Here is a 144,179-nt window from a genome sequence, read left to right as displayed (position 1 = left end):
TTCAAAACTACTTTGCCAAATCAGAGCATTCATCTCTTCCTTCCCACACTCCGTTTTCCCCATTTATTCGGTTTGCAAATTAATCTTTCTCCTGTGACATCACTTTCCTGCTGTCTGGCTTTAATGAAAACAAATGAATTCGCAGATCCATTTTGGTGCGCAGCCTCGTGTGGGTTTGAGGCAGCGGTAATCGTATCGCCCCTTAATGCGAGCGCTCCTTCCAAACAAACAACTCAGGATTTGCTCCTGGGAAGGAAGCAATATGCAAAATATCAGGGATAAAAAGGATTAGAAATAAGAGGGGAGATGGGTTTGAAAAAGCAGCCCTCTTTGGTTTGGACTGCACTGGAGGTTTGATAACGACAGCGGTGATAATTGCCGTTTTAATTTCTCAGAGTATCTGGGAGGAGGAATGAGAATATTCTGGGAGGAGCAATGGGGAAGACCGACAAACTGGAGGTCCCGACGCTCTTAAAAACCCCAGATTGCCTTGCTAGAAGTTGTAACCTAGCAAAACATGTTAAACTTTGTATTCTGATCGAAGCTTCCCGAGAGCAGGAAGCAGACTCCTTGTCCCGACAAAACCCCCTTTGATTCATGGACTGTGAATTCTTCTCATTCACCTCCAGCAACGTCTTTCAAGGGAGGATTTACAGTCACAGACCTTCTCTGGCTTGGAGAGCAGACAGGCCGATATTGCTGGAAGGGACCTTGGAGGTCTTCTAGTCCAACCCCCCCCTCAAGCAGGAGACCCTATACCAGTGATGACACCGAGTGCCGAAAGTGTGTGCGCACATCCCCCCCCCCATAATACAATGTGGCTAAGCTAGGGCGATGGTTCACGGGCCCGGAAAGAGGGCGCTGCTTGCCACGTGTGGCAGGTGAGGCATAGTTCGCCATCATAGCCCTATACCATTTCAGACAGATAGCTGTCCAGTCTGTTTTTTTAAAACGCCCAGTGTTGAAACACCCGCAATTTCCGGTGGCCAGCCGTTCCACTGGTTAATTGTCCTCCCTGTTAGAAAGTTTCTTCTTAATTCTAGGTTGCTTCTCTCCTGGATTAGTGCCCATCCATTGTTTCTTGTCCTACCCTCTGGTGCCTTGGAGAATATGTTGACTTCTTTGTGGTAGCCCCTCAAATACCAGAATGCTGCAATCATGTTACCTCCTAGTTCTTCTTTTCTCTTGACTGGCCATACCCAATTCCTGCAACCGTTCTTCATGTGTTTTGTTTTGCTTTTTATTTATTTTATTTATTTATTTGATTTGATTTGATTTCTAGACCGCCCCCTCTCCCCGAAGGGACTCGGGGCGGTGTACAGGTACCGAGCTAAAAAACCATACAAATAATCATAAATATAGTTAAAAACGAATTAAACTTTAAACCCCTGTACAAATTTATAAAAATTAAAAGCTAAGCCTAAAACCAAAATTTAAAAATACAGGCTGGGGTGGGAGAGCTGGAATTAGGCCAAGCCGGCTAGATTAAATAGGTGGGTTTTGAGCTTCTTACGGAAGGAGCGGAGGTCCGTGGTTGTTCTAATATCAGGGGGAAGGTCATTCCAGAGGGTCGGGCCCATCACAGAGAAGGCCCTTCCCCTGGGCGTCGCCCGCTGGCACAGCCTAGTGGACGGCACCCGGAGGAGTCCCTCTCTGTGTGAGCGAATCGGCCAAAGGGATGTATGGGGCAGGATACGGTCCCGCAAATTGTCCCCAGGCCCTTAATCCTCTTAGTTGCTCTTCTTTGCACTTTTCCCAAAGCCTCAGCATCTTTCTTGCAATGTTGTTGTTTTTCTTAAGAAAAAGCCACATTCAATATTTTTGTCCCTAAAGACGTACGTATAGATATGCAATCTATTAGGAGAGTTTAAAGCTACTCCCCCCCCCTGTTATTTACCTCCCATTTCAGTGGTGGGATTCAAATAATTTAACAACCAGTTCTCTGCCCTGATGACCAGCTGGGTAGGCGTGGCTCGATGGTCATGTGACCATGTGGGTGTGGCCAACTCAACGTCACTCAGGTCAATGGGCGCTTCGCCTTAGCGGTGACAATGTCATAAGGGTTAACCGGAGAGGCAGTTTCTGTAAGCAGGGCGATAAAGATGAGGCTAGAAACAACACCAGAATGTTTCCTTCCTTCCTGCCTTCCTTACAGGATTAGCCCTGTAAAATAGGGAAAAACCCAAAAGGAGATTTCTTCCAACAACCGGTTCTCCCGAATAGGTGCGAACGGGCTAAATCCCACCCCTGGCTCTACTTGCAAAACAATTCATGATCAAAGCAAAGGCTAAGAATAATTTAAAACCACGCTCCGAATGCTTCTCTGGAGTGGACCAAATAGCTAATAGGGAAGATAAAAGGTGGATTTGGTGTGTGTTTGTGTGTGTGTGTGTGTATTTGCAGTGGCTTTTTCCTCTCCGAATAATTTTAGCCAGCTTCATTGTATTAGAAAGTGGATTGCACTGACGGTCTTTGCGTGAACATGGGGGTAGCTGTATGCTAATGACAGTGATACATAGCCAAAAGTGGAGCTCAAGATAATGCCAGCTTCTGAGCCCTTCCTGGTATTAAATTATGTTTTCAAATGACACCGGCTCCCTTCGCAAAGCCGAGAGAGAGAGAAGGATGAATGAAGTCCCTTGCCAATTGCTTCATCTTGGAATGCAGTTTTGATAATGACATGATGACCTTGTAGGGAGAGGCAGAACTGGGAGTAATTTATATGTGCGAAAGGAAACACGCAATATACAAATCCATAAAGAGATCTCCAGATGAGCAGTGACTGTCCTCTTTTGTGGGGGTGTAGGAGTGTGTGTGTGTGTGTGTGTGTGTGTGTGTGTGGCTGCCAGGAACATTATCACAAGGCAGTCTGGCTACTGCATCATGTGCTGATGCTTGCATTCAAATCGCGTGCGGGCTTAAACCACTCCAGCGGCTGGGTGGAAGGGAAATGAATTTTCGAGCGAGGAGCAATCGTGGTTTAAATTTCATAGGAAATAGAAAAGAAAAGATTCTTGGCAGCTGTGAAATCTGCCCGGCAAGCTAAAGCAACATCCCCACAACATGCTATGCTAAGGTCGGAATTTGGGGAGGCCATCCATCCAGCTGCCTAATTTTGGGAGCGTGTGTCAGGAAGCAGGATTCTGGTGGACTTTTTAAAATGAGATTAGGACGATTTAATTTAACACAGATATATTTCCAAGCTAGATGATAGCTTAGAGAACAAGGGTGTCAAACTCAATTTCATTGAGGGCCGCATCAAAGAGCCGAGGTGGCGCAGTGGTTAGAGTGCAGTACTGCAGGCTACTTCTGCTGCCTGCCGGCTGCCTGCAATTTGGCAGTTCAAATCTCGCTAGGCTCAAGATTGGCTCAGCCTCCCATCCTTCCGAGGTGGGTCAAATGAGGACCCAGATTGTTGGGCGCAAGAGGCTGACTCTGTAAACCGCTTAGAGAGGGCTGTCAAGCTCTATAAAGCACTATCTAAGTCTAAGTGCTATTGCTATTGCTATCAGGGTTGTGTTTGACCTCTGAGGGTGGGGGGGAGACGGCGTGGCCAGGCGGAGTGGTCCCAGGCTCCGATTTTGCTGGCAGAGGGCAATAGGAGGCCATCATGTCCCAAAACGGAGCCGAGGTGGGCTGTGCGTGGCCTCCCCAAGCTCCATTTTCATGGGCAGAGGGTTGCAGGAGGCCATTACGGCTGAAAACGGAGTCCGGGAGGGCCGCACACAGCCCTTTTGAGCTCCTTTTTTGCTGGCAGAGGCACTGTCGCAGTGGTGGGTTACCACCGGTATGCCCTGCCTTCCCCTGCCACACCCACAAAGCCACGGCCACAGAATCCCACCACTGTTGTACAACCGATGCTCAATATAATATTAATATGAGTTTTTAGTGCCAGGAAGCAGGGATCACATACAAAATCTTGAGAAGCAAGTTAGGAGCCCCACAGTCTACGTGTCAGGCCTGCAGTCATATTCCTTTTTTAGGATCTTTGGCCTGCCACACTTTCTATTATTTCATTATGCTGTTTCATGAGTGTAGTAATTGGGAGGGGGGAATAGGAAGGAGTAGAGTTGTGGAATGTGTTGTTGTCGTTCCTTTCTAGAAGCCCAAGGTCATCTTTTGTCTCCTCACCTCTGCACCTGACCGGAACCAGCTGGGTGGAGATGCCAGCATGGGCGAAGAAGATTGGACCACGTGATGGATTGATGGGTGGGGGGGATAAGATCATGAACTTTCAACTGGGTGGAATCCCAGGAAGCTTTTAGATTTAGGATTTCCACAGATGTGCCAACATGTCTGACTTATTAAATCGGAACTTTAAGGATAGCTCTGCCTTGGACCCTGATTTAATTCTGCATGATTTTTGGAACGCTGACACTAAGTTTATTAGATATAGCAACAGTCATAGGTACATGCCAGTTGACAATCGCCTGGATTTTGATCGCATGATTATGGAGAGGCTGCCATGGTTGTGTGAAAACTCTTCAGAAGCCTATTTTTGCCCCCCAGTGCTGTTGTAACTTTGAACAATCATTAAATACTCCAGTAGGGATCTCTCACGCTTCCTCTGCTAAAGTTTTCTCAGCAGTTGCTATTTTCGATTTGATTTGATTTAGATAATATAGACGGCACTCCCTCCCTCACTCACTTTCATGGACTCTAGAATGGCTTTAAAAAAAAAGATTTCGTGAATGTTACCTTGGATTCTGGAAGGATCCACCCGTATCTTAATTACTGCATTCGATTGATAGATATTTGGGATATTTCCTTGTTTCAATCATCCCCTGTCTAAATCTTTCTGGGTTTCTCAGTATGACAAATGTTGCATGATGCACTTTCTTTTTAATCCCAAAGGATTGAACTACCCCGCCCTCCTTCCAGTGCTGAGCTCATTTCCATATTCCTCAATACTCCGGAGTGTTTACTTTTGAAGGCTGTCTAATTGGTAATCTTTGCATTGTCTTGTTTATCTTTGAAATGCAGAATTAGCAGGGAGACGCTAATCCCTATCTTGCCTTTATCAGTTATTTGCAAAATGGCTAATTTAGCAGCCCCGATACTCGATTCGCGTTTTATCAAGCAAGCACAAGCTACAGCAACTAGGAGCAAACAATGCACTGAATTGCCACCGCTGTGATTTCCCAGTTCTCGTCCTCCTGTTTGCAAATATTTTGTACACAGACTCATTCAAGTTATGAGAGCCGGGCGGGCGGGGAGGGGGGAGGGAATGATAAGGGAGGAAAAGCAACATTTGGTTCTCAAGTGGGTCATTAGCATATCTCAGCTGAAATGTGCTGCTCTGGCCCTGCGCACATGGCGCTGGGCTGCACTTATAACGATGCGCCTGAATTACTTGGTAATGAAAACAAAATGCGCCAAGATTAATCCCTTCTGTTTTGAGGATGCTAGAGTACCAGGGAGCTGAGTTTGTGGTGCGGTTTGCAATTGGCATCCTCTCTTGGTTTGCAATTGGCACCCTCTTCTATGTTTGTATTTGACACTTTCCTCTGTGTTTGTAATTGACATCCTCTTCTGTGTTTGTAATTGACATCCTCTTCTGTGTTTGTAATTGACACCCTCTTCTGTAACTGAAATTGATGCTATTTTCTGTGTTTGCAATTGGCACCCTCTTCTGTGTTTGTAATTGACACCTTCTCCTGTGTTTGTAATTGACATCCTCTTCTGTGTTTGTAATTGATACCTCTTCTGTAGCTGCAATTGATGCTATCTTCTGTGTTTGCAATTGGCATAATTTTCTGTTTGCAATTGATGCAAGGTGAATCTTGGAGGATCCGTGTGCTGTTAATTAAATTAACAGATTAACAGAGTTGGAAGGGACCTTGTAGATCATCTAGTCCACCCACCCACCCACCCCCGCCCAAGCAGGAGACCCTACATCATTTCTGACAGATGGCAATCCAGTCCCTGAGATGCCAATACCTCTTAGAACACCAGAGGGACGTCAATGCATCTTAGCACACCCGAGGAAGGGATTCGGTGCAGATTATACTGAGCGCTCCAGGAGCTGCAGAATATTGAGTTGAGGTGCAGATAAAAATCATAATCAAAGCCCGACTCTGATTTTTCAAAGGCGGCAACCAGCATTGTCGGCATTAGAGGGAAGTGGGAAGCAAGGAAATTGCTGAGAGAACCGTAGACACCACCACAGAGCTAAAAAAAAAAAAAAAACCCCCAACATTATCGCAAGTTATCTGATGAAGAGGCATAGATGGGGAACTGTGTACTTAACAGTTGGCACAATTTTTATTCTGCCTTCCACTGGGCAAGATCACGACTGGTTAAAACCCCTCTTCCGTTCCTGGCTGGGGTATTAGAGGAAGCCAACAGCTCGATGCTTGTTTTGATTTCCGTTTGAGATCCTGGTGATATCCTGCTTCGGAGATGAGGCAGGCAATTAAAAAAGCAGCTAAATCTAGCCATTTATGACTTGGTGCCCAAATGTTGGATCCTATCAGAGAATCACATCCTATCGTAAGCACCTGATATAGGCGCTAAATTCTGTTTATTTGATTAAGGATCAGAGGTTAGGCTTTGGGAAAAGGATGCACCATATTTTTTGGAGTATAAGATGCACCTATTTCCCCCAGAAAAGGGGGTGAAAATTTGGGTGTGCCTTATACACTGAATACAGCATTTTTGGCCTACCGAAACCCTGCCCCCTTTGCAAAAATGGATGTGCAGAGGGTTTGGGAGGCTTGCAAAGTGTTCCTGGGGGCTGGGGAGGGCAAAAAAGAGCAAAAACAAAACAAAACAAACCCAGGGTGTTTTTGTCGCCCCCCCCCCCCCCCAGCACCCAGGAGCACTCTACAAGCCTCCCAAAGGCTATGCATGTCCCTTTTATTTTTGCAAAAAATGGCCCATTTTTTGCTTATTTTTGCCCTCCGCAGCCCCCCGGAGCACTCTACAAGCCTCCCAAAGGCTATGCTATGCATCCCCCCTTTTTTGCAAAAAAAATGGCCCATTTTTGCTCTTTTTTGTCCCCCAGCCCCCAGGAGCACTCTACAAGCCTCCCAAAGCTCTGCATGCCCCCAAACCCCCTTTTTTGCAAAAAGTGAGGCCTGCAGAGTACAAACCCTTTTTAAAAAAAATACCTCTTCAAAATCATGGTGTGTCTTATACTCCGGTGCTTCATACAGTCTGAAAAATAGGGTATGTATGTGTTGAAAGAAATATCCAGTTCCAAGAAATGTTCACTTCCAATCTGGGAGAAAGAGACTGGAAACATGGAGGCTGATTGGAAAGGTGGTTTAATGACGGTCACAAAATCTATTTTTATACGGTCCTCTGTTCATACTTTCCACCAAGCCCCCCCTCCCTTTTTTTTCTTTCCCTTCCAACTTTCTCTCCGCTTTGGCTCCAACTTTGAAAGCGGGAGTGGGAGGGAGAAAGAAGGAGTTGCTTTCCCACCATCCATCAATGCTCCTGAAAGCAACATCTACTATCCATCAGAAGGTATCGATCAAGCATCAATAAGCCATTGGCGAGCCATCAAATTAGGGAGGAAAGAGATTTGACACCACGCTAAATCTATTTACGATATGATCAAGACGTGCCAGGAGGGGCGGGAATGATTGTTAATAGGCGCGGAAAATGTCAAAGCACATTTTTGACTTAAGCAAAACAGGCTCCCCGAGTAAAGAAATGTTGATTAGTTATGAAGAGCCATTGCATTTGTGTGAGGTGGTCCTTGGTGGGCAGCGTTTTAGATTTTAGAAGTGAGTCTTTGTAAGTTAGGGTTGAACTGTGGGATCCTTGGTTCTCGCTGAGCTTGGTGGGTTTTCTTGCAGATATTTCATGACCCAACTTGGTTAACTCATTGGTGCAAGAAGGGAGTGGGCTGTGTGGAAAGGAGGAGAAGGAGAAGTAGTAGTAGTGGTAGTAGTAGTAGTAGTAGTAGTAGTAGCAGCAGCAGCAGCAGCAGCAGCAGCAGTAGTAGTCCTTGGTGCTCTCTGAGCTTGGTGGTTTTGTTGCAGATATTTCATGACCCAACTAGATAACCTCATTGGTGCAAGAAGGGAGTGGGCTGTGTGGAAAGGAGGAGAAGTAGTAGTAGTAGTAGTAGTAGTCCTTGGTGCTCTCTGAGCTTGGTGGTTTTCTTGAAGATGTTTCATGACCCAACTAGGTAATACCATTAGTCCAAAGAGGGAATAGGCTGTGTGGAAATGAGGAAGAGGAGAAGTAGTAGTAGTAGTAGTAGTAGTAGTAGTAGGAGGAGGAGGAGGAGTCCTTGGTGCTGTCTAAGCTTGGTTGTTTTCTTGCAGATGTTTTATTGTCCAACTAGGTAACATCCTCAGTGTAAGAAGGGATGGGCTGTGTTGAGAGGAGGAGGAGGAGGAGGAGGAGGAGGAGGAGGAGGAGGAGGAGGAGGAGGAGGAGGAGGAGGAGGAGGAGGAGGAGGAAAAATGTAGAGTCTTTGGTGCTGTCTGAGCTTGGTGGTTTTATTTATTTATTTATTTATTTTATTTTATTTCTAGACCGTCCCCTCTCCCCGAAGGGACTTGGGGCGGTGTACAGGTACCAAATTAAAAACCATACAAATAATCATAAATATAGTTAAAATCGGATTAAACTTTAAACCCCTGTACAAGTTTATAAAAATTAAAAATTAAAAACTTAGCCTAAGACCAACCTGTGAAATTTAAAAATACAGACTGAGGTGGGAGAGCAGGAATTAGGCCAAGCCGGCTAGATTAAACAGGTGGGTTTTGAGCTTCTTACGGAAGGAGCGGAGATCCGTGGTTGTTCTAATATCATTTTCTTGCAGATGTTCCATGACCCAAATAAGTAACATCATCAGTCTTGGAAGAGAGTGGGGTTTGGGGGGTGTGTGTGTGTGTGTGTGTGTGTAGGAAGATTCTGGGGTCCTTGGTGGTCTAGGAGTTTGGTGGTGGGGTTTTTGCAGACATTTCATTACCGATGGATAAAGAGCTGGATCCAATAACATTTTTCTTTGTTCTCAAGAAAGCTCTGTAAGCTTGTCAGTGGGTGGTAAAGCCCCATGCCTTGAATTCAGATGGTTTTGAGTTCAACCCGAAGTTATCTCCAGGTGAAATGGAAAGTTCCTCTCCCAGAATCCGTGGAAAAATCACCACTGAGAAATGTTGTAAAGGTAAAGATAAAGAGTCATGTCCAACTCTACTGGGTGTTACTCATCTCTGTTTCTTAGTTGAGAGAGCCAACGTTGTTCAAAGATGATCATGTGGCCAGCATGGCTATACAGCCATGAAACACTGTTACCTTCCCACTGAAGTGGTACCTATTCATCCACTTGCATTTCCATGCTTTTGAAGTGCTAGGTGGGCAGGAGCCGGAGCAAGGAATGGGAGCTCACACCATCATGCGGTGTTTGGGTCTCGAACGCTGGAAAGCTGACAAGCTCAGCGTCTTTAACCACTGAGCCCCCAAGAAACACAGAGTTGTACTTCTGACCAATATGGACTCCCCTTTTTCTGGAATCACCACGGAGTGGTTAACCCAAGAAAAGTTTTAGCTGTGCCCGAAAATAGAACCCCCGAACGTAGAAAGAGAGAGGTGGAAAAAGAAGCCGCTTAAGACCACTAAGTATAGCAGATGTTCCCATGAGGTGGGCGTCTTGGCATTCCACCAGGCAGGTTCTACGTAGATTTGCTTCCGCGATGGATTTTAATAACTCCGCAAGCAAATTTTGATAGATGGCCAGCCACGCATTGTCAAAACAGAAGAATGCTTCTTTCTTCTTCTTCTTTAATTTTTTTTTAAAAAGGGTTTTATTTATAGTGAGTTAATAAGGGAGCAGAGTGGGCTACGCATGAAATGCCAGCCCCGAAATAAATTGTTCTCGCAAGAACCACTTCGCCACGCAGCTCCCTGGCTTGGGCTCACGTCGAACGGCTTGCCCGCTCCCATCCGTATCTTCTGCAAAGGGGCCGTTTTAAAATTTAAGCCGCACAGCGCAGCCCACATTTCCATACTTCAAAGGCTTCCATGATGGTACAGGTAGTCCTTAAAAACAGTTCATTTAGTGAACGTTTAGTTGCAACGGAAAAAGGGACTTAGGATTACTTTTCATAGTTATGGCCAGGGAAGGGCTGCTGGGGATTCGCAGGAGTCGGGGAGAACATATAGCTAAGATTCTGTGCAGTTTGGAGAACCCCCAAATCCGCTGCTGGCTGGCCCCGCCCCATCCACCCCTCGCCTCCCAGGAGTCCCCATGCGCCCCGTTTTGGGTGCAGATAAATGCAGGGCACATGCAGAGGCTTGGGGAAGGCAAAATACGAGCCTACCAGAAGTTTAGGAAGACCAGAAATGGTCCCATTTCCAGCCTCCAAAGGGCCTCCAGAGCCTGCGAAGATTGTTTTCGCCCTCCCGGAGGCTCAAAGAAAGCCTCCGGAGCCTGGGGAAGGCAAAAAACAGCCTCCTGCGCTGTGGTGCAGGAGGCTGACTAGGCCACGCCCATCATGTCCACATCTACCCACCAACTGGGCAGAGAATCTCTTACTAAGGGTTTTTGAAGCCCACACCACCTGGTTAGGATCTTTTGCAGCGCCTCGTGGTCAAAATTCAGTCGCTTAGCCACTGGTTCATATTTATGACCATTGCTGTGTCTCACGCTCATGTTTTTGCCACCTTTTGACAAGCGAAGTCAAGCAAGATCCCCTTTCACAACTGTGGCAAGAGAGGTCACACAACGGGGCAAAACTGAACAACAGAAACGTTGCAAGCCGTCACCCCGACGCATCTTCACCGCGCTTACACGCGCCTCCCGGCAGCCAGCTGATTTTCAGGTCTCTGCTGCACCTGCGCCGGGAACAGGGCGCATGCTGGAGATGCGTGTGAATGCACGCGGGGGTAGCGCGGTGTCTCCCCATGGCCCATTTTTGGTCTCAGGAGGCTTCAGGCCCAGAATGGTCCAGTTGCACAGGGGGGGGCAGGGCACAGTGCATTATGGGTGTGGAAACATATGTGCATGCTGTTGCGCGCATGCACTTTCAGAGTCCATGGACAGAAAGGTTAGTCATAGGTATGGGGTTTCCTGCCTGAGCAAGGGGTTGGACTAGATGACCTTCGAGTTCCTTCCCAACTCTGTTATTCTGCAATGGCGTTTTTTTTAAAATGAATTCCTACCAAAGAAAGCTGTGGACCGTGACTCACAGCCCACACCCGGGCAGACAAGCACGTTCTAGTAGACAGCAGCACAAAAAGTCTGGTGTGTTGTTACCGCCTTCCTCCTTAACCGTGTATTTCTCACTCTCCCAGTTCATTCTTTCTTCTTTTTACGATGTTGATTATTATTTACAGCTTTCCCAATTACAAAGACAAGATGATTTTGTTACCACGAAAGGCCACGACGAATTGACATTAACCTGTCTGTAATTCATGAGTGATACGGAGATAAGTTTATGTTAAAAGACGAGGCCCTTAGGCCCTCTGTCTTCAGCAACCTTTCAGGGATAAAAAGGGGACAAAAATATGGCAACCCTCCGTCCGCTTTACGAAGGCAGTATCACAAAGCAGAGGCACCTCCATCCTCCTTTAGTCGTCCATTACCGTAAAATTAATGTCTGGATTAGAAAAGGAAAGAATAGAGTAGAGCAGAATAGAATAGAATATTAATAGAGTAGAGTGGAATGGAACGGATTGGAATGGAATAGAATAGGGAATAGGGGATAGGGCATGGCAGGGCAGGGTAGAGTAGAATAGAATAGAACAAGGACTAGGACTGAGTAGAGTAGAGTAGAGTAGAATAGAATATTAATAGAGTGGAGTGGAGTGGAATGGAATGGATTGGAATGGAATGGATTGGAATAGAATAGAATAGGGAGTAGGGAGTACGGTAGGGTAGAGTAGAATAGAATAAGGACTAGGACTAGGACTAGCACTAGGACTAGGGTAGAGTAGAGTAGAGTGGAGTAGAGTACAATATTAATAGAGTGGAGTGGAATGGAATGGAATAGAATAGGGAGTAGGGTAGGGTAGGGTGGGGTAGAATAGAATAGAATAAGGACTAGGACTAGGGCTGAGTAGAGTAGAGTAGAGTAGAATAGAATAGAATATTAATAGAGTGGAATGGAATGGAATGGAATAGAATAGGGAGTAGGGTAGGGTAGGGTGGGGTAGAATAAAGACTAGGACTTGGACTAGGACGAGTAGAGTGGAGTGGAGTGGAGTAGAACAGAACAGAACAGAACAGGTCTTCTAGTCCAACCCCCTGCTTAGGCAGGAAATCTTACACCACTTCAGACAAATGGTTATCCAACATCTTCTTAAAAACTTCCAGTGTTTCAGCATTCACAACCTCTGTAGTCAAGTTGTTCCACTGATTCATTGTTCTAACTTTCAGAAGTAGATCTGTTCTGTTCTGTTCTGTTCTGTTCTACTCTACTCTACTCTACTCTACTCTACTCTACTCTACTCTACTCTACTCTACTCTACTCCTATTCGATTCTGTTTATTCCATTCCATTCCACTCCACTCCACTCCAGCTTGTGACTACGTAGAGGCTCTAAACCGATTCCTTGCCTGACTCCTCCCCCACCTGGCTCAGACAGTCCCTCTTCTACACCCCTGGGTCAAACACTGACTCCTTTTGGGATCTAGGAAATGTTCCTTCTTGGTTGCAGCACCTGCCCTTTGGAATGAGGTTCCCCCTGACATCCTATGTTGGTTGAGGCCCATAAAAAAGACTTTGTTGCGTGTGTGTGTGTGTGTGTGTGTGTGTGTGTGTGTATGACCCCTCGCATGGCTCAGCTCCGAATACCAGGATAACCAATCGGTGAATGGACAAATTTATTATTGACTGCAGCAGTCCAGGGATTCTCCTAGCTTAATGGAGCAAAGGAAAGAAATCCTATTTGTTGCTGCTCTTGTAAAACCTTTGGGGATCAAAAGCCGTTCTTGATCTCTGCTACAGACATCTTTCCCCCCACTCCCCCCAAAAATGATGCTAAGCTTATTTTACAGTCTTGGCCAGAGCTCTTGCTGCTCCCTTCTTCACCACGGCAGAAAACTTTCCCGGCTCGTGTTTATTTATCAAATGTATAAATGTGACTCTGTGCCAAGTACAATAAAATCAGAGTGATTAAAAATGGGGAAGAACCAGTTAACCATAAAGTCATAAATAACAGAGGGTCCTCGGCTTACAATTGAGCCCACAAGTTTCCGTTTCTAAGAGAGAGGCAGGCGTTTAGGGAGCTTCGCCCCATGTTACGACCTCTCTTGCCTCAGTTGTTGAATGAATCCTTGGCTGTAGAGTACTGCAGCTTCCCCATTGATTTTGCTCGGCAGAAGGTTGCAATAGATAGTCACATGTCAGGACAAAGGGTGAGTGATGGAGGAGTAACATCTCCTTAAAAAACCTTAGTCCAGCTGGCCCGGCTTGGAGCACCTGGTAAGGGCTCCTTTCCAGGGCTACAGGAGAAGACGGTCAACGGTTTTGAAGGCGGAAGAGGGCTCTACGCCCCAACGGTAGATCAAGCGGCAGGACCATCTTCTAGGAGAAGGGAAACTCCGATTACAAACCTCCACCACCTTGTGGCTCTATCCACTCCTGGAAAAGGCTTCGGGAATCAACCTCCAGGCAAAACCGGAGCCGGAGTCCCCGAAGCAGTTCGTGGCTATGTACAACAACATTCTGGTAACTCCTGCGAACCAGTCGTATTGGCTCTGCCGTTCCATTGGACTATTTCAGCAACGTGGAGAGGGGAGATCTGCTGCTTGGGTAACAGTCTATCCTCCATATTAATCTACCCAAGCCTCGTGCTCTGGAGAGGTCACTCCTGCTTTGACCTCTTCCCAGAGCGTGATACCATCATTTTTTGAGACTGAAGGATGCCAATGATTGAAGATTTTCTGCAATCCAGATCTCCAAGGTTCCTTCTAACTCTGTTATTCTGCTTGCGTAAAACATAGAAATCTACATTCTATCCCAATGCCATGCCACCGAGACTAGATTTCATACTACGTCTGCTTTCTGCAAATGAAATAAATAAAAATAATAATCATTCTCTCGGGGCCTGTCCCCAAGATGCAAAATTCCAGTCTTGGATCATTTTTCCTGGAGGCTGAAGGATGAATTATGGAACGGAGAGCTTTCCGTGTGTCGGAGATGTGGGCATTGAGTAACACCTGGGACATTCTCTGCATTTGTAAATAATCTTCTTCCGATTTGGCTGCGTCTCCTCCTGTGGAGCCAAAAAGAAGAAGAAGAATGGAGCTGTTTTTCTCACCAAGAAATGGAAATTTTAAATGCAATGTCCGATTTTCAGCAAATTCCAGCATCTCGGCCAGATTTCCTCATCGTTTGAGAATAGGAAGCCTTCTTGTTTTCTCAAACAGGCATTTGGGGCGTACGGCTTTCACAAACGAAAATTGTAATAAGATAATAGTACAGTTAATCCCCCACTTACAACCAGAACTGAGCCCAACATTTACGTTGCTAAGCGAGGCATTCGTGGACGTGGTCATGGTGGATGTGGCCTAGTCGGCCTCCTACACCACGGCGGGGAGGGGGGACGTTTTCACCCTCCCCCTGCTCTGGAGGCTTTCCTTGAGCCTCTGGGAGGGTGAAAACTGCTTCTCTTGGGCTCCGGAGGCCATCGGGAGGCCGGAAACGCCCCCAATTCTGGCCTTCCAGAACTTCCGGGAGGCCCGTTTCCCCCCCCCTCCCGAGCCTCTGCACAGCACCTGCACTTACCTCACATCCAAAACAGGTGCCCGGGTGGGGACTCTTGGTAGGGGAGGGGCAGGGTGTGAGGGGAGAGGTGGTGTGGGCGGGGCCAGCCAGGGTGGGATTTGGAGGTTCTCCGAACGGACCATAATGTTAGCTATGGGTTCTCCCGAACCCGGGAGAACTGTAGTATAGTGGTGAAATTCAATTTTTTTTTACTATCGGTTCTGTGGGCCTTCTGTGGCCTGGTGGGCATGGTGTGGCTTGGTGGGCGTGTCTTGGTGGCCATGGCAGGGGAAGGATACTGCAAAATCTCCATTCCCAACCCACTCTGGGGCCAACCAGAGATGGCATTTGCCAGTTCTCTGAACTACTCAAAATTTCCGTATCCGGTTCTTCAAACTACTCAAAATTTCCGCTACCAGTTCTCTGAACTACACAAAATTTCTGCTACCGGTTCTCTGAACTACTCAAAACTTCCGCTACCGGTTCTCTGAACTACTCAAAATTTCCGCTACCAGTTCTCTGAACTACTCAAAATTTCCGCTACCGGTTCTCTGAACTACTCAAAACTTCCGCTACCGGTTCTCTGAACTACTCAAAATTTCCGCTACCAGTTCTCTGAACTACTCAAAATTTCCGCTACCGGTTCTCTGAACTACTCAAAACTTCCGCTACCGGTTCTCCGAACTACTCAAAACTTCCGCTACCGGTTCTCCAAACTACTCAAAATTTCCGCTACCGGTTCTCCAAACTACTCAAAATTTCCACTACCGGTTCTCTGAACTACTCAAAACTTCCGCTACCGGTTCTCTGAACTACTCAAAACTTCCGCTACCGGTTCTCTGAACTACTCAAAACTTCCACTACCGGTTCTCTGAACTACTCAAAACCTCCGCTACCGGTTCTCTGAACTACTCAAAACTTCCGCTACCGGTTCTCTGAACTACTCAAAACCTCCGCTACCGGTTCTCTGAACTACTCAAAACTTCCGCTACCGGTTCTCTGAACTACTCAAAACTTCCACTACCAGTTCTCTGAACTACTCAAAACTTCCGCTACCGGTTCTCTGAACTACTCAAAACTTCCACTACCGGTTCTCTGAACTACTCAAAACTTCCGCTACCGGTTCTCTGAACTACTCAAAACTTCCGCTACCGGTTCTCTGAACTACTCAAAACTTCCGCTACCGGTTCTCTGAACTACTCAAAACTTCCGCTACCGGTTCTCTGAACTACTCAAAACTTCCACTACCAGTTCTCTGAACTACTCAAAATTTCCGTATCCGGTTCTCCCAAACTACTCAATATTTCTGCTACCGGTTTTCCAAACTACTCAAAATTCCCACTACCGGTTCTCCCAGAACCTGTCAGAACCTGCTGGATTTCACCCTGCCGTAGCATCCTACCCCTGGTGTTCACCAGGATGCTGCAGCAGCCAAAAATGTGAAAAAACAGTCATAAGTTCCTTTTTTCATTGCCATTGTAACTTCGTTGTAAGTCCAGGACGACTCGCATTTGTTTTCCCTGTCTTTCCTCCTGAATTTTTCCAAACCAAGATTCCCAGATGTCGGTACTAATTGACTCATTCAATTATGTCGGAATTAAGCTGCCATTTTACACATGGCCAATTTACAACGGAATTACAAATTAAATCACGGTGGTTTGACGGTGCCAGTGGGCTCGCCAGAGGATTACAGAAAGGACGTAAAAAAGTCGAGGGCAGCGGATGAAGCTCCGCGCAGGAGGAAAGATCATTAAATCTATCGGTCTTCTTCCTGCCTTTTCCATTCCGATCGGAAAAATGGATCCGGTCATTGATTCGATGCCTGGGACCGATTTTAACGATCCGCTTTGGATGGTGGTCCTCAAACGGAGCAACTCCAAAAGGTCAAAAAGGCAATCAGCTGTTATAAATTGATCTTTATGAGTCTATCAGTTCTGTTTGCTAATGGGGTATTCTGGTTCCTGTCCAGCTTTTCAAATCGCTGATGAGTTGTTTTGGTAATAATAATAATAAAACAAAAGTCATTCAAAGTTTTTGCTCCAATAGAAAATGCAGTCTCTAATTAGAATATGGAACCTAGGATAATAGTGTTGGGAGGGACCTTGGAGGTCTTCTAGTCCAACCCCCTTCTCAAACAGGCTCTATACCGTTTCAGGCAAGCGGTTCTCTACAGGAGAACAAAGGACATGGTGGCTCAGTGGCTAAGACATCGAGCTTGTCGATCAGAAAGGTCGGTCAGTTCGGCAGTTCGAATCCCTAGTGCCACGTAACGGAGTGAGCTCCCGTTCCTTGTCCCAGCTTCTGCCAACCTAGCAGTTCGAAGATTACTCTTTCACCAAACCCCAGAAAGTTAAACAAGTTGGGTAGATGTGGCCAGCTTGACGCTGGCATCAGGGGTGGGTTCCGGCAGGCACAACTGCTGGTTCGCTCGTGGGCATGTAGCACGCAGCGCAATAAAAATTGTCCTGCGCATGTGCAGAAGCGAAAAAAAGGATGGTGGCACCTGTGACGACACCCGGAGAACTGGTTCAGGGGAGTGACAGACCTGGGTCGCTGCCGATTCCAGCAACCCAGGCTGCCAAACCACTACCGGTTCGGCCAAACCAGTCCAAACCAGTAGGAACCCACCACTGGCTGGCATGCTTCCTCTTTGCACTGGGTAGACTGGACCGAAGCTACGCTGGCCCGATCTTTCCTCTTCGCATTGCGTAGACCAGGACGGCCTCGCGGGCTAGATCCGACCACATCGTGGGCCAGTTCTGGCCCGCGGGCCTTCAGTTTGACACCCCTGCTATATAGAACTTCCATTATAAGGAGACTTGGTTTATGTTCCCTTATCGGGTAAAGATCAAAACAGCGATAACTGTTTAGAATCAGGGTCCTGCGGTTCCCTCATTAATAACCCCTGAGGGTAATCAAGAAATAAATATTATTATTTGCAAAAGGGAGAGATTACGACCTCGTGTGAAATGTCCTAGCTGTAAACGTGCCACTCGCTATCGATTTTGATTGGATGTATGCCGAGATAAAATATAATTAGGGTGCTAATTTTAGTTAAGCCTGACATTTTGGATTCTATCCGGTCTTCATTTAGTTACAGGGATCGAGCCGGACTCTCTGGGCGATACTAAAAATGTGAGTTGTTTGGCAGAGCGTTAATAAATGATTCATCTGGAGTCTAAAATAAACATATATAGGCGACTCTAGCAGTCAGCTTGGAGAAGTGGGTTGGTGATAGACATCACACTGAAAACCGAAATAATTGCTAAACCTGAATTGGATGGCTTGCTAAAAGTGCAGGGAATACATGAAGTCCTCTTACTTTCTTTTCCTTCCTTCCTTCCTTCCTTCCTTCCTTCCTTCCTTCCTTCCTTCCTTCCTTCCTTCCTTCCTTCCTTCCTTCCTTCCTTCCTTTTGCAGTTGAGGGCCTTCCTTGGTGAGCTTCTCCCATTTCTTGCTTGCACAGGGTGCCACTCCATTCCAGATTGTATCTTGGCAAAGTGATTTAAAAAAAAACAATTTTAGGGAACAGAGCAATGAATTATTAACCCTGTGGTGTATATTTTTGTTTGTTTGTTTGTTTGTTATTGCCTGTGGAAACGGGTAGATGCATCCAGCCAACTCTACTGGCAATTCAACAAAACATCACACTGGGGAAATATTAAAAAGCTTTAAGTTGGCTAGTGGAGAAGGGAGACCGTCCAATTTTGAAAGCAGAGCGCTTTGTCTTCTAAATGGAAGCACTTCAACTGAGATAAATTCCTCCAGCTAAATTTCTTGCTGTCCCCCAAATCTTTGGCTATTAATCCTGGCTTGGTTTTTGACACTACTGGGGATTTGGCTGAATCGGATCAATTTATGCCATGGTTGTGTTGCAAAGAAATAAAAAATAAAATAAAAACCCCTCCGTTCAATGTGCGTACTGGCTTATGATCTCAGCTGTCTGCTGGAGGAGGAAAAACATTACATTGATTTATGATCTCGGCTGGTCATCGGGATGGTGACACAACTCTGCTCTCAGGGAGGGGATCAGTTTTGAGAGATTCGTAATTTAAGGTGTATGTGTTAAATACGGAGTTAAATTTTGGTGCTGAATCTTGGAAGGAGAAGAAATGAGGGATTGGTTACATGCTATTCAGAGGTGGGTTGCTCCCAGTTTGGTCCAGATTCGGCGAACCGGTAGTAATGGTGGCAGGAGGCTCCTCCCACCCACCCCAAACGCTTCTGCGCATGCTCAGAAGTGTCGCGCAGTGCGCACGTGCGTGCAGGAGCATGCCCAAACCGGTAGTAAAAAAATTGGCAACCCACCACCGATGCTATTGTTAGCTACTGTAGTCTTGGGAGGTAAGGAGAACTGTAAGTACCGTATTTTTCGGAGTATAAGATGCACCAAGATTTTGAAGAGGCAAATTTTTTTAAAAAGTTTTTGCACTCTGCAGTACTCCCCAAAATGGCCCATTTTTCACTCATTTCTTCCCTCCCCAGCCCCCAGGAGCACTCTCCAAGCCTCCTAAAGGCTCTGCATGGCCATTTTGGTGAAGGGGGCGTGGTTTCAGGAGGCAAAAAATGCTGTATTCAGTGTATAAGATGCACCCAGATTTTCACCCTCTTTTTTGAGGGAAAAAGGTGAGTCTTATACTCCGAAAAATATGTTAACTGTAACTCAGGATCAGCAGAAGATGATAATTAACAAAAAAAAAAACTACTTACTGATTTCTCATGATATATTAGAGCAGGGGTGTCAAACTCAAGGCCCGAGGGCCGGATCTGGCCCACGGGATGCTTAGATCCGGCCCACAGAGCCACCTCGGAAACCGTAAAGGCCCGACCCACGATGCCTCTGCCAGCAAAAACAGCAGAGGGTTGCAGGAGGCTGTCTCAGCCGAAAATGGAGCTGGGGAGCCCATTTTCTCTGGCAGAGCACTTGGGCCACCACACAGGCGCCCCCCGACTGGAGTCACGTCGAGCTGGCCATGCCCACTCCGGCCCCCTAAGGTCAAACACAACTCTGTTGCAGCCGTCAATGAAATCGAGTTTGACATCCCCGTGTTAGAGCATTTCAGCAACCCAGCGGTAATGGTTAGCTGATCGTTTACAGTTCAATGGGTGTGGTTATTAAGAGTTCTTAAGAACCGGCTGAATTCTATCTTTGATCTTGAGTGGCTCTTCTCGATCTCTGGATTGTTCCTGGAAGGTCCTTTGGAATCTCGCTTTGGTGGTCGCCTCACCTGTTGCATTCAAACTTGCATTTGACTTCCAGCCTTGCTTACTCTAGTGCAGGGGTGTCCAAACTTGGGAACTTTAGGACTTGTGGACTTCAACTCCCAGAATTCCCCAGCCAGCCATGCTGGCTGGGGAATTCTGGGAGTTGAAGTCCACAAGTCTTAAAGTTCCCAAGTTTGGACACCCCTGCTCTAGTGTGTTGGGCTCCAGTGATGGGCACCACTCCCCAAACTGCAAAGTTTCCTCTTTACATTGGGTAACTGGGGCGAAGCAATGCAGGCTGGCCCCTTACATTTTCCAGGATGGACCCATGGGCCAGATCCGATCACATCGTGGGCTGCATGGGGCCCATGGGCCTTGTGTTTGACACCCCTGCTCTAGAGGGTGAGCGTTGGGCTGCTCTCCAACTTGTTGATTGAGTTTGTTCGTGGACTTTGTCCATGTTGTTTGGAAATTGAATTCAAGTTAAGCAACAACCATTAGGGCTGTTAAGTCCCCCCTGGCTCGGTTCATTAACAGATCATGCTGTTGATGTATTATGTATAGAAAGATAGCTTAAGGAACTCGTAGTGGTTCATAAGGGAACAGGAGAGGTCATTACGTTAACCCCAAAGTAACAGTTCTGCAAAGTAGACTGGCTGGTTAAATTAGAATGGCTGATTTTGAGCTTGGAAGGTGGAGCCTGAATGTGACTCATTGCAGCTTTGGTCCAACAAATGTACCCATACATCATATTGGCTCTCCCATTTATTCAGCCATGATGTACTTGTGGGGGTGGATCCAGGAACTGGTTGAGTTCATGTGGCACATTAAATCATGACTTCATTGTTGTTGTTATTTGCAATGTCATGTCCGACCCATCGCGACCCCATGGACAACGTTCCTCCAGGCCTTCCTGTCCTCTACCATTCTCGGGAGTCCATTTAAGCTCACGCCGACTGCTTCGGTGACTCCATCCAGCCATCTCATTCTCTGCCGTCCCCTTCTTCTTCTTTTGCCCTCAATTGTTCCCAGCATGAGGCTGTTCTCCAGTGAATCCTTCCTTCTCATTAGGTGGCCAAAGTCTTTGAGTTTCCTCTTCAGGATCTGGCCTTCTGAAGAGCAGTCAAGATTGATCTCCTCTAGGACTGACCTAGAGAATTGAATTTCCTCTAGAATTGTATTTCAAAGGAGAAGGGAATTTGGGGGTGGGAATTATCTTGGGTGGTTATGGAGGATTCTTCAACTTGGTGTTGAAATTAAGGGAACAATTTTCCCCACTTAGGTCCTGTTACTCTAGAGGTGGATTCCTGCCTTTGAGAAATGGTATGAGAATGCATGCTTTCGGCTAAGAAATTGGGTGGATCATTTCCCATTTTTCCTTCTACACAAATTGGGTAGAGTCTTTCTCAACATCAGGCTCTTCTCCGGGGACTCCTTCCTTCTCATTAAGTGGCCAAAAGATTTGAGTTTCCCCTAGTCTATCATGTCTCCTCTGGTCCTTCTTTTCATTAAACTAGACATACCTAATTCCTACAACCTTTCTTCCTATGTTTTAGCCTCCAGTCCCCTAATCATCTTTGTTGCTCTTCTCTGCACTCTTTCTAGAGTCTCCACATCTTTTCTACATCGTGGCGACTAAAACTGGATGCAGGATTCCAAGTGTGGCCTTATCAAGGCATGATAAAGTGGTTTCAACACTTCACCTGATCCTGATTCTATCCCTCTGTTTGAGTGTCTGAGGATCCCCGAGTAAATACAGATAGACAAGAAGACCTCCAAGGTCTGTTCTAACGCTTTCATGATTGTGAGTAGCACAGGCTTTTTCTTCAAGCTGAGAGATTGCCAGCCCAACATTTTTCAGTGGCTTATCCATGACACAGAATTACAACAGATCCCCCCCGCCCCCCCCTCCTATAAGACCTTCTAGATATTTTGGCCTGCAGTTCAAATCAAAGCTGATGAGCAAAGGCCTATGGGAGCTGTAGTCTAAACACCTGGAAGGCATCCAGCCTCTCATTTTTGCTCTAAGCAGACACGGCTGTCAAAGAGAAAGAACTGAATAAGAAACACTTGCCTTATGGGTGAGATTATCTGGTAATTAAAAAGTCAACCAATTTGAGTTAAGGGTGTGGATTAATTAGCTCGATCACCAGCAAAACCAATTTGCCTCGTAATTGCTTCTAATCCGGGCTGTGCAGATTTCTTTGTTTCCCTAAAGCTTGTCTGAATGAAATCCCCCTTAATTATCCTCCAGCAGAACAGGCTCTGATTTCCCTGCTTTCCTTCTTATGATTTATCTTATTTGTAAACAAATTAATGTCTCTCTCTCTCTTTGTTGTTGTTGCAGTTCAAGAAGCTGTGGGTTTGAAATATTTGGAAGTCTGAAAGAAACAAACCAAAAAAAGAGAGAGAGAGACCCATATAGACAAATACACCCTATTTCTGAGATTGCTTTTATTTTTGACTTCTTAAAATAATGGTTGGCGGATTTGGATCGATGCAAAGATTTGTTGCGGCCCTCCAGATTCGGAAGATGAGGACATTGGGAAAGAACTTGGGCCAGTTCTGGAGCTTGGGGACGGCTCTGATAGATGGCTCAGTGTCAGACACAGAGGTAGAGCCCAGGTCTGTCTGGCATTTCCCAGCTGCCTTTAGAAACAAAGATGAGTGAGGAGGAAGAACAGCTGGGGACCTGATCCAGGTGCCCGTATGCAAAGAGCAGTTAGGAGAGGTGAACAACGGAGGACAAGGAGTCGACTCAGGAAGCAAAGCAAATGTGGACGCTGAATGGCCCCTCCCTGGCTGGGGAATAAATAGAAGGAAAGGGGAGTGGTGGTCGTAGGAGACAACAGTTCGTAGTTCTGGAGATTTTGCTCATAGGGTTTTGTGCTTCAAAGACTGCTTGCCAGAACTTAATTTGCAGCCTTTCGGCTGGGAGCTCATGGCCTTGCAATTATTGTATTGAACTGATGTCTGCTGCTTTAGTTAAGCCCTTGCAGGACTCTTGCCTGGACTTTCGGTGGGTGAATGCAATTCATTCACAAGAGGTAAATAAAGAGATGCAGTGGGGACGCGGTGGCTCAGTGGCTAAGACGCTGAGCTTGCCAATCAGAAAGTTCAGCAGTTTGAATCCCTAGCACCACGTTATGGAGTGAGCTCCCGTTACTTGCCCCAGCTTCTGCCAATCTACTATGGAGACATCCTTGGACAGCGCTGGCTCTTCGGCTTAGAAACAGAGATGAGCACTGCCCCCTAGAGTCTGGAACGACTAGCACATATGTGGAAGGGGAACCTTTTACCTTTAAATAAAGAGGGGTTTTCGTAACAAGGAGTCTGTTTCTTGCTTCTGCTAAGGCTGAACAAGATTTAACATTGTAGATTTATTTTTTGGCAGCTCCCACTCTAGGAGCTGAAATTAATGTCAACACCAATTCATGGATATGAAATGAAGGAAGCATGGACACATGAAATCATTTTATCCACCTTGAGCTTCATCCCCTGTTCTCATCTTTTACCTGCTTTCTCCGCGCTTCTGAAAAATAGGAATTGCCATCCCACCACTGTGGTTTAATTTGCATTCAGTTGTTGTAAATTGGCCGGGCTTAAAATGGCATTTTAATTCTGACATCATTTAGGGAATCAATTAGTATTGACATTTGGGGGGGAGGGTCCTAGGAAATTGTGAGGGGGAGGGAGAAATGATGGCAGTGTTGCAATATCTATGGGGCTGCCAGCCACAAGGACGAGGGCGGGTGTCAATCTATTCTCCAAAGCACCAGAAGGCAGGACAAGAAGCAATGGATGGAAATTAATCAAGGAGAGATCTAACCTAGAACCTAGAATCTAACCTTATATACCGCTTCACGGTGCTTCGCAGCCCTCTCTAAGCGGTTTACAGAGTCAGCCTGTTGCCCCCAATAATATGGGTCCTCGTTTTTACCCACCTTGGAAAGATGGAAGGCTGAGTCAACCTTGAACTGGTCAGGATCGAACTGCCGAGCTGCGGGCACTCAGCAGAAGTAGCCTGCAATACTGCATTCTAACCACTGCGCCACCACAGCTCCTTCCCATGCTGATGAAATTGTTCCTCTGGAACATTCTAGTTCAGGGGTTCACAAACTTCAGCCCGCGGGCCGGATGTGGTCCGCTGAAGCCATTAACTTGGCCCGCATGGGACCACGAGGCTGCCCCACCCACATCACACCTTCTTCTTCTTCTTCTTCTTCTTCTTCTTCTTCTTCTTCTTCTTCTTCTTCTTCTTCTTCTTCTTCTTCTTCTTCTTCTTCTTCTTCTTCTTCTTCTTCTTCTTCTTCCCCTTCCCCTTCCCCTTCCCCTTCCCCTTCCCCTTCCCCTTCCCCTTCCCCTTCCCCTTCCCCTTCCCCTTCCCCTTCCCCTTCCCCTTCCCCTTCCCCTTCCCCTTCCCCTTCCCCTTCCCCTTCCCCTTCCCCTTCCCCTTCCCCTTCCCCTTCCCCTTCCCCTTCCCTCCTCCTCCTCCTCCTCCTCCTCCTCCTCCTCCTCCTCCTCCTCCTCCTCCTCCTCCTCCTCCTCCTCCTCCTCCTCCTCCTCTTCTTCTTCTTCTTCTTCTTCTTCTTCTTCTTCTTCTTCTTCTTCATCTTCTCCTCCTCCTCCTCCTCCTCCTCCTCCTCCTCCTCCTCCTCCTCCTCCTCCTCCTCCTCCTCTTCTTCTTCTTCTTCTTCTTCTTCTTCTTCATCCATCTTGATCATCCTCTTTTCTCTGTTCCTTTTATTTCTTCTCAGAGTGCTTTGGATGCATTATGAACTGAATTATCTATCACCCCTTATGGTTTCCCTGGGCAAAAAAATCTCTTCCGGATTCCTTCTTTGGATAAAGGAATACATTTTCAAACTGCTCTCTGCCGAAAGGAGGCTTTTTTTAAAAAAAAACAAGGTTGGCTTTATGACTGACTTTGAATTCCATGGCCAACGATCCGGAACGACGTTTGAGCTTCCATCCAAAACCGCTTCTTCTTCTTTGTTTGTTTGTTTGTTTGGATGGAAGCTTAAAATTCAGATGCAATGCTATTTGTTCATGCTAAAATATAGATGAGATGCAAACCGACACATGCTGGATTGGTGTGTTGAATCGTGAAACGCTTCAAGAAAATGGACAGGGTATGAATATTAATAAAGAGAGACACGAGGGCTATAAATATGGAACCGTGGCGGTGGGTCAGAGAGATACTGTACATGGCAAGGGTGAACATAAACAAATCCTTCTCCACAACTGCCTTTTAATACTCCTGGCGTCGCTTGAAATGAAGTGCTTGAGCTACTTAAAAATATAATCATGAAGTGCCACTTATTGCAAAGGGTCCATTATAATAGTACTTCCTGGTTTTCTTTTTGCAATTGAGAGGTTGGTGAGTTTCTCCACCCAGCCAACTTTTATGTTTGATATTTGCTTAATATGAAATGCGGTACTACTTGTTAAAAGATAAAGGCTCCCCTCGTACATATGTGCTAGTCGTTCCTGACTCTAGGGGGCGGTGTTCATCTCCGTTTCAAAGCCGAAGAGCCAGCGCTGTCCGAAGGCGCCTCCGTGGTCATGTGGCCGGCACGACTCAATGCTGAAGGCGCACAGAACGCTGTTACCTTCCCACCAAAGGTGGTCCCTGTTTTTCTACTTGCATTTTTTACGTGCTTTCGAACTGCTCAGTTGGCAGAAGCTGGGACGAGTCACGGGAGCTCACCCCATTACGCGGCGCTAGGGATTCGAACCGTCGAACAGCCGACCTTTCTGATCGACAAGCTCAGCGTCTTAGCCCACTGAGGTACCGTGTCCCTGTTAGTGCTACTTTATAATCCCTTGGTAAAACCACATTTGGAATATTGCATCCAGTTTTGTCGCCACGATACAAAAAAGCATCAAGAACCCCACATTTCCCCTCCTCTTTCTCCTCCTCTTCACCCCCCATACCCCATTCTCTTTGAGGACTGATGTAGTTACCTAGTTGGGGGCAATGAAATGCCTGCAAAACAACAACAACAACCAAGTTCCGAGAGCACCAAAGACCTCACATTATTCCTCCTCCTCCTAAACCTCACACTCTTCTAGCACTGATGTGGTTCCCTAGATGGGTCATGAAATGTCTGCAAGGAAACAACCAAACTCAGAGAGCATCAAGGACCCCACAGTCGTCGTCCTCCTCCTCCTCCCCTTCCTCCTCCTCTTCCTCCTCCTCCTCCTCCTCCTCCTCCTCCTCCTCCTCCTCCTCCTCCTCCTCCTCCTCCTCCCATACTCCATTCCCTTCTAGCACTGATGAAGTTACCTCGTTGAGGGTAATGAAATGCCTGCAAGAAAATAACAAAGTTCAGGGAGCACGAAGTACCCCACATTTGTTCTCCTCCTCCTCCTCCTCCTCCTCCTCCTCCTCCTCCTCCTCCTCCTCCTCCTCCTCCTCCTCCTCCTCCCTCCATACACCACTCCCTTGTAGCACTGATGACGTTACCTAGTTTGGGGTAGAGAGACACCTGCAAGAAAACAACCAAGCTCTAAGAAAACCATGTCAGAGAATACGAGTAGACAAATCTTGAATCGGCTACACAACGGAGAATCCAGGGTTGTGTGCAGATCAGATGGCAAATGGGGGATGTGGTGGGAGGTCATGAGACTTCAGGGAGGAGCAGCTGATTTACGAGAAGGTTGACAATAAAACCCACCAGGATCCCATCTGATGTCATTTATTCAATTTCATATGCTCCTTATCCCATTTTGCCATATGCCACGGGATACAAACTTCCTGTCTAACATCCCGCGTGTTTTCCTCAGTGGACAATGTGCTGATCTCACGTACACGCTATAAAATAAATTAAAAATCAAAGTCCTAGCATTGATGGGGATATTTATAACGGAGCCAGTCAACCCTTGAAGCTCTTTCTTTGTTTTAGTGGTTCCAGTATTTCTTCTCAATTCGCCTGGCTCGGAAAAAAAATCAGTTGTGCAGCTTCCCGGCGTGTTTGAGTCAGGAGATGTGCTTGCCCTCAAATATGCTGAACGGTGTAAAAGGGACATAAATACCAAACTTCAAACTCCCACCAAAATCCCAGGAAGCGAACAAGCAGAAAATCGCATCCCCGCCCAAGAGTGATACACACTTTGCCTCTTTGCCACACTCATCACAGCTCCTGTCTAACAAACGGTTGTGCGTCTCTGATCTTCTACGTTTGAAGCCAAGCATTGCTGAGACGAGAGGATTTTGCTTTCTGGGAAGAAAGGAATCCCATACCTGGTACACCAGAGTGAAAATAACACGAAGGCGAATATACGGGTCTCCCCTTAATATCATCCAAAGTCCAAAGGCGCCTCTCAGCTTGAAAGAAACGGTGCAAATGATCTCTTAAGACCTTCCCAAAGAGACACGGATGTTGCTCGATTCCAAACGTAGAGGGCAAGATTAGAACTTTGGCATCAAGACCAAAATACAAAAGTGTATTTTGTATCCAACCCTTGCTCAAGCAGGAAATCCTTGTTCTGACCTAGGCTTCCCGAGAGCACGAAACAAACTCCTGGTCCCGACAAAAAACCCTTTTATTCATTGGCTGTGAATTCTGCTCATTCACATCCAGCAAAGTCTTTCAAAGGAGGATTTACAGTCACAGACCTTATCTGGCTTGGAGAGCTGCCAGGCGGATATCTGCAAAACTTGGCAAGGAGCCTCGGAGAGTCACGAACCAATGAAGCGAACTAATTGTCTCCTGCAAAATCCACTCCCCTTTCGCTCCCCATTTATTTCCTCTGGGAGGGGCCATTCATCCTCCTCCTGTGGCCTTACTCCCAAGTCAACCCCGTTCTTTAGCTATTCCCTTCACCTGGCAATCTGCGTATTTTCTGCACAGATTTTTTGTAATGCTTTAAAACTTTTAAGCTTCTTCTATGAATCCGCATTTCACATTAAGTTGCAAAGTTTTTTTTTTAATTGAAGAGTTGATGGATCCTTTGATTGTTTCAACCTGCTGTTTTCCTGTTGGCTGTTTTTCATCACTATATCCTCTTTACTGATGATATATTATTATTATTTTTTGACAAGAATGGCTGTGAGATTTAGATGGGCTTTTAAATGTTAACAGTTTTATTAGTAGCAGTTTTTTTTAAGTGCCTTGTTTATATCTTTCCTTTTACAAGGTGTTTGCTAAAACATTGTTAGTCACCTTGTACATTCAACTGGGGACGTGATGGCTCAGTGGCTAAGACGCTGAGCTTGTCGATCAGAAAGATCGGCAGTTTGAATCCCTAGCGCTGCGTAACGGAGTGAGCTCCCATTACTTGTCCCAGCTTCTGCCAACCTAGCAGTTCGAAAGCAGGTAAAAATGCAAGTAGAAAAATAGGGACCACCTTTGGTGGGGAGGTAACAGCGTTCCGTGCGCCTTTGGCATTTAGTCATGCCAGCCACATGACCACAGAGACGACTTTGGACAGCGCTGCCTCTTTGGCTTTGAAATGGAGATGAGTACTGCCCCCTAGAGTCGGGAACGGCTAGCACATCTGTGCGAGAAGAATCTTTACTTTACCTTTACGTTCAACTGAGCGATTGGCCTCAAGAGACTCCCCCTTCTAACATTATTTTAACAGGCCCATCATACCACCTAAGAATTCATTTGAGAGTCTGATTAATGAATATGAATCTAATTAATTTGATATTTCTCCTTTGTGCCTCGAATGTTGGAGGAAGGCAGGAGAAAATTATAGTCTCCGAAATGAGCGGGAGCTAAAAATGCAAGCATCTTTCATCCAAGCCCTGAATCATTTGTAGAAAAAGCAAAGAGTGAAATGATGAGCTCAGGAAAGAAGAGGGAGAGAAAAAAAAACCCTAAGAAATTAAGGAACAAAATGTGAAATAGGAAAGGACAAAGCTTCACAGTTAAATTAAATATCCAATTAAGCTATCTGCTTGGCTGCAAAATATCTTCTTGACAGATGATGAGTTCTAGGCAAGTCAAAACAGTTCAGTGATACATCCGCAGAAGGCAATTAAAGGAAGTCATTTATATTCTCTGCATGGAAAGTTGGGTATATGCTGGAAAGTTTTCATGGTTGGTTTGTTCGTTCAGATGGAGCTGGTGATCTGATTATCCCAGGAACCGGTTGGACGAAGTCAGTTGACTTTTCTTGATGGTCTAAAATTAACTTGTGAAACATTTTTTCCCCAAAATCTCAGCCTTCAAATTAAAATCTGTAGGAGAAGGACAAAGTCGGGGGAGGGTGGAGTCAAGAGAGGAATCAGCCTGGCATCATTACGTTCCCACAAACAGGGTCAAGTCCAACCTCTCTTGAATTACGTTTTATCTTAATTAGAGCCAATTTAGTGCTCACCTTCAGTTGACTAGATTCTTGTGTAGAAGCCTGAGCAATAAATCGGCTTAACTGAGCTTGATGTGAGGTCTTGCGCCTGATCAAAGCATGGCAAGCACGAAATCAAAATTTAATTTTATTCAAACTTAAATTTCATTGACCTGAAACCATCATGGGTTCAGCATGGTGATTCTAAATATGTTGAAGCAGTGGTGGGATTCAATTTCTTTTTACTACCGGTTCTGTGGGCGTGGCTTTGTGGGCGTGGCTTTGTGCGTGTGGCAGGGGAAGGACACTGCAAAATCCCCATTCCCTCCCCACCACACTAACCTGCTTTCCAGCTCCATTCTCCTGCTCAGGGCAACCAAAGAAGATCAATTGGGAGGCTGGGAGGCAGCAGGGGCGGGGCCAGCCTCTTTGCCGGTTCTCCGAACTACTCAAAATATCCGCTACCGGTTCTCCAGAACCTGTCAGAACTGGCTGGATACCACCTCTGTGTTGAAGGATGTTTGCCATCCTCCATGCTAAACATTAAAATTTGACCACATGGCTGGGGCGACCGGTTATGGAAAGAAAACATCCTTTATGGCTGCTTGAGGAGGTGGGAGGCACAGGTACTCCGAAATCTCTTGTATATCTTTGGCCTAAATCTATCATCCCCAGCCTGATGTTGTCCAGATGCATCACCTCTGCAGAGATACAATTGGCCAGTATCTTGATACTTCCCAAAAGTCCTGAAGACATGATTTCGCCAGTGGGCTTGGGGAGCCCGGGTTGACACAGAGTCCATCAAATGGTTTGTTTTATTGTTATCGCCAAGGGGCTGGGAATTATTGGGTTTTGTGTTGGTGGCTTCTCTTTTGTAAGTCGTCAGCAGTCAGTGTGAGTGAATGCAGACATCCTTGTATTCTCTTCCTCTCCCTCACCCCTCCCTCCCTTTCTCTCTCTCCCCTCCCCTTCCCCCTCCCTTTCTCTCCCCTCCCTCCCTTCCCTTTCTCTCCCTCCCTCTCCCTCCCTTTCTCTCCCCCTCCCCCTCCCTCCCTTTCTTTCTCTCTTTCCCCACTTCCTCTCCCTTTCTCCCCCTCCCTCCCTCCGTTCCTCTCCTCCCTCCCTCTCACCCTCCCTCCCTTTCTCTCCCCCTCCTCTCCCCCCTTTCTCTCTCTACCCCTCCCCTGCCCTTCCCCTCCCTCCCTTTCTATCCCCTCCCCCTCCCTCCCTCTCCATCTCTCCCCTCTCTTTCTTTCTCTCTCTCCCTCTCTTTCTCCCTCCCCTCCCTCCCCCTCTCCCCTCCCTCCCCCTCTCCCCTCTCTCCCTCTCTCCCTCTCTCCCCTCCCTTTCTCCCTCTCTCCCTCCCTCTCTCTCCCCCTTTCTCCCTCCCCCTCTCCCCTCCCTCCCTTTCTCTCTCTCTCCCTCCTCCTCTCCACTCCCTCCGTTTCTGTCCTCCCTCCCCCTCCCTCTCCCTCTCCCCCTCTCTCCGTAGTCAGCCCCACACGCTGCCTGCAAAAGCTGCTGGTTAAGGTTTATGCACATGTTGATTGAAAACAGCTCTGATTGCGAAAGGCCTGCCCTACCCTACCAAAAAGGAATATATTATTCATGAGCAAGTATTGACTTGTAGACGACTGCTGATGTGTTTTGCCTTCAATTTTGAGAGCTTTCATTTATCTTCCTCACACCTTGACATTTTAAAAGTCTCCCTGGGCTCTGCAGCTCACACTTTGCTTCTCTCCTCATTGGAATTTCAGGTGTGTTTGACCTTGCCAGTAAAACTGCCTGCTTTTATCAGTTGGAATCAGCCAGAAAGTGGCAATCTCTAAATGTTATTCTTTGCTGACTAATGTCCCCGCCGGTGGGAGCACGTCAGGGACTTGGTTGAGGCTTAGAAGCTAAGCGGGGCCAGGTTTCGTTAGTACTTGGATGGGAGACTTGTCCGGGAACCCCAGGGCCAGGGATCAGATTGGGAAATCCAAAAAGCATTGTGGAAGAACAATAGGGTCCACATTTATTTCATTTTATTTATTGGGTTTGTCAAACATGTACAAGATAACAGGTATAAGTATAAAAATGGACATGAACAAAGGAAATTAGTACAAATAAATGGGGACAGTAGGATAAGGGACGGTAGGCATGCTGGTACGCTTATGCACACCCCCTTCCAATATCTCAGGAGTTGCCCCAAAGAAGAGGGAGTCAAACTATTCTCCAAGGCACCTGAGGGTAGAACAAGAAGCAATGGGTGGAAACTAATCAAGGAGAGAATCAACTTAGAACTGAGGAGAAATTTCCTGACAGTTAGAACAATTAATCAATTTTGAACGAACCAATTTTATTGTATTTAAGTACAATGACAATAAATATTATACTTATACTTAATCAGTGGAAGAGAAGTTGTCTCCAGAAGTTGTGAATGCCCCAACACTGGAAGTCTTATGAAGATGTTGCATAGCCATTTGTCTGAAATGGTATAGGGTTTCCTGCCTAGGCAGTGGGTTGGACTAGAAGACCTCCAAGGTCCCTTCCAACTCTGCTATTCTATTCTATTCTATTCTATTCTACTCTTAATTCTATTCTACTCTATTCTTAATTCTATTCTATATTCTTATTTCTATTCTTATTTCTATTCTATTCTATTCTACTCTTAATTCTACTCTACTCTATTCTATTCTTATTTCTATTCTATTCATATTTCTGTTCTATTCTATTCTTAATTCTATTCAATTCTTATTTCTATTCTATTCTATTAATATTTCTATTCTATTCTATTGTTATTTCTATTCTATTCTATTCCATTCCATTCCATGATGCGAACCAAGAATGTCTCATCTTCAGGTCTTGTAAGAAACCGATTCATCTTCTATATTCACGAAGAGCCCAAAGGAGTCTTGACAGGGTCTAGAAGAGCCAATCTCCCCTTTGACCATTGAATGGGCCAGCCACTTTGCTTTCCTAGCTCTTGACCCACCTTCCTTGCCCCACAGCTCATCCTTCCCAAAGCCCCCCCCCCCCAAAAAAAAACCAGGTGTCAGGATGATCTATGGAGGCTGCTTTATGCAAACCCATTTCCCATTTGTATTTGGCTGCCGCCTGGCTGGTACATTTCCCGGAGGGTTATCAAGACAATTTAAAAACTGTGCAAACTGCTGTTGGTTTTGATGAGAAACTGAAAGGGAGGCGAATTAAAATTGGGGTGGGGTGAGGAGGTGGGGAGAAAGAACGCCTGAATAATTCAGAACTCGGCGTTGGAAGCAGCTCCCAACGGATGTCATTTTTCATTCTGGAGTTTTGAGGGAACTGTGCTTTCGGGTTTAACATCTACCTCTTATTCATTTATTTCATTTTATGTATTTTGGTTTGTCAAGCACGTATCAACAAGTATGAATACAGCATATAGACATATAAGCAGGTATATGTAGACACATAAGAAATGGAGCACTTCAGGGACTTGGTTGAGGCTTAGAAGCTAAGCAGGGTCAGGTTTGGTTAGTTCTTGGATGGGAGCCCCAGGGCCGGAGGTCAAGTTGGGAAATCCAAAAAGCATTGTGGGAGAACAATAGGGTCCACATTTATTTTATTTTGTTTATTTATTTAGTTGGTCAAACATGTAGAAGATGAGTATGAACATGGACCTGAACAAAGGAAACGAGTACAAATAAATGGGGACGGTAGGACAGGGACGGTAGGCAAGCTGGTGCACTTATGCACGCCCCCTTTACGGACCTCTTAGAAATGGGGTGAGGTCCACAGTAGACAGTTTAAGGTTGAAGCTGTGGGGGATTTGAGGATGTAACAATGGAGTCAGGTAGAGCATTCCAGGCGTTGACCGCTCTGTTGCTGAAGTCGTATTTCCTGCAATCGAGTTTGGAGCGGTTTACCTTGAGTTTGTGTCGATTGTTTGCCCGTGTATTATTGTGGTTGAAGCTGACGTAGTCATTGACAGGTAGGACGTTGTAGCAGACAATTTAGAAGCTGATCTTTCTGCCGTGATGGACAGCTCTTTCCTGGAGTGTGTGCCAATCTCCTTCTGAAGCCAGTTGTGTTGCCCTGGGGCAAAAGTCACCCTGCAGGGAGAATAGTTCCCGAATTAATTGGCCCGGATCAAGTTTATTAATAAGTTTATTATTATGACTGTGGAGGAGGAGAAGGAGGAGGCATGGAGGAGAACTGACGTGGAACCAGGACTAAATCTGAAAGCTTAAAATCTCTTTCCAGATTTATAATATAAGATAATATAATAATTAATTAATATAATACAGGTAATACTTGATTGGACGCGGTGGCTCAGTGGCTAAGATGCTGAGCTTGTTGATCAGAAAGGTCGGCAGTTTGGCAGTTTGAATCCCTAGCACCACATAACAGAGTGAGCTCCTGTTACTTATCCAGCTTTTGTTTCTAATACGTTTATCTTCTTTCATTGTTGATTTTCTAATCTCAGCACCTATTATCTAGCCATTTATACAATGTCCCATATTGAGAAATATTCTGTTTCTCTTTTATCTTTAAGTTCCGTTCTGTTACCTGTTAACATTTTGGCACACTCTAATATTTTGTTTATTAGCATTTCATCTGTAGGCGTACTTCCATTTTTCCAATTTTGTGCATACCTAATTCTAGCTGCCATTATTACGTGTAGCATTAAATATATACTGCTTCTATTGTATTTTCCTGGTAGTATACTTGATAAGAATAATTCTGGTTTTGGGTCTATTTGTTGTGCTATCATAAACAGTTTGGTTTATTGTTCAATGTGATAGCAAGATCTCCAGAGATTTGGGTAAGATTAACTAACAAGCATTCCATTTCTTATCCTTCAGGGTCAACTGATGAAGTCCAGCTGTGTTTGGGTGGGGCCAGAAGCCTCTGAGTTTTGGAGAACAAACATGGCTTGGTGTGGTTGCTGGAATCAGCCTGTTCGCTGAAGATTTTGTGGTTTAACATGAAGCTACTAGGCTTCTTGCAACTTCTGGTGAGTCCTCCTGTCTGCATTTATGATATTTGGTTGGGTTTTACAACTTAATCCTGGGTGTATTTGCTTGCTCCTTGAAGCTAGGTAAATCCAGCTGTGGGTAAAGCCCTTACAAAAATCTCACTTGGGGGGAATGTGGGTTGTTTAATGATGGTTTTATTGAAGGAAACACCATTTGTGTGGGTTCTCAAACAAGGCTTTGCCTTGTCAGGGTGACATTACAGCGAAGGGTTCTCTGTAGGGTTGCTTTTGAAGATGCCTTCAGCTTCAAAATGGAGAAATTTGTTTGCTTCCTGGTAGCTAGAAATCAAATCAAATCAAATAAATAAATAAATAGCTGCAGATTTAGCCGTTTCTGGATCCAATTCAGAGAGTCGGTTTTTTATCTCCTTGGCTCAGCTTCCAGGTATCTACAGGTGCATCAGTCCCACCCAGGGGTGGGCTTCAAAAGTTTTAGCAATGGGTTCTCTGCCTGGTTGCTGGGTGGGTGTGGTCTTTCTTTGAGCCTCTGGGAGGGCAAAAATGGCCTCCCCCGGGCTCCCGAGGCTACCTGGAGGTTCTGGAGCTTCTGGGAAGCCCATTTTGCCCCTCCCCGAGCATTCGTGGAAGCCCTGCACTTACCTGGCATCCAAAACAGGCTGCGTGGAGACTCCTGGGAGAGGCAGGGAGATGAGTACCGCCTCCTAGAGTCAGGAACGACTAGCACATATGTGTGAGGGGAACTTTTACCTTTTACCTTTAAATTCCAGAGGGGAAAATATCACTTGTTTTAACACACCCTACTCTTCTTGCGGGATGCAGTGGCTCAGTGGCTAAGACAGCTTGCAGCTTGTCGATCAGCAAGGTCAGCAGTTCGGCGGTTCAAATCCCTAGCGCTGTGTAATGGAGTGAGCTCCCATAACCTGTCCCAGCTTCTGCTAACCTAGCAGTTTGAAAGCACGTAAGAAATGCAAGTAGGAAAACAGGAACCACCTTTGGTGGGAAAGTAACAGCGTTCCGTGCCTCTCTGGCGTTTAGTCATGCCGGCCACATGACCACGGAGATGTCTTTGGACAGCACTGGCTCTTTGGCTTTGAAATCGAGATGAGCACCGCCCCCTAGAGTCGGGAACGACTAGCACATATGTGCGAGGGAAACCTTTACCTTTAGTACATAATTCCCATTCCCCCCCCCCCGCCTCTTTCTACCTTTTGGATAAAGAAGACCACAAGGGATGGTTTTTATAAGTTCTACTGGAGTTTTTTTAAGCACAACAACAATCAACATTTGTCCCTGCAGTGGCATTGTGTTGGAAAAGAAAAAAAAAACCATTCTTTGCTTTGCAGCTCAGTTAAATATGATTCTGTTTGTTTGGCTTTTCCGTAATCACCCATCCTTGAAATGAATACGAGTTTTGACAGGCTAACCAGCATATTACCTTTGCAATGAGTAAAATGCTTCTCTAGCTGATGGTGCAGGAGGATCCAGGAGTTTGTTGTTCAATCCTTATTTTCCCAAGAGACTGAGTCAGAATTTAAGCCCGGCCACAACCAGGATTTATAACACCACGTCGTCCACTTTTTGTACTTGGTGCCGTAAGGTACTTGCGGACCCCAAACGTCCCTCGCTCCCGAATATCCTGGACTTCCTTCAGGATGGGCTCGATAGGGGGTTGGCCCATAACACACTTCGGAGACAAGTCTCGGCCCTGTCAACTGTCCTGGTCTTCCATGGCCGGGAGAGCCTGGGCCGTCGTCCGGTGGTGTAGAGGTTTCTATGGAGGGTGGCAAATCTTTGGGACCTGGTAGTTCACAGGCTCCCCTCTTGGGATTTGTCCACAGTCCTCTTGGTCCTAGTGGATCCCCCTTTTGAACTGCTGTGTAAACTAGTTTAGTATTATTGACTGGAGTGTCCATGAAGTTACAATGAGTGGTGTTTAATTGCATGAAGACTTGACTTTAGGTAAAGGTTCCCCTTGCACATAAGTGCTAGTCATTCCCGGCTCTAGGGGGCAGTGCTCATCTCCGTTTCAAAGCCGAAGAGCCATCGCTGTCCGAAGACGTCTCTGTGGTCATGTGGCCGGCATGACTCAACGCCGAAGGAGCACGGAACGCTGTTCCCTTCCCACCAAAGGTGGTCCCTATTTTTCTACTTGCATTTTTTACATGCTTTTGAACTGCTAGGTTGGCAGAAGCTGGGACAAGTCACGGGAGCTCACTCTGTTATATGGCGCATGGGATTCGATCTGCTGAACTGCCGACCTTTCTGATTGACAAGCTCAGCGTCTTGACTGAGAATCATGATCTTGATTCTGTTGAGATTACTTTTAAGAGAATCTACTAGCATAAATCGGACCTGTTTAAGACTTACATCTACTTGTTCGTATTGATGGGTGTTATGTTTTGGGTACTTTCATAATAGATGAAGGTATTCTTAATTTTATCCCTGGCTTTCCTGATTATATGAGCCCTCAAGATGATTTAGTACCATAGCAAATGCAAAATACGAATATGCAGAAAAGAAAAAGGATGGCATTTAAAATAGAACTTGAAGCCCAGCTAGATTTTGCTTGGATTATGACTGATGGCTCTTCTATAAATTAGCATAGCTTTACATTCCCGTCATGTTTCTACTCCTAATCCTTCATAGTTATCTATCATAATTCTCTGTAGCATTCAACCTATAGATCGAATTCAATAAAATTGACAATCGTTGCGCCGCTAGCTTAATTCCCGAGCTTTGTCATTTTTTTCCTTAAATAATTTTCATTCTGCCCTGTTTGATTCGGTCAATATAATTTCTTAATTTTTTTTTTATTTTGACTTCTATTTCAGAGTGACGTGATTCGTTTTATGCTGGTCCGTGAACGAAATCAGCTAAACACTATAAGGCAGGATTGTGCATCTTTCTTGAAACGAAGTCAGTTTTGATTTTTTGGAGTCCGGCTCAGGAATTCATTTTGATTTAACTGGAATTGAGTACCAGTTCAGCCAATTACATACAGTTCAGCTGCTCATCCCCCGTGCGTTTAGCCATTATTCTCTTCTGCCACATGAAAAATTATAGTTTAGAGGGGCAGCGTGCTCCAAAATGCAAAAGCAAGGAAGAAAGTTTTTTTTAAAAAAAATAAGCTTGTGGTTGTAACTACCTTTCATTTTACTCAAGTATTAATCAGGATACAGGTAGTCCTCAACCTACAATTGTCCATTTAGTGACCATTCAAAGTTACAAGACAGAAGGCACGCTGGTACGCTTATGCATGCCCCCTTTATTGTGGGATTAGAACTCCCAGTTTCTAGGCTGGTACCTTTAACCACTCTCAGGTGAGACTAGAACTCCCATTCTCAGTTGGGACTAGAATTCCCAGGCTCTAAGCTGGTGCCTTTAACCACTCTCAGGCGGGACTACAATTCCCAGTCTCTAGGCTGGTGCCTTGCATCACTCTCAGTGGGACTAGAACTCCCACTCTCAGGTGGGTCTAGAACTACCACTTTCAGGTGGGGCTAGAACTCCCAGTCTCTAAGATGGTGCCTATAACCACTCTCAGGTGGGACCGGAACTACCACTCTCAGGTGGGACTAGAACTCCCAGTCTCTAAGCTGGTGCCTTTAACCACTCTCAGGTGGGACTGCTTAGAGAGGGCTGTAAAACCCTGTGAAGCGGCACATAAGAGTAAGTGCGGTTGCTATCTTCCTTCCTTCCTTCCTTCCTTCCTTCCTTCCTTCCTTCCTTCCTTCCTTCCTTCCTTCCTTCCTTCCTTCCTTCCTTCCCTCCCTCCTTCCCGCCTTCCTGCCTTCCTGCCTTCCTCCCTCCCTTCCCAATAATTAGAATGCAGAATTGCAGGCTGACTCTGCCGACTGCCAGGAGTTTGATTCTCACTGGCTCAAGGTTGAATCAGCCTTCCATCTTTCTGAGGTGGGTAAAATGAGGACCCAGATTGTTGGGGGCCTTGGGTGACTCTGTAAACTGCTTAGAGAAGGCTATAAAGTGGTATATGTCCAATTGCTATTGCTCTTTTCCTTCCTTCCTTCCTTCCTTCCTTCCTTCCTTCCTTCCTTCCTTCCTTCATTCCTTCCTTCCGGTTAGAATGCAGAATTGCAGGCTAACTCTGCCAACTGCCAGGAGTTCGATTCTCACTGGCTCAAGGTTGACTCAGCCTTTCATCCTTCCAAGGTCGGTAAATTGAGCTAACCCAGATTGTTGAGGGGCAAGAGGCTGACTCTGTAAACCGCTTAGAGTAAAAGCACTGTGAAGCGGTATATATGCCTAAGGGCTATTGCTAAGGGCTTCCGATGGAATGTTGCCGCAGATATGGAAATCAAATACCTTTATTTAAAGAAAAGCAAATAAGCTTAGAAATCCATCTTGTAAGGTAGGAGAATCACCCCTCTTCCTTTCCATGTTTAAAGAGCCTTTTTAAGGTTAAGGAGCAGAGGATACTCCGCGCATTACACGCCCCAAGGGAAAGCAAAGCAGTTGAGATCCAGCCCTCGCTAAATGAAAATTCAGCTCTACCCAACGCTTTCAGACCCAGCGTGTGCTTTGCAAAATCCCCGTCTGCATTTCGCGGGGCGATTGTGCAGCCGGAGAAGGCTTTCCCCCCCAGTAATGGGATGTCAGGAAGACAGAGTTTAACTCCGCCATCGAAAAATAGCAGGAGCAGAAAACAGACACTGACAGATTCGCCTCGTGATCAAAACCAACATCATTTCTGCTCAAGCGGACAATTTTGATTTAGAGGCCTATCTGCTGGCGCTTTGCTTTCCCCACCCCCTCCGCTAGCTGTCAATCCAAGGAAGCCGAGGGCTCTGGAGAACTTGCTTCAGTACATTAGATCTCACCTTTTCAACTGACAGCTCTGTCTGTTCCGGTTGCTTTGGTCTCTCTGGAAACCCCTGCGGGGGAAAGCTTTAAGGAAACGTGGCAGTCTTCCTCAAGGAGAATAAGCCGCCTTGCCTGGCAACGAGACTCGGCTTGCAGGATGTCGGGCATCTCAATCTGGAAAGGCTAGGAGGGAAGAGATGGTTGGCCCAAATCCTTCTGCATCAAAACCCAAGATCTTCAGGATACAAATGGACGTCTGGGACTATAATCTGCATCTTACATTAGTTCCTTCTCATTCTGGATGACCATCAGTTTCAAGGGCAAACTCAAGACCACAGCAAGAATTTTAAAAATTGTTGTTGGTAGCGAAGTCGTGTCCTACCCATCGCGATCCCATGGACAATATTCCTCCAGGCCTTCCTGTCCTCTACCATCCTCTGGAGTCCATTGAAGCTCACGCCGACTGCTTCTAAAAATAAAAATAAATGTAATTACTAGGAATAATACTGTTATGCTTATTGGTATTGAACTGTACGACACCCAGGAATCAAACCATTCACACAATGAAATGTATAAAAATAAAAAAAACTGTATTCAAAAAAACCAAACTCATTTCTCATGATATATTAGAGCAGGGGTGTCAAACTCAAGGCCCGGGGGCTGGATCATGTCCAACCCATCGCAACCTCATGGACAATGTTCCTTCAGGCCTTCCTGTCCGCTACCATCCTCTGGAGTCCACTTAAGCTCACGCCGACTGCTTCGGTGACTCCATCTAGCCACCTCCTTCTCTTGTCGTCTCCTTCTTCTTCTTTTGCCCTCAATCTTTCCTAGCATGAGGCTCTTTTGCAGGGAGTCCTTCCTTCTCATCAGGTGGCCAAAGTCTTTGAGTTTCCTCTTCAGGATCTGGCCTTCTCAAGAGCATCCAGGGTTGATCTCCTCTAGGACTGACCGGTTGGATCGCCGTGCAGTCCAAGGGACTCAATGCAGGAGTCTTCTCCAGCACCAGAGTTCAAAGGCCTCCATTCTTTGGCGCTCAGCCTTCCTTATGGTCCAAACTTCACAGCCATCCATTACAACTGGGAAAACCATAGCCTTGACTAGACTCACTTTTGTTTTCAGGGTAATGTCTCTGCTTTTTAGGATGCTGTCTAGATTTGCCACAGGTTTCCTCCCCAGGAGCAAGCGTCTTTTAATTTCTTGGCTGCAGTCCCCATCTGCAATGATCTTGGAGCCCAGGAAAATAAAATCTGTCACTACCTCCCTTTCTTCCCCATCTGTTTGCCAGGAATTGAGAGGGCCAGCTACCATGATCTTAATTTTCTTAACGTTGAGTTCAAGCCAACTTTTGCACTCTCCTCCTTCACCCGCATCGAGAGGCTCTTTGGTTCCTCTAATTTGTGCAATTGGATCTTCTCAAAGAGCGCTTTCAACTTTGAGATTTCAATCTTGGTTTCCTGGACTGGATGTACAAAAAGAGACTTGTGGAAGCAATAGTGAATGTGGGCTATAAAACCCGTTTCACGCATGAGTCCTACCAAGCTTTGAGGCTGGTCCGCTGATGAATTCCGCCTAATTCAGAAGCTTGCTATGCGTCAAGACAACACAAATTGTTCTAAGAAAAGCAATGGCTTCTCTGTCGATTCCGAAGTGTAATTTTAGTCCTGCCAAAAGAATGCATTTATTTTCGTCCCGTCTCTTCCGACTCTGCTGGCAGATTCGTGTCTAATATCGGGAGCGTGAAAATCAACATGGATGTTTGGAATTAAAAAAGCCAACAGGCGGGGGGGGAGGCTTATGTTTTGTTTTAGCAATTTTCGCCCAGCGAATTGCGGCAATCTTTTCTTCCCTTTTGCATTACGCGCCTTCTTCAAGGTTGAATCGTCTGTTTGTTAAATGAGTTGCAGGGTTCACTCGTCTTCGGCTCCGTTTTCCTCTCCCTTTTCTAAATTACTGTCAGGGTAAAATAAACTACAATGCAAAAAAAAAAAAAATCACAGCGGTCTCATTTTCTGGGCCACTGGAAGCCTGCAGAGTTAGTGTCTCTCTCTTTTCCTGTTCTGACCAGGTTCCCAAACACGACAAATGTGAACTTAAAATATACCTTTATTAGGAATGCCAGCAGCCCCAGCAAAAAGTTTCTCTCGCAGGCTAACAAGTCCGTTCAGCAGGGAGATTAATGGTTGTCTGCCATATATATTCATCTCCGCCCCCTGCTTTTTATCCCCAAAGCTAGGGTGGGGCTTCGCTAGCAGTGGTGGCTCTTCCGTCCCAAGGATCAGCCCATAGATTTCCACTGCTCTCCTCTCCTCTGCCTTCTGCACATCCTCATGTCAGGCAGTTGTTCCTCCTCGTCCTCATCAGCCACCTCCAGACTCTCCATCTGAGGGCTGATGGATGGCCCAGGCTCTGCCTCTTGTCTCTCTTAACTCCATTTCCTCGTCCTCCTCGGAGTTCCCAGGTTGTCCTGATGCTGACCTGGACTCCCACTCTTTCTCCTCCTCTGATTCAGCTGCTGGAAGGGCTGGGGGCCGACAGGTCACAACATTTCCTTCTGTGGGCTGGGAAAGTCTTGATTGCAATTTTCCAGGTATTTCCCTGGTATATAAGTCTAACTGCTATTGCTGTTGTTCTTCCTTTCCTCCTTCCTTCCTTCCTTCCTTCCTTCCTTCCTTCCTTCCTTCCTTCCTTCCTTCTGCCCTCCCTCCCTCCCTCCTTCCATGGTGCTCAGTGGTTAGAATGCAGCATTACAGACCAAGTCTGCCCACTGCCAGGAGTTCGATCCTGACCAGCTCAAGGTTGACGCAGCCTTCCATCCTTCCAAGGTCGGTAAAATGAAGACCCACATTGTTGGGGGCCTTGAGTGACTCTGTAAACTGCTTAGAGAAGGCTGTAAAGTGGTATATAAGTCCAAGTGCTATTGCTCTTTTCCTTCCTTCCTTCCTTCCTCCTTCCCTCCCTCCCTCCCTCCCTCCCTCCCACCTTCCATGGTGCTCAGTGGTTAGAATGCAACAGTACAGACTAAGTCTGCCCACTGCCAGGAGTTCAATCCTGACCAGCTCAAGGTTGACGCAGCCTTCCTTCCTTCTGAGGTCAGTAAAATGAGGACCCAGATTGTCGGGGGCAATAATGCTGACTCTATAAACCACTTAGAGCGGGCTGTAAAGCACTATGAAGTGGTATATACTGTTAGTCTAAGCGCTGTTGCTATTTCACACTTTCCTGTCACTTCTTTGCTGGCATAAAACTGTGATTGCAACCCTTCCATCAAGACCGCCTGTATTTTGTTCCATTACAAGATGTGCTTCATCACACTGGACACTATCGCCCGGCAAATAACATTTTACCTGCGGAGAGCTTGCTGTCTAAGATTAGGCGAAGCAAATTATAGGATATTTATCAAGAGAGCTAAGTGGGACAAGCTGAACGATGAGAGACAGTCTTGAGTTTGCTTGTTCTGTTTTTTAAAAAAATATAATTTTATTAAAGATGTTTCAAAAAGATATAAACTAATATAAAGTGAGCAAAAGAAAAGAAAAAATAAATTGAAGAGAAATCTGTAAGTGCACAAAGGAAGAAAGTGAAAGAAAAATAAGAAAGAAAGAAAAAAGATACAAAGATGTATCCCCTGATCCTTCCTTCCTTCCTTCCTTCCTTCCTTCCTTCCTTCCTTCCTTGAATACATGTAACTAAATTGCTTCCTTCTTTTTAACCGTCCATCTGTCCTTCCTTGAATATGTAATTAAATTCCTTCCTTCCTTCCATCCATCCTTCCTTCCTTCCTTCCTTCCTTCCTTCCTGCCTGCCTGCCTGCCTGCCTGCCTGCCTGCCTGCCTGCCTGCTAAAATTCCTTCCATCCTTGAATACATATAAATAAATTCCTTCCTTCCTTCCTCCAGTCACATGACTACATAGCCATGCCCACCCAGTCACATGACCCTTACCAAGCCACGCCTGCCACACCACACCCACAGAACCGGTAGTAAAAAAAAATAGATTTCAAACCCGATCAAAACTCCGCCAGAATCAGTTGCTCCAAAATCAAGTGTTTGTAAGAGGGGAAGACTGGAAGCTGTCGCAATTTCAGTTTTTTAAAATTTTATGAGCTGGATGAAGTTGTGGGTTTTTTTTCCCTTTCCTTCCTTCAAGGTGTTTTTTTGGTGAAAAAAAAAAAGGAAAGTCTCACCGCCACTTGTAATGTGATAGAGTTCCAGACGGTTTTGCTATATTACATTCTATTGCTCCCTCGAGTGCGTCAGAAACTACAGCCGGCCCAAAGCCTCCGGAGAATGCTGTGCTGATTCAAGCTCTCGCATGGGTTTAATTTAAAAGGAAAAGAGATGAGAGAAAAAAAGAGAGAAGGGAGGAAACGCTCTCCCTCCAAAACTACTAGCTGCCTCCTAAAGTTAAGCCAGGAGTTGCCTTCTTTCCTAGCTCACCGTTTCACAAGTATAGTTGCCCCCCCCAACCCACCTCCAAATTCTACTAGCTAGAGAAATCAGATCCTGTGTGCATGAATTGATGAGATAGCACTAGCGGTAGCACTTAGACTTATACACCACTTTGTAGGGCTTTTACAGCCCTCTCTAAGCGGTTTACAGAGTGAGCCTCTTGCCCCCAACAATCTGGTTCCTCATGTGACCCACCTCAGAAGGAGGGAAGGCCGAGTCAATCTTGAGCTGGTCAGGATCGAACTCCTGGCAGTGGGCAGACTTAGTCTGCAATGCTGCATTCTAACCATTGCGCACCATGGAAGCGGGGAGGGGGGAGGAAGGAAGGAAGGAAGGAAGGAAGGAAGGAAGGAAGGAAGGAAGGAAGGAAGGAGAAAAGGAAGTGCAATAGACTTATATACCACTTGCTTTTACAGCCCTTTCTAAGCGGTTTACAGAGTCAGCCTTTTGCCCCCAACAACCTGGGTCCTCATTTTCTGACTTCGGAAGGATGGAAGGCTGAGTCGATGGCGAGAGCAGTAGTACTTAAACTTATATACCACTTTGCAGTGCTTTTACAGCCCTCTTTAAGCAGTTTACAGAGTCAGCCTATTGCCTTCAACAATCTGGGTCCTCATTTGACTGACCTCGGAAGGATGGAAGGCTGAGCCAATGGCAATAGCAGTAGTACTTAGACTTATATACCACTTCGTAGTGCTTTTACAGCCCTCTTTAAGCCGTTTACAGAGTCAGCCTCTTGCCCCCAACAACCTGGGTCCTCATTTGACCGACCTTGGAAGGATGGAAGGCTGAGTCAACCTGGAGCCAGTCAGGATCGAACTCCTGGCAGTGGGCAGCGACTTAGACTGCAATCTGTATTCTAACCACTCCACCATCACCTCAGTCTGTTATGGGACAGGTAGTCCTCATTTACCAACCACACTTTTGACCAACAGCTTGGTTGTTTAGTGAAGTGGTCGCTAATAAGCACTAGCACTTAAGACTATATTATTCTTGGGCAACCATTTTTGTACATTAAACAATCATCCTATCCTAGAAACTCAAAAGAGTCGTGTCCTGTGAGAGTTTCCCCCTTTATGTTGGAATATTAAAGAAAGAGAAACTGAACTTATTTTCATTAATTTGCCTACATATAGGTTCCTCATTTGAAAAATCAGTTCCTTGATGGGAACGTTGTGTTACTTCTTTAAGTGTTTTCTTAATCGTTCTTATTAAGCAACAGGAGAGAATTGCTGTTAGGATTAACCACTTCCAGTCCTGGTCTCAAGGGACGGCGTGGCTCAGTGGCTAAGACGCTGAGCTTGTCGGTCAGAAAGGTCGGCAGTTCGGCGGTTCGAATCCCTAGCGCCGCGTAACGGAGTGAGCTCCCGTGACTTGTCCCAGCTTCTGCCAACCTAGCAGTTCGAAAGCACGTAAAAATGCAAGCAGAAAAATAGGAACCACCTTTGGTGGGAAGGGAACAGCGTTCTGTGTGCCTTCGGCGTTGAGTCATGCCGGCTCAAGGAGACGTCTTCGGACAGCGCTAGCTCTTCGGCTTTGAAACGGAGATGAGCACCGCCCTCTAGAGTCGGGAACGACTAGCACATATACGCGAGGGGAACCTTTACCTGTATCTTAATCCTGGTCTCAGAACAGATCTTTGGCGACAATTTAATTAAGAAAAGCCACATTTACACATCACCACATTTTTAGTTTGACACAACCTCTCTTTTTTTTTGCTTCATAAAATAGCTTTGGCCGTAAAACTATTCAACAGTCCAGAAAACTGCCTGAGGCTCGCAGCCACAATCACTAACCAGATTGACTCTAATGAAGCTTAGCAGGGTTGTGAAACTCAACTAAAGAGTAAGCCGAGAACGTTAAGCTCCAAAATACACACACACACCAAAAAAATTGGGTTTGACTTATCCGTGAATATATACGGCAGTATCTTTTGAGTTGCGGATAAGCTGAATCGAATCAGTGTGAAGAATGCACCACCCATGGATAGCCAACTGTGAAAACCTAAAATGGAATCTATTCTGGAAAACAACATTTATCGATACAAAATAGAAAAACAAATGGAGGCCCTTCGAAATATATTGGGGGAAAAATTGCGGGTTGGCTTATGTGCATATGGACATCTCAAAATATACACAGTCCACCTAAGCCACCCTATGAATCTCAGAAACTCTCTGCTCAACCATAACAACAACCAAACATTCCTGTTGAGGAGTTCCTTTTGTTCTGACCTAGGCATCACCAAATCACGAAGCAGACTCCTTGTCCCGACGAAACCCCTTTTTATTAAGCTAATGTGAATTCCTCTCATTCACATCCAGCAAAGTCCCGGCAAACAGTCTTTCAAGGGTGAATTTACAACCACAGACCTTATCAGGCTTGGAGAGCTGCCAGGCCGATATCTTCCAAGCGTAACACTGTACAAGAAAACACTTGGCAAGGAGTCTCGGAGAGTCACGAACAAATCTTCACACTAACTAAGTGAATGAATTGTCTCCTGCAAGCTCCACTCCCCTTTCACCCCTCTTTATTCCTTATGAGAGGGGCCATTCACTGTCCGCCTGTGTCTTTACTCCTGAGTTGGCCCTTGTCCCTTAGCTGTTTCCTTCTCCTGGCAGCTCTGCGTATGCACACATCGGGAACAGGCTCCAGCTGTTCTTCTGCCCCACTGATGTCCAACTTCAAACATAGCTGATAACCGGCATACGGCTCTGGCCCCTTCTCTGCCTCCGACACAGAGACCTCCTCAGAGCCTTTCCAAGACTCCAGGACTGTTCCTCCCATGTCCCTCCCCAACCTCACTTCAGAACAATTCAACTCTTCAATGTAATCATTTAAAATAATTGTAAAGCTATTTTTTTTTGTCATTCGCATTTCATTTTGTCCCTCCTTTGGCATCCTTTCTTTAATGATTCTATTCCACTATTTTTTTTCCGATATTAGGGTAATTCTTCTCCCGTGGGCGAGTTGTCCCACGGAAAATTGACCATGGCGAGTTGGCTGTGGCAAATTGGCCACAGCAAGTTGGCTGCTGTGAGTTGGCTGTGAAGAGTTGTTGTAGAATTTGTGGAACACTTGATGAGATAGTCGCTCAGATTCTTTCCCAGCTGGAATGCAGGTTTATGTGAGATGCCCGGGAAAAGGTCTAAGCTGGTTATCTGGAAACAGTTCGATCCTGTTGTCACGCCTGCAACTTTCTTTTCTTTTGGGTCTTTGGCCTGCTGTACTTTCTATTATTCTGCTATGCATTTTCTATTGTGGGAAAATGGGGGGGAATTGTACAGAGTTAGATGATATGTAGCCATAACGAAATTCTTTCTAGAAAGCCAAGGTCATCCTTTGTCTTTGAACCTCTGCACCTGACCGGAATTGGATGGGTGGAAGCTGCCAGCATGGCAGTGGAAGATTGGACCGTGGGATGGGACTTGTGGGTGTGGGGGCAAAATCTTGAACTTTCAACTGGGTGGGGAAAACTGGAAAGCTTTCAGATTCGGGTTTTCCCAGATGTGCCAACATGGCTCTCTTAATACATTGGAATTTTGAGCAATACTTTGCCTTGGACTCTGATTTAATTTTGGATGCTATTTGGAACCCTGTTGGACCTGATGAAGTAGACAGGATTCACTTGTTGGCAGTGGAATCACTGATCAATTAAATCAGGAATCTCCAAATACATGTGGACTTCAGCTCCCAGAATTCCTCAGCCATGAGAGTTGAAGTCCACAAGTCTTAAAGTCGCCAAGTTTGGAGACCCCCTGAATTAGACCTCTGTTCCTCCTGGTTAGTGAAAAACTCCAACTTGGTGACAGCCAGGTGGTTTCAAGGAACTAATAAATTACTGGTTGGCCCCCTCCTTAAAAAAAAAAACCATCTCTGGGTCTCATCTGTTTGGACAATGCTCACAATAACATTTCAAGCAAAGAATATCTTCTAAATTTCATTTCATTTCCGAAGTTGATTGTTAGTTTTAATTGGGAAGGAGACTATCAAGCCACCAAACTGTCCCCCAACTTTCTTTAATTAAGAGGGGCTGGTGGAAATCCAATTACCTCTCCTAAATATAAGTTTTAAAAGCCCCTAAATGCTATCCATCAGTCTTTATGGTTTGGTACTGGTGACATTTATTTGCCTAGGCCATCTGTACAGCGATGGGTTCATTAAAATGACTTATCAGCCAATGTTATAGCTTGGTGAAGAGGCAGCTCGTATGCAGATAAAAAACGAACGGCGCAATAGTAAATATGACATGCACTAGAGACAATGTAAGTCTCCCTCTGCTACTGTCGCATTACTCATGCTCATTCTAATCGCAAGTTGCTCAGTGCAAAAACTATCCAAGAAAACAAAATGGATCAATTCATTGCTTCTGGGTTTTGTCCCCGAATAACCGAGTTGGAAGGGACCTTGGAGGTCTTCTAGTCCAACTCCCTGATCAAGCAGGAAACTCTATGCCATTGGACAAATGGCCAATCTCTTCTTAAAGACTTCCAGTGTTGGAGCTTTCACAACTTCTGGAGGCAAGTTGTTCCACTGATTAATTGTTCTCACCATTAGGAAATGTCTCCTCAGTTCTAAGTTGCTTCTCTCCTTGATTAGTTTCCACCCGTTGATTCTTGTTCTACCCTCAGGTGCCTTGGAGAATAGTTTGACTCCCTCTTCTTTGGGGCAACCCCTGAGATATTGGAAGACTGCTATCATGTCTCCCCTAGTCCTTCTTTTCATTCAACTAGACATACTCAACTCCTGCAACAATTCCTCATATGTTTTAGCCTTCAGTCCAATTGTGTTCAGACTACTTCTGCTTACTGTCGGATGCCAGCAGTTTGACAGTTCGAATCTCATCAGGTTCAGGGTTGACTCAGCCTTCCATCCTTCCAAGTTGGGTAAAATGAGGACCCAGATTGTTGGGGACAAGAGGCTGGCTCTGTAGACCTCTTAGAGTGGGCTGTAAAAGCACTGTGAAGCAGTATAAGTGCTATTTATTCCTTCCTTCCTTCCTTCCTTCCTTCCTTCCTTCCTTCCTTCCTTCCTTCCTTCCTTCCTTCCTTCCTTCCTTCCTTCCGTCCTTCCCAGTGGTTAGAATGACTGCCAGTAGTTCGATTCTCACTGGCTCATGGTTGACTCAGCCTTCCATCCTTCTGAGGTCGGGAAATGAGGACTCAGATTGTTGGGGGAATAGGCTGACTCTGTAAACCTCTTAGAGAAGGCTTTAAAGCGGTATATAAGTCCAAGTGCTATTGGTCCTTGCCTCCCTCCCTTCCTTCCTTCCTTCTTTCCTCCCTCCCTCCCTCCCTCTCTTCCATGGTGCACAGTGGTTAGAATGCAGCATTGCAGACTAAGGCCAGGAGTTCAATCCTGACCGGCTCCAGGTTAACTCAGCCTTCCATCCTTCCGAGGTGGGTAAAATGAGGACCCAGATTGTTGGGGGGCAAGAGAGGCTGACTCTATAAACCGCTTAGAGAGGGCTGTAAAAGCACTGTGAAGCAATATATAAGTCCAAGTGCTATTGCTATTACTATTTGTATTGTTTCTCTTAGCGCTACCACAACGTAAATTCCTTCACCATTTGAACTCCCCAGCGTGGCCACTTGTCACTTCAGAGGGTAGACTTTTGGGGCTGTTGTCATGGAAACCATCAAGAAAAAGCATCCTCAGAGTAGCCCCCTTGCCTTGGCCCAAGAATTCCGCTGTCTTCGTTTTCTTTGTTATTTCCCCATCCGGGGGTTGCTAAATATAGAAAATATGGAGGAAGGTGGGAAGTCTGCACAGCCATATGCTTGGAGACAGAAACAGAAGGAGCTGGTTTTGTCTTCCCTGGAGGGGAGAAAAGTTATGGGATGGTTTCTTGGAGGAAACTTCAAATCCCAAGAGGGCTTGTCACGTAGGGCAGCAGCCACCAACTGGTGTTTTGTGAGAAAATTTGGGTGGTCTGCAGAAAAATTATTTGCATTTTGTATACGTATTGCACTAAATCCGGGGTCCTCAAACTACGGCCCCTGGGATGGATACGTGCAATGAACGTTTGTGTTGCTGCAGAGAGTCTCCCCCTTCGGGGTCTTTTTGTGTGGGTCGGAGGGGGACAGAAATTCTGATTTGGGGTCTGCTTTGACCTCCTGGTGGGGGGCTTTGGGCGAAGGCTGGAGGGAAGCGTCGCTGGTGGTGAAGAGCCGGAGGGCCTCATTCCAGTGGGACTGCATCATGGCCTGGAACTGGCTGACCATCTCAGCCTGCTGAGCCTCCAGGCGCCGGTCCCTGGCCTTGCACTCCCGCAGGTCTTCCCTCTGCTTGGATAGCCTATGCTTATAGTCCTCAGTGAGGTGCTTCTGCTGAGCCTCCTTCTCGGCCAGATCCAATTTGAACTGAGCTGTTTTGCCAACTCTTTCTCCTGGCGGTTGCTTAGCTCCAGCATCTATTCTACTCTATTCTATTCTATTCTATTCTATTCTACCCTACCCTACCCTACCCTACCCTACCCTACCCAAACTATTCTATTCTATTGTATTCTATCCTATCCTATCCTACCTTACCCTAAACTCTAACTCCTACTCTACTCTATTTTATTTTATTCTACCCTACCCTACCCTACCTAAACTCTAACTCCTATTCTACCCTATTCTACCTTATTCTATTCTATTCTATTCTATTCTATTCTATTCTATTCTATTCTATTCTATTCTATTCTATTCTATTCTATTTATTCTATTTATTCTATTCCATTCTACCCTACCCTACCCTAAACTCTAACTCCTATTCTATTCTATTCTATTCTATTCTATTCTATTCTATTCTATTCTATCTACCCTACCCTACCCTACCCTAAACTCTAACTCCTACTCTACTCTACTCTAATTGTATGAATATATCTTCTATACTGCAGCTTAACGGATGGCTCTGATTCTTTGCACCTGACAGCCGCCAATCAGCAAATCGGCCAACAATGCCTAAAGTTGTGACAATGAGCTTGGGTTGGATGCTAGGGATTTATTCTGCACATTTTGTTCTTGAGCATGAAACCTGCCTCCATCCCGTTGCCCCCCCCCCCTCTTAGCCCCTTCCCCCGTGTGCATCCCTGCCTTCACACCGCTGCCCGCCATACCTCAAGCTATAATTTAATAATCTCCCTCGCACACGGGAAATGTGAACAGCTGCACATGGCACAATGTTTTGCCAAGTTAATCTCCTCTGATTTACTGCCTACGCCTAATCTGTTTGGAGGCGGCTATGAATACTCCAATGTCGTTTTGGAAGGAACCGATCGGAGTTGTGAGCAACCAGAGAGAGCAGTTCCCTGCTGTTTGAGTATGGCACACCTGCCTGGGAAGGTGCATTTATCGTACGAAAAATAAAATAAAAAATACAATCGCGCTGCAATTTTGTTTTCAGGAATACAAAGAAAACAAAATGCCAATGATTCCAAACCCGCCATGTGGTTTTTCTCGTTGCTGAAGGAAGCTGTCAGAAGAGACTGCGTAAATGTCATGGGTGAAAAATTAAGGCTGTCAGGGAGAGCAAGACAGGTGGGGTATTAAAATGAAACCTTCCGAGTGAGATTTTAATAATGGAGTGGAAGGATCAGAAAGAGGGCTGCGCGGCAAAGCGATCTTGCCATCCCTCCGTTTTCGGGAGCGTTCCCTTGCCACTTCCAATAAGGGAGCGTCGAGAGAAATTTTTAAAAGGGATTTTCTGAGGATGGGTAGAAAAAAGGCACGCGAGCCTCTTATTCAGGGGAAGGCATTGCAATTTTGAGAAATTGCAATCTTGAGTCAGGTTTAATCTACCGATTAATCTACCATTAGAGCAGGGAGTCTTCAAACCTGGCCACTTTAAGACTTGTGGACTTCAACTCTCAGAATCCATGTCAGGGTTCCAAGTAACACTCCCAACGAAAGAAGACTCTGAGGCTTGAGTTCCTCAAAGTTCCATTTTATTAGAGATGTCATGTTGGCACACCTGGGAAAACCCGAATCTGAAAGCTTACAGGTTTTCCCCACCCAAATGAAAGTCCATGTCCCTGCCCAATAACCACATGTCCATCACATGGCCCAATCAGGCACTATCCAAAACTGGAGATGCCTCCCAGTCACACCATTTCAGCTGCAGGGCAAGATGTCCTTGACTCTCTGAGAAAGGAATGTTATTTTGACTCTATATCTCTATATCGTGCAGAAAATATATTGTGTATGTGTGTGTGTATATATCCTCCATAACAATTTTAGTAACTTATAACTTCTCTTAGAAATGGTAAATAAATGAATAAAATAATCACTTCTTCCTGTATCTCATCTCTTATGTATCAACAAATATTTAAAGTCTCATCCTTCAGTCCCAGTCAGCAAAAGTTCATTGAGAGTTACCAGAGATGACAACATATTTATTTTAGTCATGATCAAATAAACCAATTTTATATTCCTTCCTTTTACTTTTAACAATCTCAATTCTTTCAGTCCTTTCAAGTCAATTCATGGAAGTTGAATTCTTTTCATTTTTTCTTTGGCCCTTCTTGTAAAATTCTTCACAACTTTAATAGGTAAATCCAGTATATTTGTTTATTGGCTGCCCATCTTACTACAGGGTAACATATGTTTCGGTAGAACATCATCTTGTTTCAGTGTTACATCCATTGTAGCATCCAAATCCTGTGGCCTAGAGGTGGAGCTCTCACCTCTCAATCAGGAGGTTGTGAGTTCAATCCTAGGTAGAGGCAGATGTAGGGTCTCCTGCTTGGGCAGGGGGTTGGACTAGATGATCTGCAAGGTCTCTTCTAACTCTATTCATATGTTCTGTTCAGCTCCTACATTCTTATGCCCTGTCATTTCTGGATTGCCTTTTTTCAAAACAGACTCCGTCTGATCTGGTAAAGTTTGTTCCTTTCCCATCTCATTTTCCGAACGCAGTCTGTTTATAATGTCACTTCTTAAAATCAACTTCTGAGCCATTTCAGAGGAATAAATGACCTTAAAAAAATGGAGGGTCCTTTGGCCGAGACATGCAGATTTTGAGATAAGGAATAATTACACAACTGCCATGTTGTCTTTGGAAGATGAAAGAGCCCAGCTTAATCGCCATAGCAACCGAGTGCTTTGCACGTCTGCATCCAAGTTGCAGGGAAAGCTTGCCAAAATGTTAAACTCAATCCTGGTAGGCAGTTAAGAAACAAAGAAGGATTATGCCTTGACAAGATGGGTTCAAAGATGTAATTAACCAGTTAACTCCTTCTTAAATGCTAATTTTTTAATGCTACTACCCAGGGGTGGGCTGCTACGGGAGAACTGGTAGCTAATGTTAGGGCCAGTTCGGAGAACCTCCAAATCCCACCCCTGAGTCGACCCCTGTTCTTTAGCTCTTCCCTTCGTCTGGCAGCTTTGCATGTGCGCACACTGGGAACAGCTCCAGCTGTTCCTCTGCCTCACTGATGTCTGACTCTGAAGGCAGCTGATAACTGGCATACGGCTCTGGCCCCCTCTCTGCCTCCGACACAGAGCCCCCATCAGAGCCTTCCCCACATTCCAGGACTGGCCCAGGTTCCTCCCCAACCTCCTCACTGTCCGAATCTGCTGCCAGCACGAGATGAGAGAATTGTGTGACGAAATCTATCATTGGAATGAAGAACCTATAACATCTTGAGGGAATTTTTTTATTTAATTAAGTTGATGACTTTTGCCTATTTTATCTACGTTAAGATGCGCTTTGTCGGATTCAGCTTAGGTATCAAATTGGCCAAAGTGGCCTTCTCCTAGACCAAGGGTCTCCAAATTTGGCAACTTGAAGACTTGTGGACTTCAACTCCCAGAATTCTTACAAGGTTGAGAATTCTCCAGCCAGCAATAGTTTCGCTGGGGAATTCTGGGAGTTGAAGTCCACAAGTCTTCAATTTGCCAACTTTGGTGGGCCCTGTCCTAGAGTTCATTGGAAGGTCAGGTAAGGTGACACGGGAAGGGGGGACTTTTACCTACACCTCTTTCTCACCTTGTTTCCTCTAGTGCTTCTCAACCTTGACAAGTTTGTGTGAGATGTGTGGACTTCAACTCCTAGAATTCTGGGATTTGAAGTCCCTACCTCTTCAAAGTTGCCACGGTTGAGAAACATTGATCTAGACCAGGGGTGTCAAATATAAGGCCAGATCCAGCCCACGATGTGGTCGCATCCAGACTGCGGGGATGTCGTGGAAAATGTAAGGAGCCAGTCGGCATCGCTTTGGCCCAACGCGAAGAGGAAACATTGGGCCAGCATGGCTTTGGCCCAGTCTATCCAATGCAAAGAGAAAACATGCCAGCAGTTTGGGGAGTTGCATCAAACTAGCCATGCGCACCCTGTCAGCTATGCCCAGTGAGTGGTGTCAAGCTGGCCACACCCAACCAGTTGCCCCTCCCCCCCCAAGGTCAACCACGCAACCTGATGCGTCCCTCAATGAAATTGAGTTTGACACCTCCCGATCTAGACTATTAAGCCAGTCAGTCAGTCAATTAATTGAATTACTGGCCCATCCTTGGGAAGAACTCAAAGCAAAGTTTGGAGGTTACCCCCAAAGGATGGTTTTTCCATAGTTAGGCAGCCTACGATGAATGTCAGTTGCTCAGGATGGTTAACATAACAGCAGATCTACCCTTCGTCCTCGGCTGGATTTAATAGTACCTCGTTAAAACGTATTTTAGGAGTCTAAAGTGCAGCTCCTTCAAGCAACACCAAGGGTGAAAATTGCAGGCACTCTTGTGATTTCATCCTGATTGCCTCCTCCAATTTTTTTTTTTATTGCTTCCTTTAAATGAAGCAGAAGAAAAATCTTTCTGGAGGACTTAAGTGGAGGAAACGGGTCCTCTCACGGAAACAAGTCTCATCTCCATCCTGGCTTCCATTAATTTGTCCCGCTTTTATTTATGTACAGCGAAATCTCCAAGTTTAAAGAGATGATGTTTTTTTTTTTATCAAGGGCACTGATTCCATTGATCTAATCCTTATTTAAGCCACCGCTGCAGGCGGAGGGAACGTTTAAAATTCCCCAGCAGTCATTGTTCCCCTGCACGCGGTCAATTTAAGTTTGTGGATCGGGCGATGGGGAGGTGGGTGTGATTGTTTCTTACTTTGGCCTCCCCCAGCCTCAATCCAAAAGATGCAATGCCGTTTGTGATTGGCAGCTCTTGCATTTAAAAAAAATGCAGAGCAGAAGTCCAAGAATTAGTCTAGAACAGGGTTTTTCATCTATTTTTTTTGTATCAAGGTTTTCTCTTCCCCTCTGAAAGCATCTTGATTTGTTGACATCACCTTGACAGAAACATATATACAGAAGCATATAACACGAATAAGGTAAGAGTCCACGGAATTCAAGACTTAGACTATCTGTGGCGATGTAAGGACCCCAGGAGGGAAGTGGTGGCTCAGTGGCTAAGACGCTGAGCTTGTCGATCAGAAAGGTCAGCAGTTTAGTGGTTCGAATCCCTAGCGCCCGTCGTGGAGTGAGCTCCCGTGACTTGTCCCAGCTTTGGCCAACCTAGCAGTTCGAAAGCACGTGAAAATGCAAGTTGAAAAAATAGGAACCACCTTTGGTGGGAAGGTAACAGTGTTCCGTGCGCCTTCGGCGTTTAGTCATGCCGGCCACATGACCACGGAGACGTCTTCGGACAGCACTGGCTCTTCGGCTTTGGAATGGAGATGAGCACCGCCCCCTAGAGTCGGGAATGATTGGCACATATGAACAAGGGGAACCTTTACCTTTAAGAGTCAGCAGAATTCAAGACTTAGACCTTTGGTGGGAATGTAATGATTCCAGGCTAATGACTCACTTAACTGCACCCCAGCTCTGCTTGTTCTCCTTCTTTCCTTCCTTCCTTCCTTCCTTCCTTCCTGCCTGCCTGCCTTCCTGCCTTCCTGCCTTCCTGCCTTCCTACCTATCTACATTTGGATAGCTTGTGTCTCCAGACTGATTACTCATTTGACTCCACCCTCAGTCTCTGCCTGATCTTCGACACCATCTTTCTTTTTCCAGAAGTACACATTAGTGGCCTGATGCTACTCTAGTCATTTAACTTTATCCTCCCAATAACACGATGGGGTCGTGCTGGGTGGGAGGTTTTTAAGAAGAAACTGGGCTGTCCCTTCTCTGAAATGGTGTAAGGTCTCCTGCTTGAGTAGGGGATTGGACTAGAAGACCTCCAAGGTCCCTTCCAGCACTATTCTGATTGATGCAGAATGAAGGCTGGATTTCTTCAAGAAGCTGAACTGTGATTGTTTAGTTTGTGGGTCCAAGATTATACAGGCCTAGATCTGTGTTTGCCGATTTGGTGCATGGTGCAAACTCAGGCAATTAACAAAATCATTGGGTTTTTTTTTTATAAAAGTTTATTTTTTATTGTTTTCCTTTTAAAACAAACATTTCATCATTCATTAATCAGTGTGTCATCTGAGTGCATATTTTTTGTGCCATAATAGTTATATCTTACCACCGCATTCTTTATGTGCATCTATTCTCATTTTAACATTACAACATAACAGATCTCCTGTTATAACATTTCTCTTCCCAAAGTATTTAATTTTATACTTTATATCCCTATTCGTTTTCTAACCAATGGTAAAAAAAAAAACCGCCCCCTATATTATAATAATCAGAGTCTTCCTTTCCTTTAATTGCTAGTGTTAATCTACTCATTTCTGCACAATCTTAATATTTTCTTCACCACGTTTTCATCTTTAGGGATTTCTTCAGCTTTCCAATTTTGTGCAAATACAATTCTAGCCGCGGTGATTACATGAATAATCAAGTATACATTTTCTTTACTATGTTTCCCTGGTAGGATACCCAACAAGCACAATTCAGGTTTTTCGTCAAAATGTTGCTGTGTCATCTTCTCCAACCGCATTCGAATTCTTGCCCTGTATTTTTTCGGTTCTATACATGTCCGCCACATGTGATAATACAATCCCGGCATTAACAAAATCATCGTTAATGAAGCATTTGTTGTCACAACAATATAGTCCTCTAGCTTCTCTCAGGAAACGTCCTGCTGAAATGTGTGTTTCAAGCAGGATCGCTTAATCGTCCGAGTCTAACATTTCGAAATGAGGTTGGTTGTAAATTTGAGAAGGAGTCATGCAAGGGTTTAAAAACTCAAGTCACAGATCTTTACCCTCCTTACTCACAGAGCTACTACCCCACCTACACAAAGCAAGCCATAAATCTGCTAAAACAATAAACGCTTTCCCTCCCTCTCAAGTGCTTTCCATAATGTCTGGGTAACTCCTTCTTGCTTTTAAATAAATCTCTTCTGGGCTCTGAGGATTATTTATGACACTTTCCCTTGCCTTTTGCAAAACTGGCAATCATTTAGAAACAATCCACCAAGCTGGGAGCATCACTGCAACGTAACTATTCATTTCCTTTGATTTCAATATCTGGAGCTCGATTTAGAAATGAGAAAACAGGCTGTTTTTACAGCTGAGGTCAACAGAGCTCCGATAATGCCAATCAAATATAAACTAACCTTATCCTGTTTGATCATCAGGTGCTTAAGGTACGTTTAGGTGCTCTCGGAAAATTTGAATTCCCTCTTCCCCAAATAAAACCAAAAAATCCAACAATAGACGAAATGAATCTCATTTTAGTCTCTGTGCGCATGCTCTCTCTCTCTCCCCTCCCTCTCTCTCTCTCTCCCTTTCTCCCTCTCCTTCTCCCTCTCTCTCCCCTCCCTTCTTCCCTCTCCTTCCCCCTCCCTTCCTCCTCTCCCTTCCTCTCCCTTTCGCTCCCTCCCTCCCTCTCCCTCCCTCACCCTCTCCTTTCCTTTCTCTCCCTCCCATCCTCTCCCTCCCTAAACCTCTCCCCCCTCTCCCTTTCCCCCCTCTCTCCCTCCCTCTCCCTCCCTCTCCATTTCCTTCACTTCCTCTCCCTCTCCCTAAACCTCTCCCTCCTTCCCCCCTCCCTCTCTCCCTCCCTCTCCCTTTCCCCCTCTCTCCCTCCTTCTCCCTCTCTCTTTCCCTCCCTCTACCTCACCCTCTCCCTTCCCTTTCCCTCCCTCCCTCTCCCTTTCCCCCTCTCCCTCCCTTTATGATCAGCAGGCGTGGATTAAGTCAGAACCAGTACAAATTTTCTATTGATTGATTTTCTCAGTCAACATTGTATTTCCAAATCTGTTTATGGAATGTCCGATTTGGAAAGGCAATTCATTTTAGGAGGAGAAAGAACTTTCGATTCAGAGGCAAAAAAAAAATCCATGAGTTCTCAGTTTGATAATTATCAGGCAGATAATCTGGTTCCACAGCTGGATTTATTGCCCAGTTTGGAGATTTGATCCAATTGCCCTCAAAGTGAACTTCCAAGCTGAACCTACTTGTAACCCTAGTAATCGAATGACAGAGATTCGATTTTAATTGAAAAGGAAATGGAAGTGAAATCAAATCTAGCTTTTATTCTGATCCATGTTCTTGTAGGGCCTCCAATGATGACTGAATGATGAGATTTTATCTTTAGGAAGGGAGGAATCATTGAGCCTGTGTGTGGGTGGATGGATGATGGAGATGGATGGATAGATAGATAGATAAGATAGATAGATAAGATAGATGATAGATAGATAGATAGATAGATAGATAGATAGATAGATAGATAGATAGATATGGATGGATGGTAGATGATGGAGATAGATAGATAAATATGGATGGATGGATGGATGGATGGATGGAGAGATAGATAGATAGATAGATAGATAGATAGATAGATAGATAGATAGAGATTGAGATATACACACAAACAGTATGCGCACATGCTTGTATGTATTCTTTTTCTCTGCAATTTTTTATTTTTTACTTTTCATATTCTTTCTAGTTTGTATTAGTTCCTTATCCTTTTATTGGTAAACTTTAATAAAAATTATTATTAAAAACGAAGGATGGGTGGCTGTTGGCTAATAAAAAGTTATGAATTCCAGCTTTATTTTTTATTTTTATTTTTGTACACAGGCAAATCTTTGGGGACAGAGGCCAGTTGGGTTAATGCAAACAGAAACAATTCAATGACATTTCCGATGTGCTGAGCAAAACACAGCAAAAGTTCTTTTTGACCAATTTTGTCAGCAGCTGCTTGCCAGCCACAGTGGGGCTGATGTTGTCATATTGTCACCAGAGGCGATGGACTTTGGGACTTGATTTCCCCGGCAAAATATCCAAGCGAATTAAACCAATGGGAATTCATGCTGCAGTTTTCTTTAGTTCCTAAGCAAAAACCGATTGGGAAAAAAATGCCCCAGTTGGGTTTATTGTTGACTTTTGGTGCTGTGTTGGTGCTGGAATTCCCTCCACATCTTTTTATTACTTTTAACAGAAAAAATATGGAATAGGAGCTGGAAAGGACCTTGGAGGTCTTCTAGTCCAGAACTTACGCCCTTTCAGACAAGTGACCGTCCAGTTTCTTCTTAAAAACCTCCAGTGATGGAATGCCTACAATTTCTGGTGGCAAGCTGTTCCACTGATTAATTGTACTCACTGTTAGGAAGTTTCTCCTTAATTCCAGGTTGCTTCTCTCTTTGGTTAGTTTCCATCCATTGTTTCTTGTCCTGCCTTCTGGTGCTTTGGAGAATAATTTGAAGCCCTCTTCTTTGAATGTATACGAAAGATAGGGTACCCTCTTGCTGGGTACTATTCTGTCCCGTGATTCCAATGAATATGCAGACACAGGCTTGGCTGTCTGCCACGACTAATTACATAGATAAAACCACCCCTTGGCTAGGAGCCTAGAAAGTTATCTTCAAGAAACCAAGATTAAACTTACAGAATGCTTTCTCAACGGCTAGTAAAATGGACTGTTGTTTCCTGCAAAGATTCCCCTCCCGTCGCTCCACCTATAAACTCTTTGGGAGGGGCCACAACTGTAGCCAGCTGTCCCTACTTCCTTCTATGATGTCTTCTCCACAGCTGTTCCTTTCTCCTCTCAGCTCTACGCATACGCACATCAGGGACAACCTCCCTCTGTTCCTCCTCGCTGCTCCCTGACTCAGATGCCACCTGGTGGCCAACAGGCCTCTCTAGTTCCTGTTCTGACTCCAAACACCTTCCAGAGTCTTCCTCATCCTCCAGAGAAGTCCCATAATAGTCTGAGCTGTCAGAGTCCACCGACAGCTCAGCCGGCCGCTGCTGGGCCACAACAGGTACCCCCACATATTAAATCAATGTACTTGGGAGATCAATGATCTGAGTTTTGCATTTACGCCAAACTAAGATTCTTTCGAGAGAATTTGGGTCATTCGCCCAACTCTTCTTGAAAATGGGAACATTCATTCTACCCTACTTCCATCTTCCCCTTAAAAGAAATATATTTTCCAAGTAATACATCCCCTTCAATGAGAACTCCGAGGCAAGCATATTCCTTAAAAAGAACATTTCAAATATCAAATTGGCACAGACTTGGTGGAAAACCGGCTCTTAAGTTCCTGCCGGTTATACACCCAATTAAAAGTGACATTTTGTCACTTCCCTCCCAGAGTCTCCAGTCACCTGATCCAATCAGCATGGAGTCCAGTTGCCAGGTGACCTCAGTCTCCACCTTTCAAACACCTGAACGAACCTCTCTCCCCCCCTTTCCCCCTCCCTCCCCCATGGTGGCATAGTGTTTAGAATGGATGCAGGAGGACTCTACTCCCTGCCAGGACTTCGATTCTGACCAGCTCAAGATTACATCAGCCTTCCATCCTTCCGACGTCGGCAAAGTGAGGACCCAGATTGTTAGGGGACAATAAGCTGACTCTGTAAACAGCTCAGAGAAAGTTGCAAGCAGTATGCAGTGCTATTGCTGATGATGGTGGCATATTTCTACCCCCACAATTCCACCCCAAATACCAGTATTTCAATCCCTCTATTTTTTTTTTTGTTTGTTTTAAGCAAGAGGACAAGGGGGGGATGGGGAGTGGAAAATTGTGGTTGCGTGCTGGCTGGGTTGGGCCTCGTTAATTTTTAATCAACCTTTATTTGCCACGGCTCTGGAAATGAACTGTTACTAATGTCTAGTCATATGTCAGTCTAATGAATGGGATACAGATTTCCATTAAAATAATAAAATTAGTTTGTTGGGAGATCCGTTACATTGCCATGGCACAGGGCCTAAGTAATTAATGGGCATTGCTTTGCCTGCTTGTCTGACTGCTGTTTATTTTTTAAGGGAAAGGCAATGCAAGTATCAGGAGCAGGAGGTGAGTTCGAAGCACAAAGGGTTTATTGCCACCTACACGGGTTGTCCTCCAGAGTGGTATGGTGGCCTAGAGGTAGAGCTCTTGCCTTACAACCAGGAGGCTGTGAGTTCAATCCTAGGTAGAGGCAGATATTTATCTCTCTTGGCACACTGAGATTATATCTGCTGAACAAAATTCCGCATTGGTGACAGGAAGGGCATCTGGCCATTCAAACACTCTGCTAGCTCCCTTCAGTTCCAACAGATGTCTGCTCGAGGTGCCGCAGTCTTTCAGGCAGGGTGAAATCCAGCAGGTTCTGACAGGTTCTGGAGAACCGGTAGCGGAAATTTTGAGTAGTTCGGAGAATCGGTAGCGGAAATTTTGAGTAGTTCAGAGAACCGTTAGCAGAAATTTTGAGTAGTTCGGAGAATCGGTAGCGGAAATTTTGAGTAGTTTGGAGAACCGGTAGCGGAAATTTTGAGTAGTTTGGAGAATAGGTAGTGGAAATTTTGAGTAGTTCGGAGAATCGGTAGCGGAAATTTTGAGTAGTTTGGAGAACCAGCAAATGCCACCTCTGGCTGGCTCCAGAGTGGGGAGGGAATGGATATTTTGCAGTATCCTTCCCTTGCTACACCCACCAAGCCAGGCTCACAGAACCGGTAGTAAAAAAAATTGAATTTCACCACTGTTTTCAGGGTAATGTTGATAAGCACCCACCTTTACCTCCCTTGAAATGCTGCCAGAGACCTAATTGCTAATTAGTTTTGCAAGGCCAAACGGAGCACAGAATCAAACAGGACTTTTCAGAGCTTGAACCGACCCGATGAACTAATTGCTTCCTGCAGAGGGTCCTGTCCATTTGCTCCTCTTTTATGTCTTATGGGAGGGGCCAATCATCTCCAAGCCTTACTCCCAAGTCATCCTTTTTGTCTTAACTGTTCTTGTCTTCTGGCAGCTCTGCGCATGGGCACACTGAACACAGGTTCCCACTGTTCTTCTGCCTTGCTGATGTCAGACTCCGGAGGCTCACATAACTTACCAGATGGCCCTGGCCCCCTCTCTGCCTGCGACACAGAGCCCTCGTCCGAGCCTTCCCCAGACACCAGGACTGGCCCATGTTCCTCCCCAACCTCCTCACTGCCCGACTTTGCTGGCAGCTCCTCAGGCTGCTGGTGGACCACAACAAGCACAGCCTGTTACAAACCTTGGTGGATTAACCAATCATGAGAGGATCCCTGTTTTTCTTAAACCAGGATTCAGCTCAGAAACAGGGTAAATCTGGGCATCTTTTAGAAACGCATCCACTTTGTTGGTTTAATTGGGAAGGGCAGTTGAGCCATGCACCATGGCAGATGCTGCTCTGTGTATCGTAATAAATAAGTGTCTTTATGGGACCGGTTGGGCATGCTGAGCTTTCCGTTTAAGCAGATGGCAAAATATTAAAGTGACAGGGAGATAATTTAGTTGATGGAGTCCTATGGACCTTGACTAGGTAGCATGGAGAGATGGATCGCTGCAGTCTTAGAAGGTAAGCAGGTGGCTTCTGGACTTTGCTGGATGCGCGCTTTCTTAAATATGGCCTGTGGTTCGAAGAAAGCGTGGAACCTCATGCGAGTGGGAACTTGTGGCTGAGGTCTTCTGAACCCTTAGAAGGAAATTCCTGGGAGAATTTTAGTTGACCTTCTTCCTGCTCTCCTCTTTCCCTTGTTTGATCTTTTTTTCTTGGAAGGTCTGAGGAAGCTCTCTGCATGTTCCCAGATCCTATAGAACAAAAAGGTGGTGGGATTTACAGCAGTGGTGGGATTTACTGGCTCTGTGGGTGTGGCTTTGTGGGCGTGGCTTTGTGGGCGTGGCAGGGGAAGGATACTGCAAAATCCTCATTCCCTCCCCGCCCCACTAACTTGCTTTCCAGCTCCGTTCTCCTGTTCAGGGCAACAAAAGAAGATCGGCTGGGAGGTTGGAGGGGTGTGGCCAACCTACTACAGGGGGAAACTGTAGTAGCAGCAGTGGGAGGCTCCACCCACCTACCCAGGCACTGCGTATGCGCAGAAGCGTTGCACGTGCGTGCAAGCGCGCCCGAACCAGTAGTAAACAAAAATTAGCAACCCCCCCCCACTGTTTGGGACCCCTTTCTATAGAGAGTGCAGTATTTCCTTGATGTGGTGGAATGTAGTCTGGATTCCCAGAAGGCAGGGGCTGCGTTCCAGAGGAGCAAAAGACAGCCAACCTTAGATAGTTTAGATTTGGAAGACGACAGCTAAGATTGCTTGCCTCCTAGAAGTTCTCGGAAGGCCCATTGAATGGTGCCAGGAGCCTGATTTCATTTGGCAAGAATTCTGTGCAGAGGTGATGTAGAAGAAAGCAAACGACTGAGAACAGGAGTGTCCAATCTTGGCAACTTTCAATTTTTGAGAAAAGCAAAACGGAAGCCTACAGCAGACGAGACCCACGCTTCGTGAATCGGACGGGTGTGAATGCCGGTGAGATGATAAAGTATGAGGGAAACATCAGGCGGATGGATCTCAGTGGGGTTTCTCCTGCCTTCCAAACACCACAGCTGCCGCACCTACAAATTCAACTTCATAAATAAAAGATATGTGTGCGTCTGTGCGTGTGTGCGCGTCTGTGTTTTAAAAGTACCCTTTGCTCCTTTTTGGGGGGGCACGCTTCCTCCGTTATTTGCTTTCCCTGGTGACAGCCCACCTACTGAGGGCAGTTCCATGTTTTCTTCTCTAACGCTACAATCTACTTTTCACCGCCTACATCAGTGTTTTTCAGCCTTGGCAACTTTAAGATGGTGTGGATGTGTGGTCTTCGTTTCGTTTCGTTTACTTTATTGCCATTGCGCATGGTACAACGAAATTAAATGCCGTCTTCAGTGTACATTATAACTATAAAAATAAAACACAAACACACATCCTTCACATTCTATATAATTGAAATTGAAAACCCAATATTGCATTAACGTTGCACTATACCGTAGAATTCAATGTAGTTACTGCCCTGCGATAGAAGCTGTTTTTCAGCCTATTTGTCCTTGTTTTTATTGCCCTGTACCGTCTGCCAGGTGGTAATAGTTCAAAAAAAGGGATGCCCAGGATGAGATGGATCTTTAACAATGTTTTGAACTTTCTTAAGGCAGCGGGAGTTATAAAGCTCTTCCAAAGAGGGGAGAGGGCAACCCATGACCCTTGGGGCAATGACGTTGACCCTCTAGAGCGCTGTCCTGTCTGCCACTTAATGAGAAGGGAGGATTCCCTGGAGAAGAGCCTCATGCTGGGAAAGACTGAGGGCAAAAGAAGAAGGGGACGGCAGAGAAGGAGGTGGCTGGATGGAGTCACTGAAGCAGTCAGCATGAGCTTAAATGGACTCCAGAGGATGGTAGAGGACAGAAAGGCCTGGAGGAACATTGACCATGGGGATGGTTCAGTGTGACTAGTCACACTGAGTGTGTGTGGTTATTTGGTTTCTCCTGAATCCTGGTCTTCACCTATGATGCTGTTTGGAGAAAAAAAATGGACAAGGGCGCAAGAACGGCAGTAGACGGTAAGCGTGGCATATTTTGCATGCAGCTGCAAGTTCAGATTTTAGCATGAGCCTGGGAAAGTGTCTTGCGTGATTCTGCGCTAATTCCTTGAGCCTTCCAGAGTTGACATTGTTTTGGCAAATAGCTCGACGCAATTATCAGGCTCAATTTCAATTGCAAAAAGGGGGACCAGGAGAAGTCTGTCAGGCTGAAGGTCTCAAGTGATGGATGGATTATCCAGGCTGTATGGATCAATGAGCTTCCTTCCTTCCCCCATAATAATAGGGATGGTGCTCCGTTTATTGCTCTGGGGTCTTGCTCTTTTAAGCCTTCTTCTGAAATCTGGTTTGACTGGAAAAACGTCTCACTCAGCAGATCTGCCTTACGTTGAGTCAAGGGTTCATGGTCCTTCTGGTTGTTTACTTTCTATGTAACAGTGGTGGGATTCAAATTTTTTAAATACTGGTTCTGGAGGTGTGGTTTGTGGGTGTGGCTTGGTGGGCATGGCCTGGTGGGTGTGGCAGGGGAAGGATACTGTAAAATCCCTATTCCCTTCCCACTCCAGGGAAAGGATACTGTAAAATCCCCACTCCAGGGAAAGGATACTGTAAAATCCCCACTCCAGGGGATGGGTACTGCAAACTCCCCATTCCCTCCCCACTCCAGGGGAAGGATACTGTAAAATCCCCATTCCCTCCCCACTCCAGGGGAAGGATACTGCAAAATCCCCATTCCCTCCCCACTCCAGGGGAAAGGATACTGCAAAATCCCCATTCCCTCCCCACTCCAGGGGAAGGATACTGCAAAATCCCCATTCCCTCCCCACTCCAGGGGAAAGGATACTGCAAAATCCCCATTCCCTCCCCACTCCAGGGGAAAGGATACTGCAAAATCTCCATTCCCAGAAGGAAGGAAGGAAGAAAAAAGAAAGAAAGAAAGAAAGAAAGAAAGGGAGGGGAAAAGGAGAAGAAGGAAGGACTGCAAACCTGGCAGTAGACGCAGCTTCAGAGGATAATCCAGGGCTGGAAGGAACCTGGAGGTCATATAGTCCAACCCTGCTCCCGCAGGACATTATGTTAAAGTGAGTTTCTGTCTATTGATCCCCCAATTACATGGCTACATAGCCACGCCCACCCAGTCACATGACCCCCACCAGGCCACACCCACCAGGCCATGCCCAAAGAACTGGTAGTAAAAAAAAATTAGATTTCACCCCTGGTTCAAAGGCCTCCATTCTTTGGCTCCTTCCTTACGGTCCAACTTTCGCAGCCCTCCATTGCAACTAGGAATTTGAATTTGAGCAGTTCGAATGCCTGTGGGCTTATTGAGAAATCCCTGCTGATTCCAGGGATACTCACTCCCCTTCAAGGGTGCAAAGGGTTTGCCGTATTCCGTTGACAAGTGGTTGCTACTTATTTATGAGCTCCCATTAGTGCTGTCACTCAAAGAGAGAAGTAGATCCTGTTTTGCACAGTGAGTTCTCTTCTGGACCTTATTTTGTTACTGCGAGGAGGGAAGGAATTGAGGAGAATGTTCTCTGTCAGAGTTTTGGCAGCGTGACGAGTATTATGAGATAAACCCAGGAGTAAATCACAGCACACAGAGCCTTAAGGCAATTAACAGTGGTTTATATATACAGAAATGTACAGACATATACATGCAGAGATAAAAAAATCCCTTACCACACAGCTCGGACACAAGGAGAGAAATGAACATATACAACGAGAGAGAGAAAACATCTTCTAATAGCCACCTATATATAGACTTGTTGTCAGAGTTCCAAATAGCATCCAAAATCAAATCAGAGTCCAAGGTAAAGGATTGCTCAAAGTTCCAATTTATTAAGAGAGCCATGTTGGCGCATCTGGGAAAACCCGAATCTGAAAGCTTCCCAGTTTTCCCCACCCAGTTGAAAGTTCAAGATCTTGCCCTCCCCACACCCACAAGTCCCATCCCATGGTCCAATCATCCACTGCCATGCTGGCAGCTTCCAGCCATCCAGTTCCAGTCAAGTACAGAGGATGACCTTGGCTTTCTAGAAAGAATTTTGTTATGGCTACATATCATCTAACTCCGTACGATCCCATTTTCCCACAATTGAAAATGCCAAGTAGAATAATAGAAAGTGTGGCAGGCCAAAGATCCCAAAGAAAAGATGGCTGCAGGCCTGACACCCATCAGAGTCTTAAAAGGGTTATACCATAGCTGCCATGAATCAGCTTCATTGCATCAGCCCCGTTGCATTGCATCAGTTTACTGATTGCAGTTTGCAACCTTTCATCATCTGGCAGCTATTAAATCCGCAGTACTTTGACATTCTCCTTTTTATCTTGACATCGCCCTAATCTCCTTGAAACACCCCCCCTCCCCATTTCTTCTTCTGAAATCCCAACAAAGATAGAGAAGTTGCTGGAAACAGAGAGATGACGGTTAAGAGAAATAAAAGTTTGGCTTGCATGCCCGAATTGGAAAGTGCATTTAGCCCCCAAGAGAGGAAGATATTTTATTATATTTTATTAATAGCTACTCTGAACATTCTTGGCAGATGGAAAAGTAAAATAGAAATAATAATGAGACTCAAGGGAGAGAAGGTAGGAATTAAGAGTCATGCGTCATGCCAAGCCATAATTTTTTTTTTCTTAAGAAGATAATATTTGTAGCTTGGGGTTGAATTGTGGGTTTTTTGGTGGTCTCTGAGCTTGGTTGTTTTCTTGTAGATATTTCATTACCCACATTGGTAACATCCTCAGTGTTAGTAGGAGAGTGGGGTTTGTAGAATGGAGGAGAAGGAGGTCGCCTGTGGGGTCCTTGGTGCTCTCTGAGTTTGGTTGTTTTCTTGTAGACCTTTCATTACCAAACTAGGTAGCATCATCAGTGCTAGTAAGAGAGCAGGTTTTGCTCTAATTTTATATACAGGTGGCTTGCCCTGTCAGTGTTGGTGGGAATGGACTTGTGGTTCCTTGATTGGGTCTTGTTAACTTGAGCTTGTTAGTCTGAGTTGGCATTTTCCTGTTTGGGATAATATTTGATTCCTGGCTGTTGGTCACGTGTTAATCTTGGATTTAATCTCTTGCCATTGCTGGTGAGATGTATGGACAAACTCAATCATAGTTTCATTAGAGCAGGGGTGTCCAAACTTGGGAACTTTAAGACTTGTGGACTTCAACTCCCAGAATTCCCCAGCCAGCCAGTCCACAAGTCTTAAAGTTCCCAAGTTTGGACACCCCTGCATTAGAGAATTCCTGGAAGCCTGGCACTCAGACAAACTGGCCATCAATAGGCACATAGAGATAAACAACAACTACATACCATTCAATGGAGACAATCAAAAAGGATACAAAAACCTAAACACCTCTTCATCAGCAATCACCACTTAGCAATCGATACTTACTAGCACTGATGATGTTACCTAGTTTGGTAATAAAATGTCAGCAAGAAAAAAAAAAAAACCAAGCACAGACAGCACCAAGGACCCCATAATTTTTAATTTACCGGCAACTTAAGTTAAATTAAATTAACTCCGTTAAACAAATAATTCCCTCAACACTGTCAAACTATTCATTGAGGCTGCATTACTTCTCATCGTTCCTATCACCCATCTCCTCCCACTTATGACTGCAGGACTGTAACTTTGTGGCTTGTATCCTTATGATTTATATTGATATTGATTGTTTCCTGATTGCTTATTTGTACCCTATGACTATCATTAAGTGTGGTACCTTACGATAAATGTATCTTGTCTTTTATGTACACTGAGAGCATCTGCACCAAAGACAAATTCCTTGTGTGTCCAAACACACTTGGCCAGTAAAGATTTCTAGTCTAGTCTAGTCTAGTCTAGTCTAGTCTACCCTATCTTACCCTACTCTACTCTACTCTACTCTACTCTACCCTACTGTACCCTACTGTACCCTACCCTGCCCTAGTCTAGTCTAGTCTAGTCTAGTCTAGTCCAGTCCAGTCCAGTCCAGTCCAGTCCAGTCCAGTCCAGTCATGATTTCTTGAAAAAGCTACCTTGGCCTGATTTACAGATAGGGCACAATGATATATCATTGAAATACTGCAACCAGGTTTGGTCACCGTACTACAAAAAAGATGTTGAGACACTTGAGAAAGTTCAGAGAAGAGCAATTAAGATGACCAAAAGCCTGTAGATTAAAACATATGAAAAATGGCCGCAGGATTTGGGTTTGGCTAGTCTAATAAGAATATGGGGCAACATGATAGCAGTATTCCAGTATTTAAGGGCCTGTCACAAAGAAGAGGGGGTCAAATTATTCTACAAAACACTGGAGGGAAGGACCCGAAACCGTGGTTGGAAACTAATCAAAGAGAGAAGCAACCTGAAATTAAGGAGAAACTTCCTTAACATTGACGACAATTACCAGTGAAACAGCTTGTCTCCAGAAATTGTGGGCTCTCCATCACTGGAGGTTTTTAAGAAGAGACTAGACATTCATTTATCTGAAATAGTATAGTTTTTCCTGCTTCAGCAGAGGGCTGGACTAGAAGACCTCCAAGGTCCTTTCCAGCTTGGCTTGGCTTGGCTTGGCTTGGCTTGGCTTGGCTTCTAATCTATTCTATTCTATTCTATTCTATTCTATTCTATTCTATTCTATTCTACTCTACTCTACTCTACTCTACTCTACCCTACCCTACCCTACCCTACCCTACCCTACTCTAGTCACAAGGCTCTCCTTGTCCAGGCCTTTGGAGCTGTCCAAGGTGCTGTTCCCCTCCCTAACAATTAGCTTGCTTAACTTACTCTCTATAACAAGAGCAGGATGTACGGTACTTTTTGATGAAATCAAATGTCTAATGCAAAGCACAAGAGACACAATTTATTTTGGCTTAATGCATCTGTCAAACGTTTTGCCCTTGCTGTGAGTTTTACAAATGTCAAAAATGTATCATTCTGGCCCTTAAAAAAAAAGCCTTAAAATCATTATGTGACATGGGATTTATGTCATTCTTCCAACCTCAGTGTTCTGCCGAGGCTTCCCGAGCGCATGAAGCAAACTCCTTGTCCTGACAAAAAAAAACCTCCTTTTATTAATTGACTCTGAATTCTGCTCATTCACATCCAGCAAAGTCTTTCAAGGGAGGATTTACAGTCACAGACCTTATCTAGCTTGGAGAGCTGCCAGGCCAAGATCTGCAAAACTGGGCAAGGAGTCTTGGAGAGTCCCGAACCAATTAAGCGAACTAATTGTCTCCTGCAAACTCCACTCGCCTTTCACTCCCCTTTTATTCCCTATGGGAGGGGCCATTCACCATCCACTTGTGGCCTTACTCTCAAGTTGACCCCTGTTCTTTAGCTGTTCGTTTCGTCTGGCAACTCTGCGCATGCGCACTCTGGGAACAGGCTCCAGCTGTTCTTCTGCCCCACTGAAGTCTGACTCTGAAGGCAGCTGATAACTGTCAGATGGCTCTGGCCCCTTCTCTGCCTCCAACACTGAGCTCTCATCAGAGCCTTCCCCAGACTCCAAGACTAGCCCATCTTCCTCCCCAACCTCCTCACTGTCCGAATCTGCTGCCCGCCCCGCTGACCACTGGTGGGCCACAACACTAGGCTGGAGAAGAAGGCTTAGGTTAAAAGAAAGGTGCTACTTGATGTAATTTGTCATTTCTTTATAAATGTGGACGTCAGAGTCACAAACGGTCTCCAGTCAAGATTTTCGTGCAATGCTAATGAAAGTTGATGATTAGAATTAGACTATGCCAATGCTCAGAGAGCTATTATTCCGGGCCCCTCATCTACTGGTTTGATCTGTCAGCGCTATTAAATGACCTATCTCGGGGAGAAGATTATATAGCTGAATGGACTGGAATTCCTAATGGGAGACTTACATGCATGAAAAAGGAAATCTTCCCATTGCTAAAAGGCAACTTTGTCAAACCATAATAATTTCATTAAGCATGAGAATTAAAAAAAGATATGAATAAGAAAAGAATAGAAAATAGAAAAGAAAAAAAATAAGAATATAGTAAAGAAAAAAATATCATCCGTCCTTCCATCCATCCATCCATCATCCATCCATTCATCCATCTACCATCTATCTATCTATCTATCTATCTATCTATCTATCTATCTATCTATCTATCATCTACCTACCTACCTACCTACCTACCTACCTACCTACCTACCTACTACAAACCTACCTATCTATCTCTCCTATCCACTGTAATCTTATTTAATATTTTTCTGCTTTCTTCCAAGTTAGTCAATTCTTCATTTTTCAGGGTGTTCAGTTGTCTTATATAGAAAAATTATTAAATGAGATCCAAGATTTCTTCCCTCCCCTCCCCTCTTCCTTTCCTTCCCTTCCCTTCATCTCCTCTTCCTTTCCTTTCCTTCCCTTTCCTTCCCCTTCTCTTCCCCTTCCTCTTTACATTTCCCTTTCCCTCCCCTCCTCCTCTCCCCTCCCCTCCTCCCCTCCTTCTCTATCCTCTCCTCTCCTTCTCTATCCTCTCCCCTCCTCCTCCTCTCCTCCCTCTCCCTTCTCAAAATGTTCCCCTCCCCCTCCCACCCAGCAGATGGCTTTCACAATTCTTATGAAACGAAGTTGAAAGCTGACAGAAGCTGGGCCAAAGGCTCATGTACCCCCAAGGCTCCAGTTTAAAAGACGATGCATTGAGTGACAGAAAAGGCCCAGGGTTGTTGTTTTTTTGTTTTGTTTTGTTTGTTTGAAATCCTGAATATGTACTGCTGGCTGGATCAAAGGCCTTTTTAAATACACCTATCCTATTTTTTTGGCAGTCCCTGCTACTGCTTGGGAAGGTCTACGCAGGGCTGGGATTGAAAAAATTCAGCAATGGCTTCTCTGCCTGGTTACTGGGTGGGCATGGCCATGGGAGGGGGCATGGCTTACTCGGCCTCCTGCACCAGGGGTGGGGAGGCGTTTTCACCATCCCCAGGCTCCGGAGGCTTTCCTCGAGCCTCGAGGAGGGAGAAAACAGTCTCCCCCAGGATCTGGAGTCCCTCTGGAGGCCGGAAATGGTCCGTTTCCAAACTTCTGAGAAGCCCGTTTTTCACCCTCCCAGTGCCTCCATGTGGGCCCTGCCCTTACCTGGCATGATGAATGGGCCACATGGAGATTCTTGGGAGGGGAGGGGTGGGCGGGGCCAGCCAGTCCTTCCAACTGCAGGTTCAGTGAACCAGATGTAAAATTAGCACCCGGTTTGCCCAAACAGTCCGAATCGGCTGAATCCCACCCCTGTCTACACTGCCTCTTCCATCACCTCTACACATTGGTGCCTCCTATGCAATGAATTCAGAGCGCATGGTTCTTTTTAGGAGAGCACGTACTTTCCAAAGCTGGCCTGTCTGCATTTCCTGGTAAAATAGATGGGGAAATCCCATGGGCAGGAAAATCGACTTACGGTTAGGGTTAGGTCACCATGAATTTGGACAGAAAAATGGGCATCTCCAATGAATTAGGAATGCATGGTAATGTTTAGGAGGGCAGGGTGGGGTGGACGGGGCCAGTCCTTCCAACTACCGGTTTGGCGAACCAGATGTAATATTAGTATCTAGTTTGGCCAAACCAGTCCAAATCGGCTGAATCTCACCCCTGTCTATGCTGCCTCTTATATCCCCTTTACACATTGGTGCCTTTACACGCCTATGCAATCACAGCTCTGCAAAAGGAGGCGTTGATGTCCTCCTTTAGTGGGGGCTGTTTGTCACACATTGGGCCCCTAATATCTCCTCTTCCCCGCCCCCCATCACATGCTTTCGAAAGAGTTAAATCAATCCCACTGCAAGCGTGGCATAATTAGTAGCTAATAGCTGCAGACCAGGTTTCCATGCTATAAATTGTTTCTCTATTGATCCGAGTTTGCATCGTCAGCAATCTGGAAAGGCTGAACTTTGAAATGCTTAATTCAGCATTCGTATTTCAGCCGATAATTTTGGTTTTTTTTAATCCTTCCCAACACAAATGCCCGGCCTCGCTCTATTTTCCTGCAAGTAATAAAATCAATTAAAACTATCTCCGTTTCCCCTTTTCCCAACCAACTCCTAATCTAGATGTAGTCTTTTCTGTTTGGAGACATTTGCAAATGTCAGCACGTTCCAATTCTTTTTTTGGGGGGGGAGGAAAGTGGGGGATGTTTTGAATACAATGCCCTTCTGACAAACCGTGGGGACAAAAAGGACGAGTGTAAAAAATTGAAAGCGGGGCACGTAACAAAAACAGAATACCAACAAATAGCCTGAATTCATGAGGACCGAGATAGGAAAGCTAAGACCCAGAATGAAGTAAGACTTGCAACAATTGTCAAAAAGTATTTAAAAAGTTTATTTCAACATGTAAAGAACAAGAATAAAACAACCAAATTATTGGTCCACTAAGGAGAGAAGATAGTAAGAAGGTGATGGGCAACAGGGAGAAAGTAGAACTGCTTAATTCTTTCAGAGAGAGGGGGAGGGAGGAGAGAGAGAGAGAGAGAGAGAGAGAGAGAGAGAGACCTACCTCCAGAGTCAGGTTGTAGTAAGGGTCATTGGCCCAAAGTCACCCAACCAACTTTCATGCCCAAGGCAGGACTAGAACTTACCATCTCCTGGTGATTGGCCCAAAGTTGCCTAGCTGGCTTCCATGACTAAGGCAGGACTAGAACTCACGGTCTCCTGTTGATTGGCCCAAAGTCACCCAATCGGCTTTCATGCCTAATGACTAGAACTGAGCATCTGGTTTCTATCCTGATGCTTTAACCACTAGACCAAACTGGCTCCCATTAAGAATGCTCAAGGATTTTATCTAGGTCTTTCACAGAAAATTGATCTCATCCATACCTCCTGGAGAAATGGATGGGTCAGAGCCCAATATAAACCATATATGCAATTTAAAAAAAAATAGTTTAGGGAGAAATGCATGGATACAAATATAGAAGGGGCAAGAAAGGCCAAGCTAGGTGTGAATGCAAACATTTAAAATATTTCTCTCTCTCTCTTTTTTAAATGCAGTTAAATGTGAAAACAGGGTCTATCAGACTTGCAAATGAGCCAATGTGAAACCGACAAGGACTGGGAGGAATTATAATTTGTGATAGGATGAGGCGTAATTGCTGTTGGATAGCTGCGGTGGGGAGTGGGGAATCAATACTATTTTAAAGATTAAAATTCAAAATACTCGACTGCTGATCAGTGGAACAACTCGCCTCGGGAAGTTGTGGGCACTCCATCACAGGAGATCTTCAAGAAGAGTTTGCACAACCCTTTGGCTGAAATGGTATGGGGTCTCCTGCCTCAACAGGGACTAGAAGACCTCCAAGGTCCCTTCCAACTCTGTTATTCTATTCTATTCTAATTTAATGTTGTCCCATGTCACAACCTTTTCTCCCCACAGTTGTTAAGCGAATTACGACAGTTACTAAAGCGTTAAACTTTTCCTAAGAACAAAAGCGAGGAAGTCGAAGTACATAACATTTAAAAGAAAGAGAAATCAATTTACCATTTTAACCTACATGCCTTTTCAGCATTCCTTTCAATATGCGAGCCTTGATTTTTATTTTTTAAATGAGCCTGAATGGTTTGGGAGCAGACCATTGCTTCCAACAGAAATCTTTGCAATCGTTGAGCAGAATATTGCTTCCAATACAAATATTTCCAATACTTGAGATGGAAATTGAACAGGTTAGATGGCCATAGCATCCGTAGGCTCAATTCTATGCAACCTACTAATTTTTCTCCATTCCGTCTTGCAATTGACCAGACCCAAAGAAATCGACTCTGTTTAAGGCAAGAAACATGGCTCAGAGTTACATTTTATGAATCTCAATTTATGGAAATTACGATGCCCATAATGACGGTTAATACAATATTGCCTGCCCCTAATTATTTTAGTGGGCAAACATTTCCACCCTCCTTTCTCTAAGTTTCGAAATTGGCTTGTAATAAATTTTAATAGCACTGGACACCTAGGAAAGCAGTCATATCTGGTGTTAACAAATGAACAATTTATTTAGCAGAGAAGTCACTTTAATGGCTACAAGCTTTTCGGTGGCCCAGTGCCAAGACTGCCTTCTATTCACTAAGGCTGCATTACTATTAGTCTTTTCATCGTTCCTATCACCCATCTCCTCTCACTTATGACTGCGGGATTGTAGCTTTGTTGCTTGTATCATTATGATTTATATTGATATTGATATTGTTTCCTGATTGCTTATTTGTACCCCATGATTATCATTAAGTGTTGTACCTTATGATTCTTGACGAATGCATCTTGTCTTTTTATGTACACTGAGAGTATCTGCACCAAAGACAAATTCCTTGTGTGTCCAATCACACTTGGCCAATAAAGAATTCTATTCTGTTCTGTTCTGTTCCGTTCCGTTCCATTCCATTCCATCCCATCCCATCCCATTCTTAATTCTATTCTTAATTCTATTCTATTCTACTCCATTCCATTCCATTCTTTATTCTATTCTACTCTACTCTACTCTACTCCATTCCTGATTCTTGATTCTAGTCTAGTCTAGTCTAATCTTAATTCTATTCTATTCTTAATTCTATTCTATTCTTAATTCTATTCTATTCTTAATTCTATTCCATTCCATTCCATTCTCTATTCTATTCTATTCTATTCTTAATTCTATTCCATTCCATTCTCTATTCTATTCTATTCTTAATTCTATTCCATTCCATTCTCTATTCTATTCCTATTCTATTCTTATTCTGTTCTATTCTTAATTCTATTCCATTCCATTCTCTATTCTATTCTTAATTCTATTCCATTCCATTCTCTATTCTATTCTATTCCATTCCACCCCACTCCATTCCATTCTAATTAGGGTGGGGAGGCACTTAAATGCTTGCATCATAATAAAGTACAAGAGAGTTTTCATTTAAATGCCCTGCAGACTTTTTAAAAAAGTTAATACAGTGAGTTTTCATCTCGATAAAAACCCTTGTGTTTCAACGACAGATTAAAATCCATAGGATAAGTGATCCTCTCTTAATCATACTATGTTTATTAAAGGGGGGGTATACAGATTTTTGAAGAAATAGGGGGGGAGGAATCCCACAGCTGCCTGTCCATTAAGATCTATTCAGTGAAAGATTTTATTTAAAAAAACCAGAGCTAGACATCTGTTTAGTGAAAAGAGGCTCCCTACCAGCTTGTTATTATCCTGGCAAGTTTCTAATATACATGGACTTCCTATGAGTCAGACTTTTGAAAGGGTGGCTTTGTAGCAAAACCCTTGAAAGCAACTCCTAAAATTAGGGACACAACAGTCAAAACCGATCCAATGTGCTTAATATAAAGAACCCTTTGAGTTGCATTCAGCATGACAACTTCACTAACGTAGGGTGGGTGGATGGATTAATAGCTAGCTAGATAGCTAGCTGGATAAGGTAAAGGTAAAGCTTCCCCTCGCACATCTGTGCTAGTCATTCCCAACTCTAGGGGGCGGTGCTCACCTCCGTTTCAAAGCCGAAGAGCCAGCGCTGTCCGGAGACGTCTCCGTGGTCATGTGGCTGGCCTGACTCAACCCCCAAGGTCACAGAACACTGTTCCCTTCCCACCAAAGGTGGTCCCTATTTTTCTACTTGCATTTTTACTTTTGAACTGCTCGGTTGGCAGAAGCTGGGACAAATAACGGGAGCTCACTCTGTTATGCTGCACTAGGGATTTGAAGCGTCAAACTGCTGTCCTTTCTGATCGACAAGCTCAGTGTCTTAGCCACTGAGCCACCACGTCAGATAGATAGAAAGATAGATGATAGATGATAGATAGATAGATAGATAGATGATAGATAGATAGATAGATAGATAGATAGATAGATAGATAGATAGATAGATAGATATAGATCTAGGTAGGTAGGTAGGTAGGTAGGTAGGTAGGTAGGTAGATAGATGATAGATAGATAGATAGATAGATAGATAGATAGATAGATAGATAGATAGACAGACGATAGATAGATAGATGATAGATAGATAGATAGATAGATAGATAGATAGATAGATAGATAGATATAGATCTAAGGTAGGTAGGTAGGTAGGTAGGTAGGTAGGTAGGTAGGTAGGTAGATAAATGATAGATAGATAGATAGATAGATAGATAGATAGATAGATAGATAGATAGATAGATAGATGATAGATAGATAGATAGATAGATAGATAGATAGATAGATAGACAGACAGATAGATAAGGCAGGCAGGCAGGCAGGAAGAAAAGGAAGGAAGAGGAAGGAAGGAAAGAAAGAAGGAAGGAAGAAAAAGAGGGAGGGAGAGAGAGATAAAGGAAAGAAGGAAGGAAGGAAAGGAGGGAGGAAGGAGGGAACGAAAGAAGGAAGAAAAAGAGGGAGGGAGGGAGAGATAAAGGAAAAAAGGAAAGAAGGAAGTAAAGGGAGGGAGGAAGGGAGGAAAGAAAGAAAGAGAAAGAAAGAAAGAGGGAGAGAGAGAGAGAGAGAGAGAAAGCAGAACTGGGGTGGAGTTAAGTGAATCATTAGCCTGGAGTCATTACATTCCCACAAGCAGTCCAAGCCCAACCCCTCTTGAATTTGGTTGACTTATCTAGCACCAACGTAGTGTTGAATGTTAGTTGACTAGATTCTCGTGTAGAAGCATGAGCAATAAATCAACCTTAACTGGAACTTAACATGTGGTCCTGATCCTTCATACCTGACAGATAGAAGTATTTGCTATTGCTCTCCTATAGATTATCGTTTCTGGTTTCCCAAGGTAATCTATAGATTTCAGGATTCTTGATGGTTTCCCATCCAGGGGAAACCAGGTCTGATTCTGCTGAGTTTTCCTGATCAGGCAAAGCGGCAAAATGCTTGGTTATTTTTTGTGATAGTCCTATCACCATTTTAATCACTTCAGGGCTTAATCCAGAGCTGGAAATGAATGGTTATTATAAGCAAAGAAGACTGAATAAATTCCATGCAGTCTAAAATGAACTCAGCTAATTGCAGATTAAGTACAGAATATTGATACAACGATAGAAAGAATGAAGTGTCTAATTTATTGATCTTCAATGCCTCGTGTTCCTTTATTAGTCATCTTCATTTGAGAGGGGTTTTCCCCCACCCCTCCAAAGTTTGATCTCCTTGGTAATTATATTATTGGCTAAATTTGGATTAAGTCAGCTTGAGTCCATTTTGCACAGTGCTTTTTTCATACAAGGAGGAAAGTCACTTAATCTAGTTGCCGAGTTAATCTATTTTCTGAGTTTGCACAGAATGCCTAAAGAAAGCAAAAGAGATTGAATGGGACGTCATCCAGATACACAAACATAACCCAACTAAGCAACTTTAGCATTTGAGAATGCAGCTGGCAACCTCAACAACATTGTGTCATCCGTGGGGGGAGGAAGTGGAACCAGGGGGCGGGGGAGACAAATGGTCAGATTGCTGTCTATCAGTAGTCCTGGACATGTTGTTATTGTTAGTTGTGAATTTGTGTCCGACCCATCGTGACCCCATGGACAACATTCCTCCAGGCCTTCCTGTCCTCTACCATCCTCTGGAGTCCATTTAAGCTCATGCCGATTGCTTTGGGGACTCCATCCAGCCACCTCCTTCTCTGCCATCCCCTTCTTCTTTTGCCCTCCATCTTTCCCAGCATGAGGCTCTTTTTCAGTGGCTCCTTCCTTCTCCTTAGGTGGCCAAAATCTTTGAGTTTCCTCTTCAGGATCTGGCATTCTAAAGAGCAGTCAGGGTTGATCTCCTCTAGGACTGACCGGTTGGATGGCCTTGCATTCCTTCTTCTTTTGCCCTCCATTGTTCCCAGCATGAGGCTCTTCTCCAGGGAGTCCTTCTTCCTTCTCATTAGGTGGCCAAAGCCTTTGAGTTTCCTCACCAGGATCCGGCCTTCTAAAGAGCAGTCAGGATTGATCTCCTCTAGGACTGACCTGTTGGATCGCCTTGCCTGCCTTGTCTGTCTGTCTGTCTGTCTGTCTGTCTGTCTGTCTGTCTGTCTGTCTGTCTGTCTGTCTGTCTGTCTAATCTATCTATCTATCTATCTATCTATCTATCTATCTATCTATCTATCTATCTATCTATCTATCTATCTATCTATCTATCTATCATCTATCTATCATCTATCTATCATCTATCTATCTCTCTATCTATCCATCTATCTATCTATCATCTATCTATCTATCTATCTATCTATCTATCTATCTATCATCTACCTACCTACCTACCTACCTACCTACATCTATATCTATCCATACTGTTTGTGTGTGTATCTCAATCTCTTTCTATCTATCTATCTCCATCATCCATCCATCCATCCATCCATATCATCTATCTATCTATCATCTATCTATCTATCTATCATCTATCTATCATCTATCATCTATCTATCCTCTATCTATCTATATATCCATCCATCCATCCATCCATCCATCCATCCATCCATCCATCCATCCATCCATCCATCTATCTATCTATCTATCTATCTATCTATCTATCTATCTTATCTATCAACAAGTACAAGGAAACAAATATGAAAACACATGAAAAAATGGCACAAATAAATGGATATAAATAAGCAAAACATAGCCATAAACACATAAAAAGAGTGCAATGGGGACAGTAGGAGAGGGACGGGTAGCCACACTGGTGCACTTATGCCCGCCCTCTTAGGGACCTGTTAAGAAACGCGTAAGGTCCACGGTAGATGGCTTAAGGTATGGGGGTTAGAAGAACTAACAACAGGATCAGGTAGAGTGTTCCACACATTTACTACTCTATTGCTGAAGTCGTTTTAATACAGCAGTTCATTTAGTGACTGTAGCAGGCCTGAAGGTCCAATGTAAAAGATGGCTTCCAGGCCTGACAGTGAATGTTACAATAATACAATAGCAGAGTTGGAAGGGACCTTGGAGGTCTTCTAGTCCAACCCCCTACCTAGGCAGGAAACCCTATACCGTTTCAGACAAATGGCTATCCAACATCTTCTTAAAGACTTCCAGTGTTGAAGCATTCACAACTTCTGGAGGCAAGCTGTTCCACTGATTAATTCTTCTCACTGTCAGGAAGTTTCTCCTCAGTTCTAAGTTGCTTCTCTCCTTGATTAGTTTCCACCCATTGCTTCTTGTTCTACCTCTCAGGTGCCTTGGAGAATAGTTTGACTCCCTCTTCTTTGTGGCAACCCCTGAGATATTGGTACCCTGCTATCATGTCTCCCCTAGTCCTTCTTGTTATTTGGGTGTAATTTGGAACCCTGACAGACTGCTCAAACTTATAACATCCCTGGAAAAAAGTGACTTATGACAGCTTTTCACAGTTATAACCATTACAGCATCCCCATGGCCAGGTGATCAACGTTGAGAGACTTGCTTTGCAAAACGGTTTTCCACGCTTTGCTTCCTTTCGATCCCACCTCCTCAAAAAAGCAGATGATGGAGGGATGCTTGAAGCCTTCGCCCACTTAAGAAGCTGGAGTGGTTGTCGCCATTTGTCCTGAGCAGAGAGAAACTCATTTGGAAGGGAACTGGGTTTTTTTTTTCTTAATACACTTCAGAGGTCATCTATTTCTTCCTGAAGGCTTGCTGTTCTGTCATTCCTTAGCAAATGGTTCACACTGATTGTTGTGAAGGACCATTTTTTTTACCTCAGTTTTTAAAGCCAGGGAAAAGTGAAGAATCTGGTGAAGGAAGGGAGGGAGGAAGGAAAGAAAGGAGGGAGGAAGGAAGGACAGGAAGGAAAAAGGGAGGGAGGAAAATAGAGAAAGGAAAGGAGGGAGGAAAGAAGGAAGGAAGGAAAGAGAGAAAGGAAGAAAATAAGGGGAAGGGAGGGAGGGAGGAAAAGAGGGAAAGGAAAGGGAAGGAGGAAGGAAGGAAGGAAAGAAGGAAGGAAGGAAGAAAAGGGGAAGGGAGGGAGGAAAGGAGGAAAGGAAGGAAAAGGAAAGGGAAGGAGGAAGGAAGGAAGGAAGAAAGAAAAAAGGGGGAAGGGAGGGAGGAAAGGAGGGGAAAGGAGAGAGGGGAAGGAGGAAGGAAAGGAAAGAGGAAGAAAGAAAAGGGAGGGCAGGAGGAAGGAAGGAGAAGAGGGACAAGAGGGAGGGAGGGCGAGAGGAAGGAATGAAGGAAAGGAAGGAAGGAAGGGTGAGGACCAGTGGTAAATCACATTTTTTCCAGTGCTATTGTAACCTTAGTCACTAAACAAGTGGTTGTAAGTTGAGGACTACCTGTATTAGAAACAACTTGAAGATAACCCAGATCAGTTAAGATTTTAATACAGGCAGTAAAATGGAACTGGAGATCTTTTTTCAATGGATTGAGAGGTCTGTGATGGAGACGGACGATTCCATGTTGTTGGGATTTTATGTTTAATAAGCCACTTTGGCTCAATTAAGCCAATTAACAATTGCCTGCAGGCCGTAGCAAAAAAATCCATGAAGTCGTTTGAATGCATCTTTCTGGGGAGTCATCTGTCAGAGTTGGACAGTCACTCTTCTGTGTGTGTGTGTATCTGTGTGTGTGTGTGTGTGTGTGTGTGTGTGTATTTCTTTCTCTCTGTTTCTCTCCCTCTCTCTGTTTTTCTCTCTGTGTGTCTCGCTCTCTCTGTGTGTCTCTGTTTCTCTCTCTGTTTCTCTCTCTGTGTGTCTCTCTCTGTCTCTGTTTCTCTTTCTCTCTGTGTCTGTCTCTCTGTGTCTGTCTTTCTGTCTCTCTTTCTGTTTCTCTCTGTCTCCCTCTCTCCCTCTCTCTGTTTCTCTCTGTGTGTGTCTCTCTCTGTGTGTCTGTCTCTCTGTTTCTCTCTCTCTCTCTCTCTCCCTCCCTCCCTCTCTCTCTCTCTCTCTCTCTCTCTCTCTCCCTGTGTCTCTGCCTGCCTGCCTGCCTGCCTGCCTGCCTGCCTGCCTGCCTGCCTACCTATCTGTCTCTAATTACTGTGACCAGTACATCTTGTTTGTAATGCTTTAAAGAAGTAGACTGCAAGGTGATACTGCAAATTTTTTCAGGCGCCGAACTGGTAGTAATGGCGACAAGAACCCACTCCTGCTTTAGCTGTTCCCTTCATCTGGCAGCTCTGCGCATGCGCACACTGGGAACAGGCTCCATCTGTTCGTCTGACTCACTGATGTCTGACTCTGAAGGCAGCTGATAACTGGCATACAGCTCTGTCCCCCTCTCTGCCTCCGACACAGAGTCCTCATCAGAGCCTTCCCCAGACTCCAGGACTGGCCCAGGTTCCTCCCCAACATCCTCACTGTCCGAATCTGCTGCCAGCTCTGCTGGCGGCCCACAACTATATGGGAGATACATAGTCTAAATAACATTCCTTTCTCAGAGAGTCAAGGACGTCTTGCCCTGCACCTGGAGTGGTGTGACTGGGAGGCATCTCCAGTTGGGACGGGGCCTGATTGGACCATGGGGTGGACATGTGGGTCCTGGGCAGGGACTTGGGCTTTCATTTGGGTGGGGGAAACCTGGAAGCTTTCAGATTTGGGTTTTCCCAGATGTGCCAATAGGACATCTCTAATAAAATGGGACTTTGAGGAACTTCAAGCCTTGGAGTCTTCTTTCATTGTGGGTGTTACTTGGAACCCTGACCTTATATCTTCCCCCCCACACATTTTCCTTCTTGCGTCTCCCATTCCATCTGCCTTATTCTGTTTCAAGCAGAATCTTGCTGGGGGCAAGGGGATTACATTTATCTGAACCAGTTTTTTTTTTTTTTACAACAGGCTGCATATTCCCTGTCCTGTGCCAGGGAGATGAATAGACCAATCAGGGAGTCGGGGAGCACCTCCTAAAAACAGCCATCTACATTTTTATTTTATTCATAAACCCACCCCAACAAAGTCTTTTGCGACGGGCATCTCAGAGCAGGGGAAAGCGGATCGCTGTTTGTAAAATATTCGCGTTTCGGGAAAGTAAGTAAAAAAAATATTTTCATTGCTTCAAGCAACCGCTGGCAAGGAAGCTTTCCATCTAATGAGCTTATTGATAAATGCAGTGCTAAAGGAGACACATATCCAGTTTTAAAAGAGGATGGAACCTAACCTCTGGTTTTCTCGCTTTCAATAAATCTGATTAATAAGACCCCGTTGAGAATTGAGCCAGCTTGGTAGGGAGCAGTGTCTGATTTCCCAGGTAAACCAGACTGTTGTGGCCTGCCAGTAGTTAGTGGAGCTGGGGGCAGATTCGGACAGTAAGGAGGTTGGGGAGGAAGATGGGCCAGTCCTGGAGTCTGGGGAAGGCTCTGATGAGGGCTCTGTGTCGGAGGCAGAGAGGGGGCCAGGGCCGTATGCCAGTTATCAGCTGCCTTCGGAGTCAGACATCAGTGAGGCAGACGAACAGCTGGAGCCTGTTCCCAGTGTGCACATGCGCAGAGTTGCCAGACGAAAGGAACAGCTAAAGAACAAGGGTCGACTCGGGAGTAAAGGCACAGGTGGACGTTGAATGGCCCCTCCCATAGGGAATAAAAGAGGAGCGAAAGAGGAGGGGAGTTTGCAGGAGACGATTAGTTCAATTCATTCGGGTGAAGATCCGTTCCTGACTTCTTGCCAAGTAATTGCTGCTACAGCTTGGAGTTTAGAAGATATCGACCTGGCAGCTCTCCAAGCCTGATCAAGGTCTGTAGTTGTGAAATCTCATGAAAGACCGTTGGCCGGGACTTTGCTTTCCCTTTAACCTAAATAAAAGGGGTTTTATTGGAACAAGGAGTTGGCTTCGTGCTCTTAGGAAGCCTAGGTCAGAACACAGGCAGGACATACCACCAGTCGAGCTCCTTCTACTACAGGTAATCCACGACTTACGACCAAAATGTATGCTGGGAGGGATGGGGGAAGGGGGAAAGAGAGGAGGGGGGAGAAGGAGTGAGGGAGGGAGAGGGAGGAAAGCCCCCTGGGAAAGTACATTTAATTCCCCCACAACTGTTTAAATCAGAGAGACACCTCTACAAGGATGTTTGACTGTTCAGTAAATATAGAATTGGGGTGGTGGTACCAGAGCGATTGCTGAAATCTGCCACCCAGTCCATTCCCATCAAGGTGGTAACAAGGTTGTAAATTTGAAATGCAACGGAAAGGATCAATGGGCTGCTAATGATGGGATCGAATCGCTCCCCCCTCTCTTTGATGGGTGCTACGATAGAAATGGTCCTAGTAACGCTTGAGCTCTGTAGCTACCAAGAGGGGAAGTCTTGATTTCACTGGGCAAGGATGAATGAAATATTTAGGGAGGCCAAAGAAAGAATGAAAGTGAATGAAAGGCCTCCTAGCTTTTCCCCTGCATAATATCTGATTTGATTTCTGCCAATAAGTCCTGTACTTTCCTTTCCCACGGGCAATTGATCTGCTGAAACCATCGATGGGAGAAGTAGGATAAAGGACAATTGACTCTCATTAGAGCCAGTCAAGAAAAGTCTACAAAGCAACAACTCTTCTATCTGTGCGTGGGGGTGGGGTTAGGGTTGGGGAGTCTTCTCCCCTTTCCCCCTATACAGGTAGTCCTTGACTGTCATGGAGCCTGCTTGTTATGGTGGTCAGTCATAACCGTCGTAACATGGGTTGGTCGCGGCAGTTGTAAGTATGATCCTTGTGGTCATTAAGTGAACCCTTTGTCTGCTAGGGGCCGGTTTTGCCAAAAACTGGAAGTAAGTTCTGTTCTTTTTCCATTCATCCACTCACTCGCTCCTCTTCTTTTCTTTTCCATTCAGCTCTCTCCTCTTCTTTTCCACTCCCTCCATCCTCTCCTCTTCTTTTCCATTCACTCTACCATTCCCTCCCTTCGCCTTGTTTCCTTCCTTTTCCTTTTCCTGTTCTCTTCTCCCCTCTCCTCCCTCTCCCTCTCCTCTCCCCTCCTCTCCTGTCATTTTTCTTCCCTTCCCTTTTCCCTTTTTTCTTTTCTTTCCTTTCCCTTCCCTTCCATCCCATCTCCCTTTCCCCTCTCCTCCCTCTCCCTCTCCTCTCCCCTCATCTCCTGTCCTTTTCCTTCCCTTTTCTTTTTTCTTTTCTTTTCTTTCCTTTCCCTTCCCTCCTTTTCTTCCCTTCCCTTCCATCCCATCTCCCTTTCCCTTCTCCTCCTTTCCTTTTCCTCTTTTTCTTTCTTTTCTTTCCTTCCCTCCCATCCTGTCTCCCTTTCCCCTCTCCTCTTTTCCTTTCCTTTCCTCCCCTCCCCTCCCCTTCCCGACTGGCAGATTTGCCCGGGAAAGACCAGATAAGGTTCAAAAACCCTCGGAGTAAGACATTAACCTCTTGTGTTTATGTAAAGTGTCCATGCTAGTTCCCCATTTAACCCCTCCTCCTGAGTGAAGACAGTTGCTCTCCAACAGAGGGAGAATTAGGCCCACGGTCATCCATGACAGTTGGAGGGTGAGAAGCGAGTCTGAATCCCCTTCCCACACGTGTTCCGATTAGCCACCGGCGTAACAAATAAACACTGGGCACAGCGCCTGTTGTTACAAAGGGGTTACCCCAATCTTGCTGCATTGGGGGGGCGGAGGAGGGTTTCTTCCCAAAGGGCTATTGTTCCAGACACCTCTGCATTAGAACTGAAATTGGCTCGGAATGAGCAGCTGCTCCTGGAGGTAAGTCATTTTTATGTCAAACCCTTGGCAAGTAATTGCTTTAAAAGCCTCCTTTATTGGAGGCTCATGGTTTAATCTAGCCGTCGACGTGAGCCACATTGGGAATGAACGCGGGGAGCATCCGACGAGCCCGAAAGCTGGCTTCTCTCTGGTTTACATGTATTTAACTTTGCTTCCCCGAGAAACTAATCCTCACTCCAGTTCTCCCTACGTCAGTCCGCCTTTTCTCCTCCTGGCCCTGAGTTTCCTTTTCCTCCTCCTGCCCCCACCTCAATTTCCCCGGCAGATCGTTTGTTCCCACCGTCGCTCAAACGAGGGGAAAACATATCTGTACGTTTTATGCATACAGGCACATAATCACAGGCATACCTGGTGCCTTCATTGTTCGGTCCAATGACAATCAGGAGCTACACGGAAGGTTTTTTTAAAAAAATTGAACCGCGCACACATCTGGAATGCAAATGGGGCTTGACTGATGGGCGGAAAAAACACCTGCCTAAATTGATGTTTGCGGTGTTCCTGCTGGAAAACACAGACTTTTACAGGAAGATAAATGCCTTATAAATTCTACAGGAAGTTTTGGTGCAGAAGGACCGGGGGGGGGGGGTGGGGTGGATTATAGATAGCATCAGCCACAGTTTGTCATTGCTGCCTAATTACAAGGGGTTGGTTTGTGAATGTCGGATGGGCTTGCATGAAATTAAGCTTTTGATTTACTAAACTGCATTTATTTCCCATTTGCCCAGTTTTTTGACAATTGGGGGAGGGGGAGGAGGAGGAGGAGGAGGAGGAGGAGGAGGAGGAGGAGGAGGAGGAGGAGGAGGAGGAGGAGGAGGAGAAGGAGAGGAGGACAACTGTGGGGTCCTTGGTGCTCTCTGAGTTTGGTTATTTTCTTGCAGACATTTCCTGACCTATCTTGGTACCATCATCAGTGCTAGAAGGGGGGTGGCATTTGTGGAGAGGAGGATTGTGGGGGGTCCATGGTGCTCTCTGAGTTTGGGTTGTTTTCTTGCAGACGTTTCATGACCCAAATAGGTAACATCATCAGGGTTAGAAGGGAGTTGGATTTGTGGGGGCGAGGGAGGACAGTGGGGTCCTTCGTGCTCTCTGAACTTTGTGATTTTCTTGCAGCCATTTCGTGACCCCCCCTACTTAACATCATCAATGCTAGAAGGGGGTGGGGATTGCAAAGTGGAGGAGGAGAAGTGTGGGGTCCTTGATGCTCTCTGAGTTTGTGTTGTTTTCTTGCAGACATTACATGACCCATCTAGGGAACCACATCAGTGCTAGAAGAGTGTGAGGTTTGCTCTCTTGTCTATATACAAATGGTTTGCTTTGCTCAGTGTTGGTGGAAGTGTAACTTGATGGTTCTTGGATTAGTCTGCAGCTTACTATTAGCTTGTGTGTTTCAGTTGATCGTTTCTTGATTGGAATATTTGCAGCTTAATTATTGGTCTGGTATGAATCCCGGTGTTAATCTCTGCTTCTCTGGGTGTTGATTGTTAGCTGGGAGGTATTTCGGTCTTTTTCTTTCCTTTGTTAGTTTTCGGATTTAAGGACTCCCCAACTGCCTTAAAAAATGAAGCCCTTTCAAGCACTGCCTAGCGGAAGGAGAAGTCGAAAAGCCGCAACGTCACAACCATCCACACTCAGGAGTGAACTGGGAATAATTAGCTTGTCAAAAGTCACCTGAATGGCTAGCAGAGAGAAAACGATGCAGGCTCTGGAAAGTCACACTTGAGTTGTCTCAGAAGACAGTTCTGTGTCCGAGAACTGCATTTTGAGCGTTCGCCTCTGTCCATGGTCCTGAAGAACCAGAAGAGAAGAGAAGAGAAGAGAAGAGAAGAGAAGAGAAGAGAAGAGAAGAGAAGAGAAGAGAAGAGAAGAGAAGAGAAGAGAATAAAGAGTATAGTATAGTGGAGTGGAGTGAGTAGAGTAGAGTAGAGTAGAGTAGAGTACAGTACAGTACAGTACAGTACAGTATGGAAAAGAAGGGAAGGGAAGAGAAGAGAAGAGAAGGAGTTGGAAGGGACCTTGGAGGTCTTCTAGTCCAACCCCCTGCTTAGGCAGGAAACCCTACACCACTTCAAACAAATGGTTATCCAACATCTTCTTAAAAACTTCCAGTCTTGGAGCATTCACAACTTCTGGAGGCAACTTGTTCCGCTGGTTATTTGTTCTCACTGTCAGGAAATATCTCCTTGGTTCTAAGTTGCTTCTCTCCTTGATTAGTTTCCAACCATTGTTTCTTGTCCTGCCCTCAAGTGCTTTGGAGAACAGCTTGACTCCCTCTTCTTTGTGGCAGCCCCACAAATACTGGAAGATTGCTATCATGTTGTCACCCCTAGTGGGGACCCCCGATTCATACTACTAAATCTAACTGACCTTTATGGAGCTTTATAAGAACTTTAGCAAGAGGAAGTGGACAATGAAAGGTTACTTATTAAAGGTGAGTCTTCACCAGGATCTTTGCTGTCCATATTGACAGGCTTGGCTGATCAGTGATGACCCACAATAACCTTGTCTCTATAGCAGCCACTGCTTTATATGGTCTCGGGAGATGAAATTCTACAGATTCATTTTTTTTATTTAATAAAAATCCCTCTTTAAGCCTGGAAGCCTGCCAGTTTCAGGGGAATCAGGGGGAGAAGTCAAAAAAGAAAGAAGATTTGCTGTTTTCCACCCTGCTTAATCCTTTCCCCTTTTCTCTTGTTTTGGGACAGAAGTGAGAACAGAGAAAGGAAAAGAGCACCTCCGTGGAGTGCCTACAAAGTCAAGATAGTGTGTCATGGTAAGGATTTACAATTTACAATAGCAGAGTTGGAAGGGACCTTGGAGGTCTTCTAGTCCAACCCCCTGCCTAGGCAAGAAACCCTACACCACTTCAGACAAATGGATAATCCAACATCTTCTTAAAAACATCCAGTGTTGCAGCATTCACAACTTCTGGAGGAAAGCTGTTCCACTGATTCATTGATCTGTCAGGAAACTTCTCCCCAGTTCTAAGTTGCTTCTCTCCTTGATTAGTTTCCACCCATTGCTTCTTGTTCACTAGGTTTTCAGTTAATTTTTTCAATTAATTTTAAAATTATTTTAAATCATTAAATTGTATTGTTTCCACCCATAGCTTCTTCTCCTGCCCTCAGGTGCCTTGGAGAATAACTTGACTCTCTCTTCTTTGTGGCAACCCCTGAGATATTGGAAGACTGCTATCATGTCTCCCCTAGTCCTTCTTTCTCTTAAGCTAAACATACCCAGTTCCTGCAACCGTTCTTCATATGTTTTAGCCTCCAGTCCCCTAATCTTTGTTGCTCTTCTCTGCACTCTTTCTAGAGTCTCCTCATCTTTTTTATATCGTGGCGACCAGAACCGAATGCAGTATTCCAAGTGTGGCCTTACCAAGGCCTTATAAAGTGGTATTAACCCTTCACGTGATCTTGATTCTATCCCTCTGTTTATGCAGCCTTGAACTGTGTTGGCTTTTTTGGCAGCTGCTGCACACGGCTGGCTCCTATTTAAATGGTTGTCCACCAGGACTCCAAGGTCCCTCTCAGTTACTACTATTGAGCAAGGTACCACCTATGCTGTACCTGTGCATTTCGTTTTTCTTGCCTAAATGTAGGAGCTGCTATGATGATGCAGTGCTGGGAATGAGTCAGCAAGGTTTTGGGGTTGATATCACTTTAAGATCCTATAATAAGAAGAGGCCCTATTGGGACATATCTCTCTCTCTCCTGTGTGCTTCCGTGCTGTAATTGCTGATTGCTGTTGGTTTGAGGTCTGATTAAAGTACCTGTATGTATATGCTCTTTGCAGATAAAAACCACTATTTAAATACAAACCTCTGTTTACTGCATTTCTCCTGGGTTGTCTCACATAGTCACACTGTATCTGTTTAGCATGTGGAGAGCCAGTTTGGACTGATGGTTAAGGCAACAGTTTAGAAATAAGGAGACAGTGAGTTCTAGTCCTTCCTTAGCTATGAAAGCCAACTGGGTGACCTTGGGCCAGTCATCACGAGATGGTGAATTCTAGTCCTGCCTTAACCGTGAAAGCCAGCTGGGTGACTTTGAGCCCAACCCCACCTCACAGGGTTGATGTGGTGGGAAAAATAGGAGGAGGAAGGTATGAATTATTTGAATTATTCATAAAAAAATAAATAAAGACAAGATACAAACAAATAAGTTAAATGTCAGTGTTTACACCTTCCAAATTCTAATATCTAGATAGTCTTCAAGAGCATCCCAAGAAGAGTAGAAGCATGTTCTTGACTTACAACCATTCATTAGCAAGCATCCGCTTGCCATCATAGCATCCTCAAGGACCAGTGATCAAAATTTGAGTGCTTGGCAACAGGCATTATTTGTGACAATTGCAACTACTGGGATCATGTGACGGCCCACTTCTGATCTTCCCAGCTGGCCTCCAGGAAACAAAGTCAAGGGAGGAAACCATATTTTCTTAACAACCCTGTGGCTCACTTAACAACTGCAGCGATCTGCTCAACAACCATGGCAAAAAGGTCATAACATCGGGCTTTAATTGGCCATGGCCTTGTTTGGCCATGGAAGCTTTGGTCCCAAATTTGCTCATGACTACCTGTAGTCTGACCGTCTGACCTGTAGACGCTCAGCTTGTCAATCAGAAAGGTCAGCAGTTCGAATCCCTAGCGCCGCGTAACGGAGTGAGCTCCCGTTACTTGTCCCAGCTTCTGCCAACCTAGCAGTTCGAAAGCATGTAAAAAATGCAAGTAGAAAAATAGGAACCACCTTTGGTGGGAAGGGAACAGTGCTCCGTGCACCTTCGGCGTTGAGTCATGCCGGCCACATGACCATGGAGACGTCTTTGGACAGCGCTGGCTCTTTGGCTTTGAAACTGAGATGAGCATCGCCCCCTAGAGTTGGGAACAACTAGCACAAATGTACGAGGGGAACCTTTACCTGTAGTCTAATCACATCCCACGTACTGTACCTTTGAAAAAATTCTTGACGATTCAAAATAGACTCCAAATGCGTTCTTTCTCTTTAAAATTGCTCTTCATCTCTCTCTCTCCCTCCCTCCCTCTCTCCTCTCTCTCCCCCTCTTTAGGTCTCTTGAGAGATTCACTACATTCCGCCCACGTGGCTAATAACCAGGGATATAATTCTTAAAAGAATTCTTTTAAGCAGATAGCATCTTTTTGATTTAAATGGATCAAAGCTCAGAGCTGTTTCTAACCTTTTTCTTGCTAAGAAAGTTTAGCAGTTAATTGCTTTGAAACCTTTCTTGCAGTGGGGCTTGAGAGTAAATCTCTCGGGTGGGATCCTTAATTATCTTTATTAATAGGTTTTCCCCTCATTAATGGATTTTCTCCCACCCTAGTCTGCCTGAATATCTTTTGACCCTTTGATACAATCAGGCTGGTAATTGTGAAAAATGTGCTGAATATTAGGTATTCTTCCCAAGTCTTGCGTTATGGCGGCTGTGCACTGCCCCGGAAGGAAGTTTGACAGAGGGCTAAAAATTGTGGGTAACAATAGCGGCTTGTCTGAATGGCAGAAAATTCTGGTTTAATTCCATATGCCCAGAGACCCCGTACCCTTGTTGTTGTTAGTTGTGACGTTGTGTCCGACCCATCGCGACCCCATGGACAACATTCCTCCAGGCCTTCCTGTCCTCTACCATTCTCTGGAGACCATTTAAGCTCACACACCGACTGCTTCGGTGACACCATCCATCCACCTCCTCCTCTGTCGTCCCCTTCTTCTCTTGCCCTCCATCGTTCCCAGCATGAGGCTCTTCTCCAGGGAGTCCTTCTTCCTTCTCATTAGGTGGCCAAAGTCTTTGAGTTTCCTCTTCAGGATCTGGCCTTCCAAAGAGCAGTCAGGGTCGATCTCCTCTAGGACTGACCGGTTGGATCACCTTGCAGTCCAAGGGACTCAATGCAGGAGTCTCCTCCAGCACTAGAGTTCAAAGGTCTCCATTCTTTGGACCATAAGAAAGGCTGAGCACCTTTCTTACGGTCCAACTTTCACAGCCATCCATTGCAACTGGGAAAACCATAGCCTTGACTGTGCGCACTTTTGTTGGCAGGGTGATGTCTCTGCTACCCTAACTTCTAGAGGCTTTCAAAAAGAGACTGGATAACCATTTGTCTCAAATGGTACAGGGTCTTCTGCTCAAGCAGGGGGCTGGACTAGGAAGCCCTTCAAGGCCCCTTCCAACTCTATTGTTCTGACCCAGCTCCCCAAAGACGCCAAACCTTCTGAAGTTAAGATTCTTTTAATTAGAAGTGCCGGCAATCCTGGCAAAAAGGTTTCTCTCTCACCGCAGGCTAACAAGTCTGTCCGGCAGGGAGATAAATAGTTGTCTGCCATAGCTATTCATCTCCGCTCCGTGCCTTTTATCGCCAGAGCTAGGGTGGGGCTTCTCTAGCAGCGGTGGATCTTCCATCCCAAGAACTGGCCCATAGATTTCCGCTGCTCTCCTCTCCTCTGCTTTCGGCACAGTCACGCATCGGGCACTGGACCCAGCTGTTCCTCCTCTTCCTCATCAACCATGTCCAGACCTGGGGGCTGTTGATTCTCCATTTGAGGGCTGATGGATGGCCCAGGCTCTGTCTCTCTCTGACAGCTCCACTCCCTCTTCCCCCTCGGAGCTCCCAGATTTCCTTGATGCTGACCGTGACTCCCATCGTCACATCAGCTCCGGCTTAGGGTGTTGTGCGAATGCAGGCCTGGTTTCACCTTGAAGGAAGCCTTCCTTGTCTCCCTTCGCACGTGCAAATGTAACAGACAGCAAGCAGTGTTTGCCACCTTCTCCTTGGGGCCAATTTGTGTACTAAAAATAAAAGCTGCGACATTTCATCAATTAATCAGCCAGAAATGTCTTTCAACAGATCTGAAACGCAAGGAGAATTTGCTCACAGCAGTGGCAAAAGGGTGAGCGTTTCATGCCATCCAAACAGCTGGGTAAAGCCCAGAAACAGGTGCTGGTTTCTTAAAAAAAATTAAATACACCAAGCTTCCTCTCTTAAAATTCTCTTGATCTCTGAGGCAAGTTTCCTTCTTCGTAGCCGACCAGGATACACACAGTTTTAAAGAGCAATGGGTATTCCCCGGCTTACAGCAACAATTGGGAACAGATGTTGCAAGCAAGGTGGCTGAGCAGTGTGCCCAATTTTTTGCCTCCTTTTTTTTGCAATGTTAAAAGAATCTCTGCGGTTGTTAAACGAATCACGCAGTTGCTAAGTGAATCCCATGAAACCCTGCAATGGAAGATGTGGAAAGACGTGGAACAGAGAATCTCCAAGAGTCAGACTCGACTGAACGAATAACATCATCTTCGTCATGCCTGTTTTTATATTTCCCCTGTAGGAAGTTCAAACCCACCCTTCTGCTAGAAAACAGAAATATCCTAGGAAATATTACGAAGGCAGAATATTACATTTCCCTGGATGGGAAAAGGGAGAAACAGGTTTGTAAAGACAAAGTAGCTCCCTGCAGCTTCCTACCCCCCCTCCCCTTTGTAAACGGACCATTAAAGCCTGAGCTAGGCTACTTTACATAATAAAGGTAGGATTAGCCATCTACAGAAATTTACCACGGGGCATCTGGGAACTCAACCAAACCTGGACTCAAAACACAGCCGAGAGAGTTGCCCCTGTGTGGCCCCGTGGGAGTCTGACAACCAATCAGAATACATTTCTTACGCAGGAACAGGAAACGGAAGGCGGGCCTGAACAGAGAGTATTAAAAAACCCAGCAAGTCTCTTCTTCTCTCTTCTCTTTTCTCTTCTTCACCCAACACCCACCCGCCCGCGTTCTATGGCCGTTTAATACTGCGACCGGCCCATTGCGTGACCTCCGCCGGGCAGCTGGTTGTCACAGGGCAGGGCCCGCACAGCAAGCGTGTCCATCTAGTTTGCTTGGCATCGCGCGCAGCAAACCAGCTGTGCCGGGGTCCAGAACCCACCACTGCTCCAGTGTCTTTGTCCCCACTTGGAGCTGAACCCAGAAGGACATTTTTTCCAACACCCCGTTGCTTGCAACCCAATAGGAAGTCTCCCAATAAATTCTTGGGAAGTGTTTTCAGGCAGACGCGAAAGGATTCTCCCAATAACATGCCTGTTCTTGAAGCCACCGACTCCGTTCTAGCAGCTCAGCCTTAAAAGAAAAAGAAAAAAAACCAACATCCTGCCTCCAGGTATCTTGGCTGCGGAGAGATTAAAGTGTGTCAGCTATGGAGTTATTTGGATTTTCAAAACAACAGAAGCGGCCATATGCAGCAGGAGGAGGAGGAGGAGGAGGCGACAACCCTGCCTTAAGGCAAAATTAATTGATCTAAAAATATCCTGTACCTTGGAAGCGGTTTACTGGCCCAGACATGTGAATGGATGCGGAAAAGGGGAGATCGGCTCCTTAGACACGTCCTGGGAAATTCTGCCAGTGTTTTTTTTTTCCGATTCCTTTCATGTACAGGTAGTCCTCGACGTACGACCACAATTGACTGGATACAGTGCTAAAGGAGACACACATTATTGAGTCTGCACCTCTATAACTGTGCGGTTTGGTTCTGCAACCCACACAGACTTCAGAAGATAATTAGAACTGCAGGGAAAAAAAACAATGGGTACCAACCTGCCTTCCATTGAGGACCTGGACACTGCACGAGTCAAAAAGAGGCCTGTGAAAGTATCTACAGACCCCTCACATCCTGGACATAAATTGTTTCAACTCCTACCCTCAAAACCTACTTACTTACTTACTTCTTACCTGCCTGCCTGCCTGCCTTCTAACAGAGTGAGCTCCCGTTAACTTGTCCCAGCTTCTGCCAACCTAGCAGTTCGAAAGCTTTTGAAAATGCAAGTAGAAAAATAGGGACCACCTTTGGTGGGAAGGTAACAGCGTTCCGTGCGCCTTTGGCATTTAGTCTTGCCGGCCACATGACCACGGAGACGTCTTCGGACAGTGCTGGCTCTTCTGCTTTGAAACGGAGATGATCACCAACGCCCCCTTGAGTCGGGAACGATGAGCACATCTGTGCAAGGGGAAACTTTCCCTTTATCTGTGAATGGGCGCAGTGACAGTTTGCCATGGGAAGTCAACCGTGGTGCTCTAGGAGACGGGCGAGGAATACAATCAAGTACTAAACAATAAATAAAGTTGCTTTGCAAAGGAAAAAAAGAGACAAAATTAGCCCCGTCTCTTACACAGTTAATAAAAGGGGTGGAAAAATTCCTTCGTGTTTAATGTTTTTTTCCCGTTCGCCCAATTTACGAAATTGCAATTTGGAGGTTTAATTTGGAAGAGCGAATGTTACCTTCTTTGCACGCCAACAACTGTTTTCCTTGGAGCCCAAAGCGTCTTAATCAGGGGAAGAAAAGTTGGTCTGGCGATGCGGGCATCAGCAGGAGACCTTAATGCCATGCCAATTTAATTTAAATTAAGTTGCTAGGATCACGAATTATGGTGTCTGTGCGTGCGTGTGTTTAACAAGGCTTTTTTTTTCCAGCTTGACATGGTGGATGCAAGATATTAAAAGATAATTATATCAAACTGGCCTTCTGAACTTAAAGGAGGTTTTGCAGGTGTTAATTTAAGATAAACGGAAAGAAGAAGAACTGCGGTGGGGGTGGAGTATGATTAGCTTTCCCTGGGTGTGTATTAAGCATGTATTTTGTGCTGAGAGGTACGGATAACTGTAGCGTTCGATTTACGACTGCAACTGGGGGCCGTGTGTTTCCATTGCTAAGCAAGGTCTTCAGAAGTGGGATTCAGCAGGTTCTGACCAGTTCTGGAGAACCGGTAGCGGAAATTTTGAGTAGTTTGGAGAACCGGCAAATACCGCCTCTGGCTGGCCCCGCCCCCATCTATTCTCTGCCTCCCGAGTCCCAGCTGATCGGGAGCGAATGGGGATTTTGCAGTAACCTTCCCCTGCCACGCCCACCAAGCATGCCCACCAAGCCATGCCCACCAAGCCATGTCACGTCCACCAAGCCACACCCACCAAGCATTCCCACCAAGCTATGCCCACCAAGCCACACCCACCAAGCATTCCCACCAAGCCATGCCCACCAAGTCACACCCACTAAGCATTCCCACCAAGCCATGCCCACCAAGCCACATCCACTAAGCATTCTCACCAAGCCACGCCCACCAAGCCATGCCCACCAAGCATGCCCACCAAGCTATGCCCACCAAGCCACACCCACCAAGCATTCCCACCAAGCCATGCCCACCAAGTCACACCCACTAAGCATTCCCACCAAGCCATGCCCACCAAGCCACATCCACTAAGCATTCTCACCAAGCCACGCCCACCAAGCCATGCCCACCAAGCATGCCCACCAAGCCACGGCCACCAAGCATTCCCACCAAGCCACGCCCTCCAAGCCACGCCCACCAAGCATTCCCACCAAGCCACGCCCACCAAGCCACACCCACCAAGCATTCCCACCAAGCCATGCCCACCAAGCCACACCCATCAAGCATTCCCACCAAGCCACACCCACCAAGCCACACCCACCAAGCATTCCCACCAAGCCACACCCACTAAGCCACGCCCACCAAGCATGCCCACCACGTCCCCATTCTGATTTCTTATTCCTGACTAAATGGTTTTGAAGAGCTGAAAGCACCATGCTTTCCTTGCCTTCTGTTCTTCTTCTTGAATGGTATTTTTTTCCAGAAGTTGAAGATGTTTTGCTGCTTTTTTTTCCTAAAGAGCTTTATTACTTTTTAGTTACAAAAATAAACATTCCATCTTTCCTTAAGCAGTGTGTCGTCTGGGTGCAAACATCTCTGTGCGACATCGTTCCTCTGTTGCCACATCTTTTACATTCATATTAACATGATTTCCCTAACTTTAGTATGATAACATTTAAATGTTATGGCACTCTCTGTTTTTCTTCTTAATATCTTCTAGTAATAATACCGTATCAACATTAAACGTCATTATTCTCATCATACACATACTAACAGCTTTCATTTTATTTATATCTCTATCTAAGTGTATTATCTTTTAGCTTTCTTACCTTTTAGCTTTCTTACCTTTTAGCTTTCTTCATTTCCAAACTCCTTTTTTTCTCTCTCCAACCATTGGTAAAATACTTCCCAAATCACATATAATATTCATTTTGCTCTTTCTCCTTAATTGCTAATGTTAGTCTGTTCATTTCTGCACGTTCTAATATTTCCCTTATCCTCGTCTCATCAATAGGAATCTCTACACTTTTCCCATATTGTGCAAATACAATTCTAGCTTTTTATAGTCACTTACGATGTATTTTGATATGGACTGTACACCGCCCCGAGTCCCTTTCGGGAGAGGGGGCAGTCTATAAGCGCTAAGAAATAAATAAATAAATAAATAAATAGCTGCAGTTAATACATGAATGATTCAACATACCATATCAGACGCACTGGAGTATAAGATGCAGCAAGGTTTTGAAGAGACAATTAAAAAAAAAAGTTTTGTACTCTGCAAACCTCTGAAAAACAGCCCGTTTTTTTTTTCAAAAAAAGAGTGAGGCATGAATAGCCTTTAGGAGGCTTGTAGTGCTCCTGGGGGGCGGGGGGGGGCAAAACCAAGCAAAAAACGGCCAGTTTTTCGTAAAAACAGGCCCATTTTTGTCAAAAAATGGCATGGATGCCTTTAGGAGGCTTATAGAATGCTCCTGGGGACTGGGGGGGAGGGGAATTGAGCAAAAACAGCCCCTTTTTCTCATTTCTGCCTTCCCCAGACCCCCAGGAGCACTCTGAAAGCCTCCTAAAAGCTATGCATGGCCATTTTGGTGAAGGGGGTGTGGTTTCGGGAGGCAAAAAAATGTTATATTCAGTGTATAAGATGCAGCCAGATTTTCACCCTCTTTTTGGAGGGGAAAAAGGTGCGTCTTATACTCTGAAAAATACGGTGCATCCTCTTTAGTATAAATTTCAAGTAAAATTCCTATGTTTCCTATGATGTTTTGCTGCTTGAAGCGCAAGGCGACCCCTGGATTCTCTGCGCAGCGTACGGAAAGAAACGGTCTGCATTAAAAAGCAGGGATGGGAGTCTGCTTTGATAGGCGCTGCTCGTACACTGGCACGAGGGAGTCTCATTACAGCAAATGATCTGACCCCTTTGCTTCCAAACTGAAGCTGAGCGACTGAGTAGCTGTAAAGGCCTCATCCAACTGTTGTCGTAGCAGGAATCAGCTTCTGGGCACGTAGAGGAACAGCCCTTTGTTGGATTGCCGATAGCTTGTCGGAGTGGTGAGAATGCGCCCGGAAAGAAAGCTTAAAAGTTTAGAGTATCCTTTTTCCAAGAGAGGACTCTTGAGGCCGCAGCTATCATGGGAGGAAGAGTGAAGTATAAGCCTTGTCTAACATGGTGATAGGAATGCCAGAATTATTGAAGTTGTAGCTAAGAGCCTGGAGCATCCTTTCCTTCCATTATGGAGGTAGACAACAAAGAGGATTGCCTTCAGAGGAGAAGAATACGGTGAAAACCCTTCAAATCTCTCTCTCATTCTCTCTCTTGTTCTTGTTCTCTTTCTCTCTCTCTATCTCTCTCTCTCTATTTCTCTCTGTGTCTCTCTGTGTTTCTCTCAGTCTCTCTGTCTCTCTGTCTTTCTCTGTCTCTTTCTCTGTGTGCATGTCTCTCTCTCTCTCTCTCTGTCTCTCTCTGTCTCTTTCTCTCTATGTCTGTCTCTGTTTCTCTGTCTCTCTGTCCCTCTCTGTCTCTTTCTCTCTCTGTCTGTCTCTGTTTCTCTGTCTCTCTGTCTCTGTCTCTCTCTGTCTCTATCTCTCTGTCTCTATCTCTCTCTGTCTCTTTCTCTGTATTTCTCTCTCTGTCTCTCTCTGTCTCTTTCTCTCTCTCTGTATCTCTCTTTCTCTCTATGTCTGTCTCTGTTTCTCTGTCTCTCTGTCTCTCTCTCTGTCTCTCTCTTTCTCTCTCTGTCTCTCTCTCCCTTTCTCTCTATTTCTCTCTGTGTCTCTTTCTTTCTGTCTCTCTCTCTGTCTGTCTCTCTCTCTTCCTCTCTATGCCTCTCTCTCTTTCTCTCTCTCTCTCTCTTAGGAGGGATGTTACATAAAGACTACAGAATTCTTTTAGACGAAGAATGGAGATCAAAATGGAGAGAGATGAACTTTGATCTTGGGTGGTCAATAAAAAATGCAGAAAAAACTGGCCATATGAAGTTGGATCCCAACATTTCTAACAGCTGGTATTATCTAAGGAGGCTTGGAGCTAGAGCCGTCCTGCAGCTGGTTCATGGGACCCAGTTGTTAAATTCTTTTGGCCCTCCCTGGGCTATGGTCCTTGAGGAACATCGTGATGGAACTTGGCCTTCAGCCTGCAGACTTGCTCCAAGCAATGATGCGCTTTCTCGTCTGCTAGTCCATCTCATGTGTAGGGATGTGCCTGTGCCTGTCTCATTGGTGTACAGCTGTTTGGCAGTCAAGGGGAGTTATCTTCAAAATTACCAGTTGCCTTATTGACTTAATAGTCGTGCCTTCAAATAGCATGAAGGAATTTAGAAAAGCCGAATGGCTCATCACAGCCAAGTCAAACCACCTCATAAGTCTACTTGGATTTGAATTTTCCTCCCGGGGCGAGCAGGGGAGTGTCTGAGAGGAACAGATGGCCTTGGTAGATGCAAGGCTGTTCATGTGGCCTCAACAATCCTTTGTATCTTTGGGCAGATGCTTCACCCCATCTAATATGTTCTCCTCACAGTGGTGATCTAGGAAGAAGCTGGTAGACCTAAATTGAGCCACGTCTGGTTGGCCGTGGCTGCAAAGCCCAAGAAATCCAGGCAATTCAAATGAAATATAAAGGTTTACTGCAAGCTTAAGCTCTCTACTAGAATTGCTAACAGACAAAACAAATCCGTGGTAGATAAGAGACAATGGAATTCAAGGTGGACTTTGATCCCTTGTGGATGCGAAGGGACTCGAGACTGTGGGTGTGTTTTACACCTCCTTCAGGCTCAGGGTTCTGACCCAGGCTTCCTTAAAAAGCAAGAAGCAGAGTCTTGGTCCCTGCAAAACCTCTTTTATTTACACGACTGGATTCCTTTCATTCGCAGTTAGCAAGGCTTAGCAAATAGCCTTTCAGAGGAATATGTATCCACACGCACCTTATCTCGTTTGGAGAGCTGCCAAATAACTACACGATATTGCCAAAAGTATTCGCTCACCCATCCACATAATCAGAATCAGATGTTCCAATCACTTCCATGGCCGCAGGTGTATAAAATCAAGTCCCTAGGCATGCAGGCTGTTTTGACAAACCTTGGTGAAGGAATGGGTCGCTCTCAGGAGCTCAGTGAGTTCCAGCATGGAACTGGGATAGGATGCCACCTGGGCAACAAATCCAGTCGTGACATTTCCTCACTTCTAAATATTCCACAGTCAACGGTCAGCTGTATTATAAGAACGTGGAAGCGTTTGGGAATGACAGCAACTCAGCCACGAAGTGGTAGGCCACGTAAACTCGTGCAACATCAGTGTGTGACCTCACAAATGCGCTTCTGGAAGAATGGTCAAAAATTCCCATCAACACCCTCCTGAACCTTGTGGACAGCCTTCCCAGAAGAGTTGAAGCTGTTATAGCTGCCAAGGGTGGAACGACGTCGTATTGAACCCTATGGATTAGGAATGGGATGTCACTTACAGTAAGTTCATATGCGAGAAAAGGCAGGTGAACGAATACTTTTGGCAATCTAGTGTAATTTCCAAACACAGGACAAGGCAAACTTGACACAGAGTCTCTTATAGTCACACACAGAACTTTCCACTCTTGAATGTGACTGAATGAACAAATGGTTTCCTGCAAACAATTCTCCCCATTCGCTCCTCTTTTGCTTCTTATGGGAGGGGCCAATCACCTCCAAGGTGTGGCTTTACTCCCAAGTCGACCCTGCTTTCTTGGTTGTTCTTGTCTTCTGGCTGCTCTGCGCATGCGCACACTGGGAACAGGCTCCAGCTGTTCCTCTGCCTCACTGCTGTCTAGCTCCTTCTCTGCCTCCGACGCAGAGCCCTTGTCTGAGCTTTCCTCTGCCCCAAGAACTGGCCCATGTTCCTCTTCCAACCTCCTCACTGTCCAACTCTGCTGCCAGTTTCACTGGCCACTGGCGGGCCACAACACTCAGCCTGGTCACCTCCTACAATGGCTTCGTACTGCTGGACACCTGACTAATTCATTGAGACATCCCCAAGTTAGAGCTTTAGGGCTATCTTCCATTAATTTATCTCTTCCTTTTGTGACCAGTGTCCTCCTCGCTTCTGCAGACAATGTGCATGGGGGTGATTAATTTTTGACACCGCTCATCCTGTAAGAACAAACCCAGGGGTAAAGCAAATTAGTGGCTCTTTCAACGGTTGGCATAAAAGATGTCCTCAGATGCTTTTGAGGTCTCTTGTGGAAAGCGACGACGGATTTAGCAAATTAATTAGAATACCTAAAATATTATATCCGGGGAGATATGGCTTGACTTGCCAAGATTGCAGGTTTATAGTTGAGGGGGTGGACTTGCTCCACTTCAACCCGCTACCTTGCTTTAAGTGGATCAATTCTGGGAGCATGCAAAGTAGCCCCCTTTTCTGGAGCAAAGTGCTAGCAAAGGGTCAACTTCTCTTCATTGGAATCCTTCAGGTGAGGCTTCGTTGAGTAAGTCCCCTGTGTGTGAACCTATACCCAATTAGCAATAACGCTTAGATTTATCTACTACTCCATAGTCTTTACAGCCCTCTCTAAGCAGTTTACAGAGTCAGCCTCTTGCCCCCAACAATCTGGGTCCTCATTTTACCCACTTTGGAAGGATGGAAGGCTGAGTCAACCTTGAGCCTGGTGAGAATCGAAGTGCTGGCAGTCGGCAGAATTAGCCTGCAATATTGCTTTCTAACCACTGTGCACCATGGATGGATGGATGGATGGATGGAAGGAAGGAAGGAAGGAAGGAGAAAAGGACGAGCAATAGCAATAACACGTAGTCTTATCTACTACCCATAGTCTTTACACCCTCTCTAAGTGGTTTACAGCCAAGCTACGTGCCTGAAGGACCCCATCCCATCACAAATTCATATTAGGGGTCCACAGGATTTAAAATTATGAATGTAGTGGTCCCTGAGGTCTGAAAGGTTGGTGACCCCTGTTCGATGTTATAAACCAATAAAAACAAAATTGAGAGTATTTTAGACCTACACATTTTTTCTTCTTACCACAGGTCCTTCTTCCATTGTCTCTCTCTCTCTCTCTCTGATGGCCCAGCGCCTGAGAAATTGGACACCTTCTAACCAGCTTCCCATGTGTGGTAAGCAAAACCTGATCTGCTAATTAATGAGCTGTCATTCTGGTTTTGACCAATGCTTCTGGCTGTGGCAGGGACAATTAATTGAACGTTTCTCATCTTTCTTAGGGTGGGAATTGGGAAAGGATGATGGGGAATCGCTCATCTAAAACCAGCCACTAGCTACCAAGGGTCACTTCTTTGCAGAGAAAATAAAGCGTCAATTTATTTATTTATTTTTACTCATTGATCTATGAAAAAAGAAAAGGTATGTGCTTTGACAGAGGCGAGGACAATGCTATCATTTTTCCTTAAAAAGGTTGACTATTCCAAAAAGTAAATAAAACTGGAGGTATCAAAAACAGCCTTTGGATCAAAACAAAATAGCTTCCTGACCTTTGCTAGTATACATTCATGACACCAACCAGAACAGACAAGCATTTGCTCCCCAAAATAGCGGTGGCTCAGCGGCTAAGATGCTGAGCTTGTCGATCGGAAATGTCTGCAGTTCGGCGGTTCAAATCCCTAGCACTGCGTAATGGAGTGAGCTCCCATTACTTGTCTCAGCTTCTGCCAACCTAGCAGTTCGAAAGCACGTACAAAATGCAAGTAGAAAAATAGGGACCACCTTTGGTGGGAAGGTAACAGCGTTCCGTGCGCCTTCGGCGTTTAGTCATGCCGGCCACATGACCACAGAGACGTCTTCGGACAGCGCTGGTTCTTTGGCTTTGAAACAGAGATGAGCACCGCCCCCTAGAGTCAGGAACGACTAGCACATATGTGCGAGGGGAACTTTTACCTTTACCTTAGCTGCACTAGCCTGCCACTTTAGGAATCTTGATTGAACCCCTTCAACATCTAAACCAAATGGTCATTGAGCCTTACGGTCCTTAAGGACTACCTGTAGTGAGAAGGACACTAAGTAGGAAGAACTTCAAGACAACCAAGTTCTTCGACTGCACATTATTCCCAGTAAAACCTGGACTGTGTACCTTTCATATTCATGGTCTGGAGCCTACCCGGTCACCCCTCCTTCCCAACTACCGGTAGGTGACGCCTGCTTGCTATTTACAATCCCACCTTTTGCAGGAGAGTGTATTAGCCTCCCCTTTGTTATTTCAACAGGGTAGTGATTTAATAATTGCAAATGAGAGCACGGGCCTGGCACCTGGGTGGCAGAAAAATGGATGGCCTATATATATATTTTTAAGGAGGAAATAACGAGTAAATAAAGAGCACCATTAGCATATTTCTTGTAGGAAATGGAGTGGGATGCTAAAGTTGCAACACTGTTTTGTTCCTTGCTTGTCGTTGTTAAGGTAAATTATGCTTGGGGGGGGGAGGCACCCTACCTGCCAACTCTACACCTGTCTTTGTGTATAATTTATTTTTCACCAGGGCATTAACCTTTGACATGGAACAGCACCAGAGGCATGCATTAAAACTCAGGGGCACCAAAGTTATGAGGGAGGGTTAGGAAGGAGGGTTAGGAGGGAAGGTTATGAGGGAGGGTTAGGAGGAAGATTATGAGGGAGGGTTATGAGGGAGGGTTATGAGGGAAGATAATGAGGGAGGGTTATGAGGGAGGATTATGAGGGAGGGTTAGGAGGGAAGATTAGGAGGGAGGGTTAGAAGGTTAGGAGGAAGGGTTGTGAGGGAGGGTTAGGAGGGAAGGTAATGAGGGAGGGTTATGGGGAAGGGTTATGAGGGAAGGTAATGAGGGAGGGTTATGGGGAAGGGTTATGAGGGAAGGTTATGAGGGAAGATAATGAGGGAGGGTTATGAGGGAGGATTATGAGGGAAGGTTTTGAGGGAGGGTTATGAGGGAAGGTTATGAGGGAAGATAATGAGGGAGGGTTATGAGGGAGGATTATGAGGGAAGGTTTTGAGGGAGGGTTATGAGGGAAGGTTATGAGGGAAGATAATGAGGGTGGATTATGAGGGAGGGTTAGGAGAGAGGGTTAGGAGAGAGGGTTAGAAGGTTATGGGGAAGGGTTATGAGGGAAGGTTATGAGGGAGGGTTATGAGGGAAGGGAACAGGATCCCCTTGGGATGTTTTATGGCACAAAATGGAGCTGGTGGTGTCACTTCATAGCAAAGGTATCTGGGTCATCGTTGATGTACATATGTGCCAGCTTTGCGAGCCAGTCCAGGCACGAAGCATAGCCAGGAGCATTAGCTTTACATTATCTTTACCAATAAAGGAGAACATTTGTAGTTGAAATGAGGGGTCCTTGGTGTTCTCTGAGCATGGTGGATTTCTTGCAGATATCTCATTGTCCAACTAGGTAACATCATCAGTGGTAGAAGGAAGTGGGGTTTGTGGAATGGAGAAGAAGAGGGGAGGAGGAGGAGAAGGAGAAGAGGAGGAGGAGGAGCAGCAGCAGCAGATGGAGAAGGAGGAGGAGCAGATAGAGAAGGAGGAAGAGGAGGAGGAGAAAGAGGAGGTAGAGGAAGAAGAAGAAGAAGAAGAAGAAGAAGAAGAAGAAGAAGAAGAAGAAGAAGAAGAAGAAGAAGAAGAAGAAGAAGAAGAAGAAGAAGAAGAACCACAACCACAACCACAACCACAACCACAACCACAACCACGACTGTGGGGTCCTTGGTGCTCTCTGATCTTGGTAATTTCTTTGCAGATCTTTCAAACTAGATAAAACTCATCAGTGTTAGTAAGGAACAGAATTTGCTCTCAAAAGATTGAAAACCGTCTTATTCCCAGTCAGCTTTTTTCTAATCAATCTGTAGCTTAATAGAGTGTGATAATCTAGTCTGTTGCAGGTACTGTATTTGGATCAAGAAGTGCTTCAGGCTTGCAATCCTAAACACATTTTCGGGGGGAAGAAAGTTTGGTTAAATCCCTTCAATTTATTTAAGTCTAAAGGTGGGTGTGCCTAGCAAAAAAGAAAAAGAAAAAACCCCAGCCCATTTCTTCCAGCAAGCTGCCCTTTATAATTGCGAGCATTTTTAACATTCTTCCCAGCTCACCCAACAAGCTCCTTTGCATTAAGATTCCATCCAGCTTTGTCTCTTCTGCAAGGGGGCAAACAAGGCTGTTGTATCATAATGAGAGGGCCAAGTTATCTTCCTCCAGAGATAATTACTTGGAAGATAATTAAATCCAAAAAAAAGGAAGAAAGAAGAAGAAGCCAATTGAAACTCCTGTGACTTATTTCTTGCTGTTGTGTTTCTCTGGCTTGTTCTTTAAATATGCATCTTGTAAAGCTCCTTCGCATCTTTGAATCCTACAATCAGTTGGAAGAGAGAGAGAGAATGAGAGAGAGAGAGACAGACAGAGACACAGAGAGAAACAGAGACAGAGAGAGACACACAGAGAGAGAAACAGAGAGAGAGAGAGAAACAGAGACACACAGAGAGAGCGAGACACACACAGAGAGAGAAACAGAGAGGGAGAGAAACAGAGAGAGAGAGAAATAGAGAGAGAGAGAAATAGAGAGAGAGAGACAGAGACAGAGAGAGACAGAGAGAAAAACAGAGAGAGAGGGAGAGAAACAGAGAGAGACAGAGAGACAGACACACACACACACACACACAGAGAGAGACAGAGACAGAGAGAGAGAGAGAAACAGAGAGAGGGAGAGAGAGAGACAGAGAGAAACAGAGAGACAGACACACAGAGACAGACAGACAGAGAGAGAAACAGAGAGAGGGAGAGAGAGAGAGAGAGAGAGAAACAGAAAGAGAGACACAGAGACAGACACAGAGAGACAGACACACACACACAGAGAGAAACAGAGAGATAGAGAGAGTGACAGAGACAGACAGACAGACAGAGAGAATGAGAAATGTGTCTCTCTATAGGACTCAGAGTTTTCTCTTGTCCTGTGGATTGTGATCTCTTGTCATTTGGTGCTTTCTGTTTTCAAGAGGTCCTTCAAGGGTCCTTGAAGGAGAAGCTGATTTCTCCTCCTTCCTGTGGGCCAACTCGATTGCACTTCAGTCATGCAGGGTATCTCACCAAGAAAACCCAGGTTGAAATGGTTGCCAATGAAAAAGTTTCACCGTTATTTAACCAAGCGTTCTGTCGCCGAAGGATGGGATTTTGGCACAAGACGTTTGGAGGCTTCCGAAATCAGAAGCTTGAAAGTGTAAGATGAGTCCATCTTATTTATTTATTTTTTATGGCATGACAGAAAACAAAAATTTTCAGTATTGATGCTTTTGCGGCTTGCTGGAAGATCTTTGCGAGAGGACCAACAGCTGAAACGTGTAGATTATTTAGCCATGACAAAGTCATGATGCCCAGGGTGTACCATGAGGAGGCTAATCTATGTTACGGTTCATTTTGAAATGAGGTGATATTTGGCATTTATGAGCCATCCTAGGTAGGTGAGACAAGGAACACAACCAGACGAGTATTTTAAGGCTATATTAACAGAATCTTGCAAGTCTGAAAACACAAATTCCCCACTGTTACTTTTTAAAGCCTGATCAGTTTAGGGTAGATCCTTCCTAAATTTCTTCTCTTGCCAATTAAGCCACTGGGGGTTCCTTGGTCTCTTCTCTTGTCCTGTCCTTTGTTCTGATGTTCTCTTCTCTCCTCTTCTCCTCTCCTGTTCTTCTCCTTCTCCATCATCTCCTTCTCTCTCTTTCCCTTTCTTTCTCTTTCTCTCCTCCCCTCCTCTCCTCTTCTCCTCTCCTCTGTTCTTCTTCTTCTCCATCTCTATCTCCATCATCTCCTTCTCTCTCTTTCTCTTTCTTCTCTCTCTCCTCTCCTCTCCTCTCCTCCTCCTCCTCTCCTCTTCTCCTCTCCTCTGTTCTTCTCCTTCACCATCATTTCCTTCTCTCTCTTTCTCCTTCTCTCTCCTTCTCCTCTCTCTTTCTCTTTCTTCTCTTTCTTTCCTCTCCTTTTCTCCTCTCCTCTGTTCTTCTCCTTCTCCATCATCTCCTTCTCTCTCTTTCCCTTTCTTTCTCTTTCTCTTTCTCCCCTCCCCTCCCCTCCTCCTCTCCTCTCCTCTCTTCTTCTCCATCTCCATCTCCATCACCTCCTTCTTTCTCTCCACTTCTCTCCTTCCCTCCCTTCCCTTAACATTTCTTCTTCTTCCCTTTGTCTCCCAAAATTATTCTCACACACCATTACAGAATTGTTGCTTTTAGGATTGGTCCACCCTTTGAGGAAGCATTTTGTGCAAATCCACATAATTCAATTCAATGTGTGCTGTGCTGTCTATTATGTGTATCAAACTAGATTTCCTCTTCCCAGGGATGAATCAGATGACATTTCTCTTACAATACCCGCTAAATGTAATCATTGTTACAGGTGATCATTTGAGTTGAACTGCCTTGATTAATAGCTACCGAAAGGCTTTTTTAGATATCTAGACTCTCAGAAAGGCTCCTGTAAAACAATAGATATGATGGGATCCACACTCCAATCAAGATGGTTTCCTGTGGTAAATAGTTTAATTGAGGCATCTAGGTGTTACAAAACTGTAGAAAATTGGGGGGGGGGAGGAGACGCATGGGAGTGTAACTGAAGAAAGTGAAAACTGTGTGAAACAAAGAGTTAAATTTCCTAAAATAGTTCTAGAAATGTCCCTAACTTCACCAGGAGTTGAGCAAAAGTTATTTATTGGGAACAACATGTCAGCACATTCCAGACGTTGGTGCTTGCAGTTTGGCCTGGTTCAGGAGAAGGATACTGCAAAATCCCCATTCCCTCCCCACTCCAGGGGAAGGATACTGTAAATCCCCATTCCCTCCCCATTCCTGGAGAACGATATGCAAAATCCCCATTCCCTCTTCACTCCAGGGGAAGGATAATGTAAAACCTCCATTCCCTCCCCACTCCAGGGGAAGGATACTGCAAATCCCCATTCCCTCCCCACTCCAGGTAAAGGTTACTGTAAAATCCCCATTTCCCCCCACTCCAGGGGAAGGATACTGCAAAATCTCAATTCCCTCCCCACTCCAGGGAAAGATTACTGCAACATCTCCATTCCCTCCGCACTCCAGGTAAAGGTTACTGTAAAATCCCCATTTCCCCCCACTCCAGGGGAAGGATACTGTAAATCCCCATTCCCTCCCCATTCCTGGAGAACGATATGCAAAATCCCCATTCCCTCTTCACTCCAGGGGAAGGATAATGTAAAACCTCCATTCCCTCCCCACTCCAGGGGAAGGATACTGCAAATCCCCATTCCCTCCCCACTCCAGGTAAAGGTTACTGTAAAATCCCCATTTCCCCCCACTCCAGGGGAAGGATACTGCAAAATCTCAATTCCCTCCCCACTCCAGGGAAAGATTACTGCAACATCTCCATTCCCTCCGCACTCCAGGTAAAGGTTACTGTAAAATCCCCATTTCCCCCCACTCCAGGGGAAGGATACTGCAAAATCTCCATTTCCTCCCCACTCCTGGGGAAGGATACTGCAAAATCTCCATTCCCTCCCCACTCCAGGGGAAGGATACTGCAAAATCTCCATTCTCACCCCCTCTGGGGCCAGCCAGAGTTGGTATTTGCCAGTTCTCCGAACTACTCAAAATGTCCGCTTCCGGTTTTCCAGAACCTGTCAGAGCCTGCTGAATTTCACCACTGTGACAGACAACCAGACAGTGAAAGAATTAAATAATAAGCCATATTTTTTCTCCCCAGTTACACAGACACAGTCGTAAGTGTTAAATCGCTTCTTCTTGTTGTTGAAAGCAGCTGTAAACCTGACTTAATCCTCCTGCATCAGAAAATCCTGTCTCGGCTTGCAGTCTTTTATTTCCAAATTCCAGCTCATCAAAGAAAAATAACAGAGGTTGTTATTTCCAATGGGGCTTGTCCCCTTGGATGATTTTTAATAGAGTGTCTAAATCCTCTAGTCAAATTAATCAACCCTGGGCTTTATTGGGTCCAGTTAATGATCCTTCGACATAAACTGTCTATTCCATCTGTTCGGGAGGCGTCAGAGGCAAAGGAAGTGCATGAAACACTGCAGTTCTTTCAAAGCAACGTAGACATAATATTGAAACACAGATACTCTGTTAGAGTTTGTTGCAAGAAAACTCACATCCAGAAAGCACACACAGATAACTGATTCAGCTGGATTCATTAACTTCTTTATATGCATAATAACAGAGGACTAAATGAACAATACCAATAGTAGATCCTTTCAACGTGGCAGAAGTTACAAGCAGAACACACGCAGGAGAGAACATCTAGTTTCATTTCAGAGTTCAGAGCAGACAGAGTGGTTTCAGTTTCGATTCTCAGCACAGACTCAGATCTGTTGAAGCTCCCATTGGCTTGCTATGCCTATTCATTGGGTGACCTTGTTACCATGTCTCTCCCAGTCATGAATATTCTAACATTCTCCTCGACCTACGGCCACAATGGAGCCCCAGAATTTCTATTGCTCAGTGAGATGGTGGTTAAATGAGTTTTGCCCCATTTTGCGACCTTTCTTGCCACCTTTGTTAAGTGAATCGCTGCAGTCATTGTTAGGAACACGTTTTTTGAGCAAATCTGGTTCCTCATGGACTTTGTTCGGCAGAAGGTCGCAAAAGGGGATCGCACAACCCCCGGGACACTGCAATAAATACATGCCAGATACCAAGCGTCCAAATTTTGATCACCTGGCCATGGTGCAACAGTTGTAAGTGTGAAAAAATAATTGCAAACGACTTTTTTTCAGTGCTGTTGTAACTTTGAACAGTCACTAAACAAACTGTTGTAAATCAAGGACTATTTGTACAGCAGCTAAGATTTAGAAAGGGTGACCCCAAAAATATTTCAAATGCTTTTTGTTGTTGTTAGTTGCAAAGTTGTGTCTGACCCATCACGACCCCATAGACAACATTCCTCCAGGCCTTCCTGTCCCCTACCATCCTCTGGAGTCCATTTAAGCTCACGCCGACTGCTTCGGTGACTCCACCCAGCCCCCTCATTCTCTGTCTTCTTCTTCTTCTTCTTCTTCTTCTTCTTCTTCTTCTTCTTCTTCTTCTTCTTCTTCTTCTTCTTCTTCTTCTTCTTCTTCTTCTTCTTCCTCCTCTTCCTCCTCCTCCTCCTCCTCCTCCTCCTCCTCCTCCTCCTCCTCCTCCCCCTCCTCCCTCTTCTCTTTTCTCCTCTTCTCCACTATGCCTTCTCCCTCCCTCTCTCTCTTTATATTCCTTTATTATTGTTGTTGTTAGTTGCGAAGTCATGTCCAACCCATCATGACCCCTTGGACAACGTTCCTCCAGGCCTTCCTGTCCTCTACTATCCTCTGGAGTCCATTTAAGCTCAGGTTGACTGCTTTGGTGACTCCATCCAGCCACCTCCTTCTCTGTCGTCCCCTTCTTCTTTTGTCCTCCATTGTTCCCAGCATGAGGCTCTTCTCCAGGGAGTCCTTCCTTCTCATTGGGTGGCCAAAGTCTTTTGAGTTTCCTCTTCAGGATGAAACCGAGGTTAAGGGGCCTCCTGCACCTCAAAAATAATAAGACCTCCCCCAAAATAAGGCCAAATGCTTATTTTGGGGGTCAAAAGAAAATAAGACCCTGTCTCGTTTTCGTGGAAACATGGTAGCTCATCCAGTAATCAACTTCGGCTACTATTTCTAAGTGGACGTCACGGCCTTATTTGGCTAATTTAATTAACACCGCATTTATTAGAGGATTTTATTGACTCTGAAATGCACTCTTCAAAGCTTCACCACAACATTTAATAGTCACAATTAGCTTTCTTTTGTTTCGTTTTGTTTTTCTTTGCTTACTATTAGCTACGGATGTGCAACCCGCTCATTTGAGCTCAGCATGTTGAAACAACTTGTCCTACCTAGTTAGCCAATAGTTCAACATGGTCCAGGAAATAGTTGCAATCGAGTCAGCCTCCGCTCACGTAAACACGGGACAAGCCAATGGGAACAAGGGTAGGCAACAGCGTGCATTGTTGTGTGTTTGCTAAGAAATCAGGTTAGCAGAACCTCCCAGCTCTAATCAAGGTATGAGGTCAGAGGGAAATTATGCAGAAGAGAGCAACAAAGATAATTGGGGGGACTGGAGACTAAAACATATGAAGAACGGTGGCAGGAACTGGGCATGTCTAGTTTAATGAAAAGAAGGACCAGGGAGACATGATAGCAGCGTTCCAATATCTTAGGGGCTGCACCAAAGAAGAGGGAGCCAAGCTATTCTCCAAGGCACCTGAGGGCAGAACAAGAAGCAATGGGTGGAAACTGATCAAGGAGAGAAGCAACTTAGAACTAAGGAGAAATTTCCTGAATAGGATAGAATAGAACAGAACAAGGAAAGAATAGAATAGAATAGAACAGAACAGAACAGAATAGTCACCACGGTGTAGAAAAGATGTGAAAACTCTAGAAAGAGTGCAGAGAAGAGCAACCAAGAGGATTAGGGGACTGGAGACTAAAACATATGAAGAACGGTTGCAGGAACTGGGCATGTCTAGTTTAATGAAAAGAAGGACCAGGAGAGACATGATAGCAGTATTCCAATATCTCAGGGGTTGCCACAAAGAAGAGTGGGTCAAGCTATTCTCCAAGGCACCTGAAGGCAGGACAAGAAGCAATGGGTGGAAATTAATCAAGGAGAGGAGCAACCTAGAACTGAGGAGACAATTCCTGAACAATTAATCAGTGGAACTACTTGCCTCCAGAAGTTGTGAACGCTCAAAACAGTGGAGGTTTTTAAGAAGTGATTGGGCAACCATTTGTCTGAAATAATATAGGATCTCTAATGGTGATCCCAGGATCCCAGGACACTGCCACTGTCATAACTACGAACCAGAGGTCAAGAGTTTGAATTTTGATCATGTGGCCATGGGGAATTTACAATGATCATAAGTGTGAACGATGGCCATAAGTCACTTTTTGCAGTGCCATTGCAACTTCAGACAGTCACTCAATGAATGGTTGTAAGGTAAGGACTACCTCTCTATGATCAATTAGCTCGGGTTCTTCTTAAGTTTCTTCCACTGATCGTTAGTCACTGGAGGCTACTCTTCTCTTCTCTTTCCTAGACAGCATCTCTTCATACTGTTGCCAGGCGTGGGATTCAGCCGGTTCGGACTGATTCGGGCAAACGGGATGCTAACTTTACATCTGGTTCGCCGAACCGTTGAAAGGACTGGCTGGCCCCACCCACCCTGCCCCTCCTCTCCCAGGAGTCTCTACACAGCCCATTCATCATGCTAGGTAAGTGCAGGACCCACATAGAGGCTCTGGGAAGGTAAAAAACAGGCCTACCGGAGTCCAGAAATGAGCTTCTTTCCAGCCTTCTGAGAGGGCTTTTGGAGCCTAGGGGAAGCCATTTTCGCCCTCCCAGAGGAAAGCTTCCAAAGCCTGGGGAGTGCGAAAAATGGGTCCCCTGGAAGTCCAGAAGTGGACCTGTTTCTGGCCTCTGGAGGACCTCCGGCACCTGGGGAAGGCGAAACCTCCTCCCCGTGATGCAGGAGGCTGAGTAGGCCACACCCACCATGGCCACACCCATCCAGAAAGCAGGCAGAGAACCAGTTGCTAACATTTTTCAATCCCACCCGAGTCCGTTCCCCACACATTCCATTATACCTGTATCCCTCTAAGGTCTAAAATTCCCATAATGCTTGGGACATAAATCACCCTTGGTGGGCACCGAGTTGCCTATCCCCAGGCTGAGGACATAATCCTTCTCCCCCCCCCGCCCCCACCCCAACACATATTTTCCAGACCTCCTAGGGAACTAGATTCTCTAGGGCAGATTGCAGGGTGTGGATGGGGAATTACAGAGGGAAAGATGTCATTAGTGTATATCACCAAAGTAATACTGAAGCTGGGACGACAAGCTACAATAATATGACACATTATTCCCTGACTGCCTGAGGTTTATATATGCTTCTGTCACTTTTATACGTTCTCCACCACCAGTAATTTTCTCTCAATCTAATTTTTATTTCCCCAAGGGTTTGCCAAGGTTAAAGTGCTAGAAAACCAAGGACTGTTCACTTGCCAAAGGGTGATAAATTAAGTTAACTGTCGTTAGGTGGCTAGCTTCTGGCTGGTCAGGGCTATTTATATGTAAATAAGCGTAAGGATGCTGATAGGCATGTATGTAGATTTGAACAGCCTGTTTCCTCTGCACAAGATGGTCCAAAGTTGGGTGTTTAGAGTTTTCGGTGAGTTTCCTAAACAAAGCCCTTCTTCGTTCGGCCAACATTTAAGATTCTTTGCTTAAAGATAAAGGTAAAGGTTCCACTCGCACATATGTGCTATTCGTTCCCGGCTCTAGGGGGCAGTGCTCATCTCAGCTTCTGCCAACCTAGCAGTTTGAAAGCACATAAAAATGCAAGTAGAAAAATAGGGACCACTTTGGTGGGAAGGGAACAACATTCTATGTGTCTTCGGTGTTTAGTCATGCCAGCCACATGACCATGGAGATGTCTTCGGACATCTCTGGCTCTTCGGCTTTGAAATAGAGATGAGTACCGCCCCCTAGAATCAAAAACGAATAGCACATATTATATGTGCGAGGGGAACGTTTACCTTTACCTGTTTTAGGACTTGAACTATAGTTTTCATTCCCAGGTTCAAAAAAGTACCGCATTTTATTTATGACAATTCTGGATCAAAAGAGTTCTAGAAAGCACAAACGAGTGACACCAAAGTGTCACATGGGGCAAACTTCCACTGACAATGTTGCAGCAACCATCCTTCCCCCAGTCCATGAAACTGTCTATAAAAAAACAAAAACAAAATCAGAATAATAAACTTAAGTCTCATTTGCATTCCACTGCATTTCCCTCTGTCGCATGGGCTTATTTTGATGTATGCTTAATCACAAATAAGCCATTGGTGGTGCAACATTTCAATAAGTTTTACATCAATTTTGCCCTAAGCTTGCATAGTGAGATATTTTCTTTCTTTCTCCTCCCCACCCCTCCTGCTGATTCACAAATAAAGCAAAGTGAAGGCTTTTTTAATCACAGGCATATTTTTTATAACCCTAATTAGGAAGCCCCAAATAATGTCTCAAATTGCCTTTTTCCGAGTTCCCTTTTTCCAAGCAAATGCTTGTAACTGAACGGCGCATTTTAGGTAATAGATAAAGCTAAAAGCACATACATGAAAGTTGTTCCCAACTCTAGGGGGCGGTGCTCATCTCCGTTTCAAAGCCGAAGAGCCAGCGCTGTCCGAAGACGTCTCTGTGGTCATGTGGCTGGCATGACTGAACACCGAAGGCGCACGAAGCGCTGTTCCCTTCTCACCAAAGGTGGTTCCTATTTTTCTACTTGATTTTTTACCTGCTTTCAAACTGCTCACTCTATTACGTGGCACTAGGGATTCGAACTGCTGAACTGCTCAGTGTCTTAGCCACTGAGCCACCACATCCCTTATTTTAAGTAATAGATAAACATTTATTTGTTTATAATTGAGCCGCCGCAAGGGACATGGTAGCTCAGTGGCTAAGACACTGAGCTTGTCGATCAGAAAGGTCTGCAGTTTGGCGGTTCAAATCCCTAGCGCTGCGTAACGGAGTGAGCTCCCGTGACTTGTCCCAGCGTCTGTCAACCTAGCAGCTCAAAAGCAAGTAAAAAATGCAAGTAGAAAAAGAGGAACCAACTTTGGTGGGAAGGTAACAGCGTTCCGTGCACCTTCGGTGTTGAGTCATGCCGGCCACATGACCACGGAGACGTCTTCGGACAGCGCTGGCTCTTCGGCTTTGAAACGGAGATGAGCACCACCCCCTAGAGTCAGGAATGACTAGCACAATGTGCAAGGGGAACGTTTACCTTTAAACAATTATCGGAGATTTTCCTGCCTCCAAGAGCTTCTTAAAGGCCTTTCTGAATCCTTGGCGAGAACACAAGGCGAAAGAGAAACCTTTTCCTCAAACTAAGCTGACTGATTTTGAGCAGGTTGTGGCAGTTTTGATAAGAGTTATGGGAGCTTCCCTGAGGGCTGGATAGAGATGACAATTCTCCAAACGTGAAGTTGACTTATAGAGGAGCCACTTCCTCGTGCAAGGAATCCAGCTGAAGAATGAGCATTCTTACCTTCGTTTCTTTCGAAGAATGATATGGAGGGTGGCAGACAGGAAGAAAGCTGTCATGGAAGACTTCCATTAAAGGAACCTAAGCTGACAAGGATCAATTCGGCCTAGGATCTTGGGTTTTTGATAGCCAACTTGAATGAAAATGGTGAAGGCATAAAGTGCTGTTTGAGAACTAAATTCCCTTCTAGGGAAAAAAAAAGAGTAGAATTGTATATTCTGTTTTCATCAAGGTTTGGTGTGGCCCCATCAACTTAGGATCACAACTGAGCCTAAATTTCTGTTGCTAAGTGGGACACTTGTTAAATGGGTTTGTCCCTTTCTTGGCACAGTTGCTAAGTGGGTCACTGTAGTTGTGAACTTAGTAACACAGTTGTTAATGGATGTGGTGACACCCACCACGTTAAGACTATTTTAAAAGGGAGAGGTGGGTGCATGGTTTTAGGGCAGGACTAGCTGGAATGTAGAATAACAGAGTTGGATGGGACCTTGGAGGTCTTCTAGTCCAACCCCCTATTCAAGCAGGAGCCTGTTCTGACCCAGGCTTCCTTCGAAAGCAAGAAGCAAAGTCTTGGTCCCGACAAAACCTCTTTTATTTACACGACTGTGAATTCCTTTCATTCACAGTCAGCAAGGCTTAGTAAACAGTCTTTCAGAGGAATATTCATCCACACGCACCTTATCTCCTTTGGAGTGCTGCCAGATAACTAGTTTCCAAACGCAGGGCAAAGCAAAACTTGGCACAGAGTCTCTTATAATCACAAACAGAACTTTCCAGACAGAATAAACGAATTGTTTCCTGCAAAAGCCCACTTCCTGTTTGTTCCTCTTTTGTTTCCTATGGTGGTTGGTTGGTTGGGTGAGTGGACCCACCCATGATTTCCACTATCGGTTTGAGTGAACCGGTCCGAATCGGCTGAATACCACCTCTGAATCTAACAGTTTTCTCCTGTTAGGAAGGAAAATCTTCCAAGCCAAATACCAATTTCTGAATTGTTGCATTTTTCCCCCTTGCTTTTCAGCTGCATGACGTGGTTTTGAAACGTCTGGCTTTCTCATATCAGCTCAGCAGACTGCCTGCAATGCCAGTCCTTTCTCAAACTCTAATTTGATTAGTGGGAGTTCTTTCTTCCTCCTAATCATGTGGAGTTTTCAAAGAAAGGATATTAGGATTGTTCAACTTGGTATCTTGCCTTAAGCGTACCATCTCCCGGTGGGATAATAGTTGACTGAGGAGAGCAGGTGACTTTTCCATTAAAACCCACCTCGTAACAGCCATGCTAATACCCCAAATCATCTTGGGAGCATCAACTACATGGAACATAGCTCTGCATTTGATGAAAAAGTGGAGTTTTGACAGGGCAATGATGCAATGATTTGTCCAAAAAGTGTTTTTTTAAGAGGTTTTGGAAAAAATGCCCATCTGGGTTCAGGTCCAAGTGGGTAGAAAGACACTGGAAACATGGAAATATGGTTTTAATGGTGGACAGGACCATATGGCTTGACGTCCTGGACAAAACGGTGCATGGAGTAGAGAGGGGATAGATTTATACCTTCTGTTGGGCCCCACCTTAGAGCTTCCTGTTCCTGTGTAAGAAATGTATCCCATTGGCTATCAGACTCCCAGGGGTCTGGGGTCTTAGGTAACTTTGTCTCCCAGGTGCCATGGGGTGAGTTCTGTTGCTAGTGTCAGGGTTCCAAATAGCATCCCAAAGTAAATCAGAGTCCAAGGCAAAGTATTGCTCAAAGTTCCAATTTATGAAGAGAGCCATGTTGGCACATCTGGGAAAACCCGAATCTGAAAGCTTCCTGGTTCTCCCCACCCAGTTGAAAGTACAAGACCTTGCCCTCACACCCACAAGTCCCATCACATAGTCCAATCTCCCACTGCCATGCTGGCAGTTCCACCTATCCAATTCCGGTCAGGTGCAGAGGTGCAAAGACAAAGGATGACCTTGGCTTTCTAGAAAGAATTTTGTTATGGCTGCATAGCGTCTAACTCCGTACAATCCCCCTCCCATTTTCCCACAATAGAAAATGCATAGCAGAATAATAGAAAGTGTGGCAGGCCAAAGATCCAAAAGAATAGAGGGTTGCAGGCCTGACAGGTGGCCTCTCCTCAGAGGGTAGAGTACTAATCTTATCATGTCCTGAAGGCCATGCTTTAATCCCATCACCCTGGACTTGAAGGGAGCAGGGAGCTGCAGGGAGCTGCTTTGCCTTTAAAACATGTTTCTCCTTTTCTCATCCAAGGAAACACAATATCCTTGGTGGAGATCATCTCCTTCCTGCTTTGAATCCGGGGACGATCCAGGGAGAAATTCATATGAATTGCATTTCTCAATGACATCTGATTCACAGGATAAAAACGTGGAGCTTAGAAGTTGATATTCATTGCTGCTGTTTTCTGAGGCATCGAGAAGCAATTTGCTCTCTCTCCCAATGCATACAAATCTGAATATATTAAGAAAGAGGGTGTATCAAAGTGCTGTGTTAGCAGAAACGGCCGAGAAAATGCCCCACTGGTTAAGGAAAATCATTTCAGAGGAGATCTCCTTCTCTGCTTCTGAATACTTGATTTCGATGTTTCATACTCTATTTTCTTTTAACTGGGGGAGGGGGAGTTTTAATCAAACTGTAGATGTTTCATGGTTTGTTATAGTGTGTAAGCTCTTAGATCACAGCAGGTATAAATTCAATATATATAGATAAGTGTGTGTGTGTGTGTGTTCCAGCATAACTCTGGAATGCCTGGGCCGCTGAAAAATTCCAACCAAACTTGGTACACAGATCACTTACTATCTGGAAACAAATATTGCAGGGGTAAGACACCCAAAACACCCCTCAGTGTGTTTGTGTGTGTTTCTGTCTGTCTGTCTGTCTGTGTGGGTTCCAGCATAACTCTGGAACTCCTGGGCCGCTGAAATGAAAAGGAATGAATTATATCTATAGTGTCAAACCACTGTTGATGTTTCGTGGTTTGTTATACTATATAAGCTCTTAGATCGCAGCAGGTATAAATGCAATAAGTGAATTATTTTGAATTGGCCTCAGAGCAGATGTCGGGATTGAAACTGGCGCGGTTGATCCAACCGAGGGAAAGGTGATTTCGTTGTGATTTTCTTGGTCTTTGTTGCCCACGTTTCCTTTTGGATTTTGGGAAGATGACGGGGTCTTGCCTTCCACTGGATTTCTATCCATTGGATAGAATTGGAATGGGGTTCAGAAGCAGGAGAATTATACACAGGAATGGGTAAAATCGATTGATTACATACAGAATAAATATCATACTAGGAAGTACTATGTAGCCTTTAGGTAAGAATGTTTAGATTGACAGATGATCAGAGTAAATAATACATGGGATGCTTGGAATTGTTAGAGTGGTGTATAGCGGAAGTCAGGGGGGTGGGTTTGATTGGGAGGTGGGGGAGGGTTAGGGTGGAGGGTGGGGAAATATATATGCATAATTAATCTAGAAGATGGGATTAATGAGATATTGCTACTTTAAGAGAAACCTATATTATGATTTATATATGTTTAATTAATTTAGAAGATGGGGTTAATGGGTTATTGTTACTTTAAGAGAAACTTATATTATGATTGTTGGGCGGTGAGGGGGTACAATATTTGAATGAGAAATTTATTTTAAGATGGGGGGAGGGGAGGGGGTACAGTATTTGTATGTGATTTACATTATATGGCGGGGGGGGGGTAAAAAGGGGGAAAATTTGTTTGTATAAAACTTTTTCAATTAAAAAAAAAGAAGAATTGGAATGGGGTTGCTTGGAAAAAGATGCTTTTCAAAAGAGGTGATGTAAAACGCTGCCATTCGGGATTCTGTTCTGCTTCCTGAGCTGTTCAACACAGGTGGTCCTCCTTGACTTACAACAGCTCATTGAGTGACCGTTCGAAGTTCCAACAGCACAAGGGGCAAATGACGTCTGAACATTTTTCACAGTTACGACCATTGCAGCATCCTCATGGTCACATGATCCAAATTCAGACACTTTGCAACCAACTTATATTGATGATGGTTGCAGTCAAGGGTGGGATTCAGCCGGTTCGGATCAGTTCAGGTGAACCGGTAACTCTGATGATCAGGTTGGCCCGCCCATCCACCCCCATGCCAGCGCTTTACTTACCATATTTTTTGGAGTATAAGATGCACCTTTTTCCACCCAAAAAAGGTTCAAAATCTGGGGGCGTCTTATACACTGAATACAGCATTTTTGGCTCCCGAAACCCCGCTCCCTTTGCAAAAAATGGCTTTTGGCTCATTTTTGCCCTAGCCCCCAGGAACACCCGACAAGCCTCCCAAAACCTCTGCATGCCCCCCTCTTTGTTTTGCAAAAAATGAGACGTGCGGAGGGTTTTGGAGGCCTGCAGAGTGCAAACACTTTTTTAAAAAATTTACCTCTTCAGAATCATGGTGTGTCTTAGACTCCAGTGCATCTTGTAGTCTGAAAAATGCGGTAGCTTCTACCTGAAGAAAAATATAAAGCAAAGCCTCAACTACCCAAAGATTCCTCTTTGCAAACAGCTTACCTTAGAAATGTTTAGGAGTTTTTCAGAAAGAGAAGACAAGGAATGTTGGAGTGTACGCAGAAGCGAATGGTGCCTCCATCCCTAAGTGAAAGGATTTAATTAAATTTCCAACAAATTAATTAGTGCGCTTATCTCAAAAGGCTGCTTCCAATCAATGCAATCTGGGGGACGAAATGAAAGTTCGCCCTGTCATCAAAGATCAAAGCTACGAGGGAGGAAAAAAAGCGAGGTCGAGAAATGAAACTTCTGTCAACTGTTGAAAGAAAGCGATTGAAGCTTTGGTGATTTTTCTGCCTTGTGGACCCCATCTACAAAATTGGCTTGACACTGAAAAGATCCCGGGGGAAGCTTTAAAGCAGTAACTTTACGTTCCCATTAATGACATAGCATGGAGACCGTTCATCTTTTCTTCAAATTATAAACCATTAGGGAGAAGAAGAAGAAAGGAGAAACAAAATTGGAATCTTTGGTGGTTCATTGAAGCCTTGACATAATGTCACTCTCTCTATATATCTGTCTCTTTTTCTTCTTGTCTTTGATTTGAAGCAGCAGCTGAGTTGAAGGCCAGACTTCTACAGTGTGATTTTTGGGCCAAACCTAGGAGCGATTCCTAATTCTGTGCAAGTGTTGAAATAGGGCAGGATTTGTTGGGATGAAGAAAGGAAAGCTGGAAAGGGAGAAGGGGAAGATGCTTCCAGTTCACATGAGTAAAGGTTCCCCTCACACATATGTGCTAGTCTTTCCCAGCTCGTAGTTCTAACTATTAGCCCCTCCCCTGCTGTCATATGACTGCATTTCAGCCACCGCATTTATGGACGCTCACATGATCACATTTTAAGGCAGTTTTGCCAACAATTGGTATTAATTTCAGGTTTGGGGCAAAGCTGCATTGTGGCAAACCATTGGTTTGCTTAATGACCACTACAAAAAGGTCATAAAATTGGGCTGGTCGTGTGACTGACTCGCTTTTTACAACTGTAATAATTGATAACCAAGATGGACAGGCGCCCATTATGGTCATAACCTGAGGACTACCTGCATGTGTGAATTGGGGAGGCAGAACAAAGCAGAAGTCTAACCCAAGGATCTCCAAACTTGCGCGACTTGAAGAATTTCAAGATCACATGAAGAGTTAATACCACTTTATAATGCCTTGGTAAGGCCACACTTGGAATACTGCATTCAGTTTTGGTCACCACGATGTAGAAAAGATGTGGAGAATCTAGAAAGAGTGCAAAGAAGGGCAACAAAGATGATTAGGGGACAGGAGGCTGAAACATATGAAGAACGGCTGCAGGAACTGGGTATGTCTAGTTTAATAGAAAGAAGGACTAGGGGATACATGATAGCACTCTTCCAATATCTCAGGGGTTGCCCCAAAGAAGAGGGAGTCAAGCTATTCTCCAAGGCACCTGAGGGTAGAACAAGAAGCAATGGGTGGAAACTAATCAAGGAGAGAAGCAACTTAGAACTGAGGAGAAATTTCCTGACAGTGAGAAAAATGAATCAGTGGAACAGAAGTTGCCTCCAGAAGTTGTGAATGCCCCAACACTGGAAGTCTTTAAGAAGATGTTGGATAGCCATTTGTCTGAAATGGTATAGGGTTTCCTGCCTAGGCAGGGGTTTGGACTAGAAGACCTCCAAGGTCCCTTCCAACTCTGCTATTGTATTGTATTGTAATTTGTGGACTTCAACTCCCAGAATTCTTCCGCCGGACTGGCTGAGGAATTCTGGGAGTTCAAGTCTTCAAATGGAGACCTCCTGTTCTGATTGCACTTAGCATCCCAAATAGGTCAAGTGCTCTTTTGAAAAGCAAATCCGATTCTACAGAAGGAAGGAGGGGAAATATGGCGTTGGGTTGGCTTCCTGCTTCTCGATCATGTTAGCAGATACAGAAATATGTGCTATTTTGCATATCTATAAATTGCAACACTTGTTAAGTGCCGTTCTGGGCTCTGGTTCAAAATGCTTCCTTGAGCAATCAGCCGAGAGTGGAGACAACTGTGAATTATTGCTCTCCAAAGACAGGAGAAAAACAGTGAGCCAAAGTGGGAAGCTGGTTGGCACAAAGGAAGATTCCACTACACAGGCCACTCATGTCTGCATTCACACAATGCTTCGGACCAGCGGTCACGAACTGGGGGTCTGTGGACCACGGGTGGTTCCTGAGAAAAGTTTGGTGGTCCGCAGAAAAATTATTTGCATTTTTTATATTGCACTAAATACTATTTATCTTCATTTTTTAAAAAAAAATCGTATTCGTGGTCCGCAGAATTTATAATTATGAATTTAGTGGTCCCTGAGGTCCGAAAGGTTGGTGACCCCTGCTTGGGATCATTAATTCATCCAATGTTTCCTCTTCTTCTCCTGCTCGTTCCACTTTCTCCTCCCTTCTCCCTTTTTTCGACACTACTGCCGCTCTCTCTGGTACCTGTCAAAGGTCCTAGATGTGATGGCCCGCCAGAAGATCTGAGAGCAGATCCGGACAGAGAGGAGGTTGGTGAGACACATGGGCCCATCCTGGAGTCTGGGGAAGGTTCTGACGAGGGCTTTGCATCGTAGGCAGAGATGGGGCCAGAGTTGTATGCCAGTTATCAGCTGCCTTCGGAATCGGAGATCAGTGGGGCAGAAGAACAGCCGGAGCCTGTTCCCAGTGTGCGCATGCACAGAGCTGCCAGGAGAAGGGAACATCTAAAGAACAGGGGTCGACTTGGGAATAAGGCCACAAGTGGACGATGAATGGCTCTTCCCATAGGGAATAAAGAGGAGCGAAAGGGGAGTGGAGTTTGCAGGAGGCAATTCGTTCAATTTATTAGGGTGAAGACCTGTTCCTGACTTCTTGCCAAGTAACTGCTGCTACAGCTTGGAGTTTGGAAGATATCGGCCTGGCAGCTCTCCAAGCCTGATCAAGGTCTGTAGTTGTGAAATCTCATGAAAGACTGTTGGCCGGGACTTTGCTGGAGAGGAATTCCCTTTAACCTAAATAAAAGGGGTTTTATCGGGACGAGGAATCAGCTTCGTGCTTTTGGGAAGCCTGGGTTGGAACACTAGCTTTCCCCCCAAAAAAAACAAATGGACTCAGGTGAGAACTAACCCGGTATAATCATTTCCTGGGTTCACACCATTGATGGAACCACAATTGAAGTAGCAGGTTGAGTTTGTCTGGGAGTGTGAACCCAGCTTTCTACGACAGTGTTGCTAGGTCTCTTACTCAGTTGTGGACCAGCCAGAGGGGAAAATGAGTGTCAGAGAGAATGATAGTGAATCAAGTTACTATAAAAGAAGGGCTAAGGCAGGGGTCAGCAACCTGCAGCTCTGGAGCCGCATGTGGCTCTCCCATCCCTCTGCTGCAGCTCCCTGTCGCTCAAAATATGTGCCACAACCACCAATGTGTGACACCCACCGGCATGCAATTTATTGAGCCTTTTGATCCCCGGTAGGCCAACCATGGATAAATCCAAGAAAAGAAATGTTTTGGAAGAAAGCGGAATGTTTAATTCAACTGCTTTTTTGGCCGCTCGGGAAATAGTCAGGCACGGGAAGAGTTTTGTGTCTCCCGATGTTTTCTTTTTGTGGGAAACGGGTCCCAATGGCTCTTGGAGTGTTTAAGGTTACCGACCCCCGGGCTAAGTTATGGGAGCCTCAAGTATTCTGGCCGGTTCTTTCCTGGAAACCCGCTGAGAAAAACAAACTTTTGGGTAAAATAAAGAGAGAGTGCAATTCAGCAGCGAAAAGAGAGCCCCCCCCCTCCTTTGGCTGAAGAGCAAAGATTTGAACAATTAAATGAATTAAGGGAGTTGTGTCAATGTAACCCCAGGAAGTGCCAGAAATGGAATAAAAATTCTCTCCTTCCCCTCTTCCGTCCTAAAGATGGTGCCTTTGTTTGCGTTGCTTTAATTTGCGGAGTCAAGCTATAAAGCTGTCGCAGTCTCTTTCTCCTTTATTTACTCTTATTTTGCAGCAGTAATTGTTTGGAGGCCTCATTAAAAATTGAATCCAAATGCTCTTGAAAGGGGGAAGCGCTTAAGTGCTTGATTTCCATACAGCCCGCAGTCTACGCCAACGTTGTGTTTGTGTTTGTGTTTCATTCTGCTTCTTTTGGCAGCGATCTTCGGGGGATTAAAGAGCGACGGGATTGCATTTGCTCCTTGTTCAATTGTGGTTTGTTGAAAGGGGGTATGACTGAGCAGAGGTACACCTGCCTGGGCTCACATGGCAGAATAACAGAGTTGGAAGGGACCCTGGAGGTCTTCTAGTCCAACCCACTCCTCAGGCAGGAAACTCTATACCAGAGTAGAAGTTTGAGGGTTTCCCACACAAGTAAGGTGAGAAAAATAGGATGCCCACATAATATTTGTGGCATAGGGTCGAACTATGAGGTCCTTGGTGTTCTCTGAGGGCCAAGGACCCTATAGTACTAGGTCTATTAACCCTAATCATTCCCTTTTAATGACCTTATAATCCCATGTGGGGTGGAGTCTGGGCAACTGAATAGAGCCAAGTGTTTACTGGCCGGATGCTCTTCCTGTTGCCAACGCAGAGTTTTGTTCAGCAGATATATTCTCAATGTGCCCAGAGATAAATATCTGCTTCTACCTAGGATCGAACTCACAGTCTCCTGATTGTGAGGCAAGAGCTTCACCTCTAGGCCACCACACCACTCACCTATTAACCCTAATACTCACCCTAATTCAATGGTGCCGGGATGTAGTCCGAGAGGGAATCTACCAAGGATACCACACAAAAGGAGTCCAAAAAAGCATGGGGAAGGAATAATCCTGCTTATTACATCTGAAGTATTATTTTTCTTAGGGTTTTTCTGAACTCTACCCCGCATCAATCTCTGAGCTAGGTGTTGTAGCCTGCCAGCAGCCAGTGGAGCTGGCAGGAGATTCGGACAGTGAGGAGGTTGGAGAGGAACACGGGCCAGTCCTGGAGTCTGGGGAAGGCTCTGATAAGGGCTCTGTGTCGGAGGCAGAGAGGGGGCCAGGGCCGTATGCCAGTTATCAGCTGCCTTCAGAGTCAGACATCAGTGAGGCAGAAGAACAGCTGGAGCCTGTTCCCAGTGTGCGCATGCGCAGAGCTGCCAGATGAAGGGAACAGCTAGAGAACAGGGGTCGAACTTGGGAGTAAGGTCACAGGTGGAGGATGAATGGCCCCTCCCAGAGGAAATAAAAGAGGAGCGAAAGGGGAGTGGAGTTTGCAGGAGAACATTAGTTCCCTTAATTGGTTTGTGACTCTCCAAGACTCCTTGCCAAGTTTTGCAGCTATCGGCCTGGCAGCTCTCCAAGCCAGATAAGGTCTGTGACCGTAAATCCTCCCTTGAAAGACTTTGCTGGATGTGAATGAGCAGAATTCACAACTAATTAATAAAAGGGATTTTTGTCGGGACCAGGAGTTTGCTTCATGCTCTTGGGAAGCCTCAGTCAGAACAGTAGGTGTGATGTGTCTTCCAAACAGCATCAACAGGTAGATTACCAGAAGCAGTGTCTTTCTGGGGTGTCTCCCAGCTGGTTGAACAACCCTCCCACCAGAGGTTCAAGTGCTACTGTGCATGAACATCTTTCCCCCAAGTGATCCAACACAATATGCATTCATCATTAAATCAAGGCCCTCCTCTGCTGGCCACTTACCATAATTTTCAGAGTATAAGATGCACTTTTTTCCCTCAAGAGGCTGAAAATCAGGGCGTGTCACTGAATACAGCAGACAGAAAATCAGAGTGTATACACTGAATGCAGCATTTTTTGCCTCCCGAAACCCCGCCCCCTTCACCAAAATGGCATAGCATTGCATAGCCTTTAGGAGCCTTGCAGAGTGCTCCCCAGCCCCCAGGAGCACTCTATAAGCCTCCTAAAGGCTATGCATGCCCCCCCTTTTTTTTTTTACAAAAAATGGGGCCATTTTTGTCAAAAATGGACCGTTTTTTTGCTCATTTTTGGCCCCCCACCCCCAGGAGCACTCTACAAGCCTCCCAAAGGCTATTCATGCCCTTTTTTTAATTAAAAAAAAAAACCATCTGCAGAGCGTAAAAACCTTTTTTAAAAAATTGCCTCTTCAAAACCTCGGTGCGGCTTATGCTCTGAAAAATACAGTAGTTTTCCAGTTCGACATATTATTTCCTTGCCTTATTTCTGATTCTGCTGCGCCTTATTGCAACCCATCAGGACTCCTCCCTGATTCCAGCTGCAGAGATCCCGAATAAATAAAACATGGACTTCCCCAACTCCCTGTTTACAACATCCCCCGCGGCAGAGTTTCCACCGGTCTAGAAGTACAGGTGTCTTACGAACGTGGTTTATTTATGAGAGCAGTGTTTGTTTTCCTTTCTTTTCCTTTTTTGAAAAGGTGGGGCAAAAATTGCACCGAAAGCAATTTTTGCAATTGCACCAAGTCTAGAGGGAGACGGGATTGTGTGTGTGTGTGTGTGTGTCAAGGTAGGTCCACACAAGAATTCCTTAGTGTAGTTTCCAGTCGGCCCTTCTAACAGAAGCAGTGCAGATGGTTGTGGCATCTTCCGTTCAGATGCTTTCCGACATCACTTTTAAAAACAGGAGGAGAAACGGCAGAACGCTTCAGGCGAAGAGATGTTTGACAGAATAGCTTCTGGCTACGTCTCTCCTTTCCTTTCTTTCCTTTTTTGGAACACCCCCACTCTTTCAGGGTTTTCTTACCCCTCCATCTGTGTTGCTTTGTAACATGTGTAGGTAAGGGTTTGATGAGAAGCGGTTCAGCAGCAGAGCTTCACACTAGGAGAAGAGCTTGAGTGGGGGGGAGCAAGAATTATCAGTCTGAAGCTGCCCTTTGCTGACACCTCCTCTCCTCTCCTTTCGCTCCTCTCCTTTCTCTCCTCTCCTCTCCTCTCTCTCCTCTCCTCTCCTCTCCTCTCCTCTCTCTCCTCTCCTCTCTCTCCTCTCCTCTCCTCTCTCTCCTCTCCTCTCTCTCCTCTCCTTTCTCTCCTTTCTCTCCTCTTCTCTCTCTCTCCTCTCCTCTCCTCTCCCTTCTCTCCTCTCCTACTCTCCTCTCCTTTCTCTCCTCTCCCTTCTCTCTCCTCTGCTCCTCTCCTTTCTCTCCTCTCCTTTCCTCTCCCTCCTTTCCCTTCTCTCCTCTCCTCCTCTCCTTTTCTCTCCCTCCTCTCCTCTCCTCTCCTCTCCTTTCTCTCCTCTCCTTTCCTCCCCCTTCTCTCCCTTGTCTGCTCTCCTCCTCTCCTCTCCTTTCTCTCCTCTCCTTTCCTCTCCCTCTTCTCCTCCCCTTTCTCTCCTCTCCTTTCCTCCCCCTTCTCCCCCTTGTCTGCTCTCCTCCTCACCTCTCCTCTCCCTCCTCTCCTTTCTCTCCTCTCCTACTCTCTGTTCTCTCCTCTCCTTTACTCTCCCTTCTCTCCTCTCCTCTGCTTCTTTCCTCCTCTCCTTTCTTTCCTCTCCTTTCTCTCCTTTCCTTTCTCTCTTCTCCTCTCCTTCTCTCCTCTCCTTTCTCTCCTCTCCTCTCCTCTCCTCTCCTTTCTCTCCCCTCCTCTCCTTTCTCTCCTCTCCTCCTTTCCTTTCTCTCCTCCTCTCCTGTCTCTCTCCTCCCCTCCTCTCCTTTTTTTCCTCTCCTCTCCTCCTCCCCTTTCTCTCTTCTCCTTTCTCTCCTCTTCTCTTCCATTCATTCTCTCCTCTTCCCTCTCCTCCTGTCTCCCCTACCCTTCTGTCTCCCCTCCCTGCCTCACGGTAAACGAGAACTGCAGCAAAAAATACCTTGTGAATATATTTCTAAAGCAGATCCTCTTCCAAACACGTCGAACAAGAACCTGTTAGATGGACGTTGCCGGACAACGTCTCTCCCTAGGCTTGAAAGCTTCAACACTGGGAGAACTCGCAATATTTTGGCTGCTAGGAGACTCCCTAATTCGTACAATGCTGGCTACTGATGCTGGGATGGAGGAAAAGAAGAAGGGTCAGCCCAAAATTTTTCGGTCACCGTGGTAACCTTCTTTTTTTCCCCCCTCCAGAGACTTTCAGGTTTCTTCGGAAAGGCAAGCGAGTGTATGGAAATTTCTAACAAGGTCCAAGGGAGATATGCAAATCAATATCTGCCAGGCTGATAACATTGCTATTAATTATCCTGAAGGTCTGGTTTGGCTTTGGTGAATGAGCAGCAAAAAGGATCCTTGCCCTCCTGAGAGGCTGACTCATGCGCTAAGGCTCTTAATAAAATTAACTGGAATTAATTAAGCAGTTCCACTGTCACTCTTTAAATTGTAATCCCATATCATAAAGGCATCAGATTGAGTTTGCAATACAAGCTGCTCCCAGGAGAGACCCTGGTTCTCAATTCAGATGTAATCCAACTCTCCCTTCTGCCTTTCTCAAAGACTGTCCTGTCCAGGCTTGATTAAATCATTATTAATAAATTGTAGGCCTCCTCTTTGACCCATCATAAAAGGCCGTAAATCAAGGATGGGATTTTTTTTTTCAGGAGGACGTGACAGAGATGTTCTCCTTGGCATTGCTAATAGGGCTGGTAAAGAGCACTTTATGGGCCTCTCAAGAGCTCTTCAAGGATTAAGTTGAGCAGTCTGCGGTTTGTTGGGTTTGGCATGGATTCGAGCAGGGATGGGATTCAGCTGGTTCAGACTGGTTCGGGCGAACTGGATGCTAATTTTGCATCTGGTTCATCAAACCGGTTGTTGCAAGGACCGGCTGGCCTTCCCCACCCCATCCCCTCCCCTCCCAGGAGTCTCCATGCCGCCTGTTCATCACATCTCACCTCATACATCCCTGCGACCAATCCGCTCTCACAGGGAGGGACTCCTCCGGGTGCCGTCCACTAAGCAGTGCCAACGGGCGGCGCCCAGGAGTAGAGCCTTCTCTGTGATGGGCCCAACCCTCTGGAATGACCTCCCCCCCCCCCCGATATTAGAACTACTACCGACCTCCGCTCCTTCCGACAGAAGCTTAAGACCCACCTGTTCCAATTAGCTGGCTTAACTGATTTATAGTCCCATTTTAACCTCCTGGCAAACATCTTATTGGGTAGTTTTTAAGGGTAATTTTAATGTTTATTTGTATTTTAATTTAAATATTGTACAGTCCATATCCTACCTCCTCCGTTTACCTATTTGTATATTTAAGTATATCTATATTTTGTATTCATACTGTTTTAATATGACTGTACACCGCCCCGAGTCCTGTTTAGGAAAGGGTGCGGTTTATAAATTAAAGATTATTATTATTATTATTATTATTATTATTATTATTATTATTATTATTATTATTATTATTATTATTATGCCAGGTAACTGCAAAAAAACAGGACTTCCTGAAGTTCCGGAAGTCCAGAAATGGGCCCATTTCCAGCTTTCGGAGGGCCTCCGGAGGCTGGGGGAGGACGTTTACGCGCTCCTGGAGGCTCAGTGAAAGCCTCCAGAGCCTGGTGAGGGTGAAAAATGGGCCTACCAGAAGTTCCGGAAGTTTGGAAATGGGCCTATTTCCAGCTTCCGGAGGGCCTCCGGAGGCTGGGGGAGGATGTTTTTGCCCTACCGAAGGCTCGAGGAAACTCTCTGGAACCTGAGGAGGGTGAAAACGCACCCCCTGCCTGCCGTGAGGAGGCCGAGGAGGCCATGCCCCCCATGCAACTGGGCAGAGAACTGGTTGCTACAAGTTTTCAATCCCACCCCTGAGTTCGAGACACGAAGAGTGGCTTAAAAATGAGGACTTGGTGCAATGTCTGAACTCAGCTAGGTTTGATTGGAGATATCGGCCTGGCAGCTCTCCACGCCAGATAAGGTCTGTGACCGTAAATCCTCCCTGGATGTGAATGAGCAGAATTCACAGTCGATTAATAAAAGGGTTTTTTTTTTTTGGTCGGGACAAGGAGTTTGCTTCCTGCTCTTGGGAAGCCTCGGTCGGAATGGTAGCGTGGATTTTACTAGCCGTGGAAAATGAAACATGGAAAGCGGCTCAGTATCTCTTTATTAAGTTATTGCCCTGCCCATCTCACTCTCGATGGAAGTTGAAGGAGGATTTTTATTGTGCTGCGCAGGGAAGCAGTCATCTGTGTATGCTTGGCCTGCCTCAGCTGGTGAGCTATTGATGTTTTGCTGCATTTAATTATGATCAATGAACTCGTGCGCAAACAAAGAATCCGAAACAGTCAAGCATCAAGGTGATACCCTTGGGATTGTGAACGGGAAGAGTAAGGGCTGGAGAACAAATTGATTGTAGTTTTAATACACATTCAAACCAATCGGCTCAAGGCGTAGCAGGAGCATCTCCCAGAAGACGTTGAACATGGCTAGCTTTGATCCTGGTTAGGCTTCAGAAAACCTTACACTACGTTTCTCGTCTTCTTTCAGAGAGAGGGCTGTCGCCAAGCATAAATTTGAGAAGATCAAGCGTGGCCGTTATGAATGATGGTTTTTGTTATGTTACAGAAGTGGGGTTCAACCATAAATGGTGCCTGAAAAACTCAGAGCTTTGGATAACTCAGGAAGGAGAAAAAAGGAGGAAGAGGAGGAGAAGGCCGAGGGATGGGCTGCTACAGGTTTGCCCTGGTTCAGGAGAACCCGTAGCTAATGTTATGGCTGGCTCGGAGAACCTCCAAATCTCACCCCTGGCTGGGCTTGACCCAGGTTTCCCAAGAGCAGGAAGCAAACTCCTGGTCCTGACAAAAACCCCTTTTATTAATTGAGTGAATTCTGCTCATTCACCTCCAGCAAAGTCTTTCAAGGGAGGATTTACAGTCACAGACCTTCTCGGGCTTGGAGAGCTGCCAGGGTGATATCTGCAAAACTTGGCAAGGAGCCTCGGAGAGTCACGAACCAATTAAGTGAACTAATTGTCTCTTGCAAACTCCATTCCCCTTTTCCTCCTCTTTTGTTTCCTATGGGAGGGCTATTCATCCTCCACCTGTGGCCTTACTCCCAAGTTGACCCTTGTTCCTTAGCTGTTCCCTTCGTCTGGCAACTCTGTACACGCGCACCCTGGGAACAGGCTCCAGCTGTTCGTCCGCCTCACTGATGTCTGACTCTGAAGGCAGCTGATAACTGGCATACGGCCCTGGCCCCCTCTCTGCCTCTGACACAGAGCCCTCTTCCGAGCCTTCCCCAGACTCCAGGAGTGCCCATGCTCCTCCCCAACCCTCCTCACTGTCCGAATCTGCTGCCACCTCCGCTGGAGGGCCACAATAAGATTGAGGTGATTGTATATACCTATGTGTCTTCACTCTGCTATTCGGCAAGACCGTGTCATGAGGAACACCAAAAAGAAGGGAGCCTCTCCCACCCCTTACCCACTTCCCGCAAGGAGGGGGCTTGCCAATCAACTTGACCTTGTAATTCCATCCTGGGATGTCAACATGCCAGCTAGGAGGGAGACCTGACAGATGGAAATCAAAGGGCTGTCGATACGGGCTCTTTCCCCTTCATCGCTTGATTGTTTGGGGAATTGGGAGAGTCATAAATAAAGGTCAGGGATTAAATTTCTCCGAGTGGAGACAAATGAGTTCTTTTAGCAACCTCCTGAAGTGAGAAATGGCAAGGTGGCCGGGCGGTTAGGCTGGCGGTAATTGGAGGGCGGAGAAGGAGTTCAGGTGATGAACTACTGTAAGGTAGACAAGTCCTTAAAGAGAGTCACTTCTTCAACAGAATTGCAGGAAGAGACCCAGGACAGTTATTTATCTGTGCGCTGTTTTGCATTCCCCCCCCCCCCGGGCTGCTTCTCTCCGGGCACTTGACCAAGAAAATCCAATCCTTAATGAAATCATGGGAAAACCAGGCTTAAATCCTGGAAGAAAAACACTGAAGTAGGAATAAAACAACCCCTGAAAGCTTGGTCACTCATTCCCCCTCCCCCCTTATAATTATTTTATCGGGAAAGAATAACAGACAAAGAACAAGGGGGTTTGTGGGAGTGGGAGGTTTGAAATAGCTTTATCTTCTAGAACTGATGGAGTTATGGATTTTACTGTGGGATCTTCAGTTGTGATATTGATGATCGTTTAAAACAGTTTCACCTCCTCAGGAACTCCTATGCCATTCTGGACTTGATGGGACTCATATACGTGATCATAGAAAGAAGAACAGAATAACAGAACAGAATAATAGAGTCGGAAGCAGAGGTCCAGTATCATAATTTTCTTCTTCTTCTTCTTCTTCTTCTTCTTCTTCTTCTTCTTCTTCTTCTTCTTCTTCTTCTTCTTCTTCTTCTTCTTCTTCTTCTTCCTTCTTCCTTCTTCCTTCTTCCTTCTTCCTTCTTCTTCCTTCTTCCTTCTTCCTTCTTCTTCCTCCTTCTTCTTCCTCCTTCTTCTTTTTCTTCTTCTTTTTCTTCTTCTTCTTCTTCTTCTTCTTCTTCTTCTTCTTCTTCTTCTTCTTCTTCTTCTTCTTCATCTATCTATCTATCTATCTATCTATCTATCTATCTATCTATTATTATATTTAAAAGACTGTATGTATGTATGTACTGTATGCATGTATGTTCCAGCATAACTCTGGAGCACCTCGAACAATTTCAACCAAACTTGGTACATGGATGACTTACCCTCTGGAAACAAATACTGGAGGGGGTAAGACACTCCTGGTGTGTGTGTGTGTGTGTTCCAGCATAACTCTGGAACGCCTGGGCCGTTAAGGAGAGCCTGACCCAGTCCCAATTTCCACTACCGGTTCACCCAAACCAGTGCAATCTGGTAGCAACCCACCTCTGCATCCATCCATCCATCCATCCACTTACCTACCTATCATTATCTATCTATCTATCTATCTATCTATCTATCTATCTATCTATCTATCTATCTATCTATCTATCTATCTATCTATCTATATCATCTATTACCTTTATCTCTCTGTCTCTCTTTACTTCTTTATCTGTGTTTCTCTTTCTCTTTATCTCTATCATCTCTATGTATAATTGTATCTTTATCTCTCTGTCTCCATTTATCTATCTATCTATCTATCTATCTATCTATCTATCTATCTATCTATCTATCTATCTATCTATCTATCTATCTATCTATCATCTATTACCTTTATCTCTCTGTGTAATCTCTCTTTACTTCTTTATCTGTGTTTCTTTCTCTCTATCTCTATCATCTCTCTCTATGTATAATTGTATCTTTATATCTCTGTCCATTTTATCTATCTATCTATCTATCTATCTATCTATCTATCTATCTATCTATCTATCTATCTATGTATCACCTTTATCTTTCTGTCTAATCTCTCTTTACTTCTTTATCTGTGTCTCTCTTTCTCTCTATCTCTATCATCTCTATCTCTCTATGTGTAATTGTATCTTTATATCTCTGCCTCCATCCATTCATCTATCTTATCTATCTATCTATCTATCTATCTATCTATCTATCTATCTATCTATCTATCTATCTATCTATCATCTATTACCTTTATCTCTCTGTGTAATCTCTCTTTACTTCTTTATCTGTGTTTCTTTCTCTCTATCTATATCATCTCTCTCTATGTATAATTGTATCTTTATATCTCTGTCCATCTATTTTATCTATCTATCTATCTATCTATCTATCTATCTATCTATCTATCTATCTATCTATCTATCTATCTATCTATCTATCCATGTATCACCTTTATCTTTCTGTCTAATCTCTCTTTACTTCTTTATCTGTGTTTCTCTTTCTCTCTATCTCTATCATCTCTATCTCTCTATGTGTAATTGTATCTTTATACCTCTGTCTCCATCCATCCATCCATCCATCCATCCATCCATCCATCCATCCGAAATTCTAGAAGCCAGCATCCAGTTTAGCATCCAGTTATTTGTTTTTTAAACCGTTGTCGTTTCGAAAACTTCAGCAAAACTTTGTTTGCTTCCGCAAGTCATCTTTTTTTTTTTTCCTTCCCCATTTTAATCCTCTCGGAAGCTTCTTCCCCACTCGCTGAGTGTTTTTTTCCCTGGCAGCAGCTGAACCCACGGGGGAAGGCAACCCCTGCCTCGGCTTTTAAGAACTCCCGACGCCTCCAAAAGCGTCCCACTCAACGATTTCTAAAGGCAGCTTGCCTTCCCTGGGGCCTTGATGGCGCCTTATCCCCTGACACTGCCAGGCGACTGACAGCTTTCCCGCTGGGCTGCTACTTTCCAGAGGTTGTGGGGCTGCCAGTTCTGGTTGTCACTCAGTCCCCAGGAACAGCAGGGATCGCCTCTAATGAGCAGAAAAACAGATGAGCAATTTAATCTCTTAATATACTTATTGGAGGGGGCGTCATTTTAACTGCTGGAGGGCTGCAAGACGGCAGCCCTAACCCTTCGAATGGTTGAGGCTAATAGTTGTGTTCCACTCTGCTCTTTCAAAGAGAATTTCTTCCCCCACCGTTTCCCCCGGTCCATCCTTTGTGGGGGCAAAAAAATAGTTTGTTTTTATTTATTTATCGACTTTATGTCGCTGTTTGCCATTTCATGCTTGGAACTCTGGGCAGTGCGCACCCAATTAAAATGCAAAGCTAAGCAATCCTCCTAATTAAAACCAAGCCATTAACATACAGTAAAAACAGTTTTAAAAACTATAATTGCCAAAAAGACAGAGGCGAGGGCACGCTAAACGTACAGAGCAGGCCGCTCTTTCGACTGTCGAGAGGAAAAACTTTTGCTGTTTTTCCAAAATTCTCCTCAGGATGCATTAGATTTCTGCTTTTATTTTTCTGAGGAGGAACAAGGTTTTGGAGGGGTTTTAATGTTAATATTTTCTTATTATAGCCCCAAAGCTGGAGAGATTGTTGTTGTTGTTTTTAAGTTGGGCTCACTGTCTGGTCTGGAAAATAAAATAAAAGGTGAGGAAAAAAGTTTCCCTTTGGAGAAACCATCCTCTGGATTTTCATAAGTGGAATATTCAAATCCAGCAAAAAAGAACATGACAACTTCGCTCCTGAAATGCCACAATGTACAAAATCAGCAGGGACGTGGTGGCTCAGTGGCTAAGATGCTGAGCTTGTCGATCAGAAAGGTCGGCAGTTTGGCGGTTTGAATCCCTAGCGCCGTGTAACGGAGTGAGCTCCCGTTACTTGTCCCAGATTCTGCCAACCTAGCAGTTCGAAAGCACGTAAATATGCAAGTAGAAAGATAGGGACCACCTTTGGTGAGAAGGGAACAGTGTTCCGTGCGCCTTCGGCATTTAGTCATGCCGGCCACAGGACTACGGAGACGTCTTTGGACAGCGCTGGCTCTTCGGCTTTGAAATGGAGATGAGCACCGCCCCCTAGAGTCGGGAACGACTAGCACACATGTGTGATGGGAACCTTTACCTTACCTTACAAATCTTGTAAGGTTGGCCTTTATATCATCCCCATAGCAACCTCTCTAGACAGATATTAGGTACATACTTGTTTTTTTAAAAAAATATGGTAATATTCCTTCTTTCTCTTGCAACACAACACAACACAAGGGAGGGCTTTTCCTGAATTTCAAGTGATTTTGGAAATAACTTTCCAAGGGTGGGCTCTAAATTAGCCTATACATCATGCTATTGGCAGTTTCTCCCATGGTCTTCATTGGATCGATCTGGGCACAGCGCGTTGGAAATGTTTTGTAGCTAATTAGTAAGAACAAGCTTAGGTGGATAGGATGAAATGTGGAGATGAAGGCTCAAAATGCCCACAGAAGTATTCTGCAATAAATGCATACATGAGATCACAACTCCCATCATTCCCTGCTGGCGTGAGCTATAGTAGGTAGATGATGGATGCAGAGTGCAACTACCTAGAGGATTTGATATCAATCGTTTGCACATTGATGTATGTGGATAACAGTACCCATCATTCTCAGACACCAGGCCCAGAGATCAAAAAGGAAGCTTGGACATTTTGTGAGGAAAAAGAAACTATTCTGGGAAATATGGATTATTCCTATCGTGATTCTTGTGAATATGGATAATTGTAATTGAATGGTCAAGTCATTGTTAGGAATTCACACTTTATTGTGAGGTAATGAGGCTAGGAAAAAGTGCCATTCTGGGAATGGAATATTCTGAAAATGACTGGAATGTTCCAGAAGAAGACATGGAACGTTCTGGAATAGTCCAGAATATTCTATTTCTCCTTCTTGGGACAGTCCAATGCTTTTCTAGAAGTTAATTTTCCAGACCAGATGTTGTTTGTGGTCTTCAAGTTATTCTACCCTTCCTTACTCAAACTCATAATGGCGTCTGTGTTTTTGACTGCACAGGACATCCTCGACTTACAACCATTACTTAGTGATCATTCAAAGTTATAACAGACTTCCCAACCCAATTCTGTAACTGGTGGAAGTGTTCTTGGTGGTTCCCATGATTGGGCTGTTTAATGTTTTGATTGTGAGGGGACCTTGGTGCTCTCTGAGCTTGCTTGTTTTCTTGAAGATGTTTCATTACCCTAACGAGGTAACATCATCAGTGCTAGTCAATGTTTTTGATTGTTCCCCTGAATTGGTAGTTTATTGATTGGGGTGTAGTTTATTTCTTGAAAGGATTTAGTGAATCTTCCTGCATTTACCACGTTTTCCCGAAAATAAGACAGGGCCTTATTTTCTTTTGACCCCCAAAATAAGTGTTTGGCCTTATTTGGGGGGGGTCTTATTATTTTTGAGGTGCAGGAGCCGGAGAGTGTGGTCACCTCATGGCTGCTGCTGGTTGCCACAAAGAAGAGGGAGTCAAACTATTCTCCAAGGCACCTGAGGGTAGAACAAGAAGCGATGGGTGGAAGCTAATCAAGGAGAGAAGCAACTTAGAACTGAGGAGAAATTTCCTGACAGTGAGAAAAATGAATCAGTGGAACAGAAGTTGCCTCCAGAAGTTGTGAATGCTCCAACACTGGAAGTCTTTAAGAAGATGTTGGATAGCCATCTGTCTGAAACGGTATAGGGTTTCCTGCCTAGGCAGGGGGTTGGACTAGAAGACCTCCAAGGTCCCTTCCAACTCTACTATTGTATTGTATTGTATTGGTTTTTTGGGGGGGAGGGCTTATTTTTTGGGATTGGGATTGTTTTAGCACATGCGCTCCAAAACCTGATTGGGCTTATTATCCGGGGAGGGCTTATTTTCGGGGAAACAAGGGGTAGTTTCCATAATGGGGTGTGGGAGCCCAGCCGTTGCCCCCAACGTTTGCAAGGCAAGAGCTCGTTTAGAAGAAGTTAGGACCGAATGTCAACCATCCGAGATGTTAATCCTTTTCACGAGGCTCTTTCTGTCACAACATCTGAACGAGAGGACACCTCTGAATGAAAAGCCCATCCAAAGAGGAGGCAGATGCGCCCAATTTGACAAGAACGCCTGACACCTTTCCCAGATCCAAAGAGCCTGTCACTCTTTCTTTGTGGGAAGGAATCCAGAAGGAGACAGACTTTTGACAAGTCCTTTTGCATCTTGTGAAGGATTAACTTGGTGCATCCCGCATGGAATAAGAATGAGCATCTCGGTATTGATCCGCGGACAATGCGCCTTGCACAACTTCTGCAACATTGAAAGTCACGAGAATTCCTGTTCCGTTCTTCGGCAGGGCAGGCGTGAGTAACAGAGTTGGAAGGGACCTTGGTGGTCTTCTAGTCCAACTTGCTCAGGAAGGAAACCCTATACCAGTTCAGACAAATAATTGTCCAATCTCTTCTTTAAAACCTCCAGTGTTTGAGCATCCACAACTTCTGAAGGTCTTCTGCTATGCAAGACAGAGGCCTACAACAAGAGGCTAAAATCAGCTAAGCCTTTTGGCAAATACACGTCCCTGAAAAGATATCAATCGGCTAATTCTAAGGTAAAGGTAAACGTTCCCCTCGCACATATGTGCTAGTCTTTCCCAACTCTAGGGGGCGGTGCTCACTTAACAACTGTCTCACTTAGCAACAAGAATGTTGGGCTCCCCCTTGGTCGTAAGTCGAGGAATATCTAAATTCTCAATTCAGTCCATTATTCAGAATTAAAGAGGCACAGTTTCCCATACAGAAAGCCGCGTTCCCCCCACCCCCAGGGTCCATTATTTCAGGAGGAGGGGAAAACGCTAAACGGTGAATTGAAATCCATATCTGGTATAAAAAATTAATGTCAGGGAAAAAGATGAGCTCAATAGACACTAAAGAGATGTGATTGCCCTGCATTAGGAAGGCTATAAATCTTCACATATTACACCACCTTTCAAATTACAGATAGGAATCCCAAATTGTACAATTAATGTCCACATAAATATTACATTTCTCATTCGCGGCTTAAAAACGTAGAAGGGTTTGCTTGCTGAGGTGTAAGAAAAAGAAGAAGAGAGAAATGTGGGTCGGGTGGGGGGTCTTAGCTTGGTGGTAAAAGGGGCTTTTAAAAGCTTGGAAAAGAAAAGATCTGGAGGACCATTTCGAGGAGAAAAATGTTGTTGTGATGATTCCTTGAAAGACAAAAAAACAACAACATTGAGCTTATCTGTAGAGATGAATGGAACATGGTTGGCTTAGACCAGGGGTGTCCAACTGAAGGCTCAGGGGCAGGATCCGGCCCACAGGGTACTTAGATTTGGCCCACAGGGCTGCCCTGGAAACAGTGAAAGACCAGCCCACGGTGTCTCTGCCAGCGAAAACGGAGTTCAGGAGGGCCCTGTGCGATTCTCCCAAGCTTTGTTTTCACTGGCAGAGGGTTGCAAGAGGACGTTGCAGCTGAAAACGGAGCTCGGGACCCTGTTTTCGCTGGCAGAGTGCTCAGATCACCACAAGCACCTCCTACATGAGTGGCATCAAGTTGGCCATGCTCACCTCAGCCATGCCCAACCTGGCCCCTGAGGTCAAACCCAACCCTGAGGTGGCCCATTGATGAAATCTAGTTTGACACCCCTGACTTAGACTGAAGCCACATGTAGGAAGTGACCAGGCTGATTCGGAGGGAGGGGTCAAATGCATCATCAGCCTCGAGTCTCTTTGCCCCCACAAAAGATCTGCATCCAGTCCTACCTTGAATTCCTTTGACTCTTATCTACTTTGGCTGTTAGTAGTTCAGATTCTTGTAGAATGGTTACTGAAATTGGGTATGCCTAGTTGAATGAAAAGAAGGACTAGGAGCAGGAGTGAAATCCAGCAGGTTCTGACAGGTTCTGGAGAACCGGTAGTGGAAATTTTGAGTAGTTTGGAGAACCAGCAAATGCCACCTCTGGCTGGCCCCCGAATGGGGTGGGAATGGAGATTTTGCAGTATCCTTCCCCTGCCATGCCCACCAAGCCACACCATGCCCAGCAAGCCATGCCCACAGAACCAGTAGTTTTAAAAAATTGAATTTTACCACTGGCTAGGAGTGACATGATAGCAGTCTTCCAATATTTGAGGGGCTGCCACAGAGAAGAGGGGTCAACCTATTCCACAAAGCACCAGAGGACAGGACAAGAAGCAATGGATGGAAACCAATCAAGGAGAGAAACAGCCAGGAACTAAGGAGGATTTTCTTGACAGTGAGAACAATTAATCAGCGGGACGACTTGCCTCCAGAACGTGTGAATGCTCCAACACTGGAGGTTTTTAAGCAGAGTTTGGACAACCATTAGTCTGAAATGCTCTAGGGTTTCCTGCCTAAGCTGGGGGTTGGACTAGAAGACCTCCAAGGTCTCTTCCAACTCTGTTATTCTATATTTTAAAAAAAAGATATTGCTGTAAGAATAAAACCTACATAGGGAAGGATTGTAAATACGCAGCCATCCATTCCATAACTAAAAAAATATGGCCACCGTAAGAACATAAAGGAACATATTCTTCAGCAACTTCATTACCGTAGCAGAGGAGGGATCATTGTCGGCAACCCTTCACGTCCTCATTTCCTCTTCTGGCAGCTGAAGGACCGGTTTGTTTACAGACTGAGACAGATCAAAGAAATGGTTAGCAAGAAGATATCACCCCTTTGCAAATCCCTCAGCTGTTTGCAAAAAGACCCGGCAGCAGCTCAGTTCACAGCAAAGTTTGCAATGAATCTTTATACTCATTTGAAGACTACCTGGGTCTTCTGATTTCCCTGGTGCTTGACACCATGGTTGAGATCTCAACCCAAACTGAACATGAGAAGGATGCCTCCAGATGCAACGAGAGGCACTGAGGAGCTCTCTTTGCAGAATCTCCGTTCAGCTGGCATGTAGTCGCGCTTTGCTTCAACTTTATAGAAAACGCCGATTCACAGTGTCTCTTAAGAGTTTACAGTAAAAATATAAACCCAGGGATAAACCCAGAGCTATTGAAATAGCCATTAAATATTAAAACAATTAAATATTGAAATCCTCAATAATTAAAACCCTGTTCAGATAGATGGATTCTTAATGCCTTGTAGGGAGCAGTTGAATCCTGGATAAGCCATAGAGAAGAAGACAGCATCATTGCATAGCCTCGTGGTCTTCATTGGAAGGACTTGGAGGTCTACCTGGAATTCTAGATGAGCAAATTAAAATCATAGAATCAGAATGATGCAGTAAAAGAGCAGGCAGAGTTGGAGTCAAGCAAGTAATTAGCCTAGAATCATTACATTCCTACAAGCAATCCCAGTCCAGCCCACCTTGAATTCCATTGACTCTTGTCTAGCACCAATTTAGGGCTAACTTTTAGTTGACGAACAGGGACGCAGTGTCTCAGTGGTTAAAGCGCTGAGCTTGTCGATCAGAAGACTCCTGTGAGTCCCTTGGACTGCAAGGCGATCTAACCGGTCAGTCCTAGAGGAGATCAACCCTGACTGCTCTTTAGAAGGCTAGATCCTGAAGATGAAACTCAAAGACTTTGGCCACCTAATGAGAAGGAAGGACTCCCTGGAGAAGAGCCTCATGCTGGGAAGAATAGAGGGCAAAAGAAGAAGAAGGGGACGACAGAGAATGAGGTGGCTGGATGGAGTCACCGAAGCAGTCGGCATGAGCTTGAATGGACTCCAGAAAATGGCCGATGACAGGAAGGCCTGGAGGAACATTGTCCATGGGGTCACAATAGGTTGGACATGACTTCACAACAACAACAACAACAACAACAATAACAACAACAACAACAACAAATCAATAAACCAAAGGGCTAAATAATAGACACATCTGGGAATTTGAGAGCCTTCTTTTGGCTTCTTTCACACAATGGCTACCACAGAAGATCATAGAGCTGGTCAATAAGCCAACTTGATGATCCAGAACCTCAAATTTGAGAAACAGTAGGATAATTGCTCCCTATTTGGAAAACACGGGTGAAACATTCCCTTCTTTAATAACCGTTTTTATTCAAGTCAATGTATTGAAGCTGCGAGCAGCAGGATGATCTGACAGAAAAAGGAGAGGCAGAAAGGAAATGGATGGATCAAGGGAAAATTCCTAAGAGAGATCAGCTGGGGTTTGAATCCTAACCAGGCAGATCGCCTCTCCAGAATCTAGAAGACATCCCTCAACCCCTCGAGGCAGAAGGAGAATGCTGAAGCTGAAAGCTTGATTGTCTAACTAGCAAACTAATGAACTTCAAAGTCATTGATTGACTTTGCCAGACTGTTTATGAATACCAGCCACACACGCTTCCTGCAGGCGTGAGGGGCATTGAAATCCATCTTTAGAGAATTGGTGGGTTTTTTTTTTAAAGGCCCAATGTAATCTTTGCTTCAGGTTCTCCTTGCTGCTGCTTTATCAGCTAAGCCAGGGAAATAGGTATGTATTGTGTCACAACCCCTGGTATGCCCAAATATGGGAGGGAACACACTGCTTCCCTTTTCTGTCTTTCGGCTCACTCCAGGAGCCCATCCAGGCAGAAAACCATATTTTTAATGTTGCCTTTGTTATATTTGTGTTGTATTTGTGCTGATAAATAAATAAAGGGAGACTAGTATAGATCTATTTCAAGCTATTTGGCTGTCATCAGCTAGCCATACCCTTACTGGGATTTGAAATAGATCTATACTAGTCTCCCTTTATTTATCAGCACAAATACAACAAACACACAAACGTACATACATTCATACATACATACATACATACATACATACATACATACATACATACATACATGAATATGAAAAGGCAATTGTCGTTGTCCCTGGGAGGACTTAGCTATGATATAGCATTCCTCCCTCCTTTTTATGACAGCCAACGCTATTTTCATTTATTTTAAACATGTTCATTTTCTTCGGCTTTTTCAATTTCCCTTTTTGTTGCCGGCGACAAGGACGGTCCGTTTATTCTCGGCTTGGAAAGGCAGATTTGCCTTGGGAAAAAAAATAAGATGAAAGTTGAACGGGTGGGGAGAGAGGCTTCAAATCCTATTTGAAGGGGCCTCTACTCCTTTTGAACATACTATATTTTGAATTGAAGGAATTTTGCCCTTAAGGGATTCAAACAACCATCACTCTGTTAAAATAGTTCCCTTCCCATTCAAGAACTGAAGATTTTTACTTTTTTTAAAAAAAATGCAATGTAGCAGTGGTGGGATTCCAAAATTTTTTACTACCGGTTCTATGGGCATGGCTTAATGGGTGTGATTTGGTGGGCATGGCAGGGAAGGTGACTGCAAAATCCCCATTCCCTCCTGATCAGCTGGGACTTAGGAGGCAGAGAAGAGATGGGGGCAGGACCAGTCAGAGGTGATATTTACTGGTTCTCCGAAGTACTCAAAAATTCTGCTACCGGTTCTCCAGAACCGGTCAGAACCAGCTGAATACAATCCCTGCAATGTAGGTACTTGGTACTTGTAGTCACTTATAGGTAATGTAGGTAAACATGGACATAAGTACAAATAAATGGGGACAGTAGGACAGGGACGGTAGGCACGCTGGTGCACTTATGCAGGCCCCCTTTACGGACCTCTTAGGAATGGGGTGAGGTCCACAGTAGACAGTTTGAGGTTGAAGCTGTGGGGAATTTGAGGATTTAACAATGGAGTTGGGTAGAGCATTCCAGGCGTTGACCACTCTGTTTCTGAAGTCATATTTTCTGCAATCGAGTTTGGAGCGGTTTACCTTGAGTTCGTATCAATTGTTTGCGCGCATTTTATTGCAGTTGAAGCTGAAGTAGTCATTGACAGGTAGGACATTGTAGCAGATAATTTTGTATACCATGCTTACATCAGACTGTAGGCGGCGTAGTTTCAGGTTGTCCAAGCCCAAAATTTCGAGCCTGGTGGCGTAAGGGATTCTGTTGTGAGCAGAGGAGCGAAGGACTCTTCTCGTGAAATATCTCTGGACTCGCTCGATTGTATTAATGTCTGATATACAGTGTGGATTCCAGGCAGACGAGCTGCATTTGAGGATTGGTCTGGCAAAGGTTTTGTATGCCCAAGTTTGCAGTACAATGTTACCGGAGAAGAAGCTTCGCAAAATTAGGTTAACAACTCTTAGTATTTTTTTGGCAATGCTGTTACAGTGGACTCTGGGGCGTTTGAGATGAGTACTCCTATGTCCTTGACAGAATAGGGGGTCCGTCTACGAGGTCATCTCCGCCCAATTTGTATTTGATGTTATGATTTTTGTTGACAAGGTATAGGACAGAGCATTTGACATTTGAAAAATAAATAAACAGTTTCCCACCTCCCCAACCCTATCCAGATTCAGGTTGTCTAAATTTACTCCGATTTATACGAGCTCTATATAAAATGTGAATTGAATCCAGTGGGACTCGAAGATCTTAAATAGACACACAGAAGGTAGCTCAGACTCGATACAGGCAGGAGGAGGGATGAGTTAGCTTCCGTGGAAGCTGGAGATGGAGGGTCAGAGAGCACTGCTACTACACTTAAAATGTGGAGGTTTTGATTTTAAACCACGAGAGCATCTCCCGTGGCTTCTGCACCCTCTGCAGATTGGACGGTGTTCCAAAAATGGAACTGGGAACTCTGCAGTGACTCTTCCCATCCCAGTGGGATTTGAGTTGAATCGGAAGGGCTTCCAAAGGCTTCTGACTCCTTAAGGCTCTCCGGGTCTTTTATTGATGGAAACCATCTGGCAGGAAAGTACTACACATGGCAGAACTTAAGTAGGGAGTACGTTCTTACTTAACGGAGCGCTTCCCCAGAGAGTCCACTCATCGATTACGTGTCTCGTCTTTCAGACAGCTTGTTTTTAAACTGCTGTCATCCGTAGTTTTGACAGCGCTTGCCATAAATTTTGTGAGAGGCAAAGGTGTCCTCCGGAGGCTGGCTAGAAGCAGCTGCTTTTCCTTTTCAAGAGTCTGGTTTCCAGTTGGAGCCAGGTCTTTCCGGAACTGGAACAGAGAAAAGGCCTTGGTGTCCTCCTCACCTTCTCTCAATCTGCATCCATTTTTTTAGGAGGAGGGGGAGGAGAAGGAGGAGGAGAGGGAGAAAGAGAGGGAGAAGGAGGACAAAGAGAGGGAGAAGGAGAAAGAGGAGGAGAATGGGGAAGGGGAGGAAAGGGAAAAGTAGAAGGAGAGGAGAGGGAGAGGGGGGAGGGGGGAAAGGGAGGAGAGGAAGGAGGAGAGGGAAGAGAAAAAGTGGAGGAGAAGGGGGAAGGGAAGGAGGGGAGGAAAGGAAAAGGTAGAAGTAGAGGGAGAGGAGAGGGAGAGGGAGGAGGGGGAAAGGGGAGGAGATGAAGGAGAGAGAGGTGGAGGAGAAAAAAGTGGAGGGGGAGGGAGGGGTAGAGGGAGGAAAGGAAAAGGTAGAAAGAGAGGGAGAGGAGAGGGAGAGGGAGGAGGGGGAAAGGGAGGAAAGGAAAAGGTAGAAGTACAGGGAGAAGAGAGGGAGAGGAGAAGGAGGAGAAGGAGAAGGAGAGGAAGAAAACTTCTCTCCCTGATGTATCCCTGCTGCCTCAACCTGCCTTCTTCAACCTACCCAGGCTTTCTTGGAAAGTCTGCCACTAATGTCTGTTTGATTCTGGTTTGCAACTCTACCCCTCCCCTCCCATGCGCCCCCCTCCCTCCCCAGTTTTATTAGCAACAATAGCCTGGACTGGCACTTGGCCTTCTTCTCCTTCCATCCTTTAAGCTCCCCCAAATCCATCAGATCTTCCCAGTGTCATCACATTGTCATCCCGTGACCCAATCATCCTATCCTGCCCCCCCCCCACATCCTCGCTGCCTTATAGCTTTGTCTAGACACAAATGACAAAATCACAGTGATTTGCAGAGATGGGCAACAGAGCTTCCAACAGCCGAGAAGAGAGAGAGACCGAGAGGGAGGGAGGGAAGAGGGAAGGGCTGAAAATCCCTATGAACCAGCAAGCTCATTATCGGCTTTGGTCAATTAAGGAGAAAGAAACCGACACTTTTCTCTCTTCGGGCAAAGGCTCTGGGTGAGAAAGCGGGGAGAACGTGATTTGTGGGCTGTAGGGCAGTCACACCTGAGCGGGAAAAGAGGAAAAAACCGAAGGCAGTCAGAACAAAGTCTGCTCATCAAAGCACAACAGCAGGCCGATATATTGTACGAAGACATTTTCCATAGTCATGTTGCCAGCATGGCTATATGTTGAGGTGCACGGAAGTCTGCTTTCCCCCAAAGTGGTACCTATTGATCTATTTACATCTGCATGCTTTCAAACTGCTAGGTGGGCAAGGAGCTGGAGTGAGGAACAGGAGCTCCCCCACCCCCCAAATTTCCTGGAGGATTTTCTTGTAAGTTCAGTTTGGGAAATCTGCCAGTTTTTCTGCTAGGTTTTCAAAGGCATTTTTATGATAGGACACACGAGTCTCTGGGACACCTACATCCTTGAGGACGGCTGGAACTGTATTTGGACACCAGCCTGGGAATATAAAAGCTACATCTCTAAAGCCAACACAATGTGAATTCTTATCTCATTATGCACAAAAGTCTGATATTTCTCCAGTTCCAGGAAAAGGGAAAAGGAAGGACAGGACCGGTTGCTTAGAAACCATCACTCATGTTTTTTCCAACTATATCTTGTATCACGGCCAGCTCTGATATACTATTCTTTGTCTGTTTGTGTCTCTGTGTGTAAGTGTGTGTATGTGGTGGTGTTTTTGTTGCTGAA

This window comes from Natrix helvetica (assembly GCF_964273705.1).
Source record: "Natrix helvetica genome assembly, chromosome: 13".
Classification (NCBI taxonomy): domain Eukaryota; kingdom Metazoa; phylum Chordata; class Lepidosauria; order Squamata; family Natricidae; genus Natrix; species Natrix helvetica.
Note: the sequence above shows the minus strand (reverse complement) of the source record.